Genomic DNA, 144,179 nt, shown 5'->3' with positions numbered 1-144,179 from the left:
CCTTCCTATGACAGTGTGACAGTGCGAATTATGGGAGCTACAATTCAAGATGAGATTTGGTTGGGGAAACAGCCAAACCATCACACACACACACACACACACACACACACACACACACACAACCCTCCTTTCCATTACTCGTTCAAATACCATCATTCTGTTGGATCAATCATTTCCATCTGTCCATGACAATCTTTCCCCAGCCCAGAGGATTATAACTTCCATAAGGACAAGTTTTGCCATTCCACAAAATATTTGCCAAAAATGTAGAAAAATGTATAAATATATGCTCCATAACATGTTTTAAAAATACAGTAAGTAATATCTTTTTTGAGATGGAGTTTTGCTATTTTTTCCCAGGCTGGAGTACAATGGTGCAATCTCAGTTCACTGAAACCTCCATGCCCAGGTTCATGCAATTCTCTTGCCTCATCCTCCCGAGTAGCTGGGATTACAGATGCCTGCCACCACGCCCAGCTAATTTCTCTTGTGTTTTTAGTAGAGATGGGGTTTTACTATGTTAGACAGGCTGGTCTTGAACTCCTGACCTCAGGTGATTCATTTGCTTCGGCCTCCCAAGGTGCTGGGATACAGGCATGAGCCACTGTGCCTGGCCTACAATACATAATTTTATATAATAGCTATATAAGTTGTTTAATAATTGCCTGTATTTAGAAAAAACATATTTATAGAGTGAGATTCAGTATCTAATTCATTAAAAGTCAACAAGTGAAATAAGCAGGAAATGAAGGAAAATGCAAAATGGCTGTAGATAGAGTAGACAACATAATATTATGAATGCAAGAACACTGGTATTTCAATTAGGTATAGAACAATGAGGCTAGGCAAGATGGGTCACATCTGTAATCCCAGTGCTTTAGAAGGCTAATGGGGGAAGATCTCTTGAGCCAAGGAGTTTGAGACAAGCCTTAGCAACACAGGAAGACTCCCTCTCTACAAAAGAAATATAAACATAGCTGGGTGCAGTGGTATGTACCTGTTGTTCCAGCTACTCAGGAAACTGCAGCAGGAGGATTGCTTGAGCCCAGGAGGTCGAAGTTGCAGTGAGCCACGATCGTGCCACTGCACTCTAGCCTGGGTGACAGAGCAAATCCCATCTCAAAAAAATAAATAAAGAGCAAGTAGGCAAGTAGTTGGTTAAATACATACAGAGAAAATAGGAACAATGTCTTAAAATATTCAGAAAGGAATAACTTGTATTTGTCAATATTTTATAACAATTAGCATCCAGCAGCGAATTCATATTTAGGACATGATGAACACTATATTGGGTTTTGTCTTAGAATATAACTATATATTTTTTTATTTTTCATGTGCAATTAATTAAAATTATCAAATAATTTACATCACATATATACACCACTGATCAGCAAATATTTATGCAGCTTTAATTGGTTCCATGTATCATATTATTAATTAAAGAGAAAGTGTTCCAATTTTAATTGTTCTCTAATTTAAGATCAGAAATCATTATATAAAAAGCAAAATAAAAGTCTGTGTTTTCAAATTTGTTCACATAGGGAATGAAAAGTTCTCTCAATGGAAACACACTTTATAAAAATTAAAAGAAAACTAGTAGTCAGAAATTCATATGTATCTTTTTATTTATAATTTAAAAATTAGCAAAATTTCTGTTAGTCATACTGAAAAACAAGTTACTTACCATTTTGCGGAAAAGACTTGGAGCCTTGATAATTTACTTTCAGATAAATAATTTTTCAACACAACTGTTTCTCCCTCATGTTTCTTAAATGAAAATTTAACTGCCGAATGGGGAACAGAACACTATTTAGTTGACTTTACTTTTTGTGACGATAGTACAGAAAAACATTCTTAATGTTATTTTGGAGTAGCTGAATCCCCAAGCTAGTAAAAAATAAATTCAATATTTATTATGCATCGGCTCCAGATTTTTAAATTATTTGTAACAGTATTTTATTTCTATTAACATCCCCTTTTCATATATATATACGTAATCAAAGACATTTATTTATTAGCCATAAGTCTTAAGGAATAGCAATTGAAGCAGTTTCTCTGACTTTAGTTTGACAATCTTCTCAGTATTTCATGGTTGCCATTTAATGAAATATACACTTATTTGAAAAAAAATTGCAAAAAACTTGAAAGAAAAGCTTTACATACATTTATTAGCAAGCATGAAAAAACATTAATGCTACTTTACTTGCCTCTAGCAGGCCTTCCCAGGAGACAGCTTCAGCTTTAAGGAAACATTGCATTAGAAGGGAAATGTTTGGAAAGTAATAAAATTGTATATTTTCCCATTAAAAATATATAAGAACGAAAATGCCTTCAAATTTATATATTTTTGAATGGCTTGGTTAAATGGGTAGACTTTTCCTAAAGAAAGACGTGGAAACACAAAGAACTCAGGCTGCATTTTTAGCCAAAAGGTTAAGATGCTGAAATATGAAAGTCTAAAAATGCAAAGGCTCTAAAAGACAGAAGTTGTTTATTTCTGAGTTGGTGGCTGTCTCAGTTCCACAGAGTCATGCAGAGCCCCAGGCTATGAATAGTTTTGCCATTTTCAACTACATTTTAACAAAGCCCCACTTGTTGATTTCAGTCAAGGTGGGCGTTGGGAAGAGACATAAAGGCGTTCTCCAGCTGTTTACATACCCAATATAAGACCATTATATACCCCATGTTTGCAGGCTCCTTTGTTTTTCATAATCTGGGTTGGTGGCTGGCTCCGTTCCACAAAGTGATGCAGGAACCCAGGCTATTTATGGCTTTATCCATTTCAACTATATCTTTTCTGAAACCTCACTTGTTCTTGATTCTAGTCAATCTAGGAGGTGGGAAAGGCATATAAAGGAGGGACTCCAGCCATTTATATACCCCACATCAGCTCTTTATATATCCCATGTCTGCAAGTTCCTTTGTTTTCCATGATCTGGGTGGCTGACTGGCTTGGTTTCATAGGGTGATGCAGGACCCTGGGATACTAATAGCTTTGCCATTTTAACAACATATTTACAAAGCCCCACTTGTGGTTGATTTCATTTAATTTGGGAGTAAGGAACAGGTAGGAAAAACTCCAGTTTTTTATGTACCCCATGCTAGCTCTTTGTAGACTCCATGTCTGCAACTTTCTTTGTCTTTCATAATCTGCGTTGGTGACTGCCTTGGTTCCACGGAGTGATTCAGGACTTCAGGCTACTAATAGCTTTGTCCATTCCAACTACATCTTTTCCTAAGCCCCACTTGTGGTTGATCCCATTCAGTTTGTGGGGAAGGCACAGCTAGGAAAAACTCTAGTTCTTTCTTGCTGACCCCCATGTCAGCAAGAGAAGAACATCACTTCCACTTGTAATTAGGTAGAGAGAACTTAGTCATTCAAATTACTGCAAGACAAAATCTGTCAGCTTAGTGTTAGGCTTAACCATATCCAGCTTTCAGCTCATAATTAGAAAGAGAAATAGTTTTGGTTTATTTAGAACAGACAGTGCTTTGCCATAAAAGGAACAACCTGTGGAATGAAGCACCTGAAAGCAGAAAACTCTTTGGGGGCATATTTAATTTTCTTTGGGGAATGCAACTGTAATAGGATTATTATAGAACTTTGGCAAATGGATTTCTTTTTAAAAGAATATAATAACTGGACATGGTTTGGATCTGTGTCCCTGCCCAAATCTCTTATTGAATTGTAATCCCTAATGTTGAAGGTGGGGCCTAGTGGGAGGTGACAGGATCATGGAGGTGGATTTCTTCCTTGGTACTGTGTCATAATAGTAAGCTCTCACGAGATCTTGTTGTTTAAAAGTGTATGGCACTGCTTCCCTTCTTTCTCGTCCTCCTGCTCTGGCCATGTAAGATGGGCCTGCTCTCCCTTTGCCTTTCACCATGATTATTAGTTTCCTGAGGCCTCCCAGGAAGCAGAAACCATCATGCTTCCTGTAAAGCCTGCAGAACTGTGAGCCAATTAAACATCTTTCCTTTATAAATGACCCAGTCTCAAGAACTTCTTTATAGCAATGCAAGAGCAGACTAATATATAGTCATATTATGAAAAAAAAAAATCTGTAAGAGTTTATCCCATGGTACGTGGTTTGTGTTCCATGTGAATCTCGATAGCATAACTAACTCAAGGTTGAAATAATAGCTTCCTGGGCGAGATCTTCGTGTGTTTACTTATGACAACACCAGAACGTGATAGTGAAGTTTTTAAAAAGCAATATTCAGAAAGGGACATGTCTGATTTTAATCTTTTCAGTAGGAATTGGTTACATGAAAGTTTGGTTGCAACTCACAAAGCAAATGAATAAAAAATGATTTCCGATACTGCAATTGTACCCACTGTGTTTATTTTGTTTTCTTTACTACAGCAAAGAACCCATAGAAAACATTGCATTGAGTCTCTGTGATATCAATTATAGAGTTGAAAGCTCTTTACCAACTTGCTTAATAGTGCAGTCTCTTTCTGTCCAAATATTTTTAAATGCAATAACTCTAATGTATTACTGACAAGTACTATGGAGTCCTATAAACCAATCAAAATATGTTTCATGAAAATGAATAATTCAACTCATTTTTGGCTGTTGTTTCTTCAAAACCTTCTTTCAAACCAATGTTTCATCATTAAAAGGAAAGTAAAAATAAATGAAGATTCCCTGAAGATGGAGGCATGCTTTCTTTCTTTTTAAATAACGTAATGTTTTCTTCTATGTGATTTATAACCAAATTTAGTTCTAAGAAGCTGCATCTATTTATGTCAAAACCAGTCCTCTCATGTAAGACAGACTGAACACCTGAATAAAAACCAGGAGTTCAGATGTGTTTCTTTGAAGTTATGACCTGTTTTATTTCCCTGTTGTATAACACTAACTCATTGTGACACAATCTTTGATGGTTTATATCTTTTATAATTAAATCACCCTGAAGAAAGTTCCCAGTCACAATCTTCATTCTTTTCTATTTTTTCTGCAATGGAGCACAATTAAGAATAAAGAATGCATCATGACACAGTGAAAATTTTAAAATTTCTTAAAGAGGTCAGGCTTAAGTTTCAACATTCATAACATTAAGTATGATTTGAAGCACTGTCCTTTCTAAGTGACACTATTTTTATTCTGGACAACATCTAAATTCAGGGAAAAATGATCAACCACTTATAAAGACTATTTTTAGTTGAGCTTGCTTTCTTGGCCCAGTTTCTAATCAAAGCCTCTGCTATAAATTGAATGTTTGTGTCCCCAAAATTTATGTGTTGACATCCTAACCTCCAAAGTGATAGTGTTAGCATGGGGGACTATGGGAGGTAATGAGGTAGTGAGGGTGGAGCCTCATGAATGGGATCAATGCCCTCATAAATGGGACCCCAGAGAGCTCCCTCGTCCCTTTTACCATGTGTGGACGCAGTAACAAGGCACCATCTATGAACCAGGAAGCCCTCAGCAGACACTGAATCTGCCACACCTTGATTTTGGACTCCTAGCCTCCAGAACTGTGAGCAATAAATATCTGTAGTTTATAAGCCACCCAGCCTATGATAGTTTATTATAGCACCCCAAACAGACTAAGACAGGTTCTCGCACAATTTTTCAAAAATTCTTTATGCACAAAAGACTGATGCAAAACTAACCCATCAATAATGGAGAAAAAAGGAGACTGAGACAAGAAACCAAAAAAATGATTGTCTGATTTCTGTCAGAACATTGCTAATTTTTCCCTGTAGTTTTTTTCAGTGCATATATCCTTCATAATCTCTCTCTCTCTCCGTTTCTCTCTCTCACTCTGTCTCTTTTCCTTTCTCTTTCTTATGTATCTGCTGCTGCTACACTTATGTATATATTTACATAATTGGGACCATATTATATTAAATGTCTTGGACCAAACCTTTTCACTGACAATCACATGATAAAACACTCTTTTAATGTATTTATCATTGAGGATTTAAGTGATCTTTAGATGCTTAAAACTTCAGAATAGTGTGAACACCCTCCTATAATAAACGCCATTTGCCTCTTTGACTAATTACTTAGAATCTATTCTTAGGAGTGGAATTACTGAGTTTAAGAATGTGGGCCGAACACAGTGGCTCACACCTGTAATCCTAGCACTTTGGGAGGTCAAGGTGGGAGGATCACTTGAGGTCAGGAGTTTGAAACCAGCCTGGCCAACATAGTGAAAACCCATCTCTACTAAAAATACAAAAAACTTAGCCAGGTGTGGTGTGATGGCAGGTACCTGTAATCCCAGCTACTCAGGACACTGAGGCATGAGAATCTGTTGAACCTAGGAGGCAGAAGTTGCTGTGAGCCAAGATCTCACCACTGCACACGAGCCTGGGGGACAGAGCGAGACTCTGTCTCAAAAAAAAAAAAAAAAAAAACAGGTGTGAACGTTTTAAGATATTTGCTACATATTGTGAATTGTTCTAAAAAATGTTTGCAGTGACCAGATGCAGTGGCTCACACCTAAAATGCCAGCCCTTTGGAGGCTGAGGCAGGAGGATGGCTTGAGACCAGAAGTTGAAGACTGGCCTGAGCAACATAGCAAGATTCCATCTCTACAATAAACTAAAAAATTAAAAAACTTAGCTAGGTATGATGGTGCATGCCTCCAGTCCTATTTACTAAGGAACTGATGTGGAAGGATCTCCTGAGGTCAGGAGGTCAAGGCTGCAGTCAGCTATGAATGTGTGCCATTCCACTCCAACGTAGTCAACAAAATGAGACCCCATCTCTTAAATAAATATAATTTTTAGCAAAGTTTTCAGCAGTGCAGATTCCCTTGTGTAGTAATGTAGTTGTGTTGATTCACCTTTTTTTGGCAACTATGGTGATTAGCATTTTTAATAAATTCATTTAAAAATAGATTTTAAGCACTTGAACGTAAAAACAAAGCAGATTAAGTTGTTGCAAACTGAAGTGTGACCTTAGCTCTTTATGTTGAGGGTGGATACCATCAGATCTGAGGGCCTTTCCTACTTTTCTGTCTTATGTGTGAATGTCTGGGTACACAGACACTTCAGGTTAAGGATTCTGTCTCTGACTTTTATTTCCTGATAAAATATCAAATTTGATTCGTTTGTGTGATTTATTTTAGGTATATGAAAATTATATATGTATTTACTTCCCATGAGAACACAAGATAATTTACTCTTTCTCTTCTTACAGCAATGGCCCGATTTCAGAGAAATGTCCTTAGTCTCTGACACAGTTTGCCTCTGTGTCCCCACTGAAATCACGTCCTGAATTATAATCCCCATGTGCTGAAGCAGGGGCCTGCATGAGGAGATTGGATCGTGGTGTGGTTTCTAATGGTTTAGTACCGTCTCCCTGGTGCTGTCTTGTGATAGAGTTCTCCAGAGATCTGGTTGGTTTAAAAGTGTATGGCACCTCCCCCACCTTGGCCCTCTCTCTCCTGCCACCATAAAAGATGTGCCTTGCTTCCCCTTCGCCTTCTGCCATGATTATAAGTTTCCTGAGGCCTCCCAAGCCATGTGGAACTCTGAGTCAATAAAACCTCCTTTCTTTATAAATTACTCAGTGTCAGGTAGTTCTTTATAGCACTGTGAAAACAGACTAATACAGTCTCACACTGATTTTGTAGAAATCTAGCAACCGTAATTCATAAAACTGCTACGTCGACGGTAACTGGAATCAAGATTACTGTTTTCAGCTCATGAAAAGCCAATCTTAGTAAAAAGAACAACAACAACAAAAACATACAACGAAGCTGCAGATTGTGACAGCTGCAGGAGGTACTTTTAGAGGGCCAGGGGAATTGTTAAGCAATCAGATCTAGAAAAGCATCATAAAGTCCATTGCTGTAATATTCGAAATGTACTCTTTGCCAAAATAAATAAATTAATTAATTAACTAAATAATTAAAATGACTTCTAATGAAGTAATTAATTTTTAAAAGTCCACTTCTTTTGCACAGTAAGAAGCCTGTTTGGGGTGCTGCTGTCAATGACTTAAAAAAAAACACCAATAGCTATCAGACTAGTCGTATTTGCATATACATAATTTGTGTTAGTTCAACATCAATATCCCCGATATAGCCTTATGAAAGTTTAAGGGACCCAGAATTTCCCTGATGCTGGACTCTGTTCTGTGACATCTCCCACATCCCTATTTTAATTTGCATCCCACTGTCTTTAACATACAGAGGAACTTCTTTGCTCTGTGGAATTTGCAACATCAGGAAGCTTCAGTTTTTCATTCTAACCCTCTCACTTCAAGGAGTGCCATATTTCCACTAAACTTTACTGATTCTACCATTTATACAAACATACATTCTGTTCTTAGTTCAGAAGGATACCAAAGGGTCATTTCATAGTTTTCATTTCTTATCTTTTTTATTGTTATCTTCACCAGATTGTATTTTAATTCATTTTATTCATATACAGAATTGCATGTTCCTTTTCTCTATAGCTTTTTTGGCTATGTTTTATATTACTTTCTATTATATGTGTAATTTATAATTACATCCTCACTGTAAAAAGAACTAAATAATATAAAGTAATATAAAATTGAAGGCTTTCCTTTTTCTTATTCCCAATGAATTTCAGAGATGATTCCTTTAATCAATTACGGGTTTAGCTATGTATCATTCTAGCCATTTCCTTTATTTGTATCTATCTATCTATATATACACACATTTAATTTTTAAATGTAAATCAAATTCTGATGGTTAAATTTATGCGCCAATTGGCTGGGCTGTGGTGCCAAGTTGTTTGGTCAAACAATAATCTAGACGTTGATGTGAAGGTATTTTTGTAGATGGGATTAACATTTACAATCAGTAGACTGTAAGTAAGAGAGGTAACACTTGATAATGTGGTTGGATTTCCACTGATTGGGAGCAAAAGCGAGGGTTCTTGAAAGAGAAGAAAGTCCACCTTAGGACTGCAACATAAAAATTCAGCCTGAGTTTCCAGCATGTCTTGTTGATTTTGGACTCAAGGTGGCAACTTCAACTCCTGCCTGAATTCCCAACCACCGGGGTGCCCTACATGACACAGACTTTCCAGCCCCACAATCACATAGGCCAACTCCTTAAAAAAACATCGCTTTCTTAGTTCTGTTTCTCTGGAGAACCTGGATTAATATAGGATCACTGCATGCTTACTGCCTGTGACATTTTTGTACTTCATATATTGTAGAGCAGGATTCCATGTTATTACAGAATGATGTATGCCTTTTCTCTGTTGTAAAGGATGCACAGAATTCCTCTGTTTAGGTGCACTGTACACATACTTATTCATTTATCTCTGGATGGAAATGTTGGCTGTGCTCAACTTTTCTTTATTAAACAAGATGCTGAAGTGGTTTTTTCATGAGTAGTGTCATTTTCTAAACCGTTTTATAGGAGAGATTGTAACAAGAGTTGGTAATGGAAAAGAAGACTATTGAGAAAGACGACCATAACCTGTGTAATCTTTCTAAATATAATTCCAAAAAACAACAAATGATACCACAGATGAGCGTGCACACACTCACACACACACCACGCCTCCCTCACTCCACACAGCACCCCTCCCTCCCTCCCTCATTCCCTCCCTCTCCACACACCAGCTTTCCCTCCCTCCCTCCCTCCCTCCCTCCCCACCATCAGAGAACACAGTCACTGGGATCATTTTGCAACACATTGGATTTATTGACATCAGCATGGGGGCGCCCCCCGCTGGTGAGATGTGCAGGTCTCCTGGCGGCTGGGCCTGAACTTAGTCGTAGTCGCTGAGAGACGTGGGGGAGATGGTGATCACGTCACTCAGTGGATCCTCCGGCTGGGTCTCCTGGCTCAGTGGGTCGGGCCCACTCACTGGCTCTTCCTTCACATGCACCTCGGGCGGAGGAAGCTCCTGGCTCAGTGGGTCCTGCCCGCTCACTGGCTCCTCCTTCACGTGCACCTCGGGCGGAGGAAGCTCCTGGCTCAGTGGGTCGCGCTCGCTCACTGGCTCGTCCTTCACAGGCACCTCGGGCGGAGGAAGCTCCTGGCTCGGCGGCAGCTCGCTGGGCCCGGGTGCTGCTGGCCCGCTCCCTGCCTCAGGGGCTCCCACGGCTGCCATCTTTTCCCCAGAGGCACGTTTCTTCCTGCCTCTCCCTCCGGGGCCTGCTTTTCCTCTCTCGCCCGCCTTGGGCGTCTGGAAGGACAACAGGGAGATCACAGTGGGGCTCTGTCCGGGTCAGGGGAGGGGATGGAGGAGGCTGGGAACAGGGACGCTTCCTGAGAAGCGGTGCGGGCCGGGCTGGGGGTTGTGCCAGGTGAGCACAGGGCAGGAATCTTGAGGAAGGACTGAAGGGGAAGACGAGGAGGAGCTCCGGTGGGTCGCTCACCTTCTTTGGGGAACTGGGTCTCGCCTCAGAGGAGCTCTTCCTCTTTCGCATCTCCCTGGTCTTGGCCGGTGGCCCCGACTCTCCCGTCTTTGGATCCATCTTGCTCAACTCAACGTCTCCAACTGTTGCCGTCAGGCTGCCCGGTCTACGTGTACGTGCCCCTCCCGGGATCCCAGGACAGTGCGGCGCCCACGTCCCTGAGCTTTGATTGGTCAGCACGCCCCCACCCAGCCAATGGTAGCCCTGGGCGGGAAGGACGGGCTTAGACGTAAACAGCACCGTCAGGACGTGGCCAAGGAAGAGTCTGTGTGTGCGCGGCGGTGGCGGGGGGGTGGTATTTGATGAGGAAGGCAGGATGCTGTGGTTGGAGAAAGGGAGATTATGGTTAGCACTCCAGAAGATAGTTCCCAAACTGACATGTCACCCCTCTTAACCTCCCCATGTTCAGTTTTGGCAGATCACGTGGCACAGGAGGGGGTTTCCTCCAGACGTTTCCCCAGGACCCCCCATTCAGTGGTACATTCTGTTCCCTCCCACCTTCCATCACTACCCAGTTTCTGTATGACCTACCTAAAACCCCTCCATGCTAACTGGGACGGGTGTAAGGCTATGTGAAGATGTCAATCATCTCTCTCTCCTACAAATTCCTCTGCTGATCCTCGAGGACCATTCACTTCTTGGAGGCCATGAAAGAACTTTTCCATCTCCTTTCCTTCTACCTCCTCCCCACACACCACCCCTCCCTCCCTCCCTCCCTCCCCACCATCAGAGAACACTGTCACTGGGATCATTTTGCAACACATTGGATTTATTGACATCAGCATGGGGCGCCCCCCCGCTGGTGAGATCTGCAGGTCTCCTGGCGGCTGGGCCTGAACTTAGTCGTCGTTGCTGAGAGACGTGGTGGAGATGGTGATCACGTCACTCAGTGGATCCTCCAGCTGGGTCTCCTGGCTCAGTGGGTCGTGCCCGCTCACTGGCTCCTTCTTCACATGCACCTGTAAGGCCTGAATAATTGTTACACAATCTTGGATTACCGTTGTCATCAGGAAAAAATTGAAGAATCAAAACCATCGGACTTGAGGCAAATTCCTAAACACAGCCAAGTCAGTTTAATCTAGGACTTGCTTTAAAATAACCGAGTGGGGCAGAGGACGGGTCAGGTTTGGAGAGGGTAACAGGTGAAATGGGATTAGCTGACTTTTGTAGTGGTTGCAGCTGCGTGATGAAAACATGGTGACCACTACAGTGGTCTCTCCACCTTTGTGCATGTTGGACAAGTTTCAAACCCTCTCAGTTTGTGGGATGTCAGAAACCACTCCTACAGGACAGATGGACCTGAGGACATTATGCTTAAGTGAAACAAGCCAGTGACAGAAGGACAAATGCTGCCCAATTCTACTTTTATGAAATACACAAAATAGTTAAACTCACAAAACCAGAAAGTAGAATGGTCACTTCTAGGGGCCGGGGAGGAGGAAAATGGGGAATTGACGTGCAATGGGCATGGAGTTTTAGGCATACAAGATGAGGAAGTGTATTAGTCAGGGTTCTCTAGAGACAGAACTAAAAGGATAGATGCATAGATGAAGGGGAGTTCATCAAGGAGTGTTGACTCACATGATCTCAAGGTGAAGTCCCATGATAGGCCGTCTGCAAGCTGCGGAGCAGGGAAGCCAATCCAAGTCCTAAAACCTCAAAAGTAGGGAAGCCCACAGTGCAGCCTTCAGTGCGTGGACAAAGGCCCGAGCCCCTGGCGAGCCACCGGTGTAAGTCCCAGAGTCCAAAGGCTGAAGAACTTGGAGTCTGATGTTCGAGGAAGCATCCAGCACAGGAGAAACATGGAGGCCGGAAGACTCAGCAAGTTGGCTTCTCCCACCTTCTTCTGCCTGCTTGATTCTAGCCACACTGGCAGCCGACTGGATGGTGCCCACCCACAGCGAGGGTGAGTCTGCCTTTCCCAGTGCACTGACTCACATGTTAATCTCCTTTGACAACAGCCTCACAGACACACCCAGGAACAACAGTTACATCCTTCAGTCCAATCAAGCTGACAGTATTAACCATCCCAGAAAGTTCTAAGGATCTGCTGTAGAACAACGGGCAGGTAGTTAACAATACCGCGCCATGCACCTCAACATTGGTTAAGAGTGTCTATGTCGCGTCATGTGTGTTTTACCACAAGTTTAAAAATACTCCTGTCTTATTCCATATACTCAACACCTTAGCAAACCTTAGTACTTCACTGCCCTTTTCTGGCTGCATGGCGTATCAGAGAAGGTGTGGGCTTTAGAGTCAGACAACCTTCGGTTCAAGTACTAAGTGATTTGGAACAGGTTACTAGCCTGGCGGGTACTCAGGGTCATCTTACGTAAACTCAGGATGGAATAAGATAGCCCCATCTACCTTCCAGCACCATTCTAAGGATGCCTCACATGCATTTCTCAGTCATGACAGCGATTATTGTTTTTTGATTAGCATCTAGCCCACTGCGTGGACCACCGTAGGTGCCCAGTAAATATTTGTTGAATAAATCATTTAATTCAGTATTAGTGAATTTTGATTTCATTTTAGCCTGCTCTTCTCCATTTTGTTGCTGTAATTGCTCTTATCTAATTTTGAGTTGTATCCAAATTCTCAATCTGGTTAAGATTCAAAATTGCATATCAGCTTACTAGTCTAGCGCTTTTCCTTACTCCTCTCCCTGACGGGTCAATTCTGTTTCTGTTGTGTGTCTTTTTAACCACTGCCATAGACCTATCTCCAGGGCCCCTTGCCCCCAAAAGCCATTCACCTACTTATTCTCCAGCAGAACATTTTTCTACCAGTAAAAATATTTTATTTCAGGAACTAGCTAAAAGCTGTTTCCATAAACACTTCCCTATATGAATTGAGCCTATGTTTATCTTGCTCTTCCTGGGATTTCTGCAGAGCTTATGCACACCTAAAGCATGCCAATTCACACTTGGTTCTGGAGTCTATGGTAGAGTCACAGGAATATGACTCCTCTCACGAATGCCAGCTAGGATGTGCTCCCTAAAGCAGGAGATGTGTCTCGAATGCCTCTTCAGTCTTCCTACAGTGTGTAACTGAGAGTTACACCATCCACTTCCCTGGTTCTGAGGCTTTTGGATGTGATCTGAGTCACACTCCTGGCATCCCAGGGGCTCCAGCTTGCAGACAGCCTGTCCTGAGACTTTTCACCCTCCGATTACCCTAATAAATCTCCTCTCGTCCATCTTTGCTGATATCCTGTTGGTGGTGTCTCTCGAGAGCCCCGATTAATCCACAGGGGTGATGTGAGGGAGCAATGAGGTCGTGCATGGGGAGCATTTCACAGCCTGCCTGACACATGCCCACGTCCTGTAGGCTGCAGCTGCAGTTATTCTAGAGCTTAGTGTCGGGGTTCAAAACAGTGGAAGGCCTTCCCTCCTGCACCCAGCCATTGGGTTGATCTTCTCCTGTCATTTTTCAATTCCAGAGTGTTTTTTGAGAGCAATCCTGTGTCTCAGGTAGTATTGACGAGGGGCTAAAATCAATCCGTATGTGTGGAAATCTGAAGCTGGGAATGAGCAAAGGTGGGAAAGTTCTCAGGAGTCAGGAGCAGAGAAAGCTGCATGGTCGAGGGGAATCGACATGGGCCTTCCTGCCGTGTGTTCTGTTTCCTGCGGTCTAATGAGAAAGACACATATGTATGCATACATCATCTCATGCTTAGCTCTTTAATATGTACAAGGTGTTCTCAAATTTTCCCACCACCTGTCCTTGACAGCTGAGAACCTCAAGATTACCTGTTGTTGGTGACTGTTGTCAAGGGTATCCTCCCTTTAGGGACACAGGAAGATTTGCCTAAAAACGTCAGGAACCTTTGCTATTTCTATGTTATTATAAAAGGCAACTACTGTTTTGCTGCTATATTACTTCTTTACTCGTTTCACTGTTTAGTTTAAGCCTGAGTCTGTAGGTAGTTGGAGAAGGAGGGAAAATATTTAACACTCTTATTAACTAATTTAACTGTTTATATAACAGGTAGAATAAAGAATGACTTAAATGAAGAAGTAATATTTGTGAATGCTCCAACAAATTTAAAGATTAAACCACTTATGGTCTATAATGAATTAAAACAGTTTGTAAAAGTAAATTCAGTGACATTTTTGCATCTGTAATTTCAAAATCATAGTAACTTTCCAAAGTTGAGAATGCCTGAAACACCAGTCTGCCAATCATCACAATAAAACATGAAGCCCCAGTGAAAGAGCTAGTCAGGATGGGTTTCCAGCAAATAGCAGTTGAAGCTCCAACTACCATCAAATGATGAAAAAGACAAGGCGTAAGAGCCATAGATAATGTTTTAAATGCCAAAAGAATCATCACAGACTGTTTTGACATGCTGAGTTTGAACGGAAATATGGCATTAAAATAAGGTGCATGAAATTGATGCTTGAATACAATTTTGAACACAGTGCTAAAGTGCTCTGTAACATACTCCAAACCCAAAAGTGACCACTGACAAGACTCCGTTTGTCTCAGTTTTTATGCTGTCATTATGGAAAAACTATAGCAGAAAGTTCACCAACTTCCCTTTGGAAAGAGACATACAACCACGGCCAATAGGCTTTCCTAAAAGACAGCAGGAGCTTTTCATTCGGACTAGGTTCCTGTCCACAACATACAAATAGTTATTGTTCAGGGTCAATACAGCCTTGCAAATACACAGGCAGGCTTTGAGTTATACCAAGCATGCTCATCCTCATATGGTATGTCCATATACGAAATACGAAAGAAATACACCACAAAATGATGGTGTTCAGGACATGGGGCAAGGCCCTGTTTCTGTGGTATAGCGTCCTAGGTTTCATAGGATTCCATAGGAGGCAGCTACAAGTTCAACATGCGAAGCTCTGAAATCCCTTCCTAAGCTAATGAAGTGAAGCCCTGACTGCACGAAGGAAAGGGATGAAACAGAACTCATTTATTGTTTCTCAAAAGATGCTACCAGCTCTTCAAAGCCACCATTAATTTTAGCATCTTTAAAGCTGTAAGAACAATCTATGTAACAAATGAACACTGCCTATGAAGCCAGTGCTTTACATCCCACACCCTTATTACATGGAAATTCACGTTTCCATAATCACATAAAAGTTTAATGTGCTATTCATTATAAGAATAAATGGCATGAGTTATTCTGTCCATGTCATGATTAACAACTGGAAATTAAATCGTGATAATTTTTTACTTTCTTCTTTTGAAAATGATAACTTTCTTTCTCCTTTTGCATGAGAACCATACTTTGACAATCATAACACTTTACCTTCTGAAATAAATGATCACAAATAGAATATATATTTTATATATGATATACAGTTATATTTATACATTATGTAAAAATATAAACATATTTTTATATTTTATATATTTATTGATAAATTTATATAAAATATATATATTCATATATGTAATCTATGTATGAAATCTAGCCATATAAACATAAATATATAAAAATAGATATCTAAATATACATATATAGAGAGGCATTTATATACGAATATATAGAGATAAATATAAATCATATATATATATACACATACACACATTAGAAATACACAGGTCTCTTCCGTATATGGTAAAGACCTGTGCATTTATATAAAAACCCATGTATGTAAATATTTATAAATATGTATTTTATATATATACACATTAGGAATACAGTAGTAGTAAATTCAATTATATATAGAAAAGACCTGTGCATTTATATAACTATATTTGAATGTAGATTACACATATAAACATTACAAATGCACAGGTCTTTTCTACGCATAGCAAGTTCTATATTATTCTCTCATTGCAATGACGGACAACTGGGTATTGAATAGTGAAAAATTTTGTAGTTTATTCTTCTTAAAGTGGTAATTTTCTTTCTCTTTTTGCCTGTGAACCATGCTTCAACAATCATAACGCCTTACCTACTAAAATAAATGATTATATATAACATATAAATATTTTTATATATAATATAAATATTTCTATATATAATCTATATGTAAATATAAAGAAGTTAATATATAAATATATAGAAGGTTCTAGTATATATAGAAAAGACCTCTGTATTTCTAATGTATATAGATATTATCTGTATTTATATAGACATGTAATCCATATTTGTATTTATATATTTTATATATAAATATATAATCCATATATTTGTATATAATATAGTTGTATATTACATTTTATTTACTTATATATTTATATATAGTAAATTCTACTATATATAGAAAAGACCTGTGGTTTTTTTTTTTTTTTTTTTTTTTTGAGATGGAGTTTCACTCTTGTTACCTAGGCTGGAGTGCAATGGTGCGATCTCAGCTCACCACAACCTCTGCCTCCTGGGTTCAAGCAATTCTCCTGACTCAACCTCCTGAATAGCTGGGACTACAGGTGCGTGCCACCATGCCCAGCTAATTTTTGTATTTTTAGTAGAGACAGGGTTTCACCATGTTGACCAGGATGGTCTCGATCTCTTGACCTCGTGATCCACCCACCTTGGCCTCCCAAAGTGCTGGGATTATAGGCGTGAGCCACCGCGCCCGGCCTTTCTAATGTATAAAAATATGAAGTGTACTTTTTGTCTCCAGAGTTGCAAAAATTAAACAGCTTTTATCAAATAGATTTTACTCTACTTTGAATTTTTCTTCTTAATTATATTAGATTGTAGGGAGGGGACGCTGAAAGGAAAGAGGATTCTTCCATCGGTTACTATAAATGAAAAGGTATTTTAACAATGAAACCTAAGTAGGTAGAATCTGATTCTTGGTACTTGGTGTATGAGCTAGCAAGATTACATGAAGAAGGAAACCTTACAAGACGAGGGGTCATCCTGTTTAGGGGAAATTTGTCTCCAGTGCTCAGCCATGACACAATCCTTATCCCCCGTCCGGCTGTGACCTGTCCCTCTGACATCGACCTCGCAGGACCCCACTTCCTACCCCCCGTACACCACTCATTCTTCCCTCCACGCCACACATCACCTCTCCCTCCCTCCTTTCGTCCCCCCCCACACCACCATTCACTCCCTCCCTCCCTCCCCACACACCACCTTTCCCTCCCTCCCTCCCTCCCTCCCTCCCCACACACACCACCACTCCCTCCCTCCACACACCACCCCTCCCTCCCTCCGTCCCCCCCACACACCACCCATCCTTCCTTCCTCCCCACACACCACCTTTCCCTCCCTCCCTCCCTACCTCCCTCCCTCCCCACCATCAGAGAACACAGTCACTGGGATCATTTTGCAACACATTGGTTTTATTGACATCAGCATGGAGGCGCCCCCCCGCTGGTGAGATGTGCAGGTCTCCTGGTGGCTGGGCCTGAACTTAGTCGTCGTCACTGTGAGACGTGGTGGAGATGGTGATCACGTCACTCAGTGGATCCTCCAGCTGGGTCTCCTGGCTCAGTGGGTCGGGCCCACTCACTGGCTCCTCCTTCACATGCACCTCGGGCGGAGGAAGCTCCTGGCTCAGTTGGGTCGTGCTCACACACTCACACACACACACACACACAAACGCACAAACAGAACCACAATTTCTATGAAGTTGTGACTATTATATTCATTTCTTCTAATGCACAAAAATATAGTTACATAGAATGAATACGATCTAGTAGCCATTAGCATGATAGGATTGCTATAATTAACAATTTATTATATATTTAAAAATAATGAAAAGAATATAAGTGGAATGTTCCCAGCACAAATGATAAATGCTTGAGGTGATGGATACCCCAATTACCCTGATTTGATTGTTACGCACTATCTGCCTGTATCAGAACATCACATGTACTCCAGAAATATGTACAGCTATTATGTCACCACACTAACTAAAAATAAAAACATTAAATGAAAAAGTATATATTTAGTATTTAATTTTTGAATATTTAAAAATTCTTAAAAAGTCTATTTCAAGTCTAGATGTTGACTGTTATCTCAATTTTATTATCTATATACATCGAAATTTAACATGCTACAAAGAGAACTCTTGATTCCCATTCTCCAGAACTGCCTTTTTTTCCAGTTTTATTATTTGTGTACATGCCACCACTTAGTCATCAAAGCCCACAAGGAAAGAATTATATGAGATTCATCTTTTCCCTAACCCTAATGCATCAGGGAGTTCCATTGGCTCTGTTTCCAAAAGGCAACCCACTTCCTTCATATTTTCAACTTCATTCTCACCTGACATTAATCCCAAATGTGTTCAGCTTCCACCTGGTCTCTCTTCTGCCAGAATAGCAAAATTTGCCCTCCACAGAGCAGCCAAGGAGATGTGTGTCAAGCATACATCTGATTGCATCCTTCCCTTATGCAAAATGTGTCCATTGGTTTTCCATTTCATGTAGAATTGAACCCAAAACTGTAGCCAGTCTTGTTTTTTGCTGCTGGGCATCCTGCTGTATTAGTCTCTCTGCAGAGTGGGTGGTTAACCCCTTCAATCTTTCCATCATTGCCTTCTGCATTTTGGGGGTCTGCACTGAAATACAGCCTTCTCTGACCATGAAATTCTAAACATAACATTTGAAGCAAACATGAAAACCTGTCACAGGCCAATTTAGTGCACACATCTTGAGATGATTTCTCTGTACAGTTAACTCAAAGTTTTTCTTGCTAGCAGCCAGGGATCAGACTTCAGGATCCCATTTTCTTCCTCATCTCTATGTAGGAAAGGAAATAAATAGAAATCGTCAAGCACTGATAAGGTGATCCTGTCTACACCTCTGCAGAGAAGAAAAATTGCACAGCTAAGAGAGCAATTTGGTCTGCAAAGAGGCAGGCTTTATACTCTCCCAGGGCCTTATCATCCTGGACATATAATTAAAGAAAAAGTATTTGAATGGAAGATGCACTAGTGGTTGTTTATCCAAAGAAAAAGAGAATGAAATGGACTCTCATCGATGTCAAATGGATCTCCACGGTAATAATCAGTCTCTTCTGCTCCTAAACTTTGACTTATGGAATAAAAATAAATGCTGTGTCTTCCTCTAAGATGTGGGAGTTGCTTTCTTTGCCTTTGTCTATTGTAATAATTAAGATTCATGAGGATTTCGCATTACCTTTCCATGGTTAGACCTATACAACATTCTTGTCTCTAGAAACCATCATCTCTTGAAATGACAGCAATGATGTATGAAACTTTACATGGTAGAGAGTCCAGGGACTTCTCTGCTATTTTGAGAGATTTTTTAATTGCTAAGTTTACTGAGTTTAGGGTAATAAATATTGATTGAGGACTTACTATAACCAGACTGTGCTCTAGTCTTGGGTATATTCAGTGCTAAATAAAATATAGTCCTTACAATCCTGATAGTTGACAACAGTTGCTCTTAATAAAAGGTGATTTTGCTTCTCCTCACCAGGGAACATGTAGCAATGTCTGGAGATGTTTTTGGTTCTCATCAGTGATGGGGAGAATGTTCTACCAGTATCTAGTGCAAACATGTCAGAGATGCTGCCATAACATACTGTAACTCCCAGGACAGCCACTAACAGCAAAAAGTACACAGCCTCAAACACCAACAGCATTGACGTTTGAGAAATCCTATTTTACAACTTAAGGGAAACAAGGCATGTATTTAATAGACTTATAAATCCTATATGGCTGTGAGTATGTGTATTAGTTCATTCTCATGCTGCTAATAAAGACATACTCAGGCTTGGTAATTTATAAAGAAAAGGAGTTTAATTGACTCACAGTTCAGTGTGGCTCGGGAAGCCTCAGGAAACTTACAGTCATGGCAGAAGTGGAAGCAAACGTCCTCCTTCCCATGGTGGTAGCAAGGAGAAGTTCCCAGCAAAAGAGGAAAACGCCTTTTATAAAACCCTCAGATTCTGCGGGTTCTCACTCACTATCACAAGAACAGGATGGGAAAACCGTCCCCATGATTCAATTAGCTCCCACCACATCCCTCCCACTACACGTGGGGATTATGAAAACTACAATTCAAGATGAATTTTGGGTGGGGACACAGCCAAACCATATCAGTATATTAGCAGTGGAAGGTATCCAAGTTACATGACACCAAAATATGTTAGTGGTAGCAAATCCATATGAGTCTGCAACAACCTCTATTCTTGCCTCTACAGAAGAAATAATTCAACAGAGGGGCACAACGTAGAAGGAGAGACTGAGGCAAGTTTGAGAGTAAGAGTGACAGTTTATTAAAAAGCTTTAGAGCAAGAATGAAAGGAAGAAAAGCATAGTTGGAAGAGGGCCAAGTGAGCAACTTGAGAGATTCAAGTACGCGATTTGACCTTTTGACTGAGGTTTCATACATTGGCATGCTTCGATGGTCTTGCATCACTTCTCTCCTGATCCCTCCCTTGGGGTGGGCCGTCTGCAGGTGCAGTGACGTGCTAGCATTTGGGAGGTGAGCATGCTCCTGGTGTTTACTAAAGATTCTGTGCATGCTCCCTTGAGGCATTCTTCCTTTACCAGCCAAATGTCCTTGGAAGGTCATATATTTATTAAACTCTGCCATTTTGCCTCTTAATGAACATGCTTGAGTCCACTCACCCAATTCCTTAGAGCTTGTTGGGAAGCTCCTGATCACCCGTTTTAGGTGTTTTCCATTTGGAGATTGCCTTTCCCTGGCGCTGATGCTCATCTGACATTCTGGTATATTTATGAAGACTGTGAGGGTGACTAGAGAAATGAAATGCAATTTTATTTCTATTTTACGTTTATGGCCTTGAAAGAGTAGCCTGTATTTTATGAAAAAACTGGTATTTCATGCAAGGAACTCTTGAGTCAGATACCTAATGCGTGCGGGGACAGGCTGCCCTTATTTTGGGTAAGAAGTTGTATGTGCAGTTTGAGGCATCTTGGCCAGTGGACAGCAGCCCATTTCTAGTACTGACACTGGACATTGAGTGCTGTGGCTGGTGGGAGGCTACAGGCAAAGAGGACATTGCATTGAATGACCACCTTCAAAACTAGCAACACACTCAGATCATATTCCAGGCTTTCCCTGTGCAAAAATCTCCTCTTTAAGTAGCAAGGTAGAGTTAGGGCATGGTAATTTTACAAGAGTCTTATAGTGCTTTACACAGACTTGAATATGAACTGAGGGGCTGCTAAATTCTTTTAAGCTTTATCCCTTATTATTGCTGGAGGGCAAACCAAGTGGTTAAAGCTTCAAATAGCTCTGTGTTTATATTTTATGTGTCCCAAACCAAGTGGGTAGAATACCTCTGTTGAACAAACGTGCTTGTATTCTTTGGATATATGTGAATTTTTCCTATCTGGTGTATAAATTTAGTATTGCTGATCCATAGTAAGGCCGCATCAAATACCAATACTCTTCAAGGTAATTAAGTACATTCTGAATATCATACAATGCCCAGACTGTAAAAAGAAAAACACAAAAAAAGAAAACCAAGTACTTCATGTTGTCGCTTGTAAGTGGGAGCTAAGCTTTGGATATTTAGGGACATAAAGATGGTAACAATAGGCACTGGGATCTTTAGAGTGGAGAAAGAGCGAGGGAGACAAGGGTTGAAAAACTACCTATTGGGTACTATGTTCAATACCTGGGTGACAGGTTAATTTGTACCCCAAACCTCAGCATCATGAAACACTCCCATGTAACTAATTTGCACATGAACTTCCAAATCTGATTTTTTTTTTAAAAAAAAAATAGAATGCTATATAGGACAATAAATGCTCTAAAGTTTTGTCACCACCATAAAACATCCAAGGTCCAATATACAAAAACCTATCTCCATTTCCAGGTCAACTCTTAGAGAGTGTTCAAGTCTTAAAACATAACCTGCTTAATTTCGGTTTATTTATAAAATATAGAGTATTTGTTTAATTAGTTAATGTGTTTGAGTCTATGCACAATGTTCTGAAGAGAAGATCTACATACAATCATGAGATAATAACTCTCTACACATGCCTTACTATTATGACTTGCTCCCAGTGATTATGCAATCATAGTGTAAGTGAATATTTGTATGAGAAAGGAGAGAATCTACACTTAAAAATAGGTGTAACTCCTCTGTGCTGCTTTTAATTTTAAATCATTAACAATAAGTAACAAGACATACAAAATGTAAGAGCTCATCTATCTTGGGCTTGCTGTGTTTACAGAAAAAGAATAAATGAACTTTGGATTTTCATTATTCCATGAGATACCTTTGAATAAATACAACTCAATATCATAGAGTTGTAGCTCCCCATCTGAAATTATAACAGTGCACATGATTGTTTTATACAATCTAGAGTATTAAGGGAGAAGCAATTCTGCTTTCTTAAAAGGACGATTTTCTTGGACTCCCACTTGGGGATACAGATACAGACTTTTGAAGCTTTTTTTTTTTTTGAGACAGGGTCTTGCTCTGTCACCCAGGCTACTAGAATGCAGCGGTGCAATCATGGCTTATTGCAGCCTCAACCCCCCAGCATCAAGTAATCCTTCCTCCTCAGTCTCCCTAGTAGCTGGACCTACAGGTATGAATCACCATGTCTGGCTAATTTTTTCTTTTAAATTTTTTGTAGAGATAAGATTTGTTGCCTAGGCTGGTCTCAAACTCCTGGGCTCAAGCCATCCTCCCGCCTTGGCCTCCCAAAGTGCTGGGATTACAGGCGTGAGCCACCATACCTGGCAGGATCTGCTTTTAATATGTGAGAAAAATCTTCCCTCTTATCTTTGATTTCTACTTTATCACTAAACAAATCTATTACATATGCTAAAACTCACACTACAGAATATAACCATATACTTGTTTACTATTATGGAATCTTAATGTGTAAGTATCTCATCAGTTCCATAGACCACAAACACCACCACCTTGTACACAACCAGGATGTTTGTTTTAGTTAGAGCAAAAGAACTTAATTTCAATTTCTTCATAATTGAGAATTATTTAAATTCATCAGCTAGGATGCATAAGGAGAACATTTTTGCTATATTTTGGATGCTTTGATACTGTCTTTCTGTTGATCATCTCTGCATTAGCTTCACTTTTCTACAGGGTCTGCCTGTCTTTGGTTTTGATGAAAACAATCCCATAGGAATAATAGCAGTGAGCTTTAGTCTGTTGCTCAGGCTCATATTTTAAAAGTCTCTGCTGTATACAGGGTAATTAAAAAAAAGGCCGTAAGAGATCAGTCTTTCATGCAATCCCAACACTACATCAAGGAGAAAAATGTCATCTCAGGCATTCTGAATGTGTCAAGAGCATCATTTCTGGACCCAGGGGACAGCATTTAATCTATCATTGTTGCTTTAATGTTACTTCTAAAATGCTCGAAACTGGGGATTGTCAGCCCCAGATGCTTAGACATCGTCCCTTCTGGAAGCAAACAAGTACGCGGTGTTAATAGAGATCAAGAGTTGTGGGCGTGGTTTGCAGGACAAGAAGTATTTATGTAGAAATGACTTTTTAAAAATTCTACGTAGGATTTGATGAAGATGAGATATTTGTTGGAGAGTGTCTGGACCCATGTCTAAAGTCATGGAGATAAGTAGTTACTATATATTATTTAATGTAGTGCACTCAACGTCTATTCTTTGTCTTCTTGAGAAGACTTGGTTATCCTTTGATCATCTTACAACCATACTTTAGAATAAAAGTTACAAGTTTTATTCCATGAGAGACCCCTATGGGAATGTTATGATTGCATGCAGCATGAAAGCATTGCTTCATATTCTTCTTGATAAATCTGTTTTTTTTTATTCTAGCATTTAATCTGAGTCTATCCTACATGTGCTGCTAAATACTTTTTTTTTTTTGAGACGGAGTCTCACTCTGTCGCCCAGGTTGGAGTGCAGTGGCACGATCTTGGCTCACTGCAACCTCCGTCTCCTAGGTTCAAGCAATTCTTTTGCCTCAGCCTGCAGAGTAGCTGGGACTACAGGCGCATGCCACCACACCCAGCTATTTTTCTTCTTAATTTTTAGTAGAGACGGGGTTCCACTGTTTTGGCCAGGCTGGTCTCAAACTCCTGACCTCAGGTGATCTGCTCATCTTGGCCTCCCAAAGTGCTGGGATTACAGGTGTGAGCCACCATGCCCAGCCTGATAAATGCTTTTTATACAATTAAATAAGTTACAATAGAGGTCTCTGTGTGTTTCTGAACTTTTCTCCTATGCTTTTGCACAGTGCTACAGTGCTGATTTTAATTCTCCAACTCTCTTTTTATTTGATTGGGTTCTTTTCCATTGTTTTTGTTTTATTTTATTTTTTTGTTTTTTTGAGAGAGTGTCTCACTCTGTCACCAAGGCTGGAGTGCAGTGGTGATATCTCAGCTTGCTGCAGCCTCAACTTCCTGGGCTTAAGCAATCCTCCCACCTCAGCCTCCTGAGTGGCTGAGACTATAAACATGTGCCACTTGCCCATTTTTGGTTGTTATTGTCGCTTTTAATCTTTGGTAGAGGCAAGGTCTCACTATGTTGCCCAGGCTGATCTTGAACTCCTGGGCTCAAGCCATCCTCCTGCCTTGGCATCCCGAAGTGTTGGATTACAAGCACGAGCCACTGATCCCAGTCTTAATTTTCCAACTCTATCTAACCCTAGAGAGCTTAGTCTCCATAGTCGAGTAAATCAGTTTTCTTTGAAAATGTACTTTTAACCTTCTTTATCCCAAGTGATATCACGTCCTACGAGGAGTTTATTAGAAGGTACAGAATCGTAGTCTCTGAAACAATTGCTGCATCTCTCTGTCTTTGTATATCTGACCAGAAAGAATATTTATTGGTGATAATGACAGTTTGTTTTTGAAACTACTGAAGGCCTATTGTGTCTAGATTAACTGTTATTGAATTGCATCCTGTATTTATTGATACAAAAAACAAGTGCTTGGCGAGAATGTATCGAAAGTCCATTTCCCACTGAACAAGACTGTAATAATGTTGAGGTAGGAAATGCATTGGACATTTAAGAATAAACTTTTTTAAAAAAGTTTAAAAGCAAATAGAAAGAATAGACATTTAGGAATAGTTTAAAAGAGGATAAGACCATGAGATCACCCACGTGATCATAAGGTTTCATAGGAGGAAATGCAAATTTGTAAAACAGAAGAGATTCACTGACATTAAACTATGAGATGTCTCCGTAGTCAAAAAGTGAACTTGGTGTTTTCAAAGAAATAAAGATAGTTATGTATATATTTTAGGAAACAATTGTCAGTCAACAGAAGTTTCAAAGAAGTAGAGTTAGCTGGGATGCTGAATATGTTTGTGTAGGGGAGAAATGGAAATATTTGCTGCCATAAAATGTAGGGCCACTAGAAAAAAAAATAGGGAGGAAAATTCCTGAATCGTGCATTCTTATCATTGTCACTGAGAAGAATGAGGTCACTTTAATTCCTAGGAGAGTTGACCACTTCTTCAAAGAACCTTTTGCTTAACTTTTGTTTTGGGCGAGGAGAGGGGACTGAGTCTTGCTCTGTCTCCCAGGCTGGAGCGCAGTGGCACAATCTTGGCTCACTGCAAATGCCACCTGCCAGGTTCAAGTGATTCTCCTGCCTCGGCCTCCCGAGTACCTGGGACTATAGGCATGCATAGAAATGGGGTTTCATCATGTTGGTCAGGCTGATCTTGAACTACTGACCTCAAGTGATCCACCCACCTAAGCGTCCCAAAGTGCTAGGACTACAGGTGTAAACCACCTGACCAGCCAAGTTTAAACGTTTAACATATTTTAAGAGGCTGCTTTGTGTTCAAAGAGTTCTTAGCAGAGGGTTCTGAGAAGTCATTGAAATCAAGGATGTTCATGGAGTTCTCCAAGATAAATGACTGTGGTTTGGTTGTAGAGGAGGGCTAGGGGATGAGAAACAGCAAGAGAGAGAGAGAGAGAGAGAGAGAGAGAGAGAGAGAGAAGCGAGAGACAGAGGAAGAAGGAGAAGAGAAGGAAGGATAGAGAGAAAAGAGGAGGACAGGAGAGGAGAGATCCTGGGACCAAATCCATGGACAACAGGAGTAGCCTTTGGGAAACACTGGCTGGGAGGCACTTTGTGCAGCAAAGGTAATTGATGGAGTTAGTGGGATAGATATTTTTAACAGCATCAACTTTACTTTAGCCAGATGCAGTGGCTTTTACTTGTAATCCCAGTATTTTGGGAGACTGGAATAGGAGGATCACATGAGGCCAGGAGTTTCAGATCAGCCTGGGCAACATAGCAAGACCCCATTCCTATAAAACATTACAAAATAATAATAAATAAATAAATTTGGGTTAGGCACTGTGGCTCATGCTTGTAATCCCAGAATTTGAGAGACTGAGTTAGGAGGATCACTGGAGGCCAGGAGCTTGAGATCAGCCTGGGCAACATAGTGAGACCCTATGTCTAAAAAAAAAAAGTATTTATTGGTTTTCATTGCATTGTGATGTCACACCCCCACCACATGCAAACATTCAGTAGAATGTACACAAGGAAGTGTATTATATACAGTGCAGGAGTTTCCTAGAGCTTAGGACCAAAATTTGGGTACCCTAACACAAAATAAATGTATTATCTCCCAGTCCTGGAGACCAGAAGTCTGAGATCAAGGTGTGGACAGGACTGTGCTTCCTCTGGAGGCTCTGGAGGAGGCTTCTTCCTTCCTCTTCCAGCTCCTAGGGGCTCCAGGCATCCTTGAGTTTGTGGCCACATGACTCCAGTCTCTGCCTCCATCTTCATGTGGCCTTCTCTGTGTCTGTGTCTCCTCTTCTGTCTCTTAGAAGGACACATATCACTGGATGTAGGGTCTATTCTAATCCACTGTGACCTCACTTCACTAATTACATCTGTCAAACCCTTTTTCCAAACAGGGACACATTCACAGGTTCTGGGGGTTAGGATTTGGACATATCTTTTGGAGTGCTGTGATTGAACCCACTCAAGCCCTTGGGAAAATTCAGTAGGAGGTCGGATGCTTCAGAGGTGAGGAGTTGGTGTGAGAATGAGAAGGAGACCAACCCAAGACAATGTGATCCCTTCCATGGATTGAAGGTTGGCTGTAAGTGTGGCGAGAATATGTGGATTTATCTGTCACTTGAACAGAGCATGATGATACCAGTAGATTTCTCAGGAACTTCAGATAACATCATGGTTATACTGTTATGTGAGTGACATGATTTGGCTACATCCCCACCCAAATTTCATTGTGAATTTTAGCTCCCACAATTCCTTCATGTCATGGGAGGGACCTGGTGGGAGGTAATTGAATCATGGGTGTGGGTCTTTCCTGTGTGGTTCTCATGGTAGTGAATGAGTCTCATGAGATCTGATGTGTTTTTTTTTTTTTACATTTGATTCTCTCTCATCTTTTATTTATTTATTTATTTATTTTTATTGCATTTTAGGTTTGGGGGTACATGTGAAGAACATGCAAGATTGTTGCATAGGTACACACATGGCAGTGTGATTTGCTGCCTTCCTCCCCTTCACCTATATCTGGCATTTCTCTCCATGCTATCTTTCCCCAACTCGCCACCCCCCACTGTCCCTCCCCTATTTCCCCCCAACAGACCCTAGTGTATAGTGCTGCCCTCCCTGTGTCCATGTGTTCTCATTGTTCAACACCCGCCTATGAGTGAGAACATGCGGTGTTTGATTTTGTGTTGTTGTGTCAGTTTGCTGAGAATGATGGTTTCCAGGTTCATCCATGTCCCTACAAAGGAAGCGAACTCATCATTTTTGATGGCTGCATAATATTCCATGGTCTATATGTGCCACATTTTCCCTGTCTGGTCTATCATCGATGGGCATTTGGGTTGCTTCCAGGTCTTTGCTATTGTAAACTGTGCTGCAATGAACATTCGTGTGCATGTGTCCTTATAGTAGAACGATTTATAATCCTTTGGATATATACCCAGTAATGGGATTGCTGGGTCAAATGGAATTTCTATTTCTAGGTCCTTGAGGAATCGCCACACTGTCTTCCACAATGGTTGCACTAATTTACAGTCCCACCAACAGTGTAAAAGTGTTCCTATTTCTCCACATCCTCTCCAGCATGTTTTCTCCAGATTTTTTAATGATCGCCGTTCTAACTGGCATGAGATGGTATCTCAGGTTGTTTTGATTTGCATTTCTCTAATGACCGGTGATGATGAGCATTTTTTCATATGTTTGTTGGCCTCATGTGTGTCTTCTTTTGTAAAGTGTCTGTTCATATCCTTTGCCCACTTTTGAATGGGCTTGTTTGGTTTTTTCTTGCAAATCTGTTTTAGTTCTTTGTAAATTCTGGATATCAGCCCTTTGTCAGATGAGATATGATGGTTTTACAAAGGGGAGTTCCCCTGCACAAGCTCTCTCTTGCTTGCTGCCATGTAAGATGTTCCATGCTCTTCTGCCACAATTGCGAGACCTCCCCAGCCATGTGGAACTGTGAGTCAATTAAACCTCTTTCCTTTATAAATTATCCAGTCTAGGGTATGTCTTCATTAGCAGCATAAGAACAGACTAATACAGTGATTTTCAAGTTTCTGTGTGTTTTACTTTTAGTTACAAAGTGTGGATTTTGGTGTGAATGTTGAAATTCTGCTTTGCAGAATGTGTTATTTGCAAACTGATGTGTTTAGAGTGATGGCTATATACTAAAGAAAAAAAGTTAATGATGACCTTATGAAGTGAAGCAGGCATGAAAAATACTAAGAGATGAAAACATACAATGGTGAAGAGGATATATTTGAGGTTATGCAGCCTGTTGGAAAAGAAAAAGAACATATAGGGAATGGGGTCGTGAGTCATACCTGCTCAGGTTGGCTTCTGAATTTCCACATTGTGTTTCTCCCTGGACATTATCCTTTATTGCTCTTTAATTAATGTTAAATTGTACCCAAAAGAATATGGTTAAGCAAGCTCAAAGAACCTCCTGTAGATCTGGGAATATCATTGGCTGGCCTCCACGTATCTGCAAAAAGATCAGTTGATGAATGAAAACGCTCACTACCTAGATTCCGAGCACTTTGAGAGGCCAAGGTGAGCAGATTGCTTTAGCCATGAGTTTGAGACCAACCTGGGAAACATACCAAGACCCTGTCTCTTCAAAAAACAAAAAAAGTAGCCAGGCATGGTGATGCATACCTGTAGTCCCAGCTGCTCAGGGGGCTGAGGCAGGAGCATCACTTGAGCCCACAGGCGGAGGCTGCAGTGAACTGAGATTGCACCACTGCATTCCAGCTGAGGTCTGTCTTCCAGACAGAGCAAGACTGTTAAAAAAAAGAAAAGAAAATGCTCACTGTCCTGGCTCAAAGCTCTAAAAGGTGATAAAAATAAAAAGCATTCCTTTACAAAAAAATCAAAAATTATCCATTTTGAATAAGTTAAAGAAGAATAGTTTTTTATAAGACAAAAAGTGCTTCCCGCTACAATAGGATAATCTATGGACTTTATTGCTGTCATCTATATTAATAAATGGAGACGTTGTCATAGATGGAGATGATGTCTCTGTCTCCATCTCAGAACTTTTCTTGAGCCTCCTTCACCAGAACTTGCTTATTCTGTGGTTCCCTGCCTGCTGACACAGGCAGACTGCCAAAGGTTTATTGATCATTCACTTCCAATAAGCCACATGGAAAGACTGCACATACTGCAGATATTTTGTGTTCACTGCTGTGGGATTTAGTGCTTCTTGAGAGGAAAAAGCTTTGGGGAAATCAAACCTTCGGCAGCAGAGGATGCTTGTGACTTCTGAATCACCCTCAGCCCATGATGTCCTAGTAGGAGAAACAATTTGGCAACATCTTCACTTTGGGGGACACTATGTCTGTCATTCAGATTCAACATGATTGTTGTTTCATTCTTTAACGAATTCACTCATTTTAGCTATCTGGTAGAGACATTTTGTTTCTTTTCTCTTTGTCTTAAAGCTTTATCTATCTATCATCTATCTATTTATCTATCATCTATGTTCCATCCAGCTGCTATTGTCTATCAATCATCTGTTACCTATTTATCCATCTATCTGTGTAGCTATTTGTCTATCATCTATCAATCACCTATCTATTTCCTATTAAACATCTATTATCTATATATCTATTTATAATCTATGATCTGTTAATCATCTATTTATATATTTGTTATTATCTTATCTATATATATCATTTATCATCTATCAATCATCTAGCTATTTATCATCTATGTATATATTTATCTATAATCTATTATCTATGTACAAACTATTTTCTATCTACATGTCTATCTATTATCTATTATGTATCTATCAATCATCTATCATCTATGCATTAATCATCTATCCTATTTTCCGTCTTCTATCATCTATTTATTAATCATCTAAAATCTATTTATGAACTATCTTCTATCTGTGAATTATCTGTCATCTATCTATCATCTATGTATCTGTAAATTATCCATTTATCTATCATCTATCAATTTAACTTATTCATCTCTATATCTACTTCACTTTTTCTCTCTTACTGAGTTAAGTGGGACCTTCCTTTCTTCCTTGTGATTTTCTACATTCTTGCTTTCTCTTTCCCTACTCCTGTCCCATGCCCCCTAATATAAAGATGTTTATTAATGCCCATAATTGTCCACATTTCTCAAATTAATAATCAAGGTATATTTTTCATAATGTGTAGAGATAAAGAAATGAAAGAGACAACAAAACAAGAGGATAAGGTAAAAAAGAGAAATAAGTGTTAGGAAGGTGGTAAAGAAAAAGAAGAAAAACATACAATCTTTGAACCACAGTGGAATTTTTTTCTTTTCTTGTTATTTTGTTATTTATTTGCTTAACTATCAGTCTCCATGACTATTTGTATCTTATGCGAACCTCCAGGACTAGCAAAGGTGACTTCTGGCATTTTCCCAGTTCTTTATGAAATAAGACATACAAAAGAAGCTTGAACCATTTTTTTTTTCAAAAAATGTATTCTGCCATCTTGTAGATTTTAATTTTTCAATTTTTCTTTTTTAACTTTTAAAAATATAATTTCAACTGCTATTTTAGATTGAGAGGGTGCATGTGCAGGTTTGTTGAATGGGTTTATGGTATGATGCTGAGGCTTGTGATAGGAATGATACTGTCAACCAATACCAATATAAATAGATTTATGTGAGATCAAAATCTTCATGGTTAAATTCAACTTTTAAATAACTATGATTAATATATTAAGAAATTAGAAGATGAAATGAAATACTCCAGTAGGTAACTAAACAATTTAAAGATAATCAAGTGAAAGTTCTACAGCTGAAAAATTCATGATCTGAATTAGAAAACTAAATAGGTTCAACAGCAGTGTAGATTCTGTTGAAGAGATGATTAGTGATTTGGAAGATTGACTGATTAAAGAAAATACCCACAAAGAAAGATGACAAGTGAAAACAAAGGGTGGAAAATACAGAAGAAAGAGACTAAGAAATTATGAAACTAGGTAAAGACTGCCAAAATGCATGTAATTGGAGAGTATTTGAGGGGAAGTAGAAGAGAGTTAATGACAAACAGTTAATAGAAATTGCCAAAAAATTTTACAAAACTGACAAAAGCATCAAGTAGAGAATCAAGCAGAACTACAAAGCCCAAACAAGAAACAAAGTAAACATCACTACACATATAAGAATGACAAACCAAAGACATAGAATAACATTTCAAAGCAGCCATTGGTGAGGAAAAGCACATGACTTTCACAGAAGGAACTACAGGTAGAAGAAATAGTGGAATGCAAAAAAAAAAACTGCATCGAAGTGCCACTACAGAAAAATACAGGTGCCATTCTAGAAATGAATGACCAATGAATATGCCTTTGATGACATTAGCCAAATATACACATTTTCCAAAAAAACAAAACCTACAAATTTATCAGCAGACCACACCTAAGGGGAATACTCAATTTTTTTAAACTAATGGAAAGTGGTGCCAGATGGAGGCACAGAAATGGTTGAAAATTTCAGCACAGTTTAATACATGAGCAATATGGGTTTTATAAAACCATATCAATAATGTCTTATGTATATGTGTATAAAGGAAGTTAAAACAGTAAAAGAAGATTAGAGATAATAAATTATAATACTGTATCCTTTCAAGTTAATTGCATTTTCTGGAAAGTAATGTGGTAAACATGCTAATTTTTGTTAGACTTGTACAAGGCATTGGTTCATTGTTATCTTCCAGAGTAACCATAAAAAGTAGTATGAACAAAGTAAAAAGAGAAAGTAAAAATGATTTAAGGAAGACAAAAATATATAATAATAAATTATTTAATTTGTTCACAAATGTAAATGTGCCCTGATATAATAAATACAAGTTGTTCAAAGAGTGCAATTTAAGATAATTCTTACAGTGAATAAAAATAAAATCCAAAGATATACTGTTTCCATGAGACAGACACAAAGTACAAAAATAGGTAAAGACTAAAATTATAAGTATAGAAAAATGTATACTAACTAAACATTAACCATTAAAAAGCATATGTAGCAATATTAGTATCAGTCAAAGTAAAACACAAGGCAAAACAATTACTAAAGTTAAGCAAGTCTATTTCAAACTTAACAGGAAGCCATAGAATTATAAATCCATTGGTGACTCAGAAGAGAGGTTCAACCTCTGTAAATCAAAATGCCACATATCATAGATGACAAATAGACACGTTCATGATTGTCAACTATTTGAACACATCGATCACAGTGCCTGATTGAACAAGAAGGCAAATAATTAGAAATGATAAAGAAGAATTGAAAACACGAGTTACTTAATTGGGATACGTAGGGCAATGCAGCCAGTGACCACATAATTCTTATTTGTGTTGAATGCACAAGGGACATCCATCAACATTGGCCATATGCTGCACTGTAAAACAAATGTTGACACATTTTATAGGAATGAAAATATCAAGGCGATGTACTCTCATTACAATGGAGTTAGCAGCAATTCAAAGAAACAAATACAACCAGAAAAATCCAAATGTTTGTAAATTAAACAACACAGAATTAACCCAGGAGATAAAAAAGATACACATCGGTGATTAGAAAATATTTTAAATTTAATGATAATTAAAATGTGACTTATGAAACCCTGTGGAATGCATCCAAATTTAGGCTTGGAAAGAAATATGAAGCTGTCTTGGTTTTCTTGGACTGTTTTAACAAAGCACTATAAACTGGGTGGCTTATAATAAATGATATAAATTTATAATTCATATTTATGGACCCTGAGAAGTTCAAGATCAAAGTACCAGCAGATTAGTGCCTGGTGAGGATTCACTTCCTAACTTACAAAAGGCACCTTCTCACTGTGTGCTCACATATTGAAAGAGGCAAGGGTGATCTCTGGGGTTTCTTTTATAAAGGCACTAATTCTATTCATTTGGGCTCCACCCTTATGACCTAGTCACCTTCCAAAGGCCCCACCTGGTAATACTGTCATATTGGGTATTAGGTTCTCACATGAATTTTAGGGGGATAGCAATATTCAGACAATAGCCTTCATTGCTTATAATGGTTAATTAGTGCTGAATATTTATTACTATAAATCACTGTTGATGAATAAGAATTAATAAATGCTGAAAGTTGATGCTGTAAGTATCTGTCTGAGCCAGCTAGAAAAGAATATTCAACCACTTGAACTCAAAGATATTAGAAGACTGTAAAGTAAAGAGAAAATATTAATAAAATTTTAAAAATCACTTCTAAAATTGTGAAGACCTCTGAAAATCCTCTCCTCCTTAAAAGGAATGAGAACACTTGAAAATGTCTAAATGAAAATGTTCAGAACACTAATAATTAACCAAAAGCTTACAACAGTCAGAGGCTGGTTGATTTAAGAAGAATAGTTGAATTTTGGTAAAAGCAGAAGGCTTTGTAGTGTTTTAACATGGTCTATTCTCGTCTTCTCCCCAGTTTCACGGTAGCCTTGTACTCCAGCCTTGAAGGCACTATAACTGAGAAAACTAACAGCATAATAGCCACTGAAGGGGGAAGAACAAGAATGGAGTTCCTCAAAAAGCTCCAAGTGGAGAGAACTTTGTGCATTTGACCTGGTAGCTCCCTGGAAAAAATCCATGCATGGAATTTGTTTTTATTTGACTTGACAAAGAGGTTGCACAGTGGGAAAAGATGTTTTCCCACTTTACCTATCAACAGCAGGATACACATTCTTCTCAAGTGCCCATGCAACTTATTCTTAGGTAGACAGTGGGTTAGGTTATACAACAAGACTAAGTGAAGTTAAGGGAATTGAAATTGTACAAACTATGTCTCTGACCCCAGAGGAAATAAAGAGCAGAGAGAAATTTGGAAAATTTGCAAATATGTGGAAATTAAGCAGCACACTCTTAAATAATAAATGGGTCAAATATGGAATCAGGAAATCTTTTAGACAATGATATGAGACAAATGAAAATAAAAGCGTGGCATACCAAATGAACAGGATTTAGTACATTTTATGCAGCTAAAGAAGTGCTTAAAGGTCAATTTATAGCTGTGAATGTCCTCATGTAAAATGAAGAATATCTCAAAGCAGTTATCTAACCATCCATCTTTAGGTCATAGATTAAGAAGAGCAAATTAGGCTGGGCGAGGTAGCTCACACCTGTAATCTCAGCACTTTGGGAGGCCAAAGCAGGTGGAACACGAGGTCAGGAGTTCGAGAACAGCCTGGCCAACATAGTGAAACCTCAATTCTACTTAAAATACAAATATTAGACAGGCGTGGTGGCAAATGCCTGTAATCCCAGCTACTCAAGAGGCTGAGGCAGGAGAATCGCTTGATCCCAGGAGGCAGAAGTTGCAGTGAGCCAAGATTGCGCCACTGCATTCCAGCCTGGACGACAGAGAAAGACTGGGTCTCAAAACAAAACAAAACAAAACAAAAGAGCAAATTAAAGCAAACATGAGCAGGAGGGAAGAAATAATTATATTGGATTGGAAATAAGTAAAAGAGAATAGAAAAACAGTAAAGAAACTTAATAAAATCAAAGGTCGATTATTTGAAAAGATAAAAAAAAATTGACCATATAAATGATTTAAGTGATTTACATCAGGAATAAAAGAGGGACATTACTACTGACCTTATAGAAATTTTAAAAATGAGTATAATACAATGAATAATCATACAAATATATATGAGACAACCTAGGTGAAACGGACAGATTCCTAGAAAGACAGAAACTACTGACCGACTCAAAAAAATAAAAAATCTGAGTAGATCTATGAACTGAAGGGATTAAATAAGTGATTACAAACAAACAAAACTGCAAAACTTCATTCAAAGAAAAGCCCAGGACCAGGTGATGCTGTTGATGAAAATGAATAAAATAACTTCATGAAAATTAGCATAGGAGAAAACTTTCCCCAAGTTCTTCTATGAGGGCAGAATAGTCCTAATACTAAAGCCTGGCAAAGCTATCACAGGGAAACAAAATTACAACCAATATACCTTATGAACATATGCACAACAATTAATAGTAGTATTTTAGCAAACCAAATTCAGTCCATGTTAAAAGGACTTTGCACCATAACCAAATGACATAGAGATATATTTTGGTGAAATTTCACTGATATGGAAGACATTTTTGAAGTTTGCACAAGGGAAGAGCATTTTCTGAAGATGAAAGGAATCTTAGAATAGGAATTCAGGTGAACATCACTCCACTCCTTAATGCAATGAGATAACTCTGCAAACTGAAGGGTGCATTTCTGTACCCATCCGTGAAACACTCACCTAGCAGAGCTGGCAGCCCAATTTCACACTTGCCAGGATATAGTTTCCATATGACATTTGCTTTCCTCATGTGAATATTAAGTGGGTATAGCAATGCAGAAACTGGCTACCCAAATATACATTGCATGGTACCTGAGAGCTTAACAGAGAGTAAGGTAAGAAAATAGTAAGGGTCCACATATACTCACAACACATTTTATATGGCTTGGATCTATAATATGTGCTATATAAGAATCCATGATTCCATATCTATATTCATAAGGAGAAACCGGTTAGAAGCTTGGGAGGATACATTTTAAAGTATTTCAGCAAAACCTGGGTTTTCATCAGTGTATGGATATGGACATTTCAAAGAATTATTAATGTGGAATCCCAAGTAAGGAGGAGAGAAAAGGTGATTCATTGATTGAAATATCCTGCAAAAGGGACATAGTTAGCATTTCATTAGATAAGGTAATGGATTTATATAGTTTATAGAGAAATGTTTGAGTTGAGAATTAAACTACATCAACTCAATTTAAAAGTGTTGCAGAAAATAGCTTTTAATCATGAAGACAATCGTTTCCCACACATAATGAGAGAACTGCAAACATTAACTACAAATATGCATTTTTCAACTATTAGCAAAGATTGCAAAGTTTCATAAGATGTTGGTGAAAGCTTGGGAAGCTAAAGAAAAAAAGTCTTCCAGATATTTTGGATGATGGTGTCCATTGATTTGACTTCTTTGAGGGACTTTTTTTTGGTGCAGTACTTGCAAAGTTAAAAACGTATCATTGTTCCTTCCATTGTGATTGTTGCAATTCATCTTAATACATTCTCAAACGTGCCCCAAAATGTTAATTTAAATAATGTAGCATTATTTGAAGTAGAAATCTATTATAATGAGTCAAATTGCTGTATGATTTAAACAAATTGTACCACACCAATTTTGTAGAAGAAAATGTAGACCTTATAAAACTAAGACTGATTTACATTTACTAATATAAAAAGATTTAATAGCAGTATAAATATAGACATCTCGAGAACAAAATTGAAATATATTGCCTAGAGTATGCTATCATAGCATATGAGTAGACCAAATAATTAAGGCTGGACAAGGAAGTGTTTCAAGTGATTACTTCTTAGGAGGGGAAACTGTGGGCTCAAATATAGGAACAGCACTTACTTTCAATTGTGTATTATCATATTTTTTTTAATTGGCACACGAACTTTATACATATATATATTATATATAATATAAATGTGATGTGTTTATATTATGTATATAATATGCATGCGATGTTTATAATAATTTATATATTTTATAAATATAAGGTATCTGTCCAATTTCCAAATGAGAGTGGGAATTAGAGATTAAAGTGTGATTTGAAATTTGACCAAGCTATAAAACATGTAAATATAAATGTAAATAAAGAAGAAACAATGGCCTGGCATAAAAACAATACACATAGAGTAAGATAAAAGATTAAAACAACCAAGTATCATATTAAATATTTGTTACGTCAATGAATATGGAGAAAATAAATTTTTTCCATCAAACTGATGACTGTCAGATAAGGTTACGAAGATAAAATCAGGTTAAGCATAGTGGTTCATGCCTGTAATCCTAGCACCTTGGGAGGCTAAAGTGGAAGGATCACTTGAGACCAGGAGTTTGAGACCATTCTGAGCAACAGAGTGTGACCCTATCTAACGAAAAGAAAAATTATCTAGGCATGGAGGTACTCACCTGTAAGTCCTGTTACTTGGGAGGCTGAGGTGGGAGGACTGCCTAAACCCAGGAGGTCTAGGCTGCAGTAAGCCATGATTGCGGGACTGCACTCCAGTCTGGGTGACAGAGTGAGACCTTGTCTCAAAAATAAATAAATAAATAAATAAATAAATAAATAAATAGCAAACAAATAAAGATAAAATCCCTGTACAATGCTTTTTAAATGATACACAGTAAAGCAATTAAAAAAGAAAACAATAAACTATGACACAAGAAAATACCCACGTGGAAATGTAAATTTTAAGAAAAGGATTGATTGATCGTGTTAGCAGATGCAGCAGAATTGAGGTTCTTCATTGAGATTGGAAAAATATATGCTGGGAACCCTCAGCCTTTAATAAATACAGATGAGTGCATGCAGTAAAAGAGCCTCTGCTCTTTTCTGGCTTTGACCACTGTATGTATATTATGTGATGCCTGGAGCCACTGAAGCCACTTTGAGGACAAAACAGTTGCAATAAGAAAAGGAATGGTGTTGGGAAAACTGGCTAGCCATGTGCAGAAAGCAGAAACTGGACCCCTTCCTGACACCTTACACTAAAATTAACTCCAGATGGTTAAAGACTTAAACATAATATCTAACACCATAAAAATCCTAGAAGAAAACCTAGGCAAAACCTTTCATGACATAGGCATAGGCAAGGACTTCACGACTAAAACACCAAAAGCATTGGTAACAAAAGCCAAAATAGACAAATGGGACCTAATTAAACTCCAGAGCTTTTGTACAGCAAAAGAAACAATCATTAGAGTGAACCAGCAACCAACAGAATGGGAAAAAATTTTTGCAATCTACCCATCTGACAAAGGGCTAATATCCAGAATTTGCAAAGCACTAAAACAGATTTACAAGAAAAAAACCAACAAACCCATTCAAAAGTGGGCAAAGGACATGAACATACACTTTTCAAAAGAAGACATATATGAGGCCAACAAACATGAAAAAATGCTCATCAGCACTGATTATTAGAGAAATGCGAATCAAAACCACATTGAGATACCACCTCACACCAGTTAGAATGGCAATCATTAAAAAAAATCTGGAGACAACAGATGCTGGAGAGGATGTGGAGAAATAGAAACACTTTTACACTGTTGGTGGGAGTGTAAACTAGTTCAACCATTGTGGAAGACAGTGTGGCACTTCCTCAAGGATCTAGAAATAGAAATACCATTTGACCCAGCAATCCCATTGCTGGGCATATACCCAAAGGATTATAAATCATTCTACTATAAAGACACGTGCACACGTATGTTCATAGCAGCACTATTTACAATAGCAAAGACCTGGAACCAACCCAAATGCCCATCAAGATAGACTGGACAAGGAAAATGTGGCATATATACACCATGGAATACTATGCAGCCATAAAAATAATGAGTTCGTGTCCTTTGTAGGGACATGGATGAATATGGAAACCATCGTTCTCAGCAAACTGACACAAGAACAGAAAATCAAACACCACATGTTCTCACTCATAGGCAGGTGTTGAACAATGAGAACACAGGGATGCAGGGAGGGGAGCATCACACACTGGGGTCTGTTGGGAGGGGGGCAAGGGAGGGACAGCAGGGGATGGGGAGGTCGGGGAGGGATAACATGGGGAGAAATGCCAGACGTAAGTGATGGGGGGATGGAGGTAGCAAACCACATTGCCATGTATGTACCTATGCAACAATCCTGCACGATCTGCACATGCACCCCAGAACCTGAAGTACAATAAAATATATATATGTATGAAAACGAAGAGTTAAAAAGCAGGCAAAGAAAGAAGTTGACCAAGACCCCTGGAATGTTGAGCTGCTGAATTAACAGATCCTGGAAATGTTTTCTGGCCTCTTTCTTATTACCTGAGAAATATAAACCCTTATTGTTCAAGCTACTTTTATTTAGTTATGTTTTTAATTATAAAACTTGAAAGTATCCTAAGGGCTATATTGTGTTTTGGGAAAAAAAGGTAGGAATCATAAACATATCTGCATGATACATACAGATATATCTGATATATATCTGTTCACTTATCTATATGTCATATATATAATATATATTTATCTATATGTCATCTATATGATATATATTTACTTATTTATCTATATATCATATTTATATGATATATGTTTGTGTACAAAGCCACATATCAAATGAATAATACCAAAGTTGCACTGAAATTTGAGGAGAAAATGGTAGAAACACCTTTTTGGAGGTTCCGCTTGTATAATAAGACAAGGCATTGGAAGAATTAGAAGAGTAAGGAAAAATACGCTTATTTTTATCTAATAAACATTAACAAGTGAGTGTGGCTGATAAATAAGTTTTCCAGCGTGATTGGATACAAGAGATGTGTATAAAAAGTCACTTTTCTGTGATTTTTAAAATAGTATATGAGAACTAAAAGTGCAATCTAAAATTAGAATGGTATCACAGATATTATTAAACCTGTAGACACATTTACCAAGGAAAGACTAACACAAAACTTTTTAAAAGTAAAATTTTGGTCTGGGCATGGTGGCTCACATGTGTATTTCCTCAACTTTGGGAGGCTAAGGAGGGAAGATCACTTGAGTCCAGGAGTTTGAGACCAACCTGGGCAACATGGTAAAACCAGATCTCCACAAAAATAAAAAAAATTAGCCAGCTGTGGTAGCTTGTGCCTGTGGTCCTAGCTACTTGGGAGCCTGAGGTGAGAGGATCACTTGAGCCTGGGAGGTTGAGGCTGCAGTGAATCAAGATCATGCCACTATACTACAGCCTGAATGATTGAATGAGACCCTGTCTTGCAAAAATGAAAAAAGTAAAATTTTCAGAATACGTAAATTTATGTAGTTTTTGATAAAACTTTTTTATCTGACTTGAAGGAGATGGAATGGTTAAACAAAATGATATCTTCACACCATTTTATTCAGCCATTAAAAAAAAGAAAGAAAGATTAACATACTCAACAACGTGGGTCAATGACATGTGTGCTAAGTCAATAAAAATCCATTCAAAAGATCTTATACTGTATTACTCCACTTATAGTGACAAAATTGTAGTAATAATTGTAATAATTAGCAGTGCCAAGGGTTATGGATAGGAGGGGAGGTTGTATTCCTCTGTTCTCATGTTGCTAATAAAGACACACACAAGACTGGGTAATTTATAAAGCAAAAGAGGTTTAATGGACTCACAGTTCTACATGGCTGGGCAGACCCCACAATCATGGCGGAAGACGAAGGAGGAGCAAGGGCATCTCTAACGTGGCAGCAGGCAAGACAGCGTGTGCACGGAAACTGCTCTTTAAAAAACCAGCAGAGCTCATGAGACTTACTCACTATGGCCAGACCAGCACAGGAAAAACCCATCTCCATGATTCAATTACCTCCCACTAGGTCCCTCCCACAACACATGGGGATTATGGGAGTTACAATTCAAGATGAGATTTAGGTAAGGGCACAGCCAAACCATATCAGAGGTCAACAAGTTTCATTAGAATAGAAGATTTTTATGGTGATGACATAGTTCTGTGTCTTTTCAATGGTGGCTCCTCAAAACTAGACATGAAAAAATGATGTCATAGAACTATACATACATCGGACCTATGTTAATTTCTTTGGCATTGTGGACAACCTGGTTGAAGGGTATACAAGACCTCTGTACCATCTTCACAAATTCCCATGAATTTCTAATTATACCAAAATTAGTTTTAAAATTACTGTATCAGTGCATGTTGGGTTTAACCTGTCTTTACAGAGATTAAACTTAATACCTTAAATGGCGCGTTTTTCATGTTGCTTCTGATTCTTTTTCTGAATAGTTTAAACCTAATGGTATGCTGTCTTACGTTAGAAGTGAATATTTCAGTGTTTTATATTTCACATATTTGCTTTCTCCTTTGGGTATTTTTAAATGCTTATAATAATTTGACACCATGATTCACAGTTTACTCTTGTTTGAGAAATAAAATTCCAGATTGGAAATAATTCACAAACGCATTAACAGCATTGTTTATTATCACCTACAATGCCTAAGCAAACGTTCTAGATCTCACTATTTTTATTCTCTTTCTCTCTGAATTCAATTAGCTTTTGATTAGCTATTTTGTTTCCTATTTTTCAGAGTAACTTTCTTTTTATTCCTATTTAATACAGTTTTTCATTCCTTTTATGTTTGTTCTGCCTTCAGTAACAGTGATAAAACTTTGTTTGCCCAAATTACTTTTTTCTAGTTGTTTCTCTCACTTAATAACTCAGTATGACTCAGCATTCCAGAAATTAAAATGCAGAATTCTAAATACACAATCAACTCAGCTTTTATATACTCATCATAGCAACATATAACAAAAAGAAACAGATTTCTTTAGAGTAGAAACATTTTGAGAATCTAGCTTTATTTTTCTTTTTTTGAGACAGGGTCTCACTCTGTCAACCAGGCTGGAGTGCAGTGGTGCAATCACCGCACACTGCAGCCTTGACCTACTGGGCTCAAGCAATCCTCTCACTTCAGCCTTTAGAGTAGCTGGAACCACAGATGTGTGCTACCATATCTGGCTAATATTCTTTTTCTTTTATGTTTTGTAGAGACTGAGTCTCTCTATGTTGTCCAGGCTGGTCTCAAACTCTGGGCTTGAGCCATCCTTCCGTCTCAGCCTCCCAAAGTGCCAGGATTACAGGCATGAGCCACCTTGCCCAGCCAGAATCTAGCTTCCTTGCACCTCTTAGAAGTGGCATAAATGTAATGGAAATGGGGCCTCATTAAATTTTCATTTAATGTTTTAGAAGAAACATCAGTAGATAGCGCTCTAAAACATCTCCTTTTGTAGATAATGTAAAAAAAAAAAAATCCCTTCAAAACATAAAAAAAAATACTTGAGACTTCATTGCTGATGAATTATTGTATGCTATTAAGCACTGCAATAAAATTCAATTTAGAACACTAATAACCCTAGTCGGAATTTAATTGGGAGGCTAACGAAAACCTAGATTATTGTTGCTCTTCAAAATATGTGAGCTCAAAGATGGTGCTTTTGTTACAATTTAAATGCACTATGGCTTCTATATTTTTAAGAGCAGAAAAATAAAGGAGCAAACATTTTTACATATACAAAATAAAAGAGTGAATCACAAGCTGGGAAATTTTGCTTCTCTAAAAGAAACATGTATTCATAGAAAGTAGAAACTTATTCCAGTATTTACAAATGCAATATTAAGCAATTCTTTACAAAGCAGGCATAATACATAAAAGCAAATTATACTGCTAGGCTAAATGTAGTTTTCTTACATTTATTAAGAAAATACATTTTCAAGCCATCATTTGGCATTATATTAAAATGCATTTTTTGCATAGTTTGTGTGGCAAAATAGTGAAGGTTTGCAGAAAAGTATGTGTGAATGGAACTAACAGATAAATATATACGTGTTCAATTTTTCTGTTAAAAATAGCATGGCATCTCCAACACAATAAAGAACAACAATTTGCTCCCTCCTTAAATCTACTCTCAGCAGGCTACAGATGCCAGGTCACCAGGCATTGCTTATACTCCTAATCAAAGGGGAGAATCCTCTAATCTGGGGATCCCCAATCCCCAGGCCATGGTACCAGTCTGTGGCCTGTTAGGAACCGGGCCACATAGCAGAAGGTGAGTGGTAGGTGAGCCAGCAAAACTTCATCTATGTTTATAGTTGCTCCGCATGGATCACATTACCACCTGCACGCCACCTCCTGGCAGATCAGTGGTGGTATTAGATTCTCATAGGGATGTGAACTCTATTGTGAATTGCACACGCGAGGGATCTAGGTTGCGTGCTCCTTATGAGAACCTAATACCTGATGATCTGTCATTGTCTCCCATCACCCCTAGATGGGACTGTCTGGTTGCAGGAAAATGAGCTCAGGGATCCCACTGACTTTACATTATGATGAGTTGCAGAATAATTTCGTTATATGTCACAGTGTAATAGTAGTAGAAACAAAGTGCACAATATATGTAACACTCTCGAAATATCCTGAAACCATCCCCATGCCCCTGGTCCATGGAAAAATTGTCTTCCACGAAACCGGTCCTTGGTACCAAAAAGGTTTGGGAATACTGAACTAACCTGCCCTGTCTCTATGGAGGGGCCTGTCCTAATAGTTGCTTCAGCAGACCTAAAGCTATTTAAGTCAAGGAGTACTTAAACGAAGCTTTTCTCCAATTAATTGCCCTAGCGAGATTCAAGACAAAATTTGAGGAGCCCAGAAGTACAAAGTAGACTCCAGTTCACTGTAGAAGAGGCTGGCTCTCAAAAAATTTTTCCTTTCCTCTCTGAGTTAGAGTGCTGTTGCTCCCTAATAGTTAAAACACTGTAAACCAAAAATAAAATCCTAAGCTTCTCAACCAACTGACCAAACCTCCTCTGGGCCAAAGGGACCCCAGAGAAACTTGAAAAACTGGATTCCCAGCCATGACAGGAAGAGAGGTCAGACATGTCCTTCCTTACCCCTCCTGCCTTTTGGAGTCTAGGCACAAGTGACCAGCATTCACATTAAAGTACATATCAAAGACTGATGAAACCGACCCTTGGGACTGACAAAACAGACACTTCCAACCTGACTCTGGTATAGCGTCACATGACAGATAGCAGATCCTGAAGGAAATCAAAATATTTTACCCCAACATAGATTTCTTTGTCATATTTTGAAATGGCCCTGCAAAACCAACTGTCCTGGTAGAAATTTGCATCTGTGGAGAATGCTCATTAATACAGCCAGGACTTTGCTGGATCTAGGAAAGATTAACTCTAAATCTGACACCTTCAAAGATCTGAAAAGAGACATTTACCATCTGTTCTCTCTGAAGCCTGCTACCTGGAGGTGTCATCTACATGATAAGTGCCTTAACTTCCACAACTCCTCACCCTTTATCTTAGCATTTATTTCTACTGACTTCAACCCTTTAGACAAAACTTAACTCTTTCAATCGATTGCCGATCAGAAATCTTTAGATCTACCTATGGCCTGTGAGGCCCCACCCACTTCAAGAGATCCTGACTCTTTAGGCTGAAGCAATGTACACTTTCCACGTAGTGAATTATGATGTCACCTACAATCCCTGTCACCTTAAAATATATAAAACCCAAACTATAACTGCCTCAGGCACACTTTCTCAGGACCTCTTAAGACTTTCCCCAGGCCATGGTCACTCACATTGGCTCAGAATAAAACTTTTTAAATATTTGACAGACTTTGTTTTTTCCATTATCAAACTTAAGAGGAAGTGGATAGGGAGGTTGATTTATTTTTGCTTTAAACCAGGAAGTAGAGGCTGGGAATGGTGGCTATGCTTATAATTGCAGAACTTTGGGAGGCTAAGGTGGGCAGATCACTTGAGGTTAGGAGTTTCAGATCAGGCTGGCCAACAAGGTGAAACCCCGTCTCTACTAAAAATACAAAAATTAGCCAAGTGTAGTGGTGTGTGCCTGTAATCTCAGTTACTTGGGAGGCTGAGGCAAGAGAATCACTTGAACCCAAGAGGCAGAGGTTGCAGTGAGCCAATATCGTGCCACTGCACTCCAACCTGTGAGACAGAGCAGACTCAATCTCAAAAAAACAAATAAAAAACAAAACAAAACAAAAAATAACCTGGAAGTGTGAAGACACTTAGGAACAGACAGACCTTGACTAGGTATACCTGTGACACTGACTTCCTGGCTGTCTGTACCCTGTAGGTTCACAGGCATGGAGGCCACTTCATATTCTGCTTTGGGGAGGCCAACAGTGTAGGTACTCCAGCAACGAAGGGGTGTAGGATAAGGGATCCCCCAAATATAAGCACCCAGCAACTGGAAGAAGAAATGCAGCAGAGAGTGCAGAAGCCCAGAAAACAGATGCTCAGATCTTGAGGGCAATTTGAATAACAAAACAGGACCTAGGACTTAAGGAGATTGAGATAAAAAATGCAACTCTCTCCTTAACATCAATCTACTGAAATGGAGATTCCAAGACGGGGAAACAGTAGTGACTTGAAATCAGAGAAACAATATCATCACATGCTAATTATGTTAAATATGAGATACAATGAGAAGAACAGAAAAATTACTAATCAATTATTAATGAATTGAATTACATCATCCACATTACAAAACCTCGGCTGCACCTGGTTTACGCAAACATACTAAAAAGTAAAGTGATAAAAAATATTCAAATAAAGAGTTTCAGAAAACAATGCTGTATAGCAGAGGTAATAATAATTTGTCAAGAAGAGATTTAATGTTAAAAAAATGTGATGAGAGTAATCATATTTACATTATGTAAAAATAACATCCAAATGATTGAAACAAAAATCATTAGGAGTGAAAGGAGAAAATTTTAAGATTATAGAGGCATAGTTTGCATGCCTCTACTACTTTATGAATTTGAGAAATTAGTAAATCTAAGTGAAAAATAAGGGAAGAGAAAAACATAAGAATTCAAATTATAGGTTAAATTTAATGTACCTGTCATATATGCATATATACACATGGGCATATACATGCAGATATATGTCATAGTAATTTTATGTACATATAATGGCCATATGCATTATTAAGAACAAACATACATACAGTGTCAATATAATTTGTATATGAGAAACTTCAACAAATCTGCAAAAGTGGGAACTGTGTGTGCTGTATGCTGAAATCATAACCCAAATAAGATAGAAATAAAGCACAGATAATTGACCCTAAACTTCCACATTATTTACAAATTAAGGAATGTAATCTAACTCTGTATTCAAAGAAGGTATGAAATCTGAACTTATAAAACATATGAGAGTAATTAAAGGGACAACATTACATCAACAGCCTAGTCTACAGCAGTAAGAGTGCAACTTGCCCCATGGGTTCTTCCTGCCTGCTGCACAAAGTAAATCCCTGGCATTGCAGTAAAGAGAGTTTAATTGGTGCAAGGCCAGCCATGCCACATAGGAGACAGAGTTTTACTCAAATTAGTCTCCCTAAAGACGTGTAGACTGGGAGTTTTTAAGAATAATTTTGCAAGCAGAGGACCACAGAGTGGGGAGTGCTGATTAGTTGGGTTGGAGATGAAATCATAGGAGTTGAAGCTGCACTTTTGCACTGTTCCTGGGAGGGGGCCACAAGACCAGTTGAGCCAGTTTACTGGGTGGCGGCAGCTGATTTATTCAGTGCAGCATCTGAAAAATATCTCGAGCACCATCTTAGGTTTTACAACAGTGATGCTATCTTTAGGAGTAACAGGGAAGCTTTAGAATATTATGACCTCTGGCTTCATGAGTCCTAAAACATAATTTCTAATTTTGGGCTTAATTTGTTCATCCTACAAAGGCAGTCTTGTCCCCAGGCAAAAAGGTGGTTTGTTTCAGGAAAGGGCTGTCATCTTTGTCAAAATTGAACTATAAACAAAATTCCTCCCAAAGTTAATTCAGATGCCCAAGAATGAACAAAGACAGCTTGTAGTTTACAAGCAAGATGGAGTCAGTTAGGGCAGATACCTTTCACTGTCATAATTTTCTCACTGTTATAATTTCTGCAAAAGCAGTTTTAAGAACCCTCAAAGGAAAACATAGCCTCAAATTCCTTTATTATCTAAGAGAAATGAGAGAAGGAAAGGAAATCAGTATTGATTTGAATAAATTAAAGAACACAACAAGATGAAATTACATAGAAAAATGCTAATAAAGCTTAAAGCTGAAATTAATGAAATGGGAAATAAAACTTGTACCTATCACCCAAGATAATTTCTTAAAGTTATACAATGAAATAAAACAGATAAAGCCTCTGCAAGTCTGATGGATTGTAAAGAAACAAACAGCAAGATTACATTATAAAAAGGGGCTTAAAACAGACACAGAGGAATTTAAAGAAAGATATTAACAATAAAAAACTACCCAAAAATCTATAACATTTAATTTGAAAACATAGAAGCAGACGATTTTGTGGGAAAGAAAAATTACCAAATTTGATGGAAGAAAATTGAGAAATCTGAAATTGGCTGGTTTTCATGGAAGTAAATGTCAAGCCCATTAAAGATCTGCCATTGAAATACGCAATAGGAATAGGTGGTTTTGCAGCTGAATTGCAGCTCATGTTGAAATAAAAAATAATAATCTTGATGTTAAACTCTTTCATTCCACAGAAGATAATACAGAGCCCACTAATTTATTTGGTGACAATGTTACCAGAAAAGGGTCCTGAACCAGACTCCAAGAGAGGGTTTTTGGACCTCAAAAAAGAAAGCACTCGGGGTGAGTCCATAGAGTAAAATGAAAGCAAGTTTATTAAGAAAGTAAAGGAATAAAGAATGGCTACTCCATAGGTGGAGCAGTGATATGGGCTGCTGACTGAGTATAATTATAGTTATTTCTTGATTATATGCTAAACAAGGAGTGGACTAGTCATGAGTTTTCTGGGAAAGGGGTGGGCAATTCCTGGAACTGAGGGTTCCTCCCATTTACAGACCATATAGGGTAATTTCTGGACGTTACCATGACATTTGTAAACTGTCATGGCATGGCACTGGTGGGAGTGTCTTTTAGCAGCAAATGCATCATAATTAGCATATGAGCAGAGAAGATGACCAGAGGTCACTTTCGTCACCATCTTGGATTTGGCCAGTTTTGGCCGGCTTCTTTATCATATTCTGTTTTATCAGCAAGGTCTTTGTGACCTTTGATGGCAGTTCTGCCAACCTCCTCTCTCATCCTGTGACTTAGAATGCCTAGCCTCCAGGGAATGCAGCCCAGCAGGTCTCAGCCTCATTTTACGCAGCCCCTATTCAAGATGGAGTTACTCTGATTCAAATGCCTCTGAAAAGGACAGTATAAAAATATGACAAATACAAGGTGTAGGTCCCAGCTAGCTTTGCACCTATAAGCATGAATTTTAGCATCTTGATTGGTTAACAAGAAAAGGGATGTATTAGGCTTTCAGTATTCATCTTTATGAATTTTAGCCTGAATGTGCACACAAGGTGTTCTGGTTCAGAGACAGATTTTTTTTTTTTTTTAGTTAAAAACCACACAACAAATAAGAAGTATGTTCTCACCCTCTGCCCTAGTTTTTTTCCTGGGTAAATATAGTGAGAACCGGGTCAATTGTCTTAAGCAAGCAGCCTAACACACTTCTTAGATTGAGAGATCAAACAAAAAAATTCTATCTGTTTATAAAAGAAAAGGAAGGAGATGTCCGTTCCCTGTCGAAAGGATCACCTCCTTTCTCCAGCACTTTGGAATATAAAATAAAACCTCTCCAGGAGCTGAAGGACCCTGTGTCTTTTGTCACCTAGAGATGGTGCCAAGATCTGGGTGAATTCCTCCTTGAAATGTAAATACCTACTTGCGTACTTGCTGTAGTCTAATAAGTGTCTAGGGGCTTAACCTAAGATCAAGTCAGAGCTATAAGCATTTGACTTTGGGGAGATAAGAAGTTTTATTACCCTTTCCAATAAGAGCAATTAACTAGACATATGGCTACTTATCCAGTTTTCACAGTATGAGGAGATGCTTCAAAGATAAATGAATGCAAACATTCTCAGAAAGAAGGTTAGGGTTTCTCACAGAAGCAAGTAGACATCCAGGGAGGTTTTACCACTCCACAGAATGAGATGTAAACCTGCCATCCTGTGACTGCTTTTTGTGTGTGTTTGTTTGTTTTAAAGACAGGGTCTTACTCTGTTGCTCAGGCTGGAGCGCACTGGTTGGATCATGGACTGCAGCCATTATTTTTTTGTTTTTGGTGCAGTCTAGCTCCATTGTCCACTCTGTGGTGCAGTGGCATGATCGCAGCTCACTGCAACCTTTGCCTACTGAGTTCAAGCAATTCTCCTGCCTCAGCTTCCTGAGTAGCTGGAATTACAGGCACTCACCACCATGCCTGACTAATTTTCCTATTTTTAATAGAGACATGGTTTCACCATGTTGGCCAGGCTAGTCTCAAACTCCTGGCTTCAGGAAATCTGCCTGCCTCAGCCTCCTGAGCGCTGGGATAACAGGTGTGAGCCATTGCACCTGACCCATGAACTGTAGTCTTCACCTTCTGAGCTCAAGCAAACCCCCTACCTCCGCCTCCCAAGTACCAGGGACCACAGTCATGCACTACCATACCTAGCTAATTTTTCTACTTTTTTTTTTTTTTTTTGTAAAGACAAGGTTTTGCTATATTGCCTAGGCTAGATGACTACTTTTTGGATTGAGTTAACACATGAAATAAGGTACTTTCTACATAAAGCACATATTTGTTTTTGTTACTAGAATAATTATTATAGCATAGAAAAATATAATTCAATCTTCCTAATGGTATCAGTACCTTTAAAATTTGTTTAAAATCCAGTAGCATAGCAAGGAATGACACTCCCCATGGTTAAGAAGAGTAGCTGCAAAGACAACAATGCATTAGAAAAATGCACTGTGTTAGAAAGTCTGTCAACGTAATCCATTAATTCAACCAATGAAAGGGAAGTGTGTGCTTCCATCAATAGGCATGGAAAAATTATGAAACTAAATCTAAAATGGCAAGAAGAAAAGGATAAGACATTTTCACAAACACATGAATAACAAAAGCACTCCAGCTAGGTGCGTGATTTGTGCCTGTAATCCCAGCTCTTTGGGAGACCCAGTTTGGAAGATTTCTTGAACTCAAGCATTTGAAAGCAGCTTGGGCAACATGGCAATATACCATCTTTACAAAAAATAAACAAAATTAGCTGGATATGGTGGTGTACGCCTGTAGTCCCAGCTACTGGGGAGGCTGAGGCAAGAGAATTGCTTGAACCCAGGATGTTGAGCCTGCCGTGAGCTAGGATTGCACCACTGCACTCCAGCCTGGGCAACAGAGCAAGAACCAGTCTCAAAACAAAGAAAACAAAAAGCACTCTCCTAAAATGAATACCAACTGCAGCCTAAAAAGCCAAATGCTAAAGTAATTTCAAGAAAAATCAGAGAGCACATAGGAATGCCTTTTATTTCTATTATTATCCAACGACTTCTGGAAGATTGTGGAAAATGTAGTAAAATGAGTAAATGAAAATTTGTTATAACTATTGGAAAATAACAGACAAATGAGAGCACTTTTGCTGATAGCATGAATGTCTACCTGAGAAAATCTATTAAAAACCTATTGGAAAAATAAGGTAATTTGGTAAAATTGTTGAATACAAAGTAAATAAACAAAAAGTATTAGTTTCTTTTATATCCTGAAAGAGGAACATGCTATTGAAAATCCAGTAATTATTTTAAAAACTCAGGAGTGCATATAATAAGGGAGGCACTGAGAAGAAATACATTGAATTACACTGAAACGCAGAATACTCAAACAAATGGAAGTACATGTTATAGCCTCAAATGCTTAAATTATGCATCATGAAAATGCCAATTCCACCAAAATTGATGTATGAACCAATTGTCATCCAATTTTGAGTCATAACAAGGTATTTTATCTTTTGCATTGTAGAAAATGATCTTATGGTTCATATAGGAAGATGTATTATACAAGTACAGTTAGGAGCTCAGTGAGAGAACTAATACATGATAGAGGGCATTTGCTACCACATACAGGACGTGCTATGATACTCTAAACGGATCAATGTTATTGTCATAGGAATAGGAAGTGACACAGGCTGCTACATTTTATAAAAGCAACTTCTTTCCTGCCCTAGGTGTAGGGGCTGGAGGCTGGTTTTCAACATCACTACTGCTTAGTCCACTCGGTTGTCTCCTTTTGCCTTCTCTTACATTTTCCATTTTATTTTAAGTAAATTCTCTAACTTATTTTCCTGGCTAGACCCCGATGTATTTTCCAGCAACCATAGTTATGACTAAAGTGGAATACATGCTGAGCAAACATGTTGATGGTGAGTATCATCTCTACGTGAATTAGTTCAACTGGGTTATAGAAATAAAAGAACATGAAGAATTATATTTGAAGTTATTACAGGGGATAGTAATATAAAGTAGGAAATTAAGGAAAAGCCACCTGACACAGTGGCTCAAGCCTGTAATTCTGGCACTTGGGGTGGCCAAGGCAGGCGGATCACTTGAGTTCAAGACCAGCCTGGCCAACATGGTGAAACCCTGTCTCTACTAACAATACAAAAATTTGTCAGGCATGGTGGTGCACACCTGTAATTCCAGCTACTTGGGAGGCTGAGGCAGGAGAATCGCTTGAATCTGGGGTGTGGAGGTTGCAATGAACTGAGATGTGGTGCCACTGCACTCCAGCCTGGGTGACAGAGTGAGACTCTGTCTCAAAAAAATAAAAAGTAAAAAAAAGAAAGAAAAGAAAAGCCTTGTGGAGCTAATACAAAAAGATCCACTTCTGAGTAAGGGTATACTCACTCAGTGAGTATTAGACAAAATATTAGACAAAAGTGAAACAGCTTAGGGAGGTGAGTCACTGCTCTACGTTCAACAAAATGCTGTATGCTTTTTGAATAAGCCATTGCTGTCTGTTTTACTTGCTTTTTAAAATAATTGGGTAGATCCTTTAACACCTTGTCAGGCTGAAATGAGAAAAGTCAAATTCATTTTACTTTTGAAAAATAGACCAGTGATAAAAACCACAGCACCTATGCCATCTGATAAAGAAAATACATTTCCTTTTTAAATGAAATGCAATCATAAATATATACCACCATATCACTGCTACATTTAAAGCATTAGAAAGCCTCAACATATCCACAATAAGGAAAAAAGAAATTGTCTATTTTAATAATAACTGTGGTTTAACTTCATAACATTGTATTCACTATGAAATGGGAAAATTATTAGTAATACTATTGATACAAATGTCGTAAGAACTCAATAAATAAACTCATCAGGGCGTGTTGGATTTTAATATGATTTTGTTCCCCAAAATAAGCTCTATCTCCTGATAGAGTAAATACTACATCAGTATAACTCATACACCATTTTATTTTTATTTTTTAATTTTATTTTTTGAGACAAGGTGGGTCTGGTTCTGTCACCATGGCTGGAGTGCAGTGGCACAATCACAGCTCACTGCAGTCTCAACACCCTGGACCCAAGCAATCCTGCTACATCAGCCTCCTGAGTAGCGGAGGCTACTCAGCTGCGAACACAGGCATGAGCCACCATACCCAACTGATTCATTTTTTGTTGGTAGAAATAGGCTCTTCGTATGTTGCCCAGGCTGGTCTCAAAATCTTGGGCTCAACCAATCTTCTTGCCTCGGCCTACCAAAGTGCTGGGATTACAGGCCTGAGCCACCACACAAGGCCCCATACACCATTTCAAATATTAGGAAATAGTTAATTACTTTAAGAACTGTATATAGATAATATTAAATTTAGCCCTTAGAAAATGACCAGGCTGGGCATGGTGGTTCACCCCTGTAATCCTGGCACTTTGGGAGGCCAAGATGGGCAGATCACCTGAGGTCAGGAGTTCAACACCAGCCTGGCCAACATGGTGAAACCCTGTCTCTACTAAAAATACAAAAATTAGTCAGTTGTGGTGGTGCATGCCTGTAATCCCAGCTTCTAGGCAGACTGAGGCAGGAGAATCGCTTGAGTCCAGGAGGCGGATTACACCACTGCACTCCAGCCTGAGCAACAGAGTGAGACTCTGTCTCAAAAAACAAAAAAACAAAAAAAAGAAAGAAAAGAAAAAGAAAACGACCAAATGTCTAAACTCTGCATCAATATAAAGGATAAATCCAAAATATAAAGTATTATTTACTTTAACATATCCATACAGTTTTTCTTAGCTTGTTTATACCAAACATTCATCTTAAAATAACACAAACAACCAAAACACAATCTGGAACACTTTTGGAAATATAGATATATTTAATTATCAGAGACAAATGTACAAATCCAATATGGTATGTTTTATCCTGATTAAAACCTACACTCTGGTTTATAAGAAACATAAGCCTAGATAGAAGGATAAAATGATTCTGCCATACGTCAACTTATTGTTATTCTTACTTTTCACCACCAAGCATATTTAAAATGAAATCGCTGTTACAAAATAAAATTTTCTGATATTCTGTTGTTTGTTTCCAGTTGTTTTATTGTATACCTTCTCTTGGATTTCTTGTTTAAATTCAAAACTGAGCTTTTGAGATTTTGCTTATTCCTTGATTTTACTTTTGGGTGTATACAGGCAACTGTCATTGACTGTATTCTCCAGCTTCATCCTTTTTTTTTTGAGATAGGATCTGGCTCTGTTGCTCAGGCTAGAGTGCAGTGGCACCATCTTGGCTCACTGTAGCCTCAACCACCTGGGCTTAAGTGATCCTCCCACCTCAGCCTCCCAAGTAGCTGAGACTACAGGTGCATGCCACCACGCCTAGATCATTTTTGTATTGTTTGTAGAGATGGGGTTTCACCATGCTGCCAGGCTGGTCTCAAACTCCTGAGCTCAAGTGATCCGCCTGCTTTGGCCTCCCAAACTGCTGGGATTACAGGCATGAGCCACCACATCTAGCCACACCCTATCTTTTAAAACAGTCACTCCAGGACCTGCTGGCTAATCTGTTTCCTGGCCATGAGCACAGCTACAAAGTTGAACTAGTGACTGGTAGGACACTGAATAGTCTATAGTTAAAGGAGGAGAGATAAATGGCTTGGAAGTGCGTTGAATATAATGTAAATATATAGTTTTAGAGATAGAGTGCAAGTGGAGGAAAAGAATGCTCTTTGTTAGCTGAAATAACTTGAGCAATGAATCTCTGTTGAAGAAAGGAAGAATAGAAGAAAGGAAGGAGAGAGGGAAGGAAGGAAGGAAGGAAGGAAGGAAGGAAGGAAGGAAGGAAGGAAGGAAGGTAGAGACTACCAGCCTTCTTAAATTCACTCAGAATCAGGACTCCTCTCTTTTAAAATTAAAACAGCACAAATATTCCAGGCAGTTAATTTCTTCATCATCCACAAATCATTAAATAATTTCAGGATGTGGACCAGGCATGGTGGCTCACACCTGTAATCTCAGCACTTTGGGAAGTTGAGGTGGGTGAATCACCCGATGTCAGGAGTTTGAGACCAACCTGGCCAACATGGTGAAACCCTGTCTCTACTAAAAATACAGAAGATTGGCAAGTCGCAGTGGCTCATGCCTGTAATCCCAGCACTTTGGGGGGCCGAGGAGGGTGAATCATGAGGTCAGGAGATCAAGACCATCGTGGCCATGGTGAAACCCCATCTCTACTAAAATACAAAAAATTAGCCAGGTGTAGTGGCACGCACCTGTAGTCCCAGCTACTCAGGAGACTGAGGCAGGGGAATCGCTTGAATCCGGGAGGTGGAGGGTGCAGTGAGCCGCAATCGCGCCACTGCACTCCAGCCTGGTGAAAGAGCAAGACTCCGCCTCAAAAAAAAATACAAAAGATTAGCTGTGTGTGCCGGCACACACCTGTAGTCCCAGCTACTTGGGAGGCTGAGGCAGGAGAATCGCTTGAACACAGGAGGCATAGGTTGCAGTGAGCCGAGATCATGCCACTGCACTCCAGCCTGGGTGACAGAGCCAGACTCTGTCTCTGGCTAATATAATTTAATATCATTATTATTATTAGTTCAGGAGGTAGAACTTACAGCGTTAAGAGCATGAGAGTCCATGAAGCATGATAGATTGTTGGTGTCTTTGAGACGTTTATCAATAGGAGCGGCAGAGTATAATAGTTGATCCATTATAAATAGCAATTGTAAACACGTATTGAGACATAGAATAAGGGGGGAGCATTTACTAGAGATTTTCTCACCGATGTTTTAGAGTAGAGCTCTACATAGGGTCTCTGTATCAGGAAGGGCTGTTTTCCATTCTGCGTGTGTGTGTGTGTGTGTGTGTGTGTGTGGTGCATGCATGTTTGGAGACCAATTCTGTTTGCACTTGCTGGACAGAAAAGCATAAAGAGAATTCTACCATTTCGTCTCCTCAGCTTCGGCTCAGAGCTGAAACATTGCCTCTGCAGGTTGACAAGCATAAGTGAGTTGGTTTTCCCTAAATGTGGGTGAACTATAGCTCAAAGTATCAATGGGCTAAGGCAAAATGATCATTTTGTTGCTACCGTCACTATTCACATTCCCTTTCCCCTCCCTTTTTTTTTTTTTTTGAGACAGAGTCTCACTCTGTCATCCAGGCTGGAGTGCAGTAGTGTGATCTCGGCTCACTGCAACCTCTGCCTCCTGGGTTCAAGCAATTCTCCTGCCTCCTGCCTCAGTCTCCTAAGTAGCTGGAAAAAAAGAAATATATGTATATGTATATTAGCTGGACATGGTGGTGTGTGCCTATAGTCCCAGCTACTCAGGAGGCTGAGATGGGAGGACAGCTTGAGTCCAGGAGGCTGAGGCTGCAGTGAGTCATGATCATGCCACTGCACTCCAGTCTGGGTGACAGAGCAAGATTCTGTCTCAACCCCCAACCCATACACACACACACACACACACATATACACACATATGTACACACATTGTCATATATATACATGAAAAAGGAAGCTGTCCTCACTCGCAATAACCTACAATCTAATGCAGAAGACAAACATGACTGCAGTGTAAAGACCTTTCAGAAGGTTCAATATTGGTGAGGTAGCCCAAAATAGGGTTTACTCATGCTTGTGGATTATGAGGTCTGAACCAGGTAGTAGTATGCCAACATGCAGGACAGTTAACTATAGAATCATATTTTCTGTGCTACAAAAAATTGGCTTGTTCCCAGTCTGGGAAACCTGGTGAAACTTTATCTCTACAAAAAACTAAGAAACAAAAAATTAACTGGCATGGTGGTACACACCTGTGGTCCCAGCTACTTGGGATGCTGAGGAGGAGGATCTTTTGAGCCCAGGAGCTTGAGACCAACCTGGGCAACATAGTGAGACCTCCCCCGACCTAAAAATACAAAAATTATCTGGGCATGATGGTGCACATCTGTGGTCCCAGCTACTCAGGAGGCTGAGGCAAAAGGATCACTTGAGCCTGGGAGGCAGAGGCTACACTGAGCCGTGATCATGCCACCGCACTCCAGCCTGGGTGACAGAGTAAGACCCTGTCTCAAAAAATAAAATAAATAAATTGGCTTGTTCATCAGAGTTGAAGAAAACTGAGAAGAAAAGACATAGAGGTTCCCATTAACTGTTTGTCAATTTGTTTTGGGGGTGACCTTGACGAATACTTCACATCTCTGAGGGAGCCTCCGGCCAAGGGTGTGCCTAGATTTCTGCTAGCCAGTGTTCTGAATTGCAGCCATCTGAAGCTGACTGCAGTTGATTAAGCAGAAAAAGGTTTATGAAAAGATATTGCATAGATGCCGAAACTGTTAGGAAGGGCTAGAGAAGCAGGCTACAGGGAAATCTTCCAGGAACAATGTCTAAAATAAAGCTCATGAACTGGTCTGATGGAGATGTTGCCAATTTTGCAGCTGGTTCACAGGCCACTAGGGGAGTTTTTGCCATTTGCGAAGCCACACCGTGAAGCAACTCTTAAGTCAAGGCTGTGAGCATAGCCTGACCTTGGAAACCTGGAAACTCCAGCTGCCAGCTGCCGGCAACACCCATAACAATGCCTCGGATTGGAGGAGCCTGAATCACAGGTTTGGGTCCCAGGAAGCTGCAAATTTGAATTTTCTGAATTCTACCTTGAGTTGATGAGGCTCATAAAACAAGATGTAGCAAGTGAGTACAAAACAACTCAGGGAAAAAACAAGATGTAGCAAGTGAGTACAAAACAAATCAGGGAGCTAAAAATACACTTCCTCCACCAAAGAAATTTCTGAAGGCATTGAGTAATGTCACGATTGATGAACGCATCTCTGCCTGCTACAAGAAATCCAGTCTGAGTCATGGCTGGTCTGAGATAAATAGATAAACAGATAAATAGAAACAAAACTAGAAGCATAATCCTTGTGTTGGATTGATGCCAGTAAATGAAATATAAGGACCTAATTTTGGAATTAGGAGTCACTAGGCTATCTACTAGTCACGTGGTGTTATATTTTAGATCTTTATTTAAACATTAACATCAGCCTCATATATGAAAGAAAAATAATTTAAAATGCAATTGGGAATACAGAAATATAGGAATAGTTAAATACATTTATTCTAAGCTATCTGCAGTTGAATAAACATTTAAAGATGAAAGAAAAATCCACCTCTTTTTAAACGGAAGCAAAACCTTTCCTACTGAGAAAAGATTAAGTGGGATGTTCAAGAGTTTAACAACAAGAATTGCAGCTTAAGTGAAAAAGCCACCCACGCAGTTTTACAAGAAACGCTGTCCTAAGAAGGAAGCCTTAAGGGAACCCAGAACACATAATTATTCAGAAAGAAAAGCCTTATTTATTTCCTCTATACTTCTATTATTTGACATCGGATGTTTTGTGTTTCTTCTAGGTCTACCAGATCCAAATATTCCCCAGCAAAATTTCCTTGAAAAAAACACCAAGACTGTTCATAAATCCTATCTACATAATGCCTGTTAATAAATATTTTTCTGTCCTAAATTCTACATGTGTCAGGAGAGAAACCAGATCCTAGCATACATTTTTTTCTCCGAATGATTTCTTCATGGTAAGGTTCACTGAAATTCTAGCCTATCATGGTTATGGAATTGTAAATGCTTTGTAGTTTACTTATTCAATCTGCACATTAAAAAGAAATAAACATGGCCAAGTGCAATGGATCAGCGCTATAATTTCAGAACTTTGGGAGGTTGAGGTGGGAGGATTGCTTGAGTGCAGGAGAGCAGTCTGGGCAACATAGCAAGACCCTGTCTCTACTATATATATATATATGTGTGTGTGTATATATATACACAGGTAAATATATATATATTTACCCGTGTGGTAGCACTGGTGTGGTGGTTTATGCCTGTGGTCCCAGCTACTTGGGAGACTGAGGCGGGAGGATTACTTGAGCCTGGGAGGTTGAGGCTGCAGTGAGCCATAATCATACCACTGCACTCAAGCCTGGGTGACCTGGTCTCAAAGTTAGACCCTGTCTCAAATATAAAATAAATAGAATAAAATAAAAAGAAATAAAATACATCTCCCATAGTTTTGTGGGTAGGTTATCACCCAGAATCAAGAAGCAAAGATGTCACTACCGTATGAAGCTCACTGTTTGGCGACCTAAAGCTTTGGTTGATGAAAAGCCTGAATATTCACAGCTCCTTCCTCATGTTGATACCAAGTGTCCCCCTGTAAATAGCCACAAGCAGCCCTATCCTCCTTCCATTTAGAATTGTTCACCTATGAAAACAGCAATCCAGTCTTTTCCAGTTATTCAGCTCTCTCTTGCATACCCCCACCTGCTGAACAGATCTTCCTGTGGATCTCATGAAGGTCCCCTTGACTCCTGCACATTGAAATGAGCCAGAGTTTGGAGATTGCTTGCCCTATCTTGCTGCCTTTAATGCCAATATCTTCCTCAAATCCATTTTGCCAGCGAAATATCTGTCTCCCCTTCATTGTTGACATACCCATACCCCTGGGCTTGACATCGTCTACTGCCTGTAGTTTTTTCCTTTCTTCTAACAGTCTCCAAATTGAGGCTGATGATGTTGACAACACAGGCTTGATCCTTTGACTCCCCAGTGTTCTGCTTCTTCTAAAGGCAGTGGTTTCTAGCCATTTTAAAATAGAGGCATTCTTTCTTCAGATATCAGTGTCTGAAATAGATAATATGAGGCTATTCTGGGGAAGGTCAGGTGAGGGGAAGATCTGTGTTTTCATCACTTCCACTCCACATTCTCGTCATCTCAGAGCCTCCTTATTTCATCCATAGTGCGATGAGGCCTTTGATGGGAAAAGTTTTTTTCTAGATCAATGCAGTGAATTGGAAATAGACTAAGAGGCACCCACAGTCACTTAAATTTGCTGGCAGTGACGTTAAAGTATGTGAAAAGAGACAGGAAAAACTAACTTTAAAATGTATATTATTTAACCTAACATATTCAAAGTTTGACATGTTGCTAATGTAATCATTATTAATAAAATAGTTTATTTTTTTCATACCAAATCTTTGAAATCCCGGGTGTATTTTCCATTTAGAGCACATCACAGGTTGGACCTGCAGCATTGCATGTGTTGAATAGCCCCACATGGTTGGTGGCTACCATACTGGATAGAATAGTCCCAGATAATATAGCCTGCTGTCATTGAAAATGACCCCTCACAACCTAGTCCCGATCTACCTCTTCAACATCATATCGTTATGTATTCTCACCATATGCTATGAGCCAGTGGATCTAAAATTATTGTGAATTGTTGGAACCTGCCAACTCTTGAAACCACCGTTGACCTCTCCAATTTCTCCTGTAGATAAGAGTACTATTGAAAAATGTAAGATTGGTGTTTGAGGTTACTTTTCAGACCCTGCCTCCTGATGGACCAGCTGGTACCACCTAGACTGGTAACCCATGCCAAGAAACTGGCTCAACTAATTTTGTGATCTCAACCCAGGAACTAACTCAGGGCTAGAAGACATCTATAAGCCTTTCTTATTTCTCCCGAGTTGACACTATTCCCCTTCTTGCCTGTGTCTTGGCATAAATGTATTCAATAAGCATAAAAACTTAAGTGTTCTCATTACTTATTGGTGATTTACTATGAAAGAAGACAGCAATACATTTACAATAGCACCAAAAATTCACGGGGTACTTAGATACAGATCTAACATATCCAAATCTCTTATCAAAAAATTATTAAAATTATATGCTTAAAATGATTGAAAAGTGCATTTGAGTAAATGGGGACGTATTCAATGTTCATAGAGGAAAAGATCCAATAAAGATGGAAATTCTTTCCATAACAGTCTCCCAAGTAAATTTACATCAATGATACTCGAAGAACGGTTTTGAAAGAAAATAAAAACAAGATTCTTAAAAGCATTTGAAATTGTAAGGAGCAATGTGAACTGTGGAAAATGTGAAGAAACAGCAATTTTGCACAAGTAAAGTTTTGTCCAAGAGTTCTATCAATTGAAATAATGTGGTGCTTATGCAGGGATAGACCACTAACTCAGTTTGGAACTGAGAGAGCCCAGAAATTAGTTCACTGAAAGGCAAAAGTAAGGCATCAACAGAGGAGCTATCAGAATTCAGTGGGGAGAGAGTGGAATGTTTCTGCAGAGCTAGGCATGTAGCTATTCATTGTAGGAGTGAAAAGCCCTGGTTCCCTGAACCAGCTAAAGATTCACAGAAAATCACTGGCATGTGGCAGACTGATTAACAGAAAACAAGGCATACAAATTTATTTATACGCAGGAGCCTTCAGAACAAAGATCCAACTTCCCATTCAGGTCCAGAAGCTTAAATATCCTGAAGTTACAACAGGTGATGGGAGAAGGAGAGGAGAAATTCTATCCAGGGGCAGTAAATGATTAGTAGGGAGAATGATTAGACCTAGACACAGAGATTAACTTGTAAATAGGGGTTTGTTTGTTCGTTTTAATTTAGATGATCCTTGGAGACGGTCATTATCTTGTAAAAGGGTCTGTTCTTGTGTGATTATATTTTTGGTAATAGATAATGAAATAAAAGGAGAGAAATAAGAATGATTGTTGCTCTTGATAGGTCAGTCCTGTCCTTATGTAGATGGGGGAAATTCTCTTCCAGTGCTCCTTGCTCTTCATGGGTTTTTAATTCAAAGTACTCATTGTACTAAGGGAGCCATATATTGGGGTGAAATATTTTTATTTTCTTCACCATGAGAAACAGGAAAAGAGACAAAATTAAGTCTAAATGGATTAGAGACTCACTTACTAATGAAAAGAAAATCTTTATGTCTTCTAAAGAAACCAACCTGGATAAACTTGTGACTTCATGGTAGAAAAATATGTCTTGAGCATTATAAAAATGACCCAATAAGTGAGCAGAATGATTTTATGTGTGTGTATGCATATATATATATATACTCTCTACATATGAATCTATATACGCTATATATTAGTTTACATATAAGTATATAGATTCTATATACAAATATGTGATATTTCTAAAACAGTTTACATTATTTTACATTTATATAATATATATTTATATATTATTTATTATATAACTATTTTGTATATAACTATACAGATTCTGTATATATTTATATATAGAAACTATAAATTCACATATAGAAAACATATATAAAATATGTATGACATATATAATTTATAAAATGTATACATATAAATATAATGTACTTCAAATATAAAGATACATAAAATATATAAACATATTATACATGAAATAAATAAGATATACATAAAATACATGTGATATATGATATACATTTTATGTACATAGATATATTTTATATATAATATAACTTTATATAATATGTATTTTATATAAATATGATATATTTACATAAATATATCAGAACATATTTTATTTAAATATATCACATACATTTATATGCAATTATATGAAAATATTATATATAATATATAACAAATTATAAGTACATTATATAAATATATATAATTTATAAAATATATACATATAACTATAATTTATATATATTTATATAAATATGTAAATATATATGATATATTTATATAATATATAAATACACATATTTGATATATTATGTTATATATTACATGTAAATATACACAATGATACATTGTATTACCTTGTCCCTTCACCATGGGACTTTATTTAAGTTACAAGGGACTTTTCATCCTTTAAATTATATCAGATGGTTTTTACAGCTGACTGAGAGGCCAGCTTGACTGGCAAGGGTGCCTTACAATAGGGCCATTGTGCCTACATCTTCAGTTGCACTACCCTGCCATGATAATACCACACATGCAAATGGGAGTCTGACTTAGTGCTTAAGTCAAATGGTTTTACCTTATTACGTGCAAAATCAGAGAATGAGAACAGCCATTCTCTATCCTTGGCCATTCGTCATAAGATCTGCACTGATTTTCAGCTCTTTGCCAAAATCAGTTTATAGATAGGCTCAAGAGGTTTTTCAAAGTGTTTTCTGTTTGTCTTGCCCATGAATTTTTTTAAAAATAGTTCAAAAACGTATTTGTATGTTAGCAATGTGTCTCCTTTGACCAGACCCTGGGCTAGATGTTGCAGACACAAGGTAAGAGGCTATTGATTTGATAAAGATGGAGACTTTTAATTCACAGACTCTTCTCATTGGAGGTGCAGAGAATGTATAATTTAAGTGGAAACTCCTTAGCAGGCAGTGAGAGTGAAGAGAAAATGGAAAAGGGGGAGAAGTTTTTAAGAGACAGATCAAACCACAAATGGAAAGCCATTAACTAGAAAAAAACCCTTTGAGCAGTTGCTTTCTCCAGTTACAGAATTTTGTGGTCCTGAGTCCCCATGCTGTCCCTAATGCCAAAATATAAGGCTTCTACCCTCCACTATATAATGGCTTAAGTCCTCCTCTTAGTTAATGCCAGGAAAGAACTAGTATACAGGAAGACCATTTTTGTTCTGCTGGCAAAACTATGCCTATCATTGCAGCATTTTAATTTAGTTTCATGTTGCAAAACTACAATTCTACAACACTTTTGATTTTTAGATGGTTTTAAAAATAGAAGTCTCCCTGTACATGCTCTCTTCTCTTGTCTGCTGCTATGTGAGATGTGCCTTTCACTTTCCACCATGATTGTGAGGCCTCCCCAACCACGTGGAACTGTGAGTCCAATAAACCTCTTTCTTTTGTAAATTGCCCGGTCTTGGGTATGTCTTTATCAGCAGTGTGAAAATAGACTACTACAGGAAGTTTTTCAACGCTAATCTCCCTCCCTCCCCACTTTGGGGGCCCCAACTCTTTGTTGTTTCTATCTTTGTGTCCATGAGCACCCAATGTTCAGCTCCCACTTATAAGTGAGAACACACAGTGCTTGGCTTTCTGTTCCTGCTTTAATTCACTTAGGATAATGGTCTCCAGATGCATCCTTTGGCTGCAAAGAACACAGTTGAATTCTCTTTTATTTATGCATAGTATTCCATAATGTAGATGTACCACATTTTCTTTACTCAGTTCACTCTTGATGGGCATGTGAGTTGGTTCCATGACATGTGTGTTTTAATTCCCCTTCTTGCTTTTTTTTTTCTTTAGTAGGCATCAAGGTTTTTTCATTGTTGGGTTCCTGAATGCTAGTATGGAAAGTGGCTCAAGGTAGTCATTTTTCTCGTTAGCTATACACTAAATGGATAAAAAATAATGTTGAAACCAGATTTATTTTTTGATATGCTGGGATACTTGATAATTGAAAGAGAAAAACTAAATGCACATTCATTTTATGAAATAGAGCAATATTGATTAGAACAGAATGTAATAGTTAACCCAAATTTATGGCCTTACACTTTCTATCTAGATCTCATATTCATTGCTCCAGTGCCAGAAGAAATCAGGCCAGTGTCATAAAACAAACTATCTCATGCATTTAAAAGTCTAACCTAGAATTTTTCTGCAATGCTTATTCAGACAATTAATGAATGTATTAGTAATTTCAGAAATTTTTAATTAAATAATTAGTTTGTTAATTGAATAATTTTTTATAAATTGAAAGAGTCTTTGAACTTACTTCAAGGCTAAATATGATGTGTATGCTATTAATATCTTCAGTATTTTTGAAGGTGTTATATTAAATGTAGTAGAAAAACTGAATCTAGTGTATAACTACACCAAAAGCGATCTCTTGGAACTTTTATCAAATATGCCACTTTGAACCTCTGAGCTTCATACTCTTAATGGTCAATGAGTATTGCACACTGTATGGAGACTTTTGTAAGGGTCTGTATTAGTTCATTCTCATGCTGCTAATAAAAACATAGCCGGAACTGGAAAATTTATTAAGGAAAGAGGTTTAATGGACTCACAGAACTACACTGTACTATTAATTAGCTAGGTTTAATGTAGAACTACATGGCTGGGGAGGTCTCACAATCATGGTGGAAGGTGAAGGAAGAACAAAGGCACATCTTACATGGCAGCACACGAAAGAACATGTGCAGGGAAACATCCCTTCATAAAACCATCAGATCTCGTGAGCCTTATTTACTATCACGAGAACAGCATAGGAAAAACCCACACCTGGGATTCAATTACCTCCCACTAGGTCCCTCCCATGATAACAGGTGTGGGCCACTGCACCAGACTTAGCTTTTTTTAAAAAAAATTGAAATATATGTATTAAATGTCCCATTCTTTCCACTTTTAAGTAATTTCAAAAATTTAAAGACAACAATTGAACAATGTAACTACCTGGCTTCAGAAAAAAGAAACACGGATTAAAGAATATATGTCATTATGATGTAGATGAAGTTTGAGTATAAACCTAAAAAGCAGTAGAAAGCAGCATTATTTACCTTGAGAAAATGACATAAGCTCTGTTTAATCTTTAAAACATTACTTTGGATAACTGACATACTGATATCATAGTAAAATTCCCAGTAGCCCTGAGCTAAAGGCCAGCCACTGCCTATTAAGAACCAAGAAAAATAACTGTCATATTTGTACCGACAAGCCGAAATACAGAAAGAAGGTCTTATAAGAACTTAATAGATATTTCAATCAAATTGGACCAGAAATGAGACAGAGGGAACCTATCATGCTGCAATTTTAGGATTAATTCAGCAACATTTGGAGAAATAAGAAAATGAGAGCTACAGTGCAAACTTGAGAAAAATAATCTGGTTCTGTTTACAGTGTTGAAAAGAGAAGCATCTGTGTCCAATGGGAAATATCCATTTGGAGTTTCCAGGGACAGAAAAGTACAGAAGTCTTTTAGAAAAGATTCCTTCTAGAAAAGAAAATAGATCTAAATTTATTTGGAACCCAAACTGAAACACAGAAGTTTCTACTACTATACAAAGAAAACCTTCTAATTCAAAATAATTCTATACATTATATTACTTATGCAAGAATAAGATGAATTTAAAAGATGAATGTCCTGGAATAATTAAGAGAAGCTCCTAAGATTGCCAACAGTGAAACTAGAAATAGTATATTACTGATTAAGTGATTAAACTCTCATAAGTTCTGTTTGTGTAAACTCTGCTTGGATGGCAGTTTCCTGTATTATTGAACCAATTTTTGCATGCATTTGCTTATGCTTTTTGGCACTATAAATAGAACTATGCATTTTTTATTGAAATAAACATGCATAAGTGAAAGTCATGGTTTTAAATATACAATTTGTATTAGTCCATTTTTATACTGCTATCAAAAAATACTTGAGACTAGATAATTTATAAAGAAAAAAGGCTTGATGGACTCACAGTTCAGCATGACTGGGAAACTTACAATCCTGGCAGAAGAGGAAACAAACATGGCCTTCTTCATGTGGTGGCAGCAAGGAGAAGTGTTGAACAAAAGGGGGAAAAGCCCCTTATAAAACCATCAGATCTCATGAGGACTCACTTACTATCATGAGAACAGTATGGGGGAACAGCCCTCCATGGCTCAGTTATCTCCACCTGGTTCCACCCTTGACATGTGGATTATTACAATTCAAGGTGAGATTTGGGTGGGGACACAGAGCCAAACCGTATCACAATTCAACGAATATTCTCAGATATGTATAGGTAGGTACACGTCATCAACACCAGAAGAAAGCATGAAAAGTGCATTCCTACCACAGCAATGCAATGACTTTCTGGTCAACCCCTTTTATGCCCAGAGACAAACATGGTTCTGTCATTTAACATCCTAGGTTAGCTTTTTTGGTCTTGAATATTTTTGTGAACAGCATTTCATATTAGGCTTTTTTTTCCTCCAGCCCCTTTTACTACACATAACGTTTAGAAGATTTATTCACTTTGTTGTGCTTATTAGCCTTAAAAAAATTAATTATTGAAGAGCATTTCATTCTATGAAAAATACTATAGTGTGGTTGTGTATTTTCCTATTGAAGAGCATTCGGCTGCTTTTGCTCATGAATAGTGGTCAAGATGGGCAAATAGTTTACAAATAAATACAGATAAAATAGGAAATATATATGTGGCATATGTGTGTGTGTGTGTATGTGTGTGTGTGTGTGTGTATATATATATATATCCACCTGGTCCCACCCTTGACTCATGGGGATTATTATATATAGGTATATGCCATGTGTGTATTTCCTCTTGCACCTGTACTTATAAAATATTTAGTAAAAATTACACATTCAAATATTTATACGTTTATACACAAACATATTAATATGAATAAATTAATTATGTTTTATATCTGTGCTACACAAATGTTTTACTTAAACATTGGTGGATTTAAACAAATATGTATATATATAATATTTATTTACATATATTTATGTTACCCTCAATTATTCTGGATAAATTTCATTTTATCAATATATACATGGTGAATAACTTTTTCCAATAGATGTGGGGTGAATAAAACCCTGTATATGATGGTTTGTTGGGTAGACCTAAAGCAATGACAAGTACACTTGCACAGCCTCATATACACATCCTAAAAGAGAAGTGTATTAGTCTGTTTTCACACTGCTGACAAAGACATACCCAAGACTGGGTAATTTATAAAGAAAAAGAGGTTTAATGGACTCAATTCCATTTGGCTGGGGAGGCCTCACGATCAAGGCAGAAGGTGAAAGGCGCATCTTACGTGGCAGCTGACGAGAGAGGATGAGGGTCAAGTGAAAGGGATTTCCCCTTCTAAAACCTGCAGATCTCATGAGACTTATTCACTACTATGAGAACAATATGGGGGAAATCGCCCCCATGATGCAATTATCTCCCACTGGGTTCCTCCCACAGCATGTGGGATTTATGGGAGCTACAATTAAAGATGAAATTCGGGTGGGAACACAGCCAAATCAGATCAAGAAGAAATATAATATATTAAGGAACTTATTTTCTCAACTTAAGAAGCTATAAAAAGAAGAGCTATTAAACTCAGAGATAGGCGAGAAGATAATGAAATAATGAACGGAGGTCTGATTAAACCGGAACAAGTGAAAGAAAGTAATAAAGATAAGAAGTAAAATTCCACTAAAGAGAAAACAATAGAGATATTTTACAGAGCCTAAAAGTTGTTTCTTTCAAAAGGTGAAGAAAATCAATAGACCCTAAAAGAATTTTAGCACCGGGGAATATCCTTGTGCCAAGACCCCACAGTCGAGCTAAAGCACATTTCTATCAACTCAGAATGTTGCCTGTTAGCATTTGGCATTCTCTATCCTTCATCCTTAAATCCAACCATCACTATCAGTACACATCTGTTTTGCTTTTACTGGAATTTTAATATCCATGAGAGCTTCAGTATGTATTCAGTTGTGCCAAGCTAAGCATTTTATTTTAGATATTCCATGATGGCATAGGTACCAGAAGTTTCTTAGACTTTATTTCTGCAGAGAATTCCATTCTGTGGGTAGGCTACACATTGTATTTTCTTCATCTGCTGATGGACATTTGGGTCAATTCTAGTTTTTAGCAGCTATTATTAAGGCTGCTATAAAAATTCACAGGCACGTTATTGGAGAAAATACATTTTTTCCTCTCTTGAGCAAACAACTAAGAGTGAAATTACTGTATCATGAAGAAAATTTATATTTAGCTTGATAAGAATATGCCAAACCTTTTTTCCAAGGTGGTTTAACCATTTTGCTGGGTGCAATGGCTCAGGCCTGTAATCTCAGCAGTTTGGGAGGCTGAGGCAGGTGGATCACCTGAGGGAAGGAGTTAGAGATCAGCCTGGCCAACATGGTGAAACCCCATCTCTGCTAAAAATACAAAAATTAGCTGGGTGGGGTAGTGCACACCTGTAGTTCCAGCTACTTGGGAGGCTGAGGCAGGAGAATCAAGGAGGTGGAGGTTACAGTGACTTGAGATTGTGCCACTGCACTCCAGCCTGGTTGAGGAAGTGAGACTCAGTATCCAAAAACACAAACAAAAACTAAGTGGTTTAACCATTTACTTTCCCACCAGTAATGTATGGGAATGGTTTGCCAATAATGGTATTACCTAATTTTCATTTTACCCATTTTAATATGTGTGCACTAATATTTATTTTTTGATATAATTTGCATTACACTGATAACTAATGATGCAAATATCAATTATGTTTATTTGACATACACATACACACACACACACACACACACATAATGTTCTTTAACCCAATGCGAATTTTAAAAAGATGTTTCTCATCGTCAAGGTATAAGTTTTTATTTTAGATACCCCACATACAAGATCCATGCCTGTTGCATGAGTTGCTAATGGGTTTTCCCCAGTCTGTTACATATATATAATAACAGTGTCTTTTGAAAATAAAAATATTTCAATTTTTATTAAGACTATGTTTTCAAAAATGTTTTTGTGATATGTGGGTAGTGTGTGTGTGTCCAATATGAGATCTTTGTTTAACTCCCTGATACAAACACTTTTCTCTTAAATTTAAGTTTAGCATTTTATATTTTTAACATTAACAGGATTCATTCTTTATTCAGTTAGTTTTTCTCCATACTGTGAGAAAAATTGAAGTTCATTATTTTTTTCCCATTTGGATATCCAAATGGGAAAATGTCAGCATTTATAATGATTATTAAATGCGTAGTGATTACACTCCTCTACAGTTTTCTGAGATTTTAAGTAAGACTGAAATAATCTTTCCTTAAATCTCTAATAGATTTCATCAGAAAGCCACTTGGACCTGGAGCTTCCTTCTTCAAAGGTTTTTAAAATTCAAATTTGGTTTTTAAGATGTATGTATGGGAATTCAAGTTGCTTTGTGCTTACATGCACTTTAGGTAATGTGTGTTTTTCCAGAATTTATTCATTTCAAAAAGGTTGTCCATAGTTCACTGGTATAAAGTTGTTATCCATGGTTCATTACTATCCCTCAACATATGTAAGGTGTCACATATTTTATTATTATATTGGAAATTGTAAAAGTTTCTTTGTTCTTCACAAGTCTTACTAGGTATATATCATTTTTATTAGTTATATAAAAATGACTTTTTAAAAACGTTAAAAAATTTTTTTGAAGTAAGTAGAGACTCAAAGAAGTTAAAAAAATGATTCAGAGGGTCACCTGTCTCTTTTATACAACGTACTGAAAGGCAACATCTTTTGTAACTGTGGGACAATATCACTATATCAACACAGGGACATCAGGATTTACTCAGTGCCACTGTTAATTATACTATAGAATTTTTTCAGGCTTCACCAGTTTTTATATGCACTGTGTGTGTGTATGTATGCATATGCAGAAGAATCAACATTTGATTTTAATTTTCTTTAATTATTCAATATTCTATTTCAATAATTAACTATTTGTTTTTTAATTCCTTCTTATATTCCATTAAATTTCTCTTTTGTCAGCTTTTTAAATGTGAAAACTTAGTTGAATTTATATGCTTGTTTATTTATATAAGCATCTAAAGATTTCGATATTTTCTTTAATCTTTGCTTTGCTTGCATGTGACAAATTGTGATATATTTAGTTTTCATTTTCTTCCAGCTCAAAATATTTTTCTAACTTTCCTGAAGATAGCTTCTTTCATCAATGGTAATTCAGAAGGGTGTTCTTTACTTCCCAAATATTTGAGGATTTTCTGCATATACAGTGTTTATTGACTTCTAATTTAATATCATTGGGATCAGTAATTAGCATAAAATACAAGAAAATACTTTATCAAAATAAAGACAGGAAAAAAAACAGAGGAGAAAAGAAAAATATGTTGAAACAAGTACAAAACAAATACCAAAAATGAGAGGTCTTTCCCCAAATATATGAAAAATTGCGTAAAATCACAAGGCATAATTTACCAAAGAGAAGTAACAAGATGTAAACTTATGCTATTAGCTGAGCATGGTGGTGTATTCCTGTAGTCCCAGCTACTTGGGAGGCTGAGGTGGGAGGATCACTCGAGCCCAGGAGCTTGAGGCTGCAGTGAGCCATGATTACACCACTGCATTCCAGCCTGGGTGACAGAAAAAGACCCAGCCTCTAAAAAAGAAAAAAAAAGTTTCTTTAAAATTTATGCTGTTTATGAAAGGAATACTTTAAATTTGGAGAAATGCATTGGTTGAAATTAAAAGAATGAGAAAAGAGATATCACATAACAATAAAGATGGAAAGCTAGAAAACCTATACAGATATCAGAAAAAGTAGATCTCAAGACAGGCTGTGCTGCTATAGATCATGAGAGACTTTGCATGATGACAAAGCTCAGTCCAGGAGAGACGGAAGTTATTAATGTATATATGTTCAATACAATGGCTTTAAAATACATGAATGAGAAACTGAGCAAAAACTAAAGATAGACAAAACCAATAACCAAAAATAGGGGGATATTCTAAAACAACTGTCACAATAATTGAGAAAACAAATAAGTTAAATAGACTGAACAGTCAGTATAGAATATCTGAACGATATTACCACCAAACATTATTTACACTCATTGCATAGACACCAAACATTGCCAGAATGTACATTTATTTCAAGGGCACAGGGAAACTTAACTAGTGTAGACTAACCCTATTCTGGCTTATAACACAAAATGGGGTAATTTTTATACAAACTTCAACTTTTAATAAGCAATTCCAGTGCTTTCTGCCCTGCATGGCTTCTGACGGGAAGTCAGCTATATTATTCATGCTGTTGTTTTCCTGTATGTACCAGGCAACTTTTTTTCTTTCTGATTTCAAAACCTCTCCTTTCCATGTTTGTATTTTGGGTGTTTCACTCAAGAAAAACCACTGACACCCTCTGACCTTCCTTTTCTCATCTTCTAGCATGGTAATAATAATATTGATGACTTTGGAGGAATTACAGATAATCTACCTAAAGTGACTACTCTTGATGACACATTTCAAGTCTTCTAAAGGAATGGAAGTTCAGTTCCAGCGATTGTGGTCTTTTTCCAGGCATTCAGGTTCTGTTGGGCTCCAGCCACTAAATGACTTCACTTTTAAAAGTGAGCCAAGGCCCAAGTCAAATACATCTCAATTTGGACTACTAGTTATTCCCGTGATATGCAGTGGAGTAGAAGTCCTGTCCCTGATGGGGTGACATCCTTGGCTTTCATCACCAATGCTATCAATTAGTAAGTGGACCCGTGTCTAGTCCTAGATGGGCTAGCACGATATGAGCTGCTTGGCCTAGCTTATGAGGAATGCATTGCTCTTTCTATATTTTCCTCTGTGATGTGGTTTGACTGTGTGCCACCCAAATCACATCTTCAGCTGTAGCTCCCATAATTCCCATGTGTTGTGGGAAAGACCTGGTCAGAGATAATTGAGTCATGGGGGCAGTTTCTCCCATACGGTTTACATCCTAGTGAATAAGTCTCATGAGATCTGATGGTTTTATAAGAGGTTTCCCCTTTCACTTGACTCTCTTTCTTTCTTGCCTGATTCCATGTAAGACGTGCCCTTCACCTTCCGCCATGATTGCGAGGCCTCCCCAGCCACGTGGAACTGTAAGTCCATTAAACCTGTTTTTCTTTATAAATTACCCTGTCTCAGATATGTCTTTATCAGCAGCATGAAAATGGACAAATACACTCTGGTTGCCTGATTTTGTTTTGGAGTATTCCATCCTTGAAATCTGAATTTTGACATAGAAAGAACTGAGAGTTACACGTGGATTTTGGGAACACAGAACAAAGGAAACCCCTTTCAAAAATCTGCCTTCTTTCCGGCTTAGGTGGTGTATTCTTTCCCATGAAACAATTTACTTGGACAGCATTCTACATTATGATTTGAGGTAAACCTCCATTCATTGATAAAGTGATTTTAACATTGTCTGGTCTCCTGTGATTATAGTTTCCTCTGGGTTTGCTGTCATGGGGTAGGATTTGGAAGATTTAGTAGCCTTCCCAGAGAAAACGTTACCTTAATTTTACTTTTTCATATTAAGTAAAAAGTGACTTTTTATGATTTCCTCTTGGAGTTCCTTCTATCACACAGACACACATACATCCACATTTATGTATATAAATTTATATAGATTTATATAAATCTTTTACATATAAAATTTCTATATATATAGAAATACACATTCTACAGAGATTATATATATACAGAGAGAGAGTTTTCATATTGTAAAACAAGCAGCTTGTTTCTTCTATGATCCTATAACAAAAAATAAAAATATAATATAAATTTATACTTGAACTCATAGAAAAATAATAAGACGAATACTCAAAACATTGTATATTGAAATTCCTACAAGATGTCTGGCAGCATTTCTGGTAACATTATTTTGGGGAGTATGACAAATTTTGAGCTGGATAATGCATATTATTTTGTAGCTGGTTGAGTGACAGTTCTTAGGAAGTGATGAGGAGTGACTCTTTATGGCTTATTTTTAAGCTGTTGGAAGTTCCTTAGGGCTTCACTGAAAATGAATCTTCTCTGGATTTTCCCTGTTTGACATGATTGCCCAGAGCTTAGATGAAGACGTAAAGACGTGTTTATCCCACATGGCTTGGAGCAATATTTTACATTGTAAAGAAAATGAAAATGACTAGCCAGAATATGATGAAACTGAACAGGGAAATAATAAAGTTTTAAATTTCATTTTTTAAAGGCAGCATTGAAGACTCCTAGTTTAACACTTTGTTAATTCCATTTGATAGATGCAGTCTGTCAAGAGAAAGATTACCATCTCAGATTCTGATTAGATCATACCCGGGGTGATGCATTTATTTCTGATGACCACATTTTAAGACACAAATTGAAAAACTATGGCAAATCCAGAAAAAAAGCTTTTGTGAGGTTCAGAGGACTCACGATGGTGTTATGTGAGGATCTATTGAAGGATTCCACATTCTTTTATTTATTTACTTTTTAGAGACAGGGTCTTACTCTTTTTCCTAGGCTGGAGAGTAGTGGTATGATCATAGCTCACTGCAGCCTCACCCTCCTGGGTTCAAGTGATTCTCCCACCTCAGCCTCCTAAGTAGCTGGGACCATAGGCAACACAGCATTACTCCTGGCTAATTTTTAATTTTTTTTTTTTTTTTTTTTTTTTGTAGAGAAGGGGTTCTTGCTATGTTTCCAAGGCTAGTCTTCAATTCCTGGCCTCAAGAAATCGTCCTGCCTCTGCCTCCCAAAATGCTAGGATTACAGGCATGAGCCACAAGGCCAGTGGATTCTACCTTTTAAGGCCAAAGAAAAGATAAGGGATATGAGATCTGCTTTTTAGTACTGCATATGTGAGGAGCTAATACTCGTTATGCGTGTGTATCCAGGGAGAACTAGCGTAGACGAGTATAAGCTGAAAGAAAATTGTCAAAACTCTACTAAAGGCAGATTGTGTGATCACTAAAACTATTCTTGCTTGAAATTAACTGTCCAGAGAGGCTACTGGCTTCCTGTAGACATGTTCAAAATGAGGCTGCCTATTTGCCAAATTTGATGGATGAGACCCAAATAGTGGGTCAGGACTCTCACTGAGTGGATCTCAGAATTGAGGTGACATGTCAATGAGTAAGAAACTTCTGCCTGTATCAACCCTGGGGGTCTATGGGTCTTCTTTTAAGGGAAAGGAGAAAAGGTCAGCCCAAAGGACTCAAGAACCAGTCTTGAAATGAGGTTGCTGTGACTGACCCACCCTTAAGGCTCCCAAATCACTAAACTCAAGGGAAAAGTCAAGCTGAGAGCTGCTTAGGGCAAATCTGTCTCCAATTCTATTCAAAGTCACCCCTCTGTTCACTGAGATAAATGCATATCTGATTGCTCGCTTTGGAAAGACTAATCAGAAACTCAGTAGAATCCAACCACTTGTCTCTTATCTACCTATGACTTGGAATACCCCTCCCAACTTGGAGTTGTCCAGCCCTCGCTTTGAGTTGTCCCACCTTTCCAGACCAAACCAATGTTCACTTAACATATATTGATTGATGTCTTAAGTGTCCCTAAAATGTATAAAACCAAGCTGTGCTCAGACCACCTTCTGCACATGTCGTCAGGACTTCCTGAGACTGTGTCATGGGCGTGTATCCTTAACTGTGGCAAAATAAACTTCCTAAATTGACTGAGACCTGTCTCAGATATTCAGGGTTCACAATATATATCACATTTCCTTTAGCCACTTGTTGATTAACAGGCATTTGGGCTGGTTTCATATTTTAGTAATTGTGGATTGTGCTGCTATAAACATGTGTGCAAGTATCTTTCTCATATAATGACTTATTTTCTTCTGGGTAGATCCCTAGGAGTGGGATTGCTGGATCAAATGGCAGATCTACTTTTAGTTCTTTAAGGAATCTCATGCTGTTTTCCATAGTGGTTGCACTAGTTTACATTCCCACCAACAGTGTAAAAGTCTTCTCTTTCTTTTATATTTTTGAATGGTTGAAAAAAAATTCAAAAGAACTGTATTTCATGACATACAAAATTATATGAGATTCTAATTTCAGTATCTTTAAATAAAACATTATTAGACCTTGGCACAGTGGCTCACACCTGTAATCCCAACACTTTGGGAGGCCGATGCAGGAGGTTCGCTTAAGGCCAGCAATTTGAGACCAACCAGCCAACATAACAAACCACCACCTCTGTAGAGGAAAAAAAAAGAAAAAGAAAAAAAAAAGAAATTATTGAACCACAGTCATATCCATTCATTGATATATTGTCCATGGCTGCTTTTGGTCCCTGGGGCATCATTGACAAGGTACACAAAGCTTAAAAGATTTAATATCTATATCTTTCCAGAAAAAATAAGTTTCCAAAAAAATTAGCAAATTCTTGCTCTAAGTAAATATTTTCAGGAAATATAATACCCCATGCAATTTACTTGGCTGAATAGAATAATGAGAAGGGTCAATGGACTTCTACTCTATTTTTAATAATGACATTGAAACAATACAACTATAATGGGAATGTTAGCACTATTAATAATGTTATAGAACAAATACTCATGATGCTCTGAGCTAATATTTTAATTTAAAAGAAAATTGAAACAATCTTGAATTTTCTGTATAGAGAAGTGGTTTTTGTTTGTTTGTTTGTTTCTCAACTAGAAACTCTTGAGACCGTCAGAGGCATGTGAACCAGAGCAACTCCATCTTGAATAGGGGCTGAGTAAAATAAGGCTGAGACCTACTGGGCTACATTCCCAGATGGTTAAGGCATTTTAAGTCACAGGATGAGATAGGCGGTTGGCACAAGATACAAGTCATAAAGAGCTTGCAGTTTGCAGTAAAGAAGCCAGCTGAAACCCATCAAAACAAAGATGGTGGCAAGAGTGACCTCTGGTTGTCCTCACTGCTACACTCCCACCAGCACCATGACATTTACAAATGCCATGGCAATGTCAGGAAGTTGCCCTAAATGGTCTAAAAAGGGGAGGCATGAATAATCCACCCGTGTTTAGCGTATCACCCAGAAATAACCATAAAAATAAGCAACCAGCAGCCCTCGGGGCTGCTCTATTTATAGAGTAGTCATTTTATTCCTCTACATTCTTAATAAACTTGCTTTCACTTTACTCTATGGACTGGTCTGAATTATTTCTTGTGCAAGATCCAAGAACCCTCTTTTGGGGTCTGGATGGGGACCTCTTTCTGGTAACAAGAAGACTGAAGGAATGTAGTAAGCCTTAGCACAGCTGTTCAGAGTTATGTATGGAAGGTGTTCAGAAAAAGAACATTTCCAAATTTCACATGAAGGCATTTTATCAGAGCCCTCCCTTCCTAAAAAACTGCCTGAGTATCTTATTATAGTCTTCTTAAAACTTCACAGAAGCTGGGCCATTGCTTTCCTTTTCAGAAGATAACTGTCAATTATGTGCCTCGACTCAGCCTGAAGCTAGTATGGCTGCGAAGAGGCAACGACACCATGCTTGGTTAGTGAAGGTCAGCATCGGAGATGTATCTGGAAATGATCAGCTGTGCTGAACAGACAGTTCGTGATTTGACCACAGACTTTAGAAAAGACTGCCTGCAAAGCAAAACAAAGACCTGCTATTTTCTAAGAAGCCATTATTAAGTCAAAGCTTATATGTGATCTGTTATTTTTAACCAGGGTGACATTTTTTGCTATCTTTCCACCAAAGCAGGAAATGCTCTACATTAGAGCTGTTTTAGAGTTTTTATTTTTCTTTAAACTTCTAAATCAGACTGTTGGTTACCAATCTCGTAAGGATACACAAATACGAAAGTATAAGGATGATGCCAAATATATGTGAGTTTGTATATTCCCTGGAGCCTGAATTTGGTATATTGCTATGACTGTCTTCTTGATGGAACTAATAAGGGAAAAAGAGAATTGAAATTAAGGAAAAAAAAAAAACACCCAAAACATAGAATGGTGGTTACCAGGAGCGATGGGGATAGGGTGAGAGGATTGGGAAAATCTTGGCTAAAGGACAAAATGTTTCAACTAGACTGAGGGAATACATTCAAGAGATATACTGTGTAACAGGATAATTAGAATTAATAACTATGTTTTGTATATTTAAAAATTGCTGAGAGAGTAGACTTTAACTGTTCCCAACACAAAAGTATGATAAGAATGTGAAGAAATGCATATGATAACGAGCTCAATTTCATCATTCTACAATGTGTACATATATAAAGATATTATATTGTACCTCATAAATATATATAAGTTTTTTCAATTAAAAAAATGATAGAGCTATGCCACGATGACTGATATCGATTTCCCATCAGATCTCTCTTTTTACACATAGAAATAATGCAGCATTCTTCAATAGAAAATCATTTTGTGGATTAAGTTGAGCCAAGTCAGCTAAAGTAATCAACATTGGAACTTTATGGCTGGAGTTCAAGACCAGCCTGGCCAATGTGGTGAAACCCTGTCTCTACTAAAAATACAAAAATTAGCCAGACATGATGGCATGCATCTGTAGTCCCAGCTACTCAGGAGGCTGAGGCAGAAGAATCGCTTGAACCCAGGAGGTGGAGGTTGCAGTGAACCGAGATCTCACCACTGCACTCCAGCCTGGGCGACAGTGAGACTCTGTCTCAAAAAAAAAAGAAAAAAAAAAAGGAAAAAGGAAATTGCCTAATGCCAGCAGAAAAATAAGCAAAGCAAAGAGTCACATAGATGATACTGAGAAAACACACTGTTCTAACCAAGGGCTTAAGTCAGCAGCAAATGGGTAACTGGTTTAGGTATGTACCCTAGGAGATAATTCTCCAACATAGAAGAAGGTACAGTAAAAACCATGTCCCTGGGGAGGGGAAGGATAGCAAGATTCTAGCTGCAAACATCTACTCAAAAGTTTTAAACAGGAAGGTTTAATGAAAAGACTATTTACAAAGAAGATTGCACTTCTTCACACCTTTGGGCAATTTGCAGTCCCAGATTTGCACTGGCAAGATTATTACTTTTTAACCAACCTTGGCAGTAAAGACAAAAGGAGTGCTTATCAGAGCCTGTAAAGTTTTGATGTGCTAAACAGAGTCATGGAAGACCTGACAAGCAGTTCTGTGCACGGAGACAGGCCTTGCTGTGTATTGAAACATATTGACAACCATCTTTAAGGAAAATATTAATAGTAACCAAATATGGAGTGACAGACAAGTTCAATAGAATAAAAAGTCCAGAAATACACCCACCTACACATGGAAATTTAATAAAATGATGATATTGCCAATTAATAGGGATTTCTTCTTCTATATTTTTGGGAAACTGGAATAGAATAGATTCCCTACCCCACACAATGCACAAAATTAAAATCTAAATGAATTACAGGTCTACGTGGAAAAATTTGTAATTGTTTAATTTTATCAATAAAAATGAATAATTTTTCTAAAAGCTGGATATGTAGGAATGCTTTAAAAGTGACACAAAGTGGAAATGCAATTAGATGATGGATGGATAGATAGATAGGTAAATAGATATATAGATGGATTATGGATAGATAACAGATACCGTTTCTCAATTATCAAATTAGCGAAATTATAAAAGTTTGACATCACATTCTGGTGATGAGGCTACTAGAATCTGTCTTGCACATACACAGAGAGTAATAATTAAAAGTGGGTAACGTTTATGGAAGAGGATTTGACAACTTGTTACCAGGGCTATGTATAATTTTACCCTTTGACCAACAGTCTTAATTCTGGGAAATTACCATTGAAAACACCCTCATAAATGCAAATGTACATATTTACAAAGTTGCATATTCCTACATTGTCTGTAACTGCAAAATATAGAAAGTTATATAAACAGCTTACTATAAGAGATTGTGTTTATTAAAAAGGGCATGTATACAACATAAATTATCACGCATTTTTATAAAATGAGAAAGATATCTATTGACCTTCCTAGGGATAAAAAGCATGATTTTTACAACTTTTTAAAAAATGCTTCAGAAAAAGTGATTGATTATTTAGATAGATATATAAATAGGTGTTAGAGATGATGATAGATGATACAGATAGATTAGATAAGATAGATGATACACGGATACATAGACAGATAGACAAATATATTGGAAAATGGATGATTGATTAATTGATGGATGGATGAGTGATAGATACTTGATAGATAGAGATGGATAGGTAGATAGATTCTCCAAGAGTTAATTTAAATATTTGCTTTCTGACTTAATAAATGCTATATATGTTTGAATGAATCAAATATTGCTTTTAAAAAGCAATAAATGAAACAAAGCTAGTGTTGAACTTCCAAAAATAAGCCCTCTATAAACAGATCTGTTCTTTAAAATATCAGTGAAACTTGCATAAAAATCAACTTAGTTAATTTTCAGGATAAAGTCTATCCCCACTAGTCAATACAAATAAAACAGCATCGAAATAAAATGTAAAGTTGAACGCTTAGCAATTAAGATGCATACTTCCTCATACCACCGTCGAAGAAGCAACAACCACTGATTCACTGTTTACCAAAGAGAGATGGCTGTAAGTACATCTCCCAACATTTCCTCCAAAAACAACACAGAACAGCAAAAAGGAAAAAGGCACCTGCAGGACACCCACCATTCTTAACATAAATCTGTGACAGAGTATGCCCACTCTTCAAAATAACGGTAAGCAAAAATAAATAAATAAATAAAAGAATCCTCCAAATTCCAGAGATCCGTCTCTTGTGCCAAGTGGCAAAGATGTATGACCTGGCCAGATGTAGGGAAGAGAGAAGAGAAAAAAGAAGACATCTCTTCTACAGCTTCTGTGTATTACCATGAGAATATTTCCAAAATTATTATTTAAAACATGATGATGAAAGGAGGTAGTACTGCATCATAGACTTCATTACGGTAAAAACAGAGGAGATCAGACTCCAGCATCGTCGCTGACCGATCGTCAGGTGGGACACAGCTCATCTTCCTGGCATTTGGATTCCTGAATTCTAAAACGAGTTGATAGATTGACTTCATTGTTTGGATACTACCCCATGAATTGTCTTCAAAGAGACCCTTTGATGATCCAGAAATACGTGTATGAATTTTTTCAGGGAGATAAGCAGCACAGCTTTGCTCAGTCTCAATGTCATGTCTGGCTCAAACAAAGACAAGGACCACTCAGCTGGTCAATCCGCTGTTAAAAGAAAAACTTCAGCCAAACTAAATTTAAAGGAGTTTAATTGAGCAGTGAAGGATTTGCGAATCTGGCAGCCCCCAGAATCACAGCAGATTCAGAGACTCCAGGGGTGCCTGGTGGTCAGAACAAATTTATTGACAAAAAAAAGTAGAGTGACCTACAGGAATCGGAAGTGAGGTACAGAACAGCGGGATCGGTTACAGGTTGGTGTTTGCCTTATCTGAACACAGTTTGAATACTCAGCAGTCTATGAGTGGTCAAAGCACTGCTGCTGGGATTGGCCGACACTGAGCTATTGTTACAGGCGCACACTTCTATGTCAGATTTTCGATCTTGTCTACTTGTTAAGTTAGGTTGCAGTCCATCCACAAGGACTCAAATATAGATACAGGGAGTCTTTCTCGGGTCATATTTAGTTTGCTTAAACACCACGAATGGCCTCTCAGTTCTAACACTGTCTTATTCTAGCAGAAAATAACTGGGCTCTTGTAGATCCTGAGAAGTGATTCAGACTAGAATTCCTCTCTCTATAGACACATATTTGGCTTTGGGATTTGGCTTTGGGAATATCTAATTCTATTTATTAAATGATCTTTATTCAGTAAGCTTTCTAAGCTAACTTTTTTTGTTGTTCTTTGGTAAATACTTCAAAGACATTGTGTCATTTTACATTCCACCAAAAGAGAAACATGCATTCAGGTAATTGCCTTTGGCCAACGTAAATTCTTCCTCTGGTTCATTTATGATTTGTTTTTCCTACCTCTTCATTCCTGGCCAAAATTAAATGTACTGTCTGTAAGCTACAAAGTATTATGCATCTCTATTCCTAATAAACTCAGACATTGACTTTGAACAATCTACAAAGAAAGATAAAATTCCCAATAGTTAATCATGCATCCTTTCATATTATAGTAAAAGCGCATTTGATCCTTTCATAAATAATACATATAATTATTAATTTGTAATCTAGAAGTTCCCATTGTGTATTTGCCTCTTTATTATGGTTTCTTAATACTTTCACTCCAAAGACAAAAGAAAACTGAAATATAATGACCAAAAGCTATCCAGCTGCATAATGAAATAGTAGCTCAAAGCTATAACCAACAAATATGAGTCTGAAAAGCTATTTTGCCTGCACAGTATAACTCAATAACAACGCTACATACTTTTAGTTTGGGGAGTACTTATGAATGCTTCTCTAATGATTGTTCAATTCTGTAAGCAGTATCATGGCAGTTAAAATCAAACCTGCTATTATAGCTCACGATGGAATAGACAGCCCTGTTCCACGACAATCTTTAAAATGCAGCAATACTATCCGTTTTTGGTACAATATGTTTAATTATAGGGCCATCATAGAGTATTTTAGATAATAAATTAAACTGTTGTGAGAAGGGGTGAATTTTGATGTCAACTTCAGTGAGCCTTTTTATTTCTTCCCATCATTTATAATGTGTTTATTAGAAAATCTCTCTAGTTCAAGGCAGAGCTGCATGGTTGAATATGTGTTTACTTTTTCTACTGCCATGTATGCATACTGACATTCAAAACGTTGGGATTTTTTTGTCAGTTCTGCAAAAAATGAAGAGGTTTAGTTCTTAGTATCAAATACAAAGACAGGTGTTATCCCTAAGCTAATATAACAACATTTCAAATGGGACCTGTGGCGTAATATGATGGCACAAATCATTGTGGCATATTTTAAATTATGCATTTTAACGGATTCAAGTAAATCCTGCTTCTACTACATTTTGCACCATTAGAAAAAGTATCACAATCGACGTTCAGCTTGGCTCTTATTTGTTTACTGTTTATACAGTGATGAAGAGAAACGGTCATTAAGTACTCACCCCTGTTCACTTAATGACTGCCTATCAACTACTGTGGCACTGGTTTTACTTCAACTCATGGATGAGAAAACTGAGTCTTACAGCATTTAATTTTCATCTCACTGAAATCGCCTTTGCAAAAACCATAACTGAGGAAATTATGACAGTGAAAGGGATCAGACCTAACTGCCTCTATCTTGCTTCTAACCTTTAAACTGTCCTTGTTCATCCCTGGGTGCAGGCCTATCTAGCCTTGGGAAGGAATTCAGTTTATTGTTTGACTCTGAAACAAAATTGATAATAGCCGTTTCCTGAACAAAAACCCCTTCTTGCCTGGGACCAGTCTGCCTTCGTAGGATTAACAAATTAGCTACAAGATTAGAAATTACAGTTTAGAGGTCATATATCCTCTGGTTGCAAGAGTCTGAACCTCCCCAGATTGCTCCTGGGGATAACATCCAGGATGTTAGGATCAATGCTTGAGGTATTTTGCAGACCCTGCGCCAGATTGATCAGCTGACACTACTCAGACAGCTAACCTGGTTCAATCAGTTCTGCCATCCCACCCAGGAACAGAAGACAGCAAGAAAACCTCACTTCAACCCTCTATGATTCCATCTCCAACGCGACCAATTACCACTCCACACTTCTGGAGCCCCTACCCAACAAATTATTCTTAAGAACTCTGATCCCAGCTGGAAGCAGTGGCTCACACCTACAATCTCAACACTTTGGGAGTTTGAGGTGGGCTGATCACTTGAGGTCAGGAGTTTGAGACCAGCCTGGCCAACATGGTGAAACCCCGTCTTTACTTAAAACAATAATAATAAAAAAAAATTAGGCATGGTGGTGTTCACTTGTAATCCCAGTTACCTGGGAGCCTGAAGCACAAAAATCGCTTGAACCTGGGAGGCAGAGGTTGCAGTGAGCCAAGATCGTGCTACTGTACTCCAGCAGGGGTGACAAAGCAAGACTCTGTCCACCCCCCCAAAAAAAGCCAACAAAACAAACAATCAAACAAAAGCCAAACAAACAAAACCTCTGATTCCTGAATGCTCAGAGAGTGATTTGAGCAATAATAAAACTCGGGTCTCATGCACAGCCAGCTCTGCATGAATTACTCCTTCTCCATTGCAATTCCCCTGTCTTGATAAGTGGGCTCTGTCCAGGCAGGGAGCAAGGTGAACCCACTGAACGGTTATATAACTAGTAAGTGCTTATTTTGATATCTCAGTCCAAGCAGTCTCACCAAAGATCTCATGCCTTTATCATTAAAATGTAATTATATATTTTTCTAATTCACTACAAAGACACAAGCATTACCATTTGTACCAAAAACTTCCTTTTCTAAATCAATGTACAGAAGGGAGAAGAGGATGTAAGATATATATATAAGGCAAAAAGGAAATTTAATTAAAAATTTAGTATCCAGGAGAGTCAAATGATGGAGAGAGACTCATGTGGGGCTACAAAGGAAAAAATAAACAGAGAGCAGGTGATGTCTACAATGGAATCTTTAAAGATAAGCTCTATTTGGGTAGGTGAAGTAGTGAAAGGTGGTGAGGCAGAAGAAAGGGAAAAACCAGTCAGGCAGGCAGGCAGGGTGGGTCCTTGGTTGGATCCTTTGAAGCAAAAGAACAGTCTGCAGGCACGGAAGGGCTTGCCCAAGACATGCACACAGCCACACAGATAAGAAAGGCACATAGGTGACTTGCCCAGACATGAATGCAATGGAAAATTTCATCTCCTGACACATGCCCAGGAAATGAAACAAAGCAATATGGAGCAACTCAAGTTAAGGGCCCATATTAGGAGGACGGGGTAGTTACCGGAAATTTTTGCCTTATGCAAATGAGACGCCCAGACCTCACTGGTTTCCCATAAAAGCCTTTGCATTCAATTGTAAAAATGGCAGCCCTCTTCTGGGCCCCCTCTCCGCAGCAGAGAGCTTTCTTCTTTCGCTTATTAAACTTTCACTCCAACCTCATTCTTTGTGTCCACGCTCCTTAATTCTCTTGGTCATAAGACGAAGAACTCCAGGTGAGACCTCACAATGAGAGACTGCTACATTGTGGCGCATTGGTGAGACTGTAACAGTGTCACTCCTGATAAATATGCAACACTGAGTAAAGAAATGGAGGAGAGTCTTGGCAAGACTTGGGCTGCCCAGTATGGTGGTGTTGACAAAAAGAGTTCAACTCTGTAAAATATTTGAAGACATTTATTCTGAGCCAAATATGAGTAACCATGGCCCATGACACAGCCTTCAGGAGGTCCTGAGAACATGTGCCCAAAGTGGTCAAGGTGCAGCTTGGTTTTATACATTTTAGGGACACATGAAACATCAGTCAAACATATTTAGGAAAGACAATGGTTCAGTCCAGAAAGGCAGGACAACTTGAAGAAAGCCTCTCCCTCCCACAAGGGGGAGTAAGCGAGCAAGTCCATGCCGTGAGAGGGTCAATGGAACTCTCCTATCTCAGTGGGGTTTTTGATAAAACGTGTCACTTTTCATGTAAAATGCTACTGTGAATTCTGCAGCATCTTTCATGAAATATTTTGCTTTTCTACACTGTAGAGATCACACACTTTTCTCTGAGAAATATACTGGGACAACAGATTGAATGAAAATAGCTCTGCTTGACAGAAATTTCACATATTCCTCAGAGAAAATGAAATTTCGAATCAGTTTTAAGCAAAAAAAAAAAAAAAAAAAAAAAAAAAAAAAAAAAAAAAATTCTTTTTTTCCTGCCCCAGCTGGTACAAATGGAATCTAAACACAGGAGCAAGACTGAAAATATGAATTTTGAAACTGACAGTCAACAAACTATGTATATTTTTGTGTCGGAAAAAAATCCCTCAATACATAACACTTCAACCGGGGCCATTCAACACGAGAACAAGCACTGCTTTGACATTTAGCACCAGAATCCATTACATTTGGTAAAGGAACAAATCTCTGTGGGAAAGCAATTGTATTCTTAAAAGTGTAGATTCCATGACTTCTCTCTACGCTTCAGTTCTCTAACACCCTGAACAAATGTGTGGAATGTTTGGTTGTGTTTTTTCCTCCATATTCTTCAAACTTTTCTTTCTTTTCCTTCCTTCCTTCCTTCCTTTGTCTTCCTTCCTTCCTTCCTTCCTTCCTTCCTTCCTTCCTTCCTTCCTTCCTTCCTTTCTTTCTTTCTTTCTTTCTTTCTTTCTTTCTTTCTTTTTCTTTCTTCTCTTTCTCTCTCCCCTTCTTTCTTTCTTTCCTTCTTTCTTTCTCTCCCTTCCCTTCTTCCCTTTCCTTCCTTCTGTTTCTTTCTTCCTTTCTACTTTTTTTCTGTCTTTCTGTCTTTCTTCTTTTGTCCTGGGTCTCACTCTGTTGCCCAGGCTGGAATGCAGTGGCACAATTATGGTTCACTGTAGCTTCAAGGTCCTGAACTCTAGTGATCCTCCCACCTCAGCCTCTCATATATCTGGAACTACAGGTGTGCTCCACCACACCCAGATAATTTTTAAATTTTTTCATGGAGATGAGGTTTTGCCATTGTCCAGGCTGGTCTCAAATTCCTGGCCTCAAGCAATCTTCCCATCTGTGCCTTCCAATTTCTGTTGGGATTGCAGGCATGAGCCATTGCACCCGACCTTGTTCTGCAACCTTTCTAAGATAAACCACACAGCTGCTCTGTGTAGCATAGTTGGTGGAGGGGGGAATAACTAGTTTCTGAGGTTTATTAAACACGATTGTAATCACTATAATTTGATTAATGATAGTAATTAAATGTTGCATGCATTGCTGCAAGAGAGCTTTCACTCATCTAATTAGTTAATAACACGGGTTAGGAAAAAAAATGCCACTATGTTCTTCTGGTATTACCCAACTGAGGATAAAAATGTATCATCACACTAAGGCTCAAGTTATGAGTTTAATACCTGAAACTAGTCAACTTTTCAACAAATATATATTGGCTACTAAATGCCAACCATGGTTGTTGCTACTGAAGATACAGCTCTCAACAAAATAAAGATGCTGCTTCATAAGATCTTTAAATAAATGTATCCAAACCTTAATTGAATGTATAGGATAAATGCAATTTATGTGGTTTTGTGTTTCCTTCCTTCCACTGGAAGTTTACAAGAAGTTAAGTAAGTTATTCCTAGAACATAACCAGTGAACCCCAAATTTAAGTTTAATTGATTGAAGACTAATGCTTTTTAGTACAGACTTTATCCTTAATTCTTACTACATGCTCTGAAGCTTCCTGCTTGAAGGCACAAGACAAATGGGACTGATTGTGTCTGTCTGTATGAAAGTAACATAAAAAGTATATAAACTATAAATGTAAAAATATACATATAAATGACACCATTGTAATCAAAAACTTTTCTAATAGTGTTAATTAGTGTCATAATTGCAAGAAGCAATTTTTTTTGTTTGTCTTTATGAGACAGGGTCTTGCTCTATTGCCCAGCCTGGAGTGCAGTGGTGAGATCTCAGCTTACTGCAACCTCCTCCTTGGGTTCAAGGGATCCTCATACCTCAGCCTCTAAGTAGCTGGGACTACTGGTGCCACTACGCCCGGCTAATTTTTGTAGTTTCAATAGAGACAAGATTTCACTATGTTGGACAGGCTGGTCTCAAACTCCTGGCCTCAAGCAATCTACCAGCCTCAGCCTCCCAGAGTGCTGGGATTATAGGCGTGAGCCACCATGCCAGTCCACAAGCAGCAATGTTAATAGTCATCTATAAAAATAGTTTTAGGTTGTAACTTTTGATTCTTTACATTTTATATATCTCTACATCTATCTGTAACTGTCATTGGAAGAAAATACAGACTGGTGAGCTTGAAGGGAAGATTAGAAATTATCTACTTTTTGGCAATTTGTTGCTAAGGTGAATATTCAGCTATGAGAAACTGCTAGGTACTTCTGCTGTTAAAATTTCTATCCTCTTTGGCTTGAATGTAAATTATCCAGTATCACATTCTCAATATTTCTTCCTTTCAGTAATGGAGACCATCGTAGTTCATAAAAGCATCCACATAGATAACTTGAAGAACTGTACAAATATCTAAACACAACAAAATTCATTTTAGTGATTAGAGTATTTCAGATTGCTGTGTTTCTATCTGATACTTTAAAGAAATATTCAAAAAATATTAAAAATCATTGACAAAAACTTAGCCTGATCTTTAATCACATTATTTAGACAATATATTTACTGGGTCAAAAATATCAGGATTTATAGAAATTACATATCCAATTTTCTTATTTCAAAGTGGAGCTGAACCAAAGATTGATTGATTGATTGATTAATTTTTAGAGATAGGCTCTCACTATGTTGCCCAGGCTGGTCTTGAACTCCTGGGCTCAAGCAATTCGCCCGCCTTGATCTCCCAAAGTGCTGGGATTATGAATGTGATCCACTGTGCTGGACTGAACTAAAGGTTTAAATAGAGTCTCTGAATGTCATATAGATTCATAGCTATAATCAGAATCTTACAGTTGAGACATGTTTATCCTACCTTTGTTAATAATTCCAAATTTCTTTCATTTTCTATTAAAATCATTAAAATATTCAAAAACAGGTGTTGATTAGGGCAATAATCACTAACATTGAATCCCTTGAACACATAAAATTTATAATATAAATCAATAAACTTGGAAAATGCACACATTGAAGGTCTAATCTGTAAACTTGGAGATGTTATTTATCCACCATTAATAAGAATCCTACTAACAGTATTCAAATAAGTCCAGAGTTTGTGGCAATCTTACATGTACTTGGCTAATTAATAGCTACACAGAACAAGAAAAATCTGTAGCTTTTCTAATCAACAAATGAACAATCTCTTTTATTATAAAAACATTGTTTCTCAAAAGAAAAACGCTAATACTTAAAAACAACATTTCTGAAATAGTTTAGTAGCTCTAATTTGTATGACAATTTGATTTTTCTCTGATTTATGAAAAGAAGCATAATATGTTAAGCAGTTAATTAGCCTTCTAAATGTCAACTTAAAAATATTAATTTCATGCATTGCATGTGCCAAACATCGGGTTAGCTACTGAAAAAACAGTAGCATTCTGTGATATTCTGAGATTGCCTAATTTTTATCTGCATCCTTTGTTATCAGTGATGATTAATGAACAAATTTCGCCTAAAAATCATTATTAAACCAATCCTTAACATCTAGTTTAAACTCCATTTTGAAGGAGCTGAGACTCTCAGAGAGTTTAATTGCCTGTTTCTGAAGAATAAATTGCTCTTGGGAAAGCATCACTTTCACTTAGGTGGGATGGGAAGTACGGCAGATGGTAATCACTCACAGAGCTTTCCTGCGCAGACAGCACGCCAAGCTGGTAGACAGGAACACAGACACTTCCCAGGGCCACGAAATTCCCAGCACTGGGCAGGTCACATTGCTACAGTGCTACCATCCGCCATTTATTCTGAAACTTCACCAAGTAAAGAATGCCCATGACACGTAGTATTCCCTTCAACCTTATGCGTGTGTGAATGTCCATGTGAGCCTGTTAAAGAGAGAGAGAGACAGAGAAAGAGACAGAGAGGAGAGGGGAAAAATTCAAACAGTTCGTATGTGACCAGCTGATGCTGTGCAGTTCCGGGCTCTTGGTGACTTCCACAAAGAATTGGACATGATGCACACACAAAGCAAAGCAAAGCAAAGTAGCAAAAGTTTATTCAGCGCAGTATTCCATTCTTGGAGAGGCGCAGCAGACCGACCTCTGGGACATGAAAACAGCCCCAGCTTGATGTATTAGATCGGTGCAAACGTTATTGCTATTTTGGCCTTTACTTTTAATGGCAAAAGCCACAGTGACTTTTGCACCAACATAATAGTTCGGATTCTTTTGTGTGTTTTTTTCTCTTCTTCTCCAAAGGCTGCCTCATCTCTAGCAAGTGTCTGCCTTCTGATTGATAGGTGGGTTGCTTAGTTACTTTGGCCCTTGTGTGCTTGCACAACGCCTCCATCCCACAATTTTAATTACATGCATGATATACAGTCCATATGTATAAACCTTAAGTAGCTGATTACCATGCAGGGTCATTTTAAGGATACTTTTTCTCTCTAATGAGCATGGCCCATCTCTGAAGAACTTCCCCCGACAGGTCTGGTCCGGATTTAGCGGGCCACTGAGGCTTCTTACTCACTTTTTAAAAAATCTTTTTGTTTCGCCTGCTCAACTTCTGCTTCTAATCTTGCTCCTTGCTCACCTGCCCCTTTACCTTGCTTCTGCTCTCACTCATTCTGCCCTTTATTCAACCTTCAATTCCTCTGCTATTTTCCTAGTGACCTTTTTCACTCGGGAAGTACTTGCATGAATCCAGAGACGTCCAAATTAAAGTCGTAACTTTGCAGACTGCAGAGTATTCACTAAGGTTCTATTGCTACTGTAAAACAAAAATGAAATTCTAAATCCCCAATCAACTGAATAGACCCCCTCTTCTCTTGGCCAAGGGGATCTCTCCCCCACCGAAAAATCTGAAAAACTAGTTCGGGCCATGACTGGGAAGTGTCAGACAGGCCTTGTTATACCCGTTCCCTTTGGAGCTTATGTACAACTGACCTAAGGCTAAAACAGAACTCATAAGACTGACAAAACAAACCCTCTGTGCAATGAAATTCCAGATTCCAGCCTGACTCTGGAATAGCATCATCATGACAGATTGCAGACCCTGAAGGAAATCAAAGGACTTTACTCCAAAATAGATTTTCTTTGACATATTTTGAAACGGCCCTGTAAAGCCATTGCTCATGGGGCAAATGTGCATTTCTTAGTAGATCTCCTTCCCTTTCTTTTCCTGATCCTGAGAGATTTAACTAACAGTCTGACATTTAAGCCCTGAAAAGAGAGACATTTACCATCTATTCTCTCTGAACCATGCTACTTAGAGACTTCATCTATGTAACAAGAACCTTGGCTTTTGTAACCACCTTAACTCAAGCATTTCTCTCTGCTGATTTAAACTCTTTAGGCAAAGCTTAACTCTTTCAACCAATTGTCAATCAGGAAATCTTTGAATCCACCTATGACCTGGAAGCCCCTGCTTGGAGATGCCTTGACTTTCCCAGCTGAACTAACGTATACGTTACATGTATTGATTTGTGCCTTTGCCTGTAACTTGTCTTCCTAAGATGTATAAAGCTAACCTGCAACCCAACCACCTTGGGCACATGTTCTCAGGACCCCTGGAGGTTGTGTCCTGCATATTTGGCTCAGAATAAAATTCTTCAGTAAATTACAGAGTTTGACTCTTTTTTGTCAACACTATGAGCCCAGTGAAAAGAGAAAAGCAAACCAAAGTTTTTACCTAACATCGATTACTCAGTAATTAACAAGGCAGTATGGTAAAACATAACATACAAAGTAAAGTAAGACTGATGGTTATTCAAAAGAAGCTAAACATAAGATATTAAGATGAGTTAACAAAAATGTCCAAAAACTATCCAATATTCTAAACAATTAAAAAAGAAAAAAGATATATATTAAGAATACATTCAAGTATGGGGAAGAACAATTTTTAAATCCCACACGTAATTAAACATGCAAAATATGCCAAGAAATAAGTAAATGGTTTTTGACAGAGACATACAATGAAAAGTTAACCAATGAAAGATAAGACATTTAAAATTAGTCAATAGAAGGCAAAATAAACAAATAGGCTGGGTGCAGTGGCTCACACCTATAATCCCAGTACTTTGGGAGGCTGAGGAATGCGGATCACTTGAGCCCAGAAGTTCAAGACCAGCCTGGGAAACAGCACGACCCTTTCTCTACAAAAAATAAAAATGAAAAGAACTATGCATGTGGTGGTGTGCGCCTGTAGCCCAAGCCACTCTGGAGGCTGAGGTGGAAGTATCACTTGAGCCCAAGATGTCCAGGCTGCAATAAGCCGTGACCGTACCACTGCACTCTAGCCTGGGTGCCAGAGCAAGACTGTGTCTCAAAAAAGAAGCAAACAAAAAACCCCAAGAATGAAAACAAATAAGCATGAAATGTATATACAAAAAAATGATAGCAAGATCAGTTATTAACATTCACTCAGGAGGGCAGCTGGGATGTTTTCAACTAACTCATTCTCAGGGTTGGAATTCTAAGAATACACCGTGACCTAGAGATATGTCACCAAAGAAATGAAACATTTTTCCTATTTCTGCACTTTTCCCACTGCTAGAATCCAAAATGATATGTCATAACCATAACCGTCCATACCACATAATAAAATATAAGAACGGTTAGCAAGTGTGTGTGTGTGTGTGTGTGTGTGTGTGTGTGCGCGTGTGATGTTTGCTCTACCTGATAGGTGGAATTGATTTTTTCATTTGATTTATTCCATTTTCTTAATCTCCTTTTGAAATTTTTTCTACATAGAATTGGTGTTACTTTTAAAGTAAAATTGCAAAAAATGGATATTACTATAATACAAAATTTTTAAAAGTTACATCATTGCGGAGTAAAAATGGTATCTTGCCTTGAAAGTAGAAAAGCTTATCAAGACCCTTTTCCTGAGTAGAAATTCAGTATAAAAAAATCACCTCAACAAAGAGAAGTCAATGTTTTAGTTGGAATGGGGTAGAACTGAATGTACTCTGCGGGAGAGGAACGTGCTTCTTCTTTGAGCATCTCCCAAGAGATGTCCATAAACATCTCAAGAAAGTAAAGAACTTTATTTTCAGTTACTTTGTACAGAAACCTTGCTATGTTCTACCATTTCTTTTATTTGAGATGGAGTCTCACTCTGTCACACACTGCAAACTCCGCCTCCCTAGTTCAAGTGATTCTCCTGCCTCAGCCTCCCAAGTAGCTGGGATTATGGCATGTGTCACCATGCCTGGCTAATTTTTGTGTTTTTAGTAGAGATGAGGTTTCACCATGTTAGCCAGGATGGTCTTGATCTCCTGACATTGTGATCCACCCGTCTCAGCCTCCCAAAGTGCTGAGATTATAGGTGTGAGCCGCCACACCCAACACCCCCATCTTTTTTTTTTTTAAATCACAAGTAGTTTGCAGTAGTAGACAAAGAAAACTACTAATGAAAACCTTTTACTGCATCCTCATTTATGTCAAATATTTTCCATAGAACGTTAAGTGCAAATTCACAAATCCTGTTTTGAATGTTTGGATGTAATATTTTTCTATTAAAGTTTTGTATTTAAGGTAGTTAATGAATGATTTAAAATTAATCATTTTTTGCTTAACTTTCACATTGTTACATTCATTTCAGTTTTGCAACAAGTCTTTCTTAAGTAATAACTTTGTGTTTGTCAATTATTTTCTGAATCCTAGTGATTTTAGTTTTGTTGTTAACACCAGCATCGTGGATATTGTGGTAATATAATAACCTTGTTTCAGTGACATGGGTTTTTTTATTTCAGGCATATATTTTAATTAAACATCAGTTCAATTAGACATGAGGCTCCCAGGGAAGAATTATGCATTTTACACACAATACGAGTCTATGCTAATGTCTAATTTCTGTCTATCTCTGCCTGGAGAGAGTTAAAATATTCGTCTATTTTGGTTAAAATTATGTAATAGGAGGACTTCTGTAACCCATGGAAGATTTGATGGCAGTGTCTAATCTCTAAATTAAGATGATCTTCAATTAAAGATAACATTGAATTATTTTTAAGGTAATATTTAAGTAAGGAAGGCTGTCCATTCCTATTTTCAAGTGAAAAGAAATAAGCACTGTTAGACTGAGATTGAGTCATAGCTGAATATTGGCATTTATTGGACCCAATACTGTGTGACAGTATAAGCATGTTTAAAATAAATCCGTCTTTCAAACTGATTTTGGGTTCTCATGCAGTCTGTCAAATCACTATTCAAGAGTTTCTGGGCCACGTGCAAAGGCTGTTGCCCGTAATCTCAGCATTTTGGGAGCCAGAGGTGGGTGGATCACTTGAACCCAGGAGTTTGAGACCAGCTTGGGTAGCATAACGACACTGTCTCTAACAATATATACACACAAGTTCCTGGACATTTGTTTGAAGAATATCCTTAACACTGAGAAATGCACACTCTCTTGTACTCAAATAAATTGATGTATTTTCATTAACATCATCTTACGTAGTTATCTACCTTAAGCTTCCATGACAACTGAGTCTTCAAGCAAATTAAAAATTGACTTTAAAGTCGATTTTGCCCTAGAATTCCATTTCCTCCCTCTGAGGTTTGCTTAATGCCTCCAAAGTCATCAACCAACTTCTACTTTTCCTCTTTTTTGGAAAGGTACCAACTTCTAATTCAGAAAGTTGCCCGTACTACAGCCTATGCATTGTCTAATCTGTTCATAATGATACCTAACAAACGTTGTCTTCTCACTCTGGGCTTCTGACATTGCATATGTGACAGGTTGTCAGTACTGTAGTATGTCATTACGTATCGTAAATTGTCTATCTGAAATTGGTCATTGATATTGGTTTGCGTTCTCTAATCCATCTGTTTCCTAAGGTCAGACAATGGGTACTAAGTAGAGAAAAAACAGATTTCACTGTCAACTCATGTGCTAAGCTTCCATCAAAGCATTATGCAGCTAATTCTGTACCATACATTTAATTCTGAAAGTCTGCAAAGAGCTTCTGAGGTGAGATGGTGCAAAGTTTTTTTATTTTGTAGCCCTTTCAAGATTCTCCTGCTGAAAGTTTGGTGGGTATCACCGTCAGTGTCTACATTGATAACGGAGGGTCTCACTGTGTTTCTCGCTGCCCATGATGGAAATGAGAGGTGAGAGGTCATGCCTCCCTCTGACTTCCTGTCTGACCATGATGTTCACATGCACTCAGATGCTGTGCCTCATGGCATTGATAGTGAAAATTCCCCTTTATTTTACCCCATTTCTTTGACTATCTGGGTTGAGGTACCTTTGGCATTGCCTTGGTGTCTTCTTTCCGTGTTGATTTCCATGTTGAATGCCGCCCCCAAAATAAAAATCCAACTCTGGTGTTGGTCTGAGATGCTAAGGCACGTGGATGTTTCAGATGAGCCGAATTTTTAAGGTAAAGCTGCTGCCACGTAACAGACATATCATTCCATTCATGCTGGCATCTTCCTTGAAAATACAATTTATGGCTCCTTTTTATTGTTTATTGTATCTTTATCTTGTTACTGAAGAAAGCTGTGTTTAACAAGGGGAGGTCCCTGCTTCAAGCTGTGTCTTGAGAAAAGGTGAGATATACTTAACAGTAACTTTTTTTTTCTTTTTTTAATCCTGCCCCCTCCAATAATAAAGTTTTTGTTGTTTTTTAGAGACAGGGTCTCACTCTGTAGCCCAGGTTGGAGTGCAGTTGTGCAGTCATCACTCACTGAAGGCTCGACCTAGTGGGCTCAAGCAATCTTTCAACCTCAGTCTCTTGAGTAGCTGGGGCCACAGACATGTGCTACCCTGTCAGTCTGATTTTTAATATTGTTATTTGTAGAAAAGGAGTCTCTCTATGTTACCCAGGCTGGTCGCAACCACCTGGCTTCAAGTGATTCTCGTGCCTTAGTTTCCCAAACGGCTGGGATTACAGGCCTAAGCTACCATGTCCAGCCCTGTTCTTGATATTCTAAATGTGCACACATTATGTCTAGTTACAAATTTTTGGTCACAAGTCTTGTTTAGCCCATTATGGTATCCTAATGTGGGATATATTTATTTCTCCAGCTTTACAAAAATTTCCTCTACTATTAGGAATTTTGCATACAGCCTACTCTGTTTATTCTTTTGTCATTAAATTCATTTTAACTTAATTTCATATTGAGTGGATTCAGCCTTAATGTTGCTTGGCTTCTTTTCCTTTCTTTCTTTTTTCATGGTCATTCTTGGTTTGTAATTTCTATTCTCATATTTGTTCTTTAGCCCTATCTAAATTGCTATTCATGCCATCCATTCATTTTTATATGTGAATATTGAAAAATTAATTTCCTTCCTCTCCTTCTGATGTGATATTCTTCAGCATATGGCAGACAATGTCTTTGAAGATATTCAATGTAGTTTATTTAAAACGTTCTGTTTTCTCTGAGTCTCCTTGACTTCATCATTCTCTGAACATAAGTTGAGGGGATCTTGTTGACAGCACCATATTTTTCCATTGTTGGCAATTTATTAAAGCTTTGTTGTGTCTTATGTTTAAGGTTTGTTGAATTCTGCGAGTGGCGTCCACATCTGTTTATGGCAGTGTTTTTTCTGTGATTGTAATAAGTTGTAGAACATGCCTCTGGGAAGACGTATAGCATATGAGAGTGGTGAAGACAAAATAAATATCTGCTGCTCTTTGAGAACATTTTCTGCTTGTGGAGTTTCTTCAGTTCTCTATGTTGACGAGCCATGTGTTAAGACAATGGAAAAAGAATCATACACCAACTTCATGAAAACTGAACATTTTACATGAGATAAAGTGATTAGAACACACAGTTTTGTAATTTCCAAAAGGAGTTTTTAGTAAAAGTCAATTATTACGATTCTGAAACTAGACACGGAAAAAAAGCAATCATTTCTACCAAATCAGATACTTAAAAAGGTCTGGAAAATCTACATTCAGTATGAAAGAAAAAAATTCTTAAAAGAGTATTAAAATCGTGCATGTGGGTTTGTGTAGGTTTTCCTAAATAATTTGAGGTTAATAAGCTGTCCATCTTACTGCCGACAATGCATGTAAAATATAAAAAATAGATTCAGCATAATATCAAGAAAGAAACCAGTGTGATATACATGAACACATACAACTCATAATTGTACTCATTGGAAATTAGGACATAGAGATAAAAACAACATTCAAATGAAATCCTGTACACTAATGTTCATGGCAACTTTATTTAGAAGAGCAAAATCCAGCCAGGTACAGTGGCTTATACCTGTAATTGCAGCACTTTGGAAGGCCAAAGCAGAAGGATCGTCTAAGCCCAGGACTTTGAGACCAGCATGGGCAACATGGCAAAACCCTGTCTCTACAAAAAATACAAAAAATTAGCCTGGCTTGGTGGCGTGTACCTGTGGTGCATGCCTGTGGTCCCAGCTACTCAGGAGGCTGAGGTGGGAGGATCCTGCGAGCCTGGGAAGTCGAGGCTGCAGTGAGCCATGCTTGCTGGTCCCAGCTACTCAGGAGGCTGAGGTGGGAGGATCCTGCGAACCTGGGAAGTCGAGGCTGCAGTGAGCCATGCTTGCTGGTCCCAGCTACTCAGGAGGCTGAGGTGGGAGGATCCTGCGAGCCTGGGAAGTCGAGGCTGCAGTGAGCCATGCTTGCTGGTCCCAGCTACAAAGGAGGCTGAGGTGGGAGGATCTTGCCGTGCTTGCACAAACTGTACTCCAGCCTGGTTGACAGAGCCAGACACTACCTTTAAAAAATAAATTTAAAAGGTCAAAATCCTAGGAAGAACCTAAATGTCATTGAATAAGTGAATGGCATGATATTGCCGTATCAGGAACATGAGTGAATCATAGAAAAGAACAGACTATTGATGCACACAACAACCTAAGTAGACCTCAAGGCATTATGCTGAGTGAAAAAAAGTACATCCCAAAAGGTCATATACTGCATGATCTCATTTACAAAATATCCTCAAAATGACAAAATGATGGAGATAGAGAGGAGATGAGTGGTTGTCAGGAAAATTGCATGGGTGCAGCAGGTGCTAACAGAAGCACCAGTAGGGACATCTTTTGTGACAATAGAACAATTTTTAATCTTGAATGTTTAGTAGTTATGTGAATCTACACATGGGGTAAAATAGCATAGAATTATGCACGCAAGGAAGAAAACACACTATTGATGGATTCTAAAAAGTAGTAAAAACTCAGCAAGGTCTGTAGTCTCCTTACCAGGATTGTGCAATGCCAATTTCAGGTTTTTATAGCATACTACAGCTGTGTGAGGTGTCGCCATTGCACGTGGATGGGATGAAGCATTATATGAGACTCTGAGCTATTTTTGCGCCTTCCTCTGAGATCATTTCAAAATGAAAAAAAAGTAAAAGAAAAAACTCATAAATATAACTAAGAAATAAAATATGGACACCCCACCTTCAACACACATAACGTTTTAAAATTCAATCGTCTGAGTTATGACTTGGCTTTGATTTTTTTCTCTGGAGGTGGGCTCTCAAAGAAAATCATGTACCAGTTGTCTTCTCAACAGGAAAATATCTTTTCCCTAATATATCCATGAGTTTCTCTCATATTTAATTTTAGACTCTGCTGCTGAAAATTCACATTCTCATAGACATACTCTGTCCATCCTATAATAAAATGGAAGGATCCTAAAATCTCTATACCAGGGGTTTCCAACTATTTCTACAAATGGTCAGATAATAGATATTTTAGGTTTTGTGGGTCAGATAGTTCCAGTAATATACACTTAACTGTTTCAGTGGGAAAGCACTCATATGCTATACATAAGTGAATAAGAATGGCAGTGTTCCAATAAAACTTTATTTACAAAAATGGATGGAGAGCAACACCTGGCCCATGAGCTGTAGTTTCCAGACACTCTCTGATATGCTTATAATTGTTTTGTTACAGTGACTACAACTATGAGGACTTGATATCGTATGAGTTTGGTAATTGCCTCTCTCACTACATAATTTCCAGCTCCATAAGAGTTTGTTGCTATATTCCTAGCACTTTGCTGGTTCACCACACAAAGTAGGCACAAAATAAATACTTGTTAAATGCATACTGGGATTCCCAACTCTCAATAATTGAAATTCAAGAGTCCAAGAAGGTCAGGTGCAATGGCTCACGCCTGTAATCCCAACACTTTGGGAGGCCTATACAGGCAGATCTCTTGAAGTCAGGAGTTCAAGACCAGCCTGGCCAACATGGCAAAACCCCATCACTAATAAAAATACAGAAAAATTAGCTGGGTGTGGTGGCAGACGTCTATAGTCCCAGCTACTCTAGAGGCTGAGGTGGGAGTATCTCTTGCACCTGGGAGGCAGAGGTTGCAGTGAGCGGAGATCACGCCATTGGATTCCAGCTTGGGCGACAGAATGAGACTGCCAAAAAAAAAGTGCAGGACATAGCCAGAAAACATCAATGTCATTGGAATTTGATTTAACATTTATGATAGAGGTGCTTTGATGATAAAACATCAACACCAAAGTAATGTCATTGTTTTCAAGCTATAATTTTATAAGGAATTAGAATCACTCAATAATATCCAACTTATCAAATATGTTTCATTCTCCATTATAAATATTACAATTGTTTATTTTCCAAAATTACTCAAAAGCATTTTGGTAAACTGTTCATATGTTCAGAATATCTTCAGAAATAAAAGATCAAAAGCTTTTAGGAATAGTTAACTCTAATGCCTCTGGGTTTACATGGCATTCTCCTAGGAACTTAGGTGGTGATGAAGGGAATGAATTTTAGAATGAACTACAGTTTTTATGATTCACTTAGTCTCCAGTGCAATGAATAGAGTGACATTATACATTTACTCCCAAGACAAAACAATTACTTTTAAAGACTATAGTCCAAATACCAGATGCAGATTCTCAGAAATACACCTGTGGCAAAGTGGCAATGTTCTTGCCATTCTATATAGTTTATTGAAAACTCAGCTCAGACAATCAAACAACTGACTTACTGCAAAGATAAATACAATAAAATTGAGTTGAATTAATCTTTAAATTATACTCTGAAGGGAAAATAAGTCTACATTAGAATAAGTATAGGTTGCACAGAGGACAATTTCCAGTAAAAAAAAAAAAGTGTAATTTATAACCTGCATCAAATTGTTTCTACAGCATTTTTTAAAGTTCAAGGTTACAAGTGAGTTTCTATGCAAACAGTCCTAATTTTCTACTTTTTCAGTCCATGCCATGTTGATGATCATTCAGTAGAATATTCAAAATAAAGGTTTTTCTTTTGAAATATAATTAATCAGACCACCTAAATATAATTAGGCAGACCTTCTATAATTAGGCAGACTAACACACTGGAACATGTTTGCGGGTGAAAGGGAAAAGTCATAAATACGTGAGACACATGCCATAATCCATGGATTTCCTAAGCAAAAATAACTGGTGGCCACCCTAAGTAGAACCAATGTGTCATTTCAAAAGACGCCGAAAATAAAAATAACTTTGTGTTTTCATCAAATGAGGTCATCCACTTAATAGCCAGAAATAAAAATCTTCTCAAGATCTTTATCCTATTGCTTAGAGTTAATAAAATTATTAATTCATTGATAAATGTAGTCAGCATAAAAATTATACATATATATATATATTTTCAAGACAAGGGGTCACTCTGTCACCCAGGCTTGAGTCCAATGGCGTGATCTCGGCTCACTGAAACTTCCATCTCCAGGGCTCAAGTGATTTTCCTGCCTCAGCCTCCTGAATAGCTGAGATTACCTGCACATACCACTACATCCAGCTATTTTTTCTTTTTTCTTTTTGTATTTTTCATAGAGACGAGGCTTCACCATGTTGGCCAGGCTGGTCTTGAACTCGTGACCTCCAGTGATCTGCTCTCCTCAGCCTCCCAAAGTGCTGGGATTACGCCAGACCTTGATTGCCTTTTAAGTTCCAGTACTGTAAACCACTAGCCATTCTTTCAATGAACCCTTATAATACGTCATTTAAGTCACCTGTCCTATGTCATCTGAGAGACCAAAAAGAGATCTTTTTATTAACAAAGATGGATCCTAAAATTAAGGAAACAAAGGTTTCCTGTGGGTGAAGGGTTTAGGCTCTGGTTGGCAAGGCAAATTTCTAAATTCCTATAGCTCAGCTCCCTAAAATAGGCGCTAAATCAGGCAAATTATCCAACCCCTTCTAACTCTGATTTTGAACCCAGACCACTACAACTCTGGACAGAGGAATGGCCCTACAAACCTTCTTTTCCAATAAGCAACTGCAGACCTTACCATCAGTTTCAGCAGCTTACAGAGGCTGTAAACAAACTGTCTTTGTGTCCTGTTGTTCACTTTTTGACATAAAAAACCTAATTCCAGCTCATCACTGTCATAACCATTATCATTACCACCATTACCATCACATATTATCATCACCATCATCATCATCATCATCACTAGCATCACCATTTTAGTACTCAAACTTTACACCAAAGTGAACATGGGATGTATGCTACATATATGTTTACCCAGTCTGCATACGCTTGGCTTCTCTCATAAATATGGACAGCTTTCCTCCCAAGGCTGCTGAATATGTGTGACTCTATTGTGTAATATGGATGGTGTAAGGCATAAAACCCAACTTGCCCTTCCCCTCTTCAAAAAGAGAACATCTTCAGTCCACCCCAGAAACTATCTCTTCCCAGTTTGCAAACCAATTTTCACCAATAAAGCTCTTTTCTCAACTATTTAGCCATCCTGGTGTCTTTTGAATGCCATGTAGGAGTCTTTTTTTTTTTCCTTTGAGACAGAGTCTTTCTCTGTTGTCCAGGCTGGCATGCAGTGAACTGACCACAGCTCACTGCAGCCTTGACCTCCTGGGCTCAAGCAATCCTCCTACCTCAGCACATGACACCATACCTTGGCACATTTGTGGGACCACAGGCACATGTCACCACATCTGGCTAATTTTTTTAATGTTTTTTCTAGAGATAGGGTCTCACTATGCTGCCCAACCTGGTCTCAAACTTTTAGACCTATGTGATCCTCCCACTTCAGCCTCCCAAAGTGCTGGGGATTATAGGCATGAGCCACTATGCCTGTTCTGTCGGAGCTTTTGAAGACACAAAGTTTGAGCCCAGTCATACTTACGGAGGAAAAAAAATGAATTGCTCATGAGCCCTCATTTTTTGTTTCGGATACTAACATGTTGGAAATCATCATCCCTTAAGAATAGAGCAGGAAGAATATCATGGATTTTGGAAAAATTATAACTCTTCCTCTGAAAATTTTGGAATCGTTTAGCTAATCATAGTTTCATTTTGGATAAATATATTAAAGATATTTATGTGATATCCAAATGTGCATATGTGAGTTCACAGTTGTATTTATTAAAGATATTTTAATATCTTGGCTTGGCATAGTGGCTCACGCCTGTAATCCAAGCAATTTGGGAGGCTGAGGTGGGCAGATCACTTGACGTCCAGAGTTTGAGATCAGCCTGGCCAATATGGTGAAACCCTATCTCTACTAAAAATACAAAAGTTTGCCAGGCATGATAGTATGCACCTGTAATCCCAGCTACTCTGGAGGCTGAAGCAGGAGAATCATTTGAACCTGGAAGGCATAGGTTGTGGTGAGCAGAGATCACACCACCACACTCCAACCTGGGCAATAGAATGAAACTCCATCTCAAGAAAAAATAATTAATATGTTTATATTTATTAAATATATGTATTTACTATATTAAATTTATTTATATTAAATATATCTATATTGAATAAAATATAAAAAATATTTTATAGAAAAATATAAAAATAAAATATTTATCTTATATTCATTTGCATTATAAAAATAATATATAATATTAATATAAATAAATATATATTTAATATAAATATATATTAAATAAATACATTTAATTTTTTAATTAGGGTCCAGAACGTAGCATAGAATTCTGGTCTAGTGATTGATTTGCAATGACTGAGTAGAGGCGATTGAAGACAAACCTTTGGATCAAAGGACTTGATGTTTTGGTCCTGTAGCGTTCAAAGGGTGGATAATTGTCTTGAGAATCGTTGTCTTCCTTCTCTTTCATGATCTTTGATTAGTGTGCATGTTGAGGGAGCGAGATAAGGTTAGAAAGCTCTCATAAAGACTAAGGACACACATCTTACCTTTATATTTAATTTTAGGGCATATCCCAAGCAGTAGTTCAACATGTTCAAGTTTTAGTCTCCAATAAATATACTTGGTATTAAAGAAAGGTAAAAATGTATTCCTTCTGGCACTTTCCAGAAACCCCCATGACATGGCATCCAGCTCCCTGAATCTATGCCTATGATATGCCTTTAGGGAACAGGCCAATACTTCCTCCTCTTGGCTACCCGAAAAATGACTCCAGTGTACATTTCTGCCTATGTTTTTTTCAAGACACAAACTCATTAAAGGGGCAAGGTGTTCTGTTCTTCTTCCCTTTCAAAGCAAAGATCAGATATTCAGGGTAGTTTTCCAAGTCACAACTTGAAAGAAAATACTCCCCAACTCTGCCAAATCACTCACTTCACCATTCTTGATTTATGAATCAAATTGTAGTTAATTAGTGAACACCAACACCACCCCATGAGCCCCTTTTAGATAGAATAGGAGTGTATTTAATTAAAAACCAGTAACTTGGCCAAACAAGAGTACCACCTAAGCTGAACAGAGCCAGCCATTCTGGTTTCCCTTGAGGGATCTTTTATGAGCTATACTGCATTCAGTCATCTGGATCCTTGCTATCCTCTTTTAGAAATCCCCCAAGAATGGATGGGGACAGTGGCTCACGACTATAATCCCAGCACTTTCGGAGGCAGAGACAGGTGGATGACTTGAGGTCAGAAGTTTGAGACCAGCCTGACCAACATGGCAAAACCCCATCTCTACTAAAAATAAAAAAAAATTAGGCAATTCACAACTGTGGTCCCAGCTACTTGGGAGACTGAGGCACAAGAATCACTTGAACTTGTGAGGCAGAGGTTGCAGTGAGCTGAGATCGCACCACTGCACTCCAGCTTGGGCAACAGAGAGAGATTCCTTATTAGTCTGTTCTCAGGCTGGTAATAAAGATATACCTGAGACTGGGTAATTTGTAAAGAAAAGAGATTAAATGGACTAACAATTTTACATGTCTGAGGAGGTCTCACAATCATGGTGGAAGGCAAGGAGGAACAAAGGCATATCTTACATGGCAGCAGGCAAGAGAGCTTGTGCAGGGGAGCTCCCACTTATCAATCCATTAGATCTCATGAGACTTATTCACTGCCATGAGAACATTATTGGGGAAACCACCCCCATGATTTAATTATCTCCAACAGGCCCCACTCTTGACACATGGGGATTTACAATTCAGGTGAGACTTGGGTGGGGACACAGCCAAACCATATCACCTGGATTCATATCTGGTCAAATAAAAGCCAGGAATATGTGTGTGCCTATGTATGTGTTTGTGTGTGTATTTTGACAAATGGGTATTTAATATGTATATGTATTTAATATATATATAAATGTTTTTAAAATATATATATTTTAATAAATGGGCTTTTAATTCAAAAAAATATAACCATTACAAATGGCACTGTTGATTCATTTGAACTGAGATGGGAGCTTCTTTGCTAGAGTGGAGTTTCCTTCCATTCTTTGTCAAAATCTTACCTTCATAAGGCACCATGACTCATTCTCTAGTACTAACTAAAATTGTTCATAGCTTTCTATACAGCGAAAATACAGGCAGAATAGGTACGGTCACCAAGCCCGCAGGGTGGTGACCATAGCTACCAAACTTTAGGAAAATCCTCATGGGTAGTTATCTCAGCCAGTTTCAACTCCTTGACAGGTGACACATCACCTACATCTGAAAAGAGCATCAGCAAAGGGAGTTAAGCAAAGATAAGGAACGTTTATAACAAAAGGCTCAATTTATTCTACAGAGAAGACTTTAAAAATATAATGTAAAATCTGATTTTGTCCTGGATGTGTTTGTAAGTTGGATATGACATTTCTACATAAGTAGGAAATAAAACATGCCTTCATTTCTTCATTATCTCACACTTTTCAATAACATATTCTATCTGATTAAATCCTTACAGCAATGAGATTTTATAATCTTATAGTTACAATCACTACCACTACCATATTATGACTATCATCACTATCATTGTCTTCTCATCATCATTATCACTACCATCATCACCATTATCATCATTATTATCACCATCATCACCATCACCACCATCATTATCATCACCATCATCATCATCATTATCACCATCAACATCATCACTATCATCCAACACCACCGTTATCCATCACCATCAACCTCATCACCACCATCATTATTATTATGATCACCATCATCACCACTATCATCATCATCATCTTTGCCATCATCATCACCACCATTACCATCACTGTTATCACCATCGTCATCCCTATCACTATTGTCATTATCGCCACCACCATCATCATCATTATCACCATCAACATCGTCACTATCATCCAACACCACCATCATCCGTCACCATCATCCTAATCACCACCATTATTATTATCATCACAATCATCACCGTCATCATCATCATCATGCCACTACCACCATCATCATCATCTCCATCATTATCAGCATCAGCATCATCACCATCACCATCACTATCTTCACCATCATCCCCACCATCATCACCATCACTATCATCATTACCATCACCATCATCCCCAACATTATCACCATCATTATCATCGTCATCACCATCATCATCACCATCACAAGTCTTGCCTGGAGATCCAGAGTTTCCCATCAAATTAAGAGACACAATGTCTGTGGTCAGCAGAATAATAGCCCTCCAAAGGTGACTATCCTGAAACCTGTGAATATTTGACTTGACCTTCCAAATGGGACTTTGTAAATGTGATTAAGTACTTTGAGATGGGGTGATACAACCAGATAGACCAAATCTCATCACGTGAGTTTTTCAAGGTAAAAATATGTGGTTAAGGAGGAGTCTTAGTTATACGATACGAGAAGGATGAATGCACCATTAATGGCTTTTAGGAGGAAGAATGAGACCACTTGCCCAGAAAAGTTGGCAGTCTCTAGAATCTGGGGATAACACTTAAGTGACAGCTGGCAAGAAACTTGTGTGTTAATCTGCCAACAACTTGAATTAACTTGAAAACAAATTCTTTGCAAGAGCTTCCAGAAAAGAACACAGTCTCCCAAGACATTGATTTTTGTGCAGAGAAACCTGTGTTGGACTTCTGATCTAGAGAACTGCTGGATTCTAAATGGATCAACTTTTGAGCAACTAAATTAGTTATTTTTTTTACAGCAGCAATAGAGCAAATGCAATAGCCTGGAAGGAGAATACTTAAGTATGAAAATATTGAAAGTATTCTATGTAGCTGGAGAAAAATTCAGTTAGACAAGGCAGGGAAAAGATAGGTAGTCTATATTGAATTGAAAGGTACTAATGAACAAGGACAATGAATTAAATAAAGAAGTGCACTCTTGATTGAATGCTTCTTGGTATAGCATCCTCTCAGGATGCTGGAAAGATGAAGAGGTATCAGTATTCTAGTGGTCAGTCCCTAGCTTATAGCTCTGAGCCTGATTCCAAGCATTCTCCAGGACACTGAGAAGAACCAAAGAGAACACGACGTATTATTTTGGGTAAAAACCTACAAAGAAGTGAAACATTGTGTTCAATTCGACAATGAGAATATAATTTGAAAATTCAAAAACATTTTCTTCAAAGACAAAAAAGTAATTAAAATGAAAACAAAAGTTTGAGAAAGATTTTGCAGTGGTGATGAGGATGGATGAAATATTAATAAAAATAGTGCAGTGGTGGTGATTGTGAAACTGGCAATACGTGCATGGGGAATAATTTATTTCTTGATGGTACTGCCAGTGGCTTCATTCTTCAACTCTTCTAGTTACACACTAGGATTTTTATTGTATATAAATTTATATATACAATAAAGCCAAGAGTTGATAAATTATTAGGAGCTTATTTTCAATATGACACCATAGATATAACGAGGTGGCAATTTTCACCTCTCGAACATCTACTTGCAACATATGTAACAGACAGTTGATACAGATACAAAAAAACCCAGAGAGAAACGTCTGTGTTTTTTATAGCAAATACATGTTTCCATAGAAAATTAGGCAAAATACATGAACTGGTTTTTTTGGAGAATGCAGAATCGTGAATAAATAAAAATAAAAGAATTTTAATTATACATGTCAGCTTGTCAAGTATTAATATCACAGAAGCCTAGACGTTGGTAAACTTAGTGGGGAGTAGGCACTCCTCATTTACTTTTGATGGAGTATGAATTGTCATAGTAATAATAACAATAATAATAGTACAAACCAGTGCCGAGTGCGGGGGCTCATGAATGTATTCCCACCACCTGCGGGGCCAAAGCAGGAGGATTGCTTGACGCCAAGGAGCTTCAGACAAATCTGGGCAACAAAGGGAGCCCCTATCTCTACAAAAACAGTGTCCATCCAAAGATTTTTTTTTTCTCTCTATAGACAGAGTCTCCCTATGTTGCCCAGGCTGATGTCGAACTTTTGGGCTCAAACGATTCTCCCTCCTCAGCCTCCCAAATCCCTGGGATGACAGGCTTGAGCTACTGACAAGCCATGGCATCTTCACGTTCCCTGTTTTGTATCTTCCTCTGCAAGGTGTGCCAGAGTGGCTTGGTCTCAGTAGTTCAATTAAACAGGAAATAAACATCCTCCCTTCGATCTCTCATCAAAGCCTCTTACTTCCAGTGAGCTTTCTGCCAGCGCTCCACATTGCTGACTGCATGGTGAACCATCACTGCGTGGTGCAAACCCTCCTGGGTTTGAGGGGATGAAAGGCGTGATGTGCACCTCTGTGGGAGCTGGTGGAAGCTTGCGCTAATTCTGCTGCACCGCTTCACGATTTTACCCTTATGCGTAGCAACTGGAACATAGTAGTGACTCAATAAATATTTGACGAAAGACTGAATGAAAGCCAAATTTAGATGAAAGCCCGTGCATTTTTATTAACATCTGTCCTCATGGGATACAATTTTATCCAGCTGCTCTGAATTGCTGGAGCAAAGGAAACTGTAGTCAAGAAACTTTTATAACAACTTGCCAGCAAGAACACATAGCAACCCCAACAGCAAAATATGTGTTATCTGTAATATGATCTGGACTTTGCTCCCTAAATATAGGTTTAGTCCATATGAAAACGAGTGTAAAATTGTTACACTTAGTACTTTCTATATCTACAGTTGGAGAGGGTAAAGTTAATCGTGCCATGGATTAAAAGATAAAGATATGAAAATGTGTTTTTTTTCTTCTGCATGATAGTAAGTTGCAAATACCGGGACACACACTCACACATGCAGACACACACACAGACTCCATACTTCAGGGAGGAAGTTGGCAGGTAGTTACAGCAAAATTAAAATATATTTATTTATTTGTATTTATTTATTTTGAGATGGAGTCTTGCTCTGGTGCCAGGCTGGAGTGCAGTGGCACGATCTTGGTTCACTGCAACCTCTGCCTCCCGGTTCGGGTTCAAGAGATTATCCTGCCTCAGCCTCCGGAGTAGCTGGGGTTACAGGCGCTCACCACCACGCCCAGCTAATTTTTGTATTTTTAGTATAGACGGGGTTTCACTTTGTTGGCCAGGATAGTGGATCTCTTGGCCTTGTGATCCGCCTGCTTCGGTCTCCCAAAGTGCTGGGATTACAGGCGTGAGCCACCGCAACAGGCCTATTTTATTTTATTTTTCGAGATGGAGTCTCGCTCTGTCACCCAGGCTAGAGTGCAGTGGCACCATCTCAGCTCACCGCAACCTCCGCCTCCCAGGGTTCAAGTGATTCTCCTGCCTCAGCATCTGGAGTAGCTGTGACTACAGGTACATGCCACCACACCTGGCTAATTTTTAAAATTTATAGTAGAGATGGGATTTCACCATATTTGCTGGGCTGGTCTTGAACTCTGTACCACAACTGATGCCTGCCTCAGCCTCCCAAAGTGCTAGGATTACAGGTGTGAGCCACCGTGCCCGACCTAAAATATATCTTGAGAAATAAAGGGATTGACATGCTTACTGGGATAAACACAATTTTAAAAAATAGAAGACAACAAGTGTTGGCCAGGATGTGGTGAAGCGGAAAGCCTCGTGCACTGTGGTTGGTGGGGTTGTAAATGGTAAAGCTGCTGTGAAAAACACTATGATGGTTTCTAAAAAAATTAAAAACAGAGCTACCCTATAATTCTGCAATTCCACTTGTGGGTAAATGTCCAAAAGAATTGGAAGCAACTTCTCCAAGAGATATTTGTTCCCATGTTCATTGCAGTGTTATTCATAGTAGTGAAAGGGTGGAAGCAAACTAAGTGTCCACCGTGGATGAACCGATAAACAAACTCTAGCGTATACACACGAGGGATTCTCACTCAGCCATAGAAGGAAGGAAACCCTAACACAGGCTGCAACATGGATGAACCTTGAGGACATTACACTCAGTCAAATAAGCCAGGCACAAAATGACAAACTGTTCAATTCCACTTTTGTGAGTCTCAAGAGTAGTCAAATTCATGGAGACAGAAATCATTGTTCCTGGACCAAGCCGAGGGTCGAGCTGTTTATTCTTGCGGCCCAATAACGAGATGCAGATGAACTGGGGAGGAAACGAGTTTTATTTCTGTAACCAGGTGTAGGGAGAAGGCCTGGCAATTATCACCAGACAAACTCAAAATTACAGTCTTCCAGACCTTCTATACCTTCTTAATCTATATGTCTCAGTGTAAGTGTGCATTCATCTATAGACATAAGTGATTAATTTCATTTAATCTACAACTAAGTCTCAGTCCTGAAGACCTTCCTCTGGAGCCTTAGTAAATTGACTTAAACTAAATGGGTCCAGGTGCTGGGGTGATTACCCTTATCTTGTCTCCGGGTAAATCGTGGAGGTTTGGGGAGTTCCTTTAGTCCCAAATAAAGCTTGTTTGTGAAGGTCTGAGGAGTTCCTTCAGACCCCCAATAAAACTTGTTTAATCCTAAATGGGTCCTGGTAAGAATTCCTTCATTACCTTGTCATGCTTCAAGGCCCAGCAGAGGCCTGGGCAGAACGCTTGGTGGGCTTTTGATACACCTCAGCCTTTGTATAAGGGCGCTGGCTCTCTCAGTTTTTAATATTTAACTTCACCACTTCATCAGTGCTGAAACAGTTGTTATGGAAGCCTGCGTTCATGAGACCTCGCCTGTCACAGAACAGTGGTTGCCAGGGGCTGGAGAAGGGAGAAATAGTAAGTGAGTGTTTCATGGGGATAGATTTTTAGTTTGGGCAGTAGAAAATATTCTGAGGATGAATGGTCATGATGCTTCCACAACATTAAAAATGTATTTAATACCACTCAATTGTACACTAAAAAATGAAAAAGATGACATGTTATGTGTATTTCCTTATCATATAAAATTGGAAAAATTTGTAGTAAAGGCCTTCACAATAACCGGCCATGGAAAGTCAGTCCTAAAATAAATTACTTTTTAAAGTAAATTTTTAAATTAAAATTAATTTTAATTAAAATTAATTTTAATTAAAATTAATTTTAATTTAAAAATTTTTAATTAAAAAATGAAAGGGCTGAATATATGATACTGAAAACATGGGTTTTCACCAAAGTCTGATTTTATTCAGCATAAGAATAAAAAGTATAAAAAATATAAGTGTCAAAGTATCTAAGCATAAAAGTGTCCTTATTGTAGTATACTTTGCAATAAGCGTATCATCTCTAAAACAGGAGGGTAACCAACCTACTATTAAAACGAAACAAACCCAGAAACAACAGCAACAACAATAGTGTGTGAAATATAAGAGGCAGAACAAAAATTATAAAGGAATTTGTATTTGTTCAGAAGCAGCTTTGAAAAAAAGATTGCCAATTTTATGGTGGGAGAAATTGGGTTGAAGAATTTAAGTGATCACTCGATTTGTGAACATTGTAGGGACATATATGGGCCGTCAGTTTTTATGAATGTGTTTGTTTATGATCGCTGGTCACTTTGTTTCATCATATATTTGTTAATGTTTGCATTTAGAGCTGGGCTTCTCACGTCTGTTACGTCTCCATACCTAACACAGGAGAGGCAATGTGATCAGTGCTGTTATGATTCTGTGGCATCTGAGCAGAGCCTTCCCATGTATGGATATGACACAGGTCAGCCTAGTTCACTCCTTTTTCATTGAGAAGAGTTACATTTAATTAGTGGTTGCTTCTATATTGCTCCTGGTTTTTGTTTTTGTTTTCTTTTGGTGGGAGTCCTTCAAACTCAACCTACTGAGAAGAAAGACTTTAGAGTTCTGAAAAGCAATGTCAGTGTAGTGCAGCTGGGAGGAGTACAGGCACTGGTCTGCCAATTCTGACTCCACTCTAACAATCTGATACTTAAGTGAACTTTATATGGCTTGGGCTACATGCAGTCATAGTGCACACTTCCAAGAGTGATCATGGCAATTAAAAGGAAACATGCATGCAAAGTGTGTCACGAAGAGCCTAGCATGAAGAAAGAACACATCCACACCATGGCTCCTTCACCTTTCTAAACAGATCGTGTGACATTTCATGTAGATGTGAAAACACTTGAATATCTTTTATTGTACTTTCAAAGTATCTTCAGACAATGAGCTAATTCTAGTGTAACTATGTGCGTGTGTGTCTATATCAGCATTGTAAACATATGAACAACTAATTAGTGATAAAGCTGCAGATAATTCTTTTTCAGACTTACAAAATATACAGAATATCAATTTATCAATTCCATGTCTTTTCTAGTTTCCAAGCCTTCTCCATATCATTGCAATCTAACCCCCTCCTAAAGAGCAACCAACAACACAGATTTGTTGTGGATTCTTCCCATTCAAACGTTACAGTTTTATAATAAAGTTGTATATCCCCAAATGATGCAGAACTTATAAACTTTATATAAATTATATACTATGGGTATGGGGCTGTTTTGTAACTTTTTACTCAATGTTTTTACATCTATCAGTGTTATTATAATATATATTGTCCATTATTTTAACTGCTGGATTTTATTCCATTGCACTGCACATTCTGCTCTGGGTGAAAATTGCTTTTACCCTTTGTAATATATCAACACGATTGTCATGAATGAACATCATCTTACTTATCCACTTGGTGCACCGTGAGTGAGACTGTGTTCAGGTTATATACCTAGAACCAAAATTGCAGGCGGTTATGGCATGTTTTTTTCATTTTCGATTTTAGTAGAGGCAAGCATGTTTTAAATATTTTCACTTCCATTGGTTGCAAGTGATCCCCTTGATGTTAACAATTTTTGCTGATGTTACCACAGGGGTCTTACTTTGCCCTTCTCAGGACATCTCATTGCTACAATGTGTTTTTCAATATTTTATTAACAAATAATTTTACATATTCACGGGGTACATATTTTATATGTACAATGTATAGTGATAAGATAAAGGTAATTATCACTGACACAATTTTAACCTTGATTACTTGATTAAGTTGCTTGTTGGGTTTCTTTTCTTTGTTAAATATATGTAATTGGACAATGTTAATCTCTTCTTTCCACTAAGTATTATAACACTTTATAAACTGAGATTTGTAGAATCATGGGCAAGTGTCTCTTCCCTTCATTTCATTTTATAGCAATCATCATTCTTCACAGTAAAACTTGTTGTGATGTATTTTCATGCAGAAATAAGAGAAATTTATTAAATCTCAGAGCACTTTGAAGATAGGAATGGCTAGTTTCTACCTATAATGTTTTCTGAGTTCAGCAAAGTTGCCACAACGTGAGAAAATGAAAAATGTGAAGAAGTTCCACTGAACACTGTGACCTTGGTTAGCACATGTTCCTTTTAATTTTGTACTTTAATTCACTATCCAAACATCTATATTTGTGATGTTACTTTCCAATATAGCTGTTCAAAACAAAAGCAAATTCAAACATTTACTTACTTTGTTATATCTGCTCTTTTTTTCTGTGCCTTTAGTACATATTATTCCTTTGTATGATATCTTAAAACGATATAATTATTATTTTAGTTATTTTTGCTTTTAAGGAGAAAATAAAATACTTAATTACATACACAGTTTTTTTCCTACTTACAGGACCTAGTCAAATATTCCTGCTTGAACAACTATTATTTTTAATACAGTAATGTGATCCTTATCACAAACATTTGCAAACATTTCCACTGAAATTTCTGTTCTTTGTGGATATTGGAGATGTGTAAAGAGTCCAGTGTTTAGGAACTTAACTCTGAGCAGGTTAAAGAGAATGTTGGAGAGTGAATACAAATGAGAGTTAGATAGAACTTCATTTTTAAAAATCCTATCAAAATAGAGCATCATTACTAGAATGTGTCCAATTTTAAAATATTTACAAGCATAATTAAAGGGTTTGCATTCATTATTATGTGACATATTGTGCAAAAGGGAATTGAAGGTTCTGCATTAGAGGCAGGTCACAAGGCAGCCTACTGTCATTTACAAATGGGAATTTGAGAGTATGACCTTATAGCTAAAAGGGATGGGGCTAGTGAAAAGTGAATACAGACGAGAGAATTCAACTTCTTAAATGCCCCATTTTTGCCCTGCTGGCCTGGCATGCCTTTAAAATAGCATGTCTTTCCTGTTTTCTACTCCTATTTAATGGAGGAGGTTGGGGAATCTTCTAAACTGCCTATCACCTCAAATTGGCTCAGATGTCTGATATCTTCAGGCGATAAATATATAATTAAATCAGTGCACTTTTAAACTGTTGGTGGGAATGTAAAATAGTACAACCACTATGGAAAACAGTATGGAGATTCCTTAAAGAACTAAAAGGAGAACTACTATTTGATTCAGCAATCTCACTACTGGGTATCTACCCCGAGGAAAAGAAGTCATTATATGAAAAAGACACTTGCACATGCATGTTTACAGCAGCATGATTCACAACAGCAAAAATATAAAACCAACCCAAATGCCCATCATAGAAAGAAAGTTTGGTATACATATATATATATATATATATATATATATATTTTTTTTTTTCCTCACAATCACAGGCTGTGAAAATGTTCAAAACAGGAAGCTTGGTTTACTCATTTGTCTTAATTCAGTACAAGTCAAGGATTGTTTCCAGTCATCTGAATTCCATTGTTGTTTGAACTAGTATTATTAGCAATTATTTTTGCTAATATATAATTATATATAATGGATAAAGAAAATGTGATACACACAAACACACACACACACACCATGGAATACTACTCAGCCATAAAAAGGAATGAAATATGGCATTTGCAGCAACCTGGATGGAACTGGAGACCACTATTCTAAGTGAAGTAACTCAGGAATGGAAAAACAAATACCATATGTTCTCACAAGTGGGAGCTAAGCTATGAGGATGCAAAGGCGTAAGAATGACACAATGGGCCAGGTGTGGTGGCCGACATCTGTCATCCCAACACTTTGGAAGGCCAAGGCGGGTGGATTACTCAAGGTCAGAAGTTTGAGACCAGCCTGACCAACAAGGTAAAAGCCTGTCTCTATTAAAAAATACAAAAATAAGCCAGGCATGGTGGCAGGTGCCTGTAATCCCAGCTACTCGTGAGGCTGAGACAAGAGAATCGCTTGAACCCAGGAGGCAGAGGTTGCAGTGAGCTGAGATTGCGCCATTGCACTCCAACCTGGGCAACAGAGCAAGACTCCATCCCCTCCGCCACCAAAAAAGAAAAAAAAAAGAGAATGACACAATGAACTCTGGGGACTCAGGAGGAAGGGTCGGGGGGTGAGGGATAAAAAACTACACAATGGGTTCAGTGTACACTGTTTGGTTTATGGGTGCACCAAAATCTCAGAAATCACTGCTCAAGAAGTTATCCATGTAACCAAATACCACCTGTTTTTCCAAAATTATTGAAATAATGAAAAAAATATTAGTGCTATGGCACAGGGACAATGCCACAAGGCTGTGAGTCATAATGACCATGTTTCAGAAGAAGTCATGTGTCTCTCTAATACTCATACCATCATTAGATCGGGAGAGAAGAGACTCAGACTCCAGAAATAATTACTTCATTGCCTCTTTAAAGAACTTTACATGGCTGATGCTCAAACAGCTTATTCAATATCTCAAACATTTCTCTAAGTCTGTGATATATCAAGCATGACTACTTAGCCACACAGTCTGCTCAGAAAACAAATCCTTGCCTTCTCAATCTAAAACCAATTGTAAACGATGGCCCTTAATTTCTGTTCTTCCTTGAAGCTCTTTTCCCTATTAAGTAACTTTAATTGCTCCCTTTTACTGTCATTATCTCTGCTAAGTTGAGGTTTTTATTGCAGAACTTAGAGACTTTCAGTTGAACGGATCTAAGTACAATCACAGGCTATGAAAATCTTCAAAGAAGGAAGCTTGGTTTACTCATCTGTCTTAATTCAGTACAAGTCAAGGATTCTTTCCAGTCATATGAATTCCATTGTTGTTTGAATTAGATTATTAGCGATTATTTTCAACGAATATATCACAGTTAGAATAGTTCTTAGTTGTAAGAAGAAAATGACCCAGTTAGCAGTAACATTAGAAAAGCACCATTTCAACGTAGTTCACCTTCTGGGCATTGGCAACGCTACTTCTGTGGCAGATAATCACTCCCACAGCAATTTGTGTGCTTTTTTTTTTTTGTGGTCAATGTGACAATAGCATTTATATTATCCCATGTTATTTTTTGCACCGTAAAAATTTAATTCATAATTAAAGAGAACATAATATCTATGTGGAATAATATTTTTAGGGTCCACTTAGGGGAAAAAAGACTTATGCATACATGCTTATGTACATATATAAATGTGTGTTTATTATATATCCATGTACATATATATGCATGTAGATATATGTATATAGGAATCATAAAATCACCTTTTAAAAAGTATAAAAATGAATTGATTCTCTGGAGAAACTCCTGCTTCCAAATCTTTTTCTCTATTCTGCCAATGCAAATAACCAAAGTCAATCCAAGCTCTCTTTCTTTTATTATTTTTCTTTTTATTTCAACAGGTTTTTGGGGAACAGGTGGTGTTTGGTTACATAAATAAGTTCTTTAGCAGTGATTTCTGAGATTCTGGTGCACCCATTACCACCTGAGTAGTGTACACTGTTACCTGATGTATATTCTTCTATCCCTCACCTCATCCCACCCTTTCTCCCAAGTCCCCAAAGTCCATTACTTCATTATTATTCCTTTGCATCCTCATAGCACAGCTCCCAATTATGAGTGAGAACATACATGTTTGATTTTCCATTCCTGAGTTACTTCACTTAGAATAATGGTCTCCAGTCCCATCCAGGTTAGTGCAAATGCCATATTTCATTCCTTTTTGTAGCTGTGTAGTATTCCATAGTATGTGTGTGTATATATATATATAAAACATTTTCTTTATCCACTCATTGATTGATGGACATTTGGGCTGGTTCCATATTTTGCAATTGCAAATTGTGCTGCCATAAACATGTGTGTGCAAGTATCCTATCCATATAATGGCTTCTTTTCCCTGGATAGATACCCAGGAGTGGGATTGCTGGATTAAATGGTAGATCTACTTTTAGTGATTTAAGGAAACTCCACCCAGTTTTCCACAGCGATTGTAGTAGCTTGCATTCCTACCAACTGTAAAAGTGCTCCCTTTTCACCACGTCCATGCCAACATCTACTTTTTTAAATTTTTTTTTTATTATGGCCATTCTTGCAGGAATGAGGTAGCATCACATCGTGGTTTTGATTTGCATTTCCCTGATCATTAGTGATGTTGCAAGTTCTCTCTTCTTCATGCACGGCATATATTTACATGTCTTCCTTAATTCTTTTTTTTTTTTTTTTTTAACACATTTTTACTTTCTTTTTAGCAAGGTTTTATCAAATATACTCCTGTACTTTTAAGGGAAAAAACTGACCTGCAGTTGTGAAAAATCTCAACCTATACAAAAGCTAAAATTTGAACAGATATATTAAAGTTTTTTTTTGTTGTTGTTTAATCTTGAGACATATGACTAAGACAAACCACATTAGCACATTAAATCAGATTCCTCCTTAAATTTCAAAAAGCAGTTCTTACATTCTTACATTTTGTATATTCTATCACTTTTTTTACTGGAGTGAGATGCAGGAATTCAAGGAGAATCAGACGCAAAGAGGGTGATTCAAAGAGACACGATGAATAAGATTCAGTGATAGCAATCATAGATTTCTGAAACTAGAAGAAACAATCACACTCATTTTATTTCTCCTTTTTCTAATGGATAAGTAGTTTATTTACAAACACAAGCATTCTGTTTTGATAGTAAAGAGTGATGTCAGGGCTGATGAGAGGCTGAACTGGAAAATGTGAAAAAACAACTTGCGGGTGACTCAAAACCTCCACAGTTTTCAAAAGTCATTATGTGTAAACTAAATTTAATTTCTTCACATCAATAAAGGATGGATTTTGCATTTTCAGGGGTATAGTCATGAGAACCACTTCCGTCTTTTTAACTGGAGGTTCTAACAAACATTTCCGGTGTCTATTACTACTGTCAATCAAGAAAAATGACAAGACAAATTTCCATCATTTTAGGACGTTTATTTGCCAACGTTAAGGACGCATACCCAGGAGACAAGTGTATGCCTTTCTCTGAAGATGACTTTGAGGGCTCCAAATTTAAAGGGCAAAGGGTAGGTTATTAAGAAGTACACAATTTTCATGTAAGAGGTGGGTAGGGAAAAATAGTTATTCATGCTTTTGTCTGGCTCAGTGAATCTGCATTTTTTTTGTTTCTTTTTTTACATAAGGTTACATAGACAAATGAGACAGAGCCAAAAATGCAGGGAATCTGCCTTCCCCCTAAGGTAACATAGACAAAATAAGGCAGGGGAACAATCAGATGTGCATTTGTGTCTGGTGGGCCAGGGGTGACTGCATCTTAAAGATAAGCTATTAACTTACATGGCCATGGTGAAATTTTAACAGAAACATCGCAGGGTAAAGATCTTGGAGCTCACCAGGAATTTACATCTCATATACCTTAATAATTGAAGAGAAAATGTACGCTCATCTCAGATGTAAAAGAGAAAGTGTTTAACGAACGTCTACCTATGTTCATAGTAAAAGCTCTCTGCAAATTAGCACAGTAAGTAACCCTCCTACATGTGATAAAGGGACCATATAATAAAAAAGAACTTAAAATCATATCTCCTAGTAGATTACCATTATGCATATACACAAGTAGAAAGTCAAAGTGAAAAACAGAATTGATTACAAGACTATAAAATCCACAAAATTCTTGGGAATAAATCTAATACAAATGTGCAAATCTCTATATTAAAAGAACTATATAACCTTAATGGAAGGATGTCAAAAAAACCTGAATAAACACAGATAAGTCACACGTTTATAAACTGAAAGACACAGTAGTGTAATAATTTCCAATTTCTTAAAATTGATCTGTACTTTCAGCTTAATCCAAACGAAAGTCAGGTTATTTTTTAAAGCAGGCCTTTTTTAGGGGACGGAGGATCTAGAACAGCTAAGACAAGTTTTGAAAGAGCAAAGTTAGAAGATTTTACCTAATTTTATGACTTACTTTAATATTAGAGTAAATAAGCTGGGTGTGGTGGCATGCGCCTGTAGTCCCACCTTCTTAGGAGACTGAGGCGGCAGGATCACTTGATTGGAGTGCAACCTCTAAAATAACAATAATAAAGCAGTGTAAGCAATAAATTTGCATAGAAAGTTTAGATATTGACCCACCTACCTAAATACGGTCTATTTATTTCCACAAGGCACCAAAGCATGACTGTGGAAAAACAAATGATTTTAAACCAGTAATGATAAAAAATGCTATACTTACGAGAAAATGTCAATGGTTTGTGGATAGAAAATAGAGAAAGACAGTAGTTAAAGGTATCTGAGAGATACTAAATTCTAAGGATTGCTGTTTGGTATGGGAAAATTCAAGAATTTGCTAGTACAAAAGATTGCAATGATAAAGGCAAGGAATTACATACCAGTACCTCATGATATGTGAAGCAATTGTCCTTATTACACAATTGACAGTGTTGAGTATATATCTACAGAGCAAAATGTTTCTTAGGAAATCCTCATCAACATGAATCAATGCATTTTATTTTTCCCCATTGAATTACTTCTGTGCACTTGAAATTTATGCATTTTCTGTGAGTTTATATGTGTGCATGAAATATGCAATGTAATGCTTGTATCAGAAAGCGTAGGGAATTTTCCAGCCTAAACACAATTTATACACTTTCCCAAATTTCAACCTCTTTTTGCGCAGGTGAACTTCAGTCTTGCAGAGCCTAGCACTAAAATAGTACTTATTAAGTGTATCATGCAAGATGTTTTCACTGCACAAATAAATATATACGTGCTTCATCAACATGTTTCTTGTTTATTAGACATGTCCTAAGAGGCGATTTTGTGATCTTTCAGGGGCTGTATCTTAACCATGGAGATTCAGAATTGTAAGCTTATGAATGCATGGCAAGTTGATCTGTTGCTCAGTGGCCAAAGATGTAAAATAACCAAATTCCAAGACAATGCTAACATGCCAAATGGTTCATTTACAATGTACGTCTCTCATTGAAGCCGGGATTTTAAGAGAAACGTAAAACAAGTGCATTCTCTAACCACGTGTAGACCTGCATGGTAAGCAAAATGATAATCTGGGTTTTTTTTTTTTTTTTTTGTGAACAAATAGTGCGAAGGATGAACTAAATTATGTTAATAGATCGGACTGAGGTCATTTACTCTGTCATCCTCCAGAAGAGCAGTGCTTTACACGCACACACACACACACACAATTTATTCCTTCAGAATTGAGACTGGAAAATAAACTGAGAACATGAAAAAAAAATGAAGTCATCTTCAATGTATTGGATGGTCCCATTTCAATCTGTAACTGTCTTTAATGTCTCAACTTATCTAAAGACATTCTGTGTCTATTAGAAGGAAAACCAGACCAGGTGCTGTGGCTCATGCCTGTAATCCCAGCACTTTGGGAGGCCGAGGCGTGTAGATCACAATGATAGCCATTGTCTATATCTAGATTGTTGCGGGAATGGTGGCTGGTTACTTGTTCTTTGTTTTCTATTTACCAATCAGTGCAGGTTTCCTTCCTTCTTTCCTTCCTTCCTTCCTTCCTTCCTTCCTTCCTTCCTTCTTTTCTTCCTTTTTTGACATAGTTTTCTCTGTACCCAGGCTGGAGTGCAGTGGTGCAATCTCAGCTCACCGCAACCTCTGCCTCCCAGGTTCAAGTGCTTCTCCTGCCTCAGCCTCCTGAGTAGCTGGGACTACAGGCATGCACCACCACACCCAGCTAACATTTTTATATTTTTAGTACAGAAGGGGTTTTGCCATGTTAGCCAGTCTGGTCTTGAACTCCTTGCCTCAGCCTCCCGAAGTGCTGGGATTACAGGCATGAGCCAGCGCACCTGGTCTGGTTTTACTTCTAATAGACACAGAATGTCTTTAGATAAGTTGAGACATTAAAGACAGTTACAGATTGAAATGGGACCATCCAATACATTTAAGATGACTTCATTTTTTTTTCATGTTCTCAGTTTATTTTCCAGTCTCAATTCTGAAGGAATAAATGTGTGTGTGCGTGTGCGTGTGTGTGTGTAATATTAAATTCTCAGTTTCCTAAGCACTTGGGGGAAACTTCACTCTCCCTCCTAGATGCATGGACCACTTCCAGATTGTATAATTACCTCATGCCTATCTCAGTTTTTTTTTCAACTTTTTGTTTTCAACTGCTTTTGTTCAGTTCCAGCCCTAAACTGTTGAGTAATTTTGCTGCTCTGTGAGACAGCTGACACATTTTAGTTGTATACAAAATGATTCTCATATTCATTTGTAGTTACGGAGTTGTTAGGCAATTTATGATCCTTTTGGATGTAAGATATAATAAAACTGAAGGTCATTATCATTATGAGAATCATTCTCCCTTTTCTGAATGGCTCATGATACTCTGATTTTGTAAGCAATGCCTATAACCTTCTCTCTAACCACAAAGTCAACTGTCCATCCTTGTGTTTCAGTTCTCACTGTGTAGAACAAATGCCTCTGATATTTACCTTGATAAACAGAATTGAGATCTGGAAGGCATTATTGTGTTTGCACTATTACACATGTTTAATCAGGCGCAAATATGAAATAGGTACATGTTGAGGAAAGGTTAAACTTTTACATCAACTGCTCACCTGTCTACAGGAGAGAAGACAAAATCATCTAACAAGGAAAGTTGTCCTTATTTATAGTTGAATGACTCCACTCAGTTATATTAATGTAAACGGGAAGAACATCAATTGCCTAGGAGAGAGAGAAAGGGGAATAAGTGTGCTTCTTATGATGTAGTTAAGGTTGCCTTAACCTGAGCTGCCCATAGTGTGGAAGAAATAGCTTTGCAAGAAAGCTGAAGTGCTTTTAGAAGAACAAGCACAAAAATACTTGAAGGATGTTGTCTTCAATCAAGTCCTGCAGTTAGGGGAAGGGAACAGCACAGCCCAAACACAAAACCTTATGGAAAGAAAATAGGCTTAGTTTAGTGAGCCAGGTGCAACATGAGAGTCCTTAGAATTGGGGAAAGCTACTTTGAAAAGGGTCTTCAGTTGATGCAGAAGAATTTATATTCAGGTCTTAGTATTTAGACATGCTGAATTGGTGTTTGTGTTTCCTGGAATATTAACTAAGTCATACCCTATGAATCAGTCCAGAATAAGTGTTCAGTGGACTTCATGTGGCACAGAGACAATTGCTCAGTTCATGGATCAAAAGCTACTTTTTTCTCCATTTGCAATTTGGAAAAAGACAGGTGATCCTATTTTTAGAAGCTGTGAAAGGGGTCATATAGAGAAGATTTCAGAGAAAAAAATATAAATTATCTTGTTAATTGGTCTTGTGAAACAGCTATCATCAGAGTGAGAGAGAGAGAGAGAAGAAGGGAGAAACTGGAGGAAGAGGAATGGGGAAATGGACAGAAGAGAGGGAGAGAGAGAAACAGAAAGGCAGAGAGAGAGGAGACGACGAGAGAGAAAAGGGGGGAGGACAGAGAAGAGAGAGACCTCTATGTGTTCAAAGATGGTGAAGAAAGTTATTCAGTAATTACAAATATGTAATTACAGAATCCTCTACTTTTTAGGTAGTCATTCCATCAGTTTTAAGAACCTTAACATAATATGATTAAAATTACCTAAATTAGCGTCTCTCTCTAATGTCATTATTTGTGTTTAAAATGGCACCACCATGTTAAGTTTAACCTGTAAAGTTCAAAACTTAATCCAATTATGATCCAGGCATGAGTCAGTTCCCAAATGCTAACTCTATACAATTTCTCCTATCAAATGTCTTTGAAAAAAATCCAACCAGTGAACAAACTTACATAGAGAGATGAAAATGTCAGAGATTTACTGGAAGCTGTGACTTATACGCTATCTCCTCTTGCTTTATTAGACTCTAATTAACTTGCTAAGTATGGAATCAAAGGAGAAAAGAAAATATACCAGTAGGGTGACAGTTGGATTCATCCATCCCCAATAAAAACAGACTTACCAAGCTAACTTAAACCTCTAGTTCACATAGCTCTAAAAGAGAAATTTTCACAGGACTGTCTGGTGAAAGACTACAACTGGGCTCTTCATCTTTCGTTTTTTGAAAAGATGTGATTGGTAGGTACCACCTTTCTTTATCGGTATATGGTACCATCAGAGGTAGCTAAGTGTTCTGCTTGCTTTGAAATCTGAAGATTTCTACGACATATAAATGACTTTATAATTTTCTAATTTATTTCCATTTGTGTTGATTGCATAACATATATCTCTGTCTTAAATTTTCAAAAAATATAGATAAATATTTCTTAAAAACTATTGGAATTTATTGACTCTCCATTCGAAAACCTAATACAGAGGAATATATGATCTTACGGAATATATTACCCAACATACAGTTTTTTATTAATCATAGAATCTTATCAGTAATCTACAGTTTTCCAAATATTTATTGAACATTCTTCTAAATCTGCGAAGATTCTATATCTATATATAGAATCTTATGAATCTTATGTATAGAATACCCATATATTTTATACCTATGTATAGAATATTTTTCTTGCCAAATTGACTTGTAATTTACTGGCAATCATTTCTATAATAGAGAGTTTAATAAGGTAATGGTTCAAAATTTATAATATCTATAAGCATATTATTTATATATAAATCTGTTAAGATGCTTAACATATTATTATATTAAAATAATGTTATGTTCGTATATAAATATCTCAGTAAGATTATGCAAATTTAAAAAGGTGTTTTTTTAACATCTCTTATTCCACATCTTAGTACATTTGAGAATTTTCTTTGCCATAGTAAGGTACTGAATCTCAAATAAATTGTTTAAATGCACAAAGATTGGAGCTCTGCACAAAGTCACTCCTAATATATCACTATTTCTTCATTTTCCATTTTAATCTAGGAGCACTTGTTTGGGTTTATTAACTTTGAAACTGCTACCACAAAAGAAATGTAATTTGCCCTAAGTAACTATTGAACACTCTGATAGCTTCCACACTGAGAATTATGTGCTACTTTAAAGAGTTTATTAATGACATTCTGATCATATCCTTGGCATGATCATTACAAACAAATTTTATTTTAAAATCCAATTCTATATCACCATAGAAATAAACTTTGGAGAGGCCAATCTTTAAAATGAATTTTAAAAATAACATTTAAACCCTCTAGCAATAGGGGAAAAATGACAGAAAATCATGGATTCAGTGTACAGCTGCCTTAAGCAGTTATTTTCTTAGGATTTCCCACCTACAGATCCCATAAGTCTAAAATCAGACAAATTTTGTTTATTTAAAGAAGTAAACTGCATGATATGCTTGCTTAAAATCTTCAAAGATGTCTTTAAAAAGCCCTTCATTGGCTGGGTGAGGGGGCATATGCCTGTAATTGCAGCACTTTGGGAGGCCCAGGCAGCAGATAACTTGAGGTCAGGAGTTGGAGACCAGCCTGGCCTACATAGGAAAACCCCATGTCTACTGAAAATACAAAAATTGGCCAGGCGTGCTAATGCATGCCTGTAATCTTAGCTACTCGGGAGGCTCAGGCTCAGCACTTGAACTCCAGAGATGTAGGTTACAGTGAACCGAGGTCGTATCATTGTACTCCAGCCTGGGCAACTGAGCAAGACTCCTTCTCAAAAATAAATAAAAAACAAACAAATAAATACAAACAAATTTTTAAAAAATCCTTCATTATTTGGTATGCAGAAATACTTTTCCTCTTCACTTGGGACCAAAGTGACTAATAGTGAAGAATGGCTGTTTTCTCCTTTCTTTTTGGGAATAAAGATAGAAAGTTAATTGTAGGACACAAACTGGAAAAATCTCACAGTTGGATTTTTCTATGAAGAAGTTGTCTTGCATAGTAAATCACAAGCATAAATGGTAAAATATGTTCACATATTAATAAGCTCTTAGCTTATAGAGTGAGAACTTTGTCCATTGACTGATTGGCAATTTTAGTCAAATATTGTTACAGTAAAAGAATCTTCATTCAGCTCCCCTGTATAGAGTCTTTATAATGTATTTGTTAGTATTATTTAACCATTTTTGTATGGGGTTTTGTATTAAGTTTTCTTATTGATTTTTACTTTTTTCATCTTAGGATTTAGATACATAGGATCATTTTGTAGTGGTATGCATAGAACATAATATCTGAGAATTTTTTTCATTTCCCTCTGTTTAAGAATTCTTTTAGAGCAAAAAGATGTGTAATCCTGATGTTTTGAAGTCTATCTACATTCTCCTTTGTGAATTATGTATTTTATAATGACGTAAGACATCTCTTCCTAACCTGAAGACGTACATAGCTTGTACTAGATGTTGTACTACAAACTACAATTTTACTTAAAAAAAAAAAAAAGGAAGAGTACATGGCATGACGGAGGTAGAGTCTTGTGTTGGGATGTAAGGAAATGACTCAGTCAAGGGAGATTTGAGCACAGAAAGTGGAGAGGAAAAATATATCTGTGGAGGGCATAGTCAAAGCAGAGAAAACATCAAGTACCAAAATCCTAACTGCAAGAAAACAATGAGGTGATGGATATGAGGTGATGGATATGTTAATCAGCTTGATTTAATCATTAGATATTGGACACGTATCAAAACATCTCAGTGCACACCAGAAACATATACCGTTTTTATGTATCAACCAAAAAAACCCAAATATTTTAAAAATACATCATAGACTAAGGAAAACAAAAACAGAGTTCTGAGACAGGATTATATAGAAGTTCAATGTAGTTTGAGGGGAGTAGGCAGGAGTAATTTTGATAAAAGTTGTCAGAGAAAAAATAACAGCGAGACTTCATGGGCATTTTATAGGCCATGGTAAGTGCTTCTACTCAGCCATGCAGGGGTTGAGAGTTAGATTGTGACCTTCTCTCTCTAGGCACTTTCCAACTTTTAAAATTTATTTAAAATCTTTTAAATTTATTTCAGCAATAAGGCATAAGTAAGATTAGTCATTGATTTGACTTCTCTCCTGATTGGTTCACTTCCCCTGCAGCCGTAGCCATCCAATTGGTGAATCTGTTATCCGCCTCAGGAGAATGCAGGTGCTGGCCATCAACAGGAGAGTTATTCTCTGTAGTAACAAAAGCGAAGAGAGACATCTTACTGTTTTTCATCTTTAGGAAATTGTACTATGCCTTCATTTGCTGCTCCCATGGCTACAAGGTCACCAGCCTTAGGGGTGGGATCTAATAGACGCTGTACCCATATTTTGGTTGCAGGGTTTAAGCTACCAGTACCGGGGTTTAAGCATATGTACCATACCGGTTCTGTATGTAGCCTTTGTTGGGGCAGAGATTTCCCCAGGGGTTAATTGCTGACAAGGTAGTACTAACACCTGAGCAATCCTCATCTGTGGTTTTATAGCAAAAGAATCTGGAGGGGTATTATATAAAATGACCTTTAATTCTCCCTGGTAATCACTGTCAGTTATGTTCCCATGTACTGTAATAACCTGCATTGAAAGACCTGATCAGGTTGTAATCCACCCGTAATGTTTGCAAGGTATTAGAACTCCTAGGCTGGTGGCTACCACGTATGTACTTTGGGAGGGAATTATCCCAGGCTTTAAACTATGTGAGTCCAAACCAGTGGCTTCTACTGTACTTCTCCAACGTAATATATCCTTTGGGTGGATTTTCCAGCATTTTAGCAAGAGAAGTTGGACTAGCACACTTAGCAGTTTGTAGATGTGGAGTAAGCATTTGGCTTAGTGGGGTCTCACATGTTGTTAATGGCCAATTCTTTAAAGTTTGTAGTTCATCGGACAGATGATCCTTCTGTTTTTTCTAACTTACCTTGCCCTAATACCTTTAGCTGTTTTTTCAATAACCCATTCTTTCTTTCAATTAAGCCAGCTGCTTGCAGGTGGTAAGGGATATGGAAAATCCATTCAATGCCATATTGAGTGGCAAAGGCTTGTGCAGGTTTTCCCTTAAAATGAGAACCATTGTCTGTCTGGATTTGTATGGGAATACCATGCTATAAAATAAAAATATTTAAAGTCTTGATGGTATTAGTTTGATTAGCATTGCGGTAGGTGTGTGCTACTAGAAGTCCTGAATAGTATCCACGGCAGTGCATAGGTACCGACACCCTTCGGAGAGCAGCAATTGACCAACATAAACAATTTGCCAAATTTGTCCGGGCATTTTCCCCCTATGAATGTACCCCATAACTCTTGAGGAATTGGCTTGGCTTTTAACTGTTGGCATGTAGTGCATTGGGATAAAATTGTGCGAACCACATCCTGGGGTGACAATATCCCTCTTTGCTGTCTGCAAGCCACGGTTCCCTGGACACCTAGATGTCAGCACCTGTGATGCACCCATCTCTTGAGTGCAGCCCAATTCGGTTCTTCCGGGTCCGAGTCTGCAGTAATGTGGAAAACTTAGTTGTTAATCTGCTTGCTGATTAAATAATCTCTCAAAAGAAAGCAGAGACGCGTGAGTATCAACATGGAAAACAGTGATAGTGGTAATGTGTGCCAGAATCCACATATCTTCCCAGTATTGTTTTCCCCAAACCTCTTTATTCCCAATTAACCATTTGTTTCATTGACATTGGAGCATCCAAGTACTGAGACAGTTTGCTACTGACCAGGGGTTGGTATACAAGTGACAAATCCGCCGGGCCTCCTCCTGAATAGCTTAGAGGATGTCTACTCATTCAGCCAGCTGGATGCTCCCATTCCTTCCTTCATCAGAAATGCCTATGTTTTTAACAGGATTATAAGCCCCAGCCTTCCAGCGTCAGGTCCCACCAATGTATTTGGCAGACCCATCAGTCAACCAAGCCTGTTTCTGATCCTCTGGGCTTGGTTCTTTAAAGGATTTGCCTCACTGGACGGGGGAGGTTTCCTTCACTATCTATAGGATTAGCTCCATGGTTTCCTTAGCAAGTTTTGCACATCCTCAGGTTACAAACGATAACCCTTTTGGTCCAGGCTTAGCCCTATCTTGTATATACTATTTCTATTTTATGATGCTACTTTCTTGGGCATGCCCTATTCGTTTTAGGGGAGCTCATGACGCAAGTAGTAATAGGAACCCCAGGCCTCATAAAAATATCGTGGTTGAAGCAGAAGTGCTCTGTTTCTAGCAAAGCCCAACAGCAAGCTAACAGTTGCTTTTTGAAATGGGTATAAACTTTGCCAGCCTCTGACAGCTTCTGGGTCCAAAACCCCAAAGGCACCCTCTTCCCATCCTGTTTGTGATGCCAAAAAATGTTCTGTGAAGGAAATGCATGAGGGGAAGACAGGCACAATACCGTTAAGGGTACACAACTTTATACCATGTAAACATCGGTACAGATATAATAAGCAAATGGTATAAGCAAATTGCAATGGGAAAGGGGAAAAGAAAAAAAAATATATATATATATATGCTCACCAGACTATGGAGGAAGCATTACGAGACCGGAAAGCAACAGCCTGGGCTCCAGAGTCGGCCGCCGGTCCGTGCACAAACGAGAAGAGGTCTCATGAAGCATCGGTGCACTCTGGCACCCTGGCTCTTTCGGTAAGGAGTTGTTCGGCATGAGGCCCAGTCACGAGGGCCCTTCATAACTGGGCTCAAGGAACACAGAAAGGTCAACTTGTTCTGCGATTGTCTGTTGTTTTTCAATAACTAACATACGGGAATAGATTGAAATAGATATTTCTTGGCAACAGTGCAGGATGAATGCTTCAAGAGGCTGGGCAACCTGTCCCAGGGCATGGTGACCATCGTCTGTGTCCACGTTCAACTGAGTTCAAATTTAATTAACTTTTCCTCCACGGGGGGAAAAGTCTTATCTTCTGTTTTAAGTCACCACAAACTTTCCTGTTTCCTGAACATTGATGTAACAAATGCATATTTCAATTAACAACAGAAATAAAATGGAGAAAATGCAATGATAGTCCATTTTTTGGTGAAATTTCAGTATTCTTATCACAAGGGATACTATCACATTTAATATACAAATGAGAGAAAACCATCACTTTCTATTTCATTTATGTTAAACTTCACTAGTTAGTATCATTACAAACAAATGTAATGAATTATTTAGCATCCACAAATATGCACACAAATGAGGATGGCTCTAAATTAAGCAAATTTTAAAATTTAAATTAGTAAAATATACAACTTCTTATTGACTTTATAAAACTTAAAGTGTTGACTGCCATTAAATTTTATGGTTATTTTTCTGAAAATATACCATATGGTACTTACACCTGGTGATGGGAGATTTTTGCCCTCTTGATTCTTTTCTTTAATGGTTCTAACAAAATATTATGTGTCGTGGGATTTCCTTTTTATTCCCAGAACAGCTATATTGTAAGTTTTTCCCTTCCTCTCTCTAAATCCTCTGGGTCAGTCATGTTGATCTTAGTTTCAATCTGGTATTGAAATACTCCTCCTGTAAACATTGTCATCACACTTTTATTAGGTGAGTTCATAGAGCAAGTTGGAAGGGTGAGGTTTTAAAGGAGTTCAGAATCCATCACAATAAGTTGATGTGGTGGCTTTCTGGAACCCGTAATGGAATAACACAATGGAATAACACAGTTTGCATTTGTGTGTGTGTTTATTTTCCCTAATTGTTTTTTAACATACTTTGTATTACAGAAGTAATAGATGTTTACTGCAAAAAATTCTTAAAATTTAAACAGTGAAAATATTCTTTTTTTTCTCATATTTTATGTGCATGACATGTAATATTACAACTAATATAATACACAAGAAATGTATAATTTGATACCTTTCCCAGTTTTGACTACTATAATTAAATTGAAAGGAAATGCTTGCTGTCAAAATCATGAGCACTGTTCTTAACTCTTTTCCCCACAGAATTATTTAAAACAACACTGAAAATACTCACCATAAAGAGAAGCATGAACACATTTAATTCTGTTAGAATTAGAAACTTTTTCAAGCAAAATATATCATGAAAGGAAGACAGTTATAAACTTGAAAAAATATTTTAAAACAGACTTTAACAATTATGTTAGTATTTTATGTATCAAGTTTTAAAACTTTAAGTACTTAAAAGTCTAACACTAACTATATTATTAATTTCGGTTTTCCTGATGAAGACCTTTCTAATATTAAGTAATATATTTTAAAAAATATAATTGTTAATTCAATTATTTTAAACCTCATTAAATGACTCTTCATAATGTAAAGACTGAACATTAGAAATCTTTCGGTTTTTAAATCTCTGGTGGGAATAAATAAATTATTATAAAGATTTTTAGATTTTCATCCTTTATATGCAGTTCTGTATATATGTGTGTAAGTCTCTTTTACATTTTACAAGTTAATTCTTTTTTTTTTTTTTTTTTTTTTTTTTGAGACAGAGTCTTGTTCCGTTGCCAGGCGACAGGCTGGAGTGCAATGGTGCAATCTCGGCTCACCGCAACCTCCGCCTCCTGGGTTCAAGCAATTCTCCTGCCTCAGCCTCCGGAGTAGCTGGGACTACAGGCGCATGCCACCACGTCCGGCTAATTTTTGTAGTTTTAGTAGAGACGGGGTTTCACCATGTTGACCAGAATGGTCTCGATCTCTTGACCTCGTGATCCTCCCGCCTCGGCCTCCCAAAGTGCTGGGATTACAGGTGTGAGCCACCATGCCCGGCCTTCTAACAATCAAAGTCATCCATGTTATGGTTAGTTTGATGGATCTATAAAAACTTGATAGGTTAGAATCCTGAGGAAGAAAATACAATTTTGATAAAGGTACACAATTGAGAAAAATTTCATCCTTCACAACAGATGTGGGCAGTCAACTTTTAAATATTGTGTCTTTCCTTTGACCTGCCCTTCATTGACTGTATATAAAATTCTAAGTTAAAACATATTTTCTGAAATTGTTATGGTATTGCATGTCTATCTTCTTGCCTACTAAATATATCAGTAATTTTCTTGGGAAGTTACTCTGTCTTCATACTTGTCTGTAGATCTTTACATGTTCTTTCAGTTGTGGAAGCCCTTTACATAATTAATATTTGTTAGTATTTGTAAAGGTTTTCTTCCTGTCTCCCTTCTTCCTGTTTCTCTCTCTCTCTCTCTCTCTCTCTCCCCCCCCAACCCCCCGCCTCCACCCCCTGTCTCTTTATCTCTCTCCTCCCTCTTTCTAAAAATTCAACCTAAAATTTTCAATATTTCTTTAGGAAATAGAAGGGTTTTTTCTTTTTCCTTTTTTTGTCTTTTTATTTTGTTTTGTTTTGTTTTGTTTTTGAGACAGGATGTTGCTCTTGCCCAGGCTGGAGTACAACCTCCATTTCCTGGGCTTAAGCAACCCTCCCACCTCAGCCTCCTGAGTAGCTGAGACTATAGGCATGTGGCACCACGCCTGGCTAGTTTTTTTGCGTTGTTGGGAGATATGGGGTCTCCCCGTGTTGCCCAGGCTGGTCTCTAACTCCTGAGCTTAAGCAACCTGCCGGTCTCAGCCTCCCAAAATGCTGGGATTACAGGTGTGAGCCACTGAAAGCTTTTTTTTTCCACCTAATTTTCATTACTATTTCTGCTTTTCTCTGGTAAGATAGGTATTTAACTTCCTAGACCTGCTTTCCTTTTCTTTAATTATTTTCCTCACATTTTCTATAACCTGTCTATTTTTGATTACTATATTGCTAAATGTCGTTTATATTACAATTAAAGAGGTACAACTTGTTATATTTCTTAGTTTCTCTATTTTTTTAAATAATCTTATTTCAGATTTCTACAATGATTGCTTCTTTTTGATTGCCGTCATTTCTAGAAATTTGTTCTTGGTTTACAATTTCTTAATTGCTTGAAATTGCCGAGGAACACACAAAAATATTTTTTTTTGTTTAATTTCTTTTTTGTTACCAAGAATATCTCTGGTCTTTTTAAAAAAAATATTTTAAAAATTTTAGTCTTCTTTTTTCTTTTCTTTTTTGAGACAGGGACCTGCCGTGCTGCCCAGGCTGGAGTGCAGTGGTGCAATCTTCATTGCAGCCTGGAACTCCTGGGCTCAAGCGATCCTCCCACTTCAGCCTCCCCGGAGTAGCTGGGACTACAGGTGCATTCCACCGCCACTGGCTAATTGTTAAATTTTTTTTTGTAGAGTAGGGTCTTCCTCTGTTACCAAGGTTGGTCTCAAACTCCTTGGCTCAAGCAATCCACTTGCCTCTACTTCCCAAAGTGCTGACACTACAGACATGGGCTGTGGTACCCAATCACTTTTGTACTCTTGAGGTTCCTCTTTCTAGTTTTGTTTTCTCTGCCTTATGGGGTCCTCCCCATCTTTGAATTCTCACCTCAGACCTCATTATTTGGTGACTTTGCTTGCATACTTTTCTATCTCCTTTCTGTTCTACCCCATAGTATCTTACACACAGTAGCTATGCGTAGTATTCCACACATGTCCGTTAAATAAGTGGCAACATGACCTTAAGGGTGCTGTTACATAGTATTTTCTCCATAACTACACTGAGTGCCTTGATGTAACATGTCTAATTTTATCTTTAGAGGTTAGTAAAGTAACTTGAGTACTACTGTTTTGCTATAAATGCCATCCCATGCTGTTGAATCCCATGCTCTGCCATCTTTAAATGATTGCGTTTTCTAAGCAGGTTCATATTTATTTTATTATATCTTTGGCTTTCACAAGACCATTTGCTTATTCATTTGTATTTCTCACAGAAAGAATAAAATTGTAACCTGTAACCAGAACATTATTTTACTGACTGCTTTAAATGTGGCATATTTAGAAGTCTATGCAGCAGCTATATTTATATGTGCATCTCTGAATATGAGCATATATATTTATATATCTGTACATTTGCTCATTGCATGTGCTTGATAAATAAGTTTAAATGAATAAATGCAATAATTACTGAAGCCAGTAAAACATTTAAGAAAATAGATTCATATCAATTTCTTGGAATGAGAAAACCAGAATAGAAATAACCAGTGATTCGAATAGGAAAAACTACAACTCACTAATCTTCCATGTTGCTATTCTGTACAATTTTTAGTTTTCTTGAAGGTTCGTATATTTATTTATAGGTGTCTTAAGGGACATAAGCAGTCAAACCTGTCTGTTATTGTAGCTGCTTTATTGTGTGGATCTAATCACTCATATCATAAATTCATTGATACAGAATACATGCTTACCAATTAACCGGTTTTTAAGCATTTTTACTCCTTTTTTTCCAAACCTCATCAGCTTCTTAACTGGCAGTCTTCTTGAACACTTCCTAACTTTTCACAAGGCTGTGGATTTCAAGTGAATACACAGTTGAAGCTTGATGATGTTCGTTATAAATAGCAATCACCAAATTCATGCAGGATATGGACTTGCTTACTGCCAACTGCCTTCCAGAAATGTTTCCTGCCTTGATTAAAGAAAAACTCTCATATTCCTTTTCTAGCTTTCAGATCCTTACTCCCCTTTTCTATTTCTCTTCTCTGTCTTTTTGTGTGTGTGTCTGTGTGTGTATGTCTCTGTGTGTGTTTGTGCACATGCAATCATTGAGCTTACTAAAGTCAAAACTTACACCACCAGCCATATATGTAGTAATAGCATTCTTTAGCAATATGGGTAATTATGGTCATCCTTTAATATATTGTATGACAGATGCAGATCATATTATATTTCTCCCACTTTTTAAACATTCCATGGTCAGGCACATATCTTTCACAGAAAGATACTCATAATGGAAAGGAAAAGAAGAATTCTTCTCCAAAGCAAACTCCATCCTTGACTGTTCTCTTCTGTCTGAAGGTCAGGGACGGATGGATAAAAAAAAGGGTTACTAATTTCTATAGCTACATATCAGTGTTCTTAAAATTTGAATGTATATTTATGTGTAGTCATTTTACTATATAAAATTCCTGAGCTAATTATTTTAGGAAATTTATGAAAACTATAAAATAGCATATTATCACAGGTATCCATGTTTTATAAAATTTTAAGGCAAATATGTCATAGTGACAATCTATGTTTATGTCTTTTGCAATTTTAGAGTCCCAAACAAACATGAACAATAGGTAATGCATAACACAGAACCTAACTATCCATTTCTTTATTACTGTAAGCTATTTAGAATGCCATACTTTATTCAAGTCTTCTCTTACAAATACATTATATAACTTCATTTAGTATTTCATTGTCAAAAATATTCTTATTAATGGAGAAACCAAAATTTAATTTTGATATTGTCAAGATAGAATTTTTAAAAATTTTGCTTATTTTTTAAACAATGGAACAGCATCCATCAAAGCCATGATATCCAAATTAGCTGTTGAAAATAAGTAGGTAATAAATGAAAAAGTATTTATTTCACATTACTTGAATTCATTGTTTATTTTTGTATATTTATGTTTTCTTCAGAAATACTATTTTAAAACATATTTATTTTAATCCATGCTCATTTCCCCATGAGAAATTGTGTTTCAATATGCAATGAATGTTTACTGGAAAAGCCACTCAGATAAAATAAATACAACAGTAAAGTTAGTAGGATCCTACAAATGACTTTTGGCGAAGATTAGTGACAGGAGAGTCAATTGGTTAATTCAATTTAGATCACATGTAAACCCTGGGGATGTGGATGTCTAGTTGTCAGCAATTAATTAATTAAACCCAACTTTATCTGGTGAAGTAAGCTGCATAAGCGGGATTATTTATTGATTATATATAATAAAGACAAAAAGTAAACAGCACCAAGACAGAATCATTACGAACCCTTCATTAAACCCTTAGTGTGTAACTAAAAGCAGGTTATTCAATAATTACCTTTTTATAAACTATATTGGCCTTTGAGATTAAAGAGTAACTGAGGTACACACCAAATTTGCACAGGTTCTGCATGCTTGGAATTACTTTGAATATGCAATAATATTTTAAAATGCAATTTTAAATATTTTGATGCTTAATAACATTTTATGTTTTAATCATATTTTAACTTTAAATGTAGTTAATAAATATTACATCACTGCATTGAAATAATACTCCTGTATGTAAAATTAGAAACTATCCTTTATCATTTTGGATCAAAGACATATGGAGGTGAGAAATATAATAAACATCCATGACAAATAACTAAGTTCATTTAAAGAGTGTATAGGTTACTGGCTTGGACTATTTGCTAAATTTGTGTGAAGCTCAGCAAGTTAAGCACATTGGGCTTCAGAATAGCCTTTCATAAAATCAGAATGACATCACTACATATAGAGTGAGGTTTTATGATTTAATTTATGTTAAACACCAATGTACAAAGAAAAGCGATGCTTTATTAAAATAAAAGGTGCTTATCAAAAAAATTGCATTTTATAATTATGTGCCAAGATTTAAGAAATTCAATTATGCACACATGCATACATACACATACATATGCACATATCAGAAGATAGATACATAGATAGATAATGGATAGATGAAATAGATACATGATAGGTGATAGATAGACATAGATAGGATAGACAGGGACAGACAGGTAAATAGATGGATAGATGAATGGATGGATAGATACATGACAGATGGGTGGATAGATAGGTGGATAGATGGATGGATGGATAGATAGGTAGGTAGATAGATAGAAGATGGATATATAGATGAATAGATGGATGGATGAATAGATGACAGATGGATAGATGGATGGAGAGATGGATAGATGGGTGAATGGATGGATAGATAGATGGGTAGATGGACAAATGAATAGATAGATGGATAGATGGTTGAATGGATGGATGGATGGATAGATATATAGCTATATAGATCAATGAATGCATGGGATAATGGATAGATATATGAATAAGTGGAATAGCTGGATAAATGGATGGATGGATAGACAGACAGATAAATGGATGAATGGTTGAGTAAATCGATTGATAGATAAATGGATAGACTGATGGAGGGATGAATGCATAGGCAGATAGGTAGATAGGTAGATAGATAAGTGGATAGATGGAGAGATAGATAATGGATGGATAGATGGATAGAAGGATGGACAGATGGATGGATAGATAGATGGGTAGAAGATTGAATGGATGGATGATAGATCAATAAATGGATGGCTGAATAAATGGACAGATAGATGGTTAGGTGGCTGGATGGATAGACAGATGGAGGGACAGATGGATACATACATGCATACATACATACACACATCCAAACATACATACATACATAGATGCATAGATAGGTAAAGATAGATAGATAGAGATGGGTAGACATTGTTTTGGTTCAGTATGCTCTGTTCAATGAATTTTTTAATGAATATTCAATTATTAAAGAGAATACTTTGTAAATTAATGTTTCTTCTTCCAGATTATCATTTTTAAATACTTTGTCAACACATTAATGGAAGCGTAATGTTTTCTCCACAATTAAACTCTGGCCTTGCAGAACTGTGCTGTCTTGTATTCTGGGTATTTCAGTCTTAAAGAGGAAATTTCCAAATGCCACTTCATTTGACATGTGGGAAAATAAATACATTTTAAAAATCATGTGTCAAGCAGAGGGAGGGAGGGAGGGAGGGAGGGAGGGAGTCATAGATAGGATAGACAGGGACAGACAGGTAAATAGATGTATAGACAGATGGATGGATAGATAGATACATGACAGATGGGTGGATAGATAGGTGGATAGATGGATGGATGGATAGATAGGGAGAGAGAAAGGGAGGGTGTTAAAAAGGCATCTGGGTGATGTGTTTTACAGGTATTCTGACCTGATATCTAATTGTAAACTGAGAAACCTTTCAGCTGTTCTGTCCAGAGGATTCTAAGAAAGTTGCAAAGCTATGTGATTTTATCAGATTCTAACTTCCCTCATTCAATTATTTTCAGACTCCACTGCATTATGTGGTTTGTTTGAAAAACCCTCAGTTTGTTAATTGGCAGACACACACATTTAATGATATGCTTTTATTCTTTCAGTTTTAAAGGGACACATATTAGGACATTGTTCTTTGTGTATATAGGAGTGATTTGTGTATCAAGGGGTCATCCTCAAATAAATATTTTAATTGCAAAAGCACGTTTATCTTGAAAACATGCCCCCTCCTCCTTTGCTTTATTTTTCTCCTTAGCACTTAAATCTACACTATATATTATATATTTTATTTATTTGAAGTATGGCCACGGCCACTGCAGCAATATAAAGTTGATTGTGGCAGAAATATAGTCTGTTTCTTTTCTATTTCATCAACTCTCAGGATGTTAAATATATGCCTTAGCTTGATTTATTGTGGAAAATTTAGCCTTCTCTCTAATAAGTGCTCAACTTCCATGCTATGTATGTCTCTTTGATAACCTCAAAATAAGGACATTGCTGCAGAGAAGCTGCATGTCAGATGTTAATGGATGGTTTTTGTGTTTTATTATTTTTTATTTTTAGAGACAGATCCTCACTCTCACTCAGGCTAGAATGCAGTGGTGCAATCACAGCTCATTGCAGCCTCGAAGTCCTTGTGTCGGGTGATCCTCCCACCTCAGCCTCCCAAGTAGCTGGGACTAAAGGTGCACACTACCAAACCCAGCTAAGTTTTCTATCTCTTTAGAAATGGGGTCTTGCTATGTTGTCCAGGCTGGTCTCAAGCTAGCTTCCTGGCTTAGCCTCCCAAAGCACTAGAATTACAGGTGTGAGCCACCATGCCCAGCCTTTAGTAGATGTTAAGCCACAGTGCTCAGCCTTTAATAGATATTAATAGAAGAAAAGTTCTTCTCCCAATGATACCTTCCCCTGGAGAGGAAATATTTATTTATTGGTGTTTCGCAACTTTGCCACCAGTTGTATCTTATTTACAGTTGGCTCAAGGTAAGATAAAATAAAATATTCATTTATAGCATCTGACTATTTTCCATACTTTTATTGCCCTATTTGTTTTCCCCACTTATAATATTTTATGGTGGTAAAATATACATAACATAAAATTTTCATTAGCGGCATGTGGTACATTCGCAATGTTGTACAACTATCATCTCCATTGACTTCAAGAATACTTTCGTCACCCCAAAAGGATACCATGTGCCCGTTAGCAATTATTTTATATTCCATCTATCCCCATGGCCCTAGGCAACTACTAATTTTTTTCTGTTTCTATGGATTTTCCCAGTCTTGACATTTCATATCAGTGAAATTATACAATCCCTTTGTGTGTGTGTGGTTTCTGTGTGTAGCTTCATTCACAGATCGTGATGTTTTAAGGTTCACCTCTGTTGTAGTACAGGGCTCCACAAGCCACATACCGGTCTGGGCCTGTTAGGAACCGGGCCAACCAGCAGGAGGTGAGCAAATACATTATGGCGAGTTGTTTAATTACTTCAGTATGTAAAGAATGTAATAATAATAGAAATAAAGTACGCAATAAATGTAATGTGCTTGAATCAACCACTTCCCACCCCCCGCCATCCATGGAAAAACTGTCTTCCGCAAAACCTGTCCCTGGTGCCAAAAAGTTTGGGGACAGTGGATGTGGTATGTGTCAGTGGTCCACTCCTTTCTGTGGACAGTGTTGTAGAAAACAGTTTGGTGGTACCTCCAAAGATTAAATATAGGATTACTTTATGACCCAGCAATTATACCCTTAGGTATATATTTTAAATAATTGAAAACAAGGTTTGAGGCCAGGCACAGTAGCTCATAGCTGTAATCCCAGCACTTTGGGAGATTGAGGCAGGTGGGTCATTTGAGGCCAGGAGTTCGAGACCAGCCTGGCAGACATGGTGAAACCTCGTCTCTACTAAAAACACAAAAATTAGCTGGATGTGGTGGCAGGTGCCTGTAATCCCAGCTTCCCAGGAGGCTGAGGCAGGAGAATTGCTTGAACCCAGGAGGCAGAGGTTAAAGTGAGCTGAGATAACAGCACTGCACTCCAGCCTGGGCAACAGAGTGAGACTATGTCTGAAAAAAAAATGTTCCTCAATAGATAAATAGAGATACACAATTTAGTCTATTCATACGATAGAATATTATTCTCTTTGGTTTTTCAATGGTACTTTGAGTTTTCACTTTTGCATTTCCCTTCCCTTCAAGGATATTGGACACTGAAGCAGCAGTGCGTCCTGGCTTTTGTCGCCCGGGATGTGGCTGGCAGAGTTGAGTTCATGTGGGGCTACCTGCCAGCTGAGCTGCATTTTGCTACCATGTGAATCAAAAAGTGTCTGAGACAGGTCTCAATTGACTTAGAGGTTTATTTTGCCGAGTTTGAGGATGCACCCAGGAAAAACAGAAAGAAGCCGCAGTCGGATGTGCGTCCTGCACTTTCACCAAAAGGAGTTTTAAGAGCTTCTGTATTAAAAGGCAAAAAAGCAGGCAGGGAGGAAGGAGGAAGGAGTCAAACGAGGGACGGTAGGCAGTGACATGAGTAGTCACATTCTTGTGAGGCTTCGATCAGTGCTCACTGAATACGTATGTTGCCGTTTGAGGTGATACAGGAGTAGTCAATCATGCATTCCTCTCATGCTCAGTAAATCTCCATTTTACGTAAGATAAAAATAAACATGAAGTAGAGGAAGAAGTCAAATGTCCATTTGCCCAGGGGTGGGTGGAGGGATATGTTTAGGCTCGTCTTTGTCCCACATCTGTGAAGATAAACTCTTAATTTACATTGTTGGGGTAAAATTCAACAGAACTCTGTTTTAGGGTAAAACTCTTGGGGCCTACAAAGAATTTTTTTTATGGATCAAATTGTGTAGAATCCCCTCTGGAGTGATATACAGCCCTCTACTTTTGCAGATATGTGTTTAAAAGCAAAATGGGGCCAGGAGCAGTGGCTAATCTTAGCACTTTGAGAGAGTGAGGCGGGTGGATCACCTGAGTTCAGGAGTTTGAGACCAGACTGGCCAAAGTGGTGAAACCCCGTCTGTACAAAACTACAAAAATTAGCTGGGCATGGTGGTGTGCGCCTGTAGTCCTGGCTATGCAGGAGACTAAGGCAGGAGAATCACTTGAACCTGGGAGGCGGAGGTGTCAGTGAGCCAAGATCGCACCACTGCACTCTAGCCTGGGCGACAGAGCCAGACTCTGTCTCAAGAAATACTAATAATAATCTAAAAAAATAATGAGAGGCATTTTTTTTTGCATGATTCAGTTTCCAAGCTTAACTTTTCCTTGTGGCATGGCGATCTAGGGGTCCTGAGATTTTGTTTTCCTTTCAAATATACAGGAGTATTTTTTCCATGTGCTTCACACAAGGAACATGCCAAGTTTTCTGGAAAGAGGAGGAACAGTTTTCTGGTGACTATTCATAATGTTTTCCTCCTCCGAAGGGGGTGTCTCCTTCAGGAGACAAAAAGCAAGTCTCTGTGTCATCAATTCTTCCATCCTTACGTCCATGAATGGACACAGACAACACTAAACAGCCAACAGGTGGGATTTTTGTGCACACAGATAAGGGACTGTAAGTGTGAGTGATGCAGCCAATTCAATTTTTATTATTTGTGGATTTCTGCAAACTTTACCATAGAGAAGAAGAGTATTGCACTTCTACAAACAAACCTATTGACATACAAATCAATCCAAAGTATGCTTATTTGTCTTATTTATCTGTGAAGGGGAACTCTTTATTAGGAATGTGAGAGAAGTTGTGTTCTGTTTGCTACAATCACATAGAGTAATCCCAGTGCAAGTCTAAACATGTTTCCAAGAGCTGTAACACGATTTCAGAATTATTTTCTTTCTTCTGCAGGTACTGCTTTATCCATTTACTTGAACTAATTTATTTTGTGTCAAATTTTCTGCAGAACCCATGCAACATCAAATGTGCTGTGTCTTAATGGATACATCAGCAGCACAACTTTAGATTGAAACTTTTCTTCGGAAGCACTGAAACAGAGGCTCTCGCAGGAGATTTTCAGCACAGAAAATGGCATGTCAACATTGCAGTGATATCCTTAGAGATAGGTCGCATACATATTTTATGAACGCAGAAAAAGAGTCTCTCAATAAATTTTAGAATCATGTTTATTTCATATGCACGTGAACATGGAATTTAAGGAAAATTTGCAATTTTCTTTTGATGCCTGATCAGAATAATCAGTAGGTCAAAGAATCTCATTTACTTGACCCTGTGGTTTGGGGCAGAGGTCTGTGAAGTAGAATACGAAAACACCTGAGCATCCTATAACAAGGCTTAGGATACCACTAAGCCCTGAAGATAATGCAAGAATCTGGAGCTGGAGAGGAACTTATTCGTTGATGTAAAAGACTAAAATCATTATGGAAACAAACATCCAAGCATTTTTGGAAAAATCCAAAAAACAGAGAATAATTCAGGAGGAAAATGAAGTTAATCAGAATATGAAAAGATAGTTATGCCTTCTCCTTAGTCTCTTTAGCCGAGTACTTTTTTTGTAAAACCCCCCAAATGGACTACTTTGTTAAAATAGTAAGAGTTGTTGAAACTGTCACTGAATTTACTTAAAATAAAATTATTACAGTGCTTGTAAAATAAATTCCTAAATTTAGGGACATATCTTTATTTGAATTGTGGAATTATATTATTTAGTAATTATTCAGTTTTAAGAACTAAACTACTTTGTGTGAATATCTCATGCATGCAGATCAATATTTTATTCTTCTAAGTGTTAAATTAAAGGTAACCAAAAGCTATTTCTGTACATATTTTAAGCTCAGCCTGAAGGTGTCTCTGTACACAGTGAGCTGCAGCCTAACTGGGTCTGTAAACAGTCTGGAACCCACTCTTGTGCCATTCACTGAGTTTTGGCCAATCAAAGGCTGCCACCTGTTCAAACCATGTTCAAATAAAGCAAAATGCTGAGGTTTCATCAATCCAGCTGTTTGTCTCCCTCGGTTTCATTTTCTCTGTCAGTTTCCTTTTTCTGTCGATAACTTTGGCCTCTAGGCAGCCTCAGTCCCTCTGAATCTGTTCTGGTTTGAGAACTGCCCCATCCATGAATGCTTCTTTCCTTAATTAAACTCTTTAAATTAAATTTGTCTAAGGTTTTGCTTTTAATATGTAAGTATAAGAATGTCAAATAAAAATGCCTTTGCTATACTGTATTTGCTCAAATTCCAAAGGGTTATGTAAAATCTGCCTATTCTTTTGTGTACAATTACTTTTCCTGCTGTATTTTCCTAGGTTGTAGAGGCATGCTTCGATTCCAGACAGTGTGACTCCAGATGATCTATTGAATTGGAATTACTGGGTCCAAATAGCCATCCTGTTCATTAACAACCTATGAAACTGGGAAAATTACATAGCCTTGTAGGGCTGTACTACCCCAATTTGTCAGATGGAGAAAAGAGTGGTACCTGTTATCCAGGGCAGATAAAGAAACTAAGGGAGACAATTTCGTTTACACAGAACAATACCTTGCACATGACATGTAATTTAAAACCCAGAATCGGCAAGAGAGGTAAATGTATTTGCTATTGAAAGATCAGGAAAAGAAACCTTCTTGGGAGTGAGATGTGAGATATGCAAAACGTAGTAAGAACAGCCTGGGCAACATAGCCAGACCCTGTCTCTACTAAAAAAAAAAAATTAAAGAATTAGCCAGGTGTGGTGGTGCATGCCTGTAATCCCAGCACTTTGGGAGGCTGAGGCAGGAGGATTTTTGAAACCAGGAGTCTAAGACCAGCCTGGGCAATATAGTGAAACCTTGTCTCTACAAAAAAATATTAGAAATTAGCTGGGTGCAGTGGCAAGCACCTGTAGTCCCAGATACTCAGGAGACTGAGTGGAGGATTACTTGAGCCCAGGAGTTCAAGGCTGCAGTGAACTATGATTGTGCCACTACACTCCATCCTCGGCAAAAAAAAAAAATTAAAAAAAAATTTGTAAAAGTCGGGCATGGTGGCTCACAGGTGTAATCCTAGCACTTTGGAAGGTGGAGGCAGGCAGATTGCCTGAACTCAGGAGTTCGAGACCAGCCTGGGCAACATGGTGAAACCCCATCTCTACTAATATACAAAAATTATCTGGTCGTGGTGGTGTGCATCTGTAGTTCCAGCTACTTGGGAGGTTGAGGCACAAAAATTGCTTAAACTCAGGAGGTGGTGCTTGCAAGAGAGCTGAGATCACACCACTGCACTCCAGCCTGAGCAACAGAGTGAGACTCTGTCTCCCTCCCATCCCCATTCCAACCAAAAAAAAAAAAAAAAAAGGAACAAGATTAAAGTAATCAGTGTGTTAGAAGTAAATATAATTAGACTTGATGAGGCTGGATATAATAAAAAACTGTAACCTGAACCAATACAAATATCTGGCAAGATCAGAATCTACCATAATGTAAAAAATAACATTTAAGTAACTTAGTGAATATGTCCATTCTATTTTTTTAACTTAATAGCAGGTGAAATGGTGTGTGAAGCTCTTCATAAGTATATAAAATTGTATATACTACACGTGTATGTAGGTATGTACTCACAGCTGCCTTCACGTGCTATTCCTATACCTGGTATTCTTTTCCAGCTCCTCTTTCAATGACCAAATCCTTTCAGTTCTTCAGGTCTCTGGTTTAATATCACCATTCATAGGTTTGCTATTTGCACTTTATTGAACTGGAACTCCATGCCAACCCTGCAGAGCTGTTTGAATTTCCTAATTATTTGTTTGTTAATTTATTTGTCAATGTCTCTTTGTCCTATTAGAGTAGAACGTGTTTTAAGGAAGAGAGTTTGTGTTTGTGAGAGCTGCAGAGTCCACGGCTCTGCCTAGATTGCATATCACTTACTCAGCAAATCATTATTGATTGAATGATTGTGAAACAAGAAGCTTTTCCACTTTGGGGGAGCTGTATTCTTCTAGGAGTCTCATTAAGTTTTCGGCTCTCTTGATAGAAAAAGCACATTTGCAGGTGCCTGTAACAAAGCACTGTTACTTAGCATTTTCAAATGGATACATGCGTTTACTGAAATGATTACCAAGTTGCAGCACCTCAGAGGAAGAGTGAATCTCCCCTGGACTGGGTCCCTTTTGTTCCTGTTGGGGTACATAACAAAAAGCACATTGGGCTTAAATTTCATGTGAAACAACTCGATGTGTTTCATTTATTTCTGCTTTTCATACTCAACTCTTACTGTCTCCACTGGCAGTTTTAAATATTCTCTGCATTTGCAGCCTCCTGTTACTAACAATGGATGCAAAGTGGAGGAACGAATTTAAATAGATTTCAAAATCATTTCAATAAGAAAATTACTGGCTTCTTTTCCATCTTTTCTTTTTCCTCCTCCTGTTTCTTCTTAACTCATACTATCTGTACTTTTTTTTTAAAGTGGTAAATGGGAAGGAGAAGCCTTCTAAATAACAATTCTGTCATATTCACTCAACAACTTTTTTTGTTTGTTTTTGAGATGGAGTCTCACTCATTCTGTCTCCCAGACCAGAGTGCAGTGGCACAATCTTGGCTCACTGCAATCTCCACTTCCCAGGTTCAAGCGATTCTTGTGCCTCAGCCTCCTGAGTAGCTGGGACTACAGGTGTGTACCACCATGCCTGGCTAATTTTTGTATTTTCAGTAGAGACAGGATTTTGCCATGTAGCCAGGCTGGTCTCGAACTCCTGACCTCAGGTGTTCCACCCGCCTCAGTCTTCCAAAGTGCTGGGATTACAGGCTTGAGCCATGGCACCCGGCCTCACTAAAAAATTTGACCAATTCCCCTAGTAAAGTTTTATTGCTACCTTGGTGTTATCAGAACCAGCAAAAACAATTCAGGAGATTATTAGTTTAAGATTCTCAAGAGAGGCATATTTCTTTGAAATTATTTAAACTAAAGTGTAGATTAATTGGTTTGGAAATGTGAACACATAATCACTTTAGATACCGGTGAAAAATACATTAAAGTATTCAGAATTCAGAGACCACATACACTAAATTATGTTTTCTCAATGTCCTTTTTTTTTTTTTTTGGAAAACCTGTTGAGTTGAAATTAGATTTAGAAATATATGTCTTTTTTAAATATATTCACAATTAAATGATTTTTAATATACTTAAATTCCTCCGAAATTTTGCATAGCTTTTTAAATTTTACTTAACTTAAACTCTTCACTAGATATATACCTTCTATTTGTGTAATTGTGGATACAGTATTAACTGGCAATTAAAAAAAATGTATTTTGAAGTTCTAAGTCCTAAAACTATTTTCTTATTCTTAGTGATGGTCAGGAACACATATTTTTATTAATAGTAAGCCACAGTTAGGGTTAATAAATCTGTTATCTCATGGGAGGATAAAAAGAGGTGGAATAAAAGCTCACGTCAAATATACACCAAAACAAAACTGCACTTGCTTACATCTTAGCAAAGACAGTGGCTGGAGAGAGCTGTATGGCCAAATCAGTAGCTGTTGCTGGTGTGTTCTGCCTCGGTATGGCTTCATTTATCAATCCCCATCCTGTGTAATAAATAGCTAAGAGCAAGGCCATCTGGATAGATGGTTTCATGAAATGGAGATCTAATCATGAAGAAATTTTGGATCACAGCCATAGGAAGTTAAATAGCAACTTGGTTGGTGATATGGTTTGGTTATGTCCACACCCAAATCTCATCTTGAATTGTAGCTTCAATAATCCCCAAGTGTCATGAGAGGGACCAGGTGGAAGGTGATTGAATCATTGGAGTATCTTTTCCCAACACAATGACCCAGCTTTTTTGTTTTTTATCATCTCAGGAATAAGAGGAATCTAAGATTACCTTTATGTGCTTCTTCTATTTTTTTTTCTTGTTTTCAGAAAAAAACTAATGAGAGACTCACCGTAGTTTTCCTCGTATTTGAACTTTGTTTTTTCTGTACCTAGTATAATGTCTGTAAAACACACAGCTAACTCCACTTTCCGGTGCCTGGGGATATACAGCCTTGTGTGTTCTTCTTTGAAACCTTTTAATGAGTATCTGAAGTTAAAATTTGTAATCATTTCCCACTTCTGTCTCATAAGAGGGCATCTTTGTCTATTTTGCATTGCTATAAGGAATACCTGAGGCTGTGTATTTTTT

Source organism: Aotus nancymaae, unplaced genomic scaffold (genome assembly GCF_030222135.1).
Source record: "Aotus nancymaae isolate 86718 unplaced genomic scaffold, 86718_ANA_hifiasm-v0.15.2.pri h1tg000058l, whole genome shotgun sequence".
NCBI classification, from domain to species: Eukaryota; Metazoa; Chordata; class Mammalia; order Primates; family Aotidae; genus Aotus; species Aotus nancymaae.
Note: the sequence above shows the minus strand (reverse complement) of the source record.